The 144179-nt window shown below is 38.4% G+C and overlaps 2 protein-coding genes across 12 annotated transcripts; one reads left to right on the plus strand and one right to left on the minus strand.

Annotated features, from left to right (window-relative positions):
* The first annotated feature begins 10330 nt into the window (after positions 1-10330).
* FXR1 (FMR1 autosomal homolog 1) lies at positions 10331-79248 on the plus strand. 10 transcript variants are annotated; one of them, XM_084875578.1, is made up of 18 exons: positions 10333-10636; positions 38341-38393; positions 39822-39915; positions 49955-50026; positions 50403-50551; positions 50774-50867; positions 51816-51932; positions 54591-54761; positions 56125-56203; positions 59829-59938; positions 65794-65880; positions 67113-67170; positions 67258-67320; positions 70843-70968; positions 72853-73053; positions 73755-73835; positions 77365-77456; positions 78201-79248. In XM_084875578.1, exons 1-18 carry the CDS (start codon positions 10586-10588, stop codon positions 78369-78371), a joined length of 1869 nt encoding a protein of 622 aa, XP_084731704.1. In that variant the 5' UTR covers positions 10333-10585; the 3' UTR covers positions 78372-79248. The 10 variants fall into 10 exon arrangements, with proteins under 10 accessions (XP_084731700.1, XP_084731704.1, XP_084731698.1 ...); XM_084875576.1 differs by having other exon boundaries at positions 10334-10636; positions 70765-70968; XM_084875574.1 differs by having other exon boundaries at positions 10331-10636; positions 67113-67320.
* A 7782-nt stretch (positions 79249-87030) lies between these two features.
* Positions 87031-92046, minus strand: DNAJC19 (DnaJ heat shock protein family (Hsp40) member C19). 2 transcript variants are annotated; one of them, XM_084875589.1, is made up of 6 exons: positions 91834-92046; positions 90794-90845; positions 90641-90714; positions 89543-89622; positions 88932-89002; positions 87031-87691 (listed from the first exon to the last, which is right to left on the minus strand). In XM_084875589.1, exons 1-6 carry the CDS (start codon positions 91834-91836, stop codon positions 87621-87623), a joined length of 351 nt encoding a protein of 116 aa, XP_084731715.1. In that variant the 5' UTR covers positions 91837-92046; the 3' UTR covers positions 87031-87620. The 2 variants fall into 2 exon arrangements, with proteins under 2 accessions (XP_084731715.1, XP_084731716.1); XM_084875590.1 differs by lacking the exon at positions 90794-90845.
* Positions 92047-144179: the final 52133 nt, after the last annotated feature.

Below are 144179 nucleotides of genomic sequence, written 5' to 3' on the forward strand. Positions count from 1 at the left end.
TAGACCAGGTTGATGACTTGTTATGACATGTGCTGATCACCGGGGGGCAGCACAAAATGAAGGAAGGCACCAGCCAGCAGCCAGAAGGTCCCGATCGGCCCTGATCACCAAGTAGGCCTAGGGATCCTATCCATTCACAAATTTCATGCACCGGGTCTCTAGTATTTTAGTAAAAAAAATCAAAATTAGATTTCTGGAAATTTCAGGATATGACAATTTGCCAAAAGATCTTAAAATATCAATGCAATTACTGAAGACAGGAATGAATTATAGTTGATGCCATACAGCAGAAGTGCAGAAGCTCATTATATTTCACATGTGTCCTACGAGGGGAAAAAGGACTAAGTATATAAACAGAATAAGAATATAAATAGCCTATTAATATATAAAGTATGTACCCTCACTAAGAACTAAAAAAAAAGTAGATAATATATAGAAATATGTGTATAAGGATACACACTCCCAACAGTAGTTACTTTAGGTAATCAGGATTATGGGAAGAAAGACTTTTACTTTCAAATGTAAATATTTTTGTTATAAACAAAAACTATGATAGTCAACAAATATTTTCTAAACTTCTATGGGCACTGTGTTTGGAATATATCAGTGAACAAAACAAAAGTTTCCTATTGCTATGGAGCTTACATTCAACTGCTGTTATAATGAATTAAAAAAAAAAAAAGCAAAAACAAAAAAACCCCAGCTGAAGCACCTTTAAGTTTAATTCAAAAACCACAACAGAAAAATTTAACAGAGAGAATTGCTGTCTCAAACAACATAGGTTACATTGAGGTGTATTTGTCTTTGTTTGTTTGTTTGTTTGTTTTTAATGGATAGGAGAGAAAAAACCTATATGGAAAAAAGGGACAAATTCCTATCTAATAAAAGAGTAATATGCAAATGGACTGTACCTCAGCTATACCCACAAGCCATGCCCACCAGCCAATCAGGAACAAGTATATAAATTAACCTAACGAAGATGGCTGTGGCCATGGAGCAAACAGGAGGCTTGGCTTTCCCTGGCAAAGGAGGAAGCCAAGCTTCTCACACACCTGGTCAGCCCTGGCCTCCACTCAAGGCTACAAAGTTTCAATTGTAGAAGATAAATAAATTCCAGATACTAGGGCCTCTGCTTGGGTCACCAGGGGCATGGCCAGCCTGCAAACAACTACAGAGCCCTCACCCAGGCTACCCATGCCCCAAGGGAAACCCCACTCTGATCCGAACACCCTTCAGGGAAAACCAGATGACCCCACCCGTGCACCAGGCCTCTATCCTATTTAATAAAAGAGTAATATGCAAATTGACCATCACTCTAACATACAAGATGGGTGCCCCCATGTGGACACAAGATGGCCACCACAAGATAGCCAGCAGGGGAGGGCAGTTGGAAGGGACCAGGCCTGCAAGGGAGGGCAATTGGGGGAGATCAAGCCTGAAGGGGAGGGCAGTTAGGGGTGACCAGAATGGCAAAGGAGGGAAGTTGGGGGCAAACAGGCTGGCAGGGGAGCAGTTAGACATTAATCAGACTGGAAGGGGGGTGGTTAGGGGGTGATCAGGCTGGCAGGCAGAAGCGATTAGGGGCAATTAGGAAGAGAGGCAGGTGAGCAGTTGGGAGCCAGTAGTCCTGGATTGTGAGAGGGATGTCTGACTGGCTGTTTAGGCCTGATCCTACTGGAATTGGGCCTAAACGGGCAGTGGGTCATCCCTCGAGGTGTTCCAGATTGGAGAGTGTGCAGGCTGGGCTGAGAGACCCCCCCATATGCACGAATTTTGTGCACCAGGCCTCTAGTAAACAAATAAAAACAGAATTTAGTAATAGGTAATATTGCAATATCTACACTATTTTTATCTTTAATATTAGTCATGTTTTATTTTTTTTAACATATTTTTATTAATTTCAGAGAGGAGGGTAAGAGAGAGAGAGAGAGAGAGAGAGAGAGAGAGAGAGAGAGAGAGAGATCACTGATGATATCTCTCTGAGAGATAACACTGAGAGAATCATTGATTGGCTGCCTCCTGCATGCCCCCTACTGGGGATCAAGCTTACAACTCGGGCATGTGCCCTTGACTGGAATCAAACATGGACCCTTCAGTTCTCAGGCTCTATCCACTGAGCAAAACCAGCTAAGGCTGTTTTATGTTTTTAAAAAGTTATCTAAAGCATGAATCACAAAACTTAAAGTTATCCAAGAAAAGGGGTTATAGTTTATATTTGCAATAGAATTTGATTTCTGTATTTCCCATTTGAGAAATCTTTTAGCTTTTTATAACTTGGATGTCAGATGACAGGAGGAAGAAATCTGTGAAGGAAATGAGAGTACATCAAAATACAATCTGAATTGGGGCTTTGAGTCTTAGCCTACTGGTTCAGCTAATTTGCTGAACAAGATATTGTTAATATTCTGAGCAGGGGCATTTACTGATTTGGAGTGGGATAAATCAAGGGGCAAAGTGACTGCTTCAAAATCTCCCTTTAATTAAAAATTGATTCCCTTCTTACAAGGGTGACTCATATTTTATGTAATATTTTCCATTATCAAAAAGGTGGCTTATGTTGTTCCACACATAGAAGGCACTAATTTTTATTTATGAGCACATACATATTTTTCAAATGTCTTTCAGATATGTACATGAAACACTGTACCATTCATGGTATGGTTTCAATCAGCTTTAATTTTCAAATATTCTTAAATGTATACTTGAAGATTTTTTCTTCTACTGGATACATTTCACCTGCATTTGATTTTGGGTAATACTATGAAGTTTTCAGAATGCTGTATATACCTTGTAGTTTTTCAATTATACTGAAGAAAACACTAATTTCTAAGTACACACCCATGACAACCATAGCTATATTCCTATTGAATACAATAGATTATGCTATAGAGAACTATTGCATATATCAAGGTAAATTCTGACATACATTCATTCAACTTTCATTCTGCTAATCTTGGATTCTGAAATATATATTTGCATATATTATATAATATATGTTAAAATATATTACATATACCTATATAACACATATTTCCTTTGTACATTACATGTATGGGTTTTTTTCTTAATTTATTTAACTACAAAAAAGTCAAAATAACACTAGTGAAGAATGACTTCTTCATTATTAGAATAAAGCAATCAATATTCTTGGTATTTAATATTATTATTTTAAAATGTTAATACTTGCCAGTTAAGCACTCCACATTTTAAAATCCCATTTTCCTGGAAGTAAGGAAATATTTTAAAGTGAATCAAAATGCTCTTGATGCTTTTACATATGATTCTTCTAAAAGTTTCTTGGTAAAATCAAATAGTTGACATAATTTTTGGAATTCTCTATATTTTTTATTAAGTTGACTTTTGTTTTTATCTTCTCAAACCAGAAGTTCTATCTTATGAATTATGAACTAAACTGATATTGAAAATCTTGAATTCATGCCTAAAATTCTGAATTTAGGCAACACGGGTGCATTAGGGCAAGTTAGAATGATTAATTTTGCTGTGGAGTTAGGAATCAGAAAGAGAAGGTTTTTTTCAGTGGCCAAGACATGGAGGCAATCAAAGTGTCCTTCCATAGAGGATTGGATAAAGATGTGATACATATGTACTAGGAAATACTACTCAGCCCACAAGAAAAGATGAAATACTGCCATTTGCAACAACATGATGGACCTTGAGAATATTATGCTAAGTGAAATGAGTCAGGAAGAAAAAGCTAAGAACCACATGATTTCATTCATATGTGGGATATAAAACTGAAACTTATGGACATAAACAGCCATGAGGGGCTTTACCCATCCTCCGTGCCCCCTACCCGGCCCCTCTCATCACAGCCCAGTCCCCCTCTCTGCTGGCAGTGTTCCCACCACCGATGCTCCCATGCGCTGCCTCTCAGGAGCAGGAGGTGGAGCAGGCCTCTGGGGCAATCGGAGCCAGCAGCCACCAGCTTGCACCTGTGGATGGCGCCAAGCAATTGGGTCAAGCGGTGGCTTTGGTGCCGACAGCTGGTGCAAGTGCTGGGCAGACCTATGGCACACAGGAGCAAAGAATTTTCAGTAACCACCAGAGGCTTGCCGGTTAACAGTGACTGGCATCCTCCTTGATCTAACGCCCCCGCTCACCTGCTCCACCATACCACTGAGGCTGATGCCCACCATGATCCACGCACACCCCCTGATGGTCAGCATATGTCATAGCATCCAGTTTTTTGGTTATTCTGCCATTCAGTCTATTTGCATATTAGGGTTTTATATATAGAGATACTCTGTTCTGGGCTCTAAAAGAACTAAGCCCTTTTCCCCATCTGGAACCTTTTCCCCATTTATTGTAATTGCTGGTTTAGTCACCTTCATTGTCTGATAAAATGAAAGCTCTTAGGGAACAAGGATTTTTTTCCCCTCACCATTATATCCCACATGTGCCTAGGAAAATAGTAAAAGTCTAATAAACCTTTGTAGAATGAAGGAAATGTCAAAGCTTGAGCTTTTTCTCCATTTTACTAAAGTTCATTTTCATTACTAAGTATTACTACTTAAAAAATGAACTTTATCCTCATTTGCCATATAAGCAGCCCAGACATATTCTCTCTCTCTCTCTCTCTCTCTCTCTCTCTCTCTCTCTCTCTCTCTCTCTCTCTCTCTTTCACTCAACTGGCCCACCCCTTGTTTGGAATATATTTTCAATAAACCCCATTTTGCTTTATTTAAAAAAAAAATGAACATTTTTCATAGAAAATGCAATAATAATAAAACAATATCATTAAAATGCCTTCACAATATATTTGCCTAGAAAACCAGTGTCTTTGAATAAAGATCAAGAAGATAAACTTTAGTTATAACACATGTTGAGTTGTTGTTAGTTACATATTATTCCCCAAAGATGTCATCTTACCAAAGACAGCCTTTCCCTAAGAAGATGATTCCTTACTTAAAGAAGCAAAACATATCTATTTTCTGGCCTTGGTAAAAAAGAATTTACAAGGCAGGATCAGAAAAGGAAGTAAAACAAATCTATAAGAAAAATTTAAATAAAATATCAATAAAATATCAAGACTGCTTGGATGCATTAATAATTTTTTTAAAAATCCTCAAGGTTTCCTAAGTGAAGTTACATATAATTTGGTCTTTCTCATGATGAATGGCAAGCTAATTTTCATTTAATCAAACAATATGATTTGTGAATAGGTTTTACGGTTACTATCTTGACACTAAAGCTTATACACAATTAAATTAGTAAATTGGGGAATTCAAAGGAAATTGAGGATCCAAGCATTATCTCCCTTTTCTCCTCTTTTCTCCCACACTTCACTTCCTGGAAGAAGATGGGGAATTCATATAATTTTAAAATTTTTACTCAACATATACCAATGTACAGGCTATGAGGGTTAAAAATATTGACCATGACTTTTTGTACTCTTTATGTACTGAGCATTTAGGAAATACTTAACATGTTGTGTATATTCCAAAAATGTTTAATTGATGAATTAATTGATGAATGAGCAAAAAAAAACATTTTTATAACTATCAGTTATATTTGAAATCACACTAAACTTTTCAAAAATCTTACTCTCCTTACAAATATGTATTTGGTTACCACTATATCTAATAATACTTCACAGAGGAAGATAAACCTTATTTAAGGATAAGAATCTAGCTTTTCTTCAGTGGATTGAATTCAATGCACCCTCCTTGTCATCTCCTGCTTTTTTTTTTTTTTTTTTTTAATATATTTTATTGATTTTTTTTTACAGAGAGGAAAAGAGAGGGATAGAGAGCCAGAAACATTGATGAGAAAGAAACATCAATCAGCTGCCTCCCGCACATCTCCCAACTGGGGATGTGCCAGCAACCAAGGCACATGCCCTTGACTGGAATCGAACCTGGGACCCTGCAGTCCGTAGGTCGACGCTCTATCCAGTTAGGGTTCATCTCTTGCTCTTATGGTTTCTTTTTTCTTTTAATTTTTTAAAAATACATTTTTATTAATTTTTGAGGGAGAGAAGAAGGAAGAGGGAGAGAAGTGAAAGAGAGAGAGAGAGAGAGAGAGAGAGAGAGAGAGAGAGAGAGAGAGAGAGAGAGAGAGAGAGAGAGGGAAATATTGATGTGTGAGAGAAACGTAAACCAGTTGGGGACAAAACCCACAATCTGTGACCTGACTAGGAATCAAATTGGTGACCTTTAGTAGATGGGAAAACACTCAACCAACTGAGCCACACTGGCCAAGGAACTTATGGTTTCTTTGCAGCAGTGTGTCATTAGCATTATTACTGAAACTCCTTTTTTTAAAAAAAATCATTAGCTTCTTTATGAGGAACAAAATGAAAAACAAAACAAAACAAAACAAAAAATCTAAGAGCAAAGAGTTCTATCTACCCTCAATTAGAGCAGATGTCTTCCTTCCCCTATTTGCTCAATTGCATCTACCTGATTTAATGCTTTTTATACAGAATTATCTTCCTCTCAATATCACCAAGTATAGATTCAAAGCAAAACAATTTTAACCAAATTCACAGGCAGATTATAGTCGCCTCACCACTTCCTCTTATCACAATTGACCAGAACTGTGGTACTGCCGTGCTTTATAGAGCTTTAGAATAATTTTCTTTGATGCACAGTTCATATCATTTTGAAATGATATGGCCTGTTTAAAAATATGTTTCATAAAATCAATTCTTTCTCCTGTCTTAATAACTCGAGAATATTGGACAGTATAATTTTTTAAAGTTATTTATTTCCATCTTTTTGCCTTTGAAATTTCTTTTATATTGAAATTTGAAAAAAACACTATTACTTTTCATCTGTGTTTCAAAGTAACTTTACTTATCCCAAATATATTTTAAAAATACTACAAAGCATATATCATCTGCAGTTATCTTTCAAAATGTCTCCTAGATATAGTCAAAATTAGCAAAAGCAGTTAATCCAAAATACAAAGAATTTTATAGTAAAATTGAAAATGTTGATTTTTTTTAAAGTTTACAAATGATCTTTAAAAATTTTAAGGTATAACATGTACTCAGAAAAGTATATAAAAATTTGGCAGTCTAGACAAGGATAATAATAATAATAATAATAATAGAATGAACACCCATTAGCTTAATATATAAAATATTAATCAGTATCTTAGAAACTATTTTAATATCCCTGCTAGCTGGATAACTTTTTTTTCCCCATCCCAAGAGACAACTGCTATTTCCTTGCTTTTCTTAATAATTTGTACTATTTATCCCTTAGCAGTTTCACATTTATTGTTCAGTTTTGAAAACCTAAATGATAAATCCAAACTTTGGTATGTGGTATGCCAGTGGTCGGCAAACTCATTAGTCAACAGAGCCAAATATCAACAGTACAACGATCGAAATTTCTCTTGAGAGCCAAATTTTTTAAACTTAAACTTCTTCTAACGCCATTTCTTCAAAATAGACTCACCCAGGCCGTGGTATTTTGTGGAAGAGCCACAGTCGGGGGGGCCAAAGAGCCGCATGTGGCTCTCGAGGCGCAGATTGCTAACCACGGTGGTAGGTAATTAGGCAGACATAAGCAGAGCAAGGATGTTGGGCCAGGTATAGAAGAAGGTCAGCAGGGTGGAAAGCCCTAGGTGCCTAGCAGAGGACAATTGTAGGAGGGGACCTCCCCGCAAGGATGACCTTGGTCATGAAGTTTGGACCTCCTGCCTTTCCTCCCTAGAGATAATAACAGCTAGGCTTCAGTTGCATTTCAGCTCTAGCCCCCGAAAAACAGCAAAATCAGGCAAGAGACCCCATGGCTGACCTCAGGACCAGCTGCATTGACTAATGCCCTGGTGCTGACGAATCAATCAGTGGAGACCTAGATCCTGAAAGGATGCACGTGGAAAGCTGCTGAATGTTCTAATAAGATTTTCCCCAAGGCCAGTGCTTCCCAAACTTCTCTCATGATGAGAATCACCTGGTGGAATTGTTAAAATGCAGATTCCTGAATCCCAACTAAGAAGTGCTAAACTAGAATTTTGGGGAACATAAAAATTTTGGGAACATATAAATAAATATGTTTGCAAAAATTTTGGGAACATATAGGTAAATATGTTTGCAAAAATGTTGGGAACATATAGGTAAATATGTTCCCAAAAATTCTAGTTTAGCACTTCTTAGTTGGGATTCAGGAATCTGCATTTTAACAACTCCACCAGGTGATTCTCATCATGAGAGAAGTTTGGGAAACACTGCTAGGCCTTAGCCCAGTGGTCGGCAAACTGCGGCTCCTGAGCTGTGGTTTGCCTCTCTGTTGACTAATGAGTTTGCCAACCACTGGGATTGGGGCTTAATCACAAGGAACAACCACCACCTATAATTATTGGAATTCAGAGTCTAGCCGGTTTAGTTCAGTGGACAGAGCATCAGTCTGAGGACTGAAGGCTCCAGGGTTTGATTCCTGCCAAGGGCAAGGGCCCACGTTGTGGGCTCAATCCCCAGCAGCGGGTGTTCAGGAGGCAGCTGATCAAAGATTCTCATCACTGATGTTGATGTTTCTCTCTCTCTCTCTCTCTCTCTCTCTCTCTCTCTCTCTCTCTCTCTCTCTCTCTCTCTCTCCCTTCTTCTCTGAAATCAAAAAAGATAATAAAAATAAAACTTCCCCTGAGACCTCCCCTAAAATCTCCATCCTTAAAACCCTTAGGACAGAGAACCCAGTGTGCTCTCCCTCCTGGGAGCAGGTCCATGCCTGTGGCTTTCCCATTCTTTTAAGATTCCCTTTCCCTCCCTCTCTACCCGTGTTTCCCCCCCCCCCCCTAATTACCATTACATTCCTCACTCCCAAGCTCCAAGGGCTCTTTATTTTTTTTTACTGGTTTCCTAAGCCCATTTCTTCTAGGAATTATTTCTACTTCTGTGATTTACCAAAGAAATGTTCTCTTATAGTTTGGGTCTTGGCTCTGAATTCTTTCCTGGCCAGAACCCAAGCACCGAGGTTGCTGAACCCAGATCCAGATCAACCCCACCCGTCTCACACCTAGTGCCTTTCCAGCCGCCTAGGACAGATAACGCACAGAAAGGACTATGTTGCCAATGTTACATATACCTCCAAGGAGAACAGAAACTGAACAGAATGTGCACGAATTGCTTCATTTTCTTGAGACTTTTATTAATCCTCACCCAAGGATATGCTCTTGCTCCAATTTAGTCTTACTGGAATTTACAGTTTAAATAGATCACTTGTGTGGTATGTGAATTATATCTCAATAAGGCTGTTGGGGGGGGGGGGAAGCAAACTAGAACATTATAATTCTGAAGGATCCTAATAGGATGGTATTTAATTTGGTTGCTTTCTTCACCATAATCAACATTTTTTAAAAACATTCTGTACATAGTAATAGAATATTGAGCACTTTTGCAGCCACCATTTTTTTTTTTATCAAAACTTTTGGAGATTAGAAGTGCTGATCAAATACTATATATATATATATATATATATATATATATATATAATTATATATATAAATCAATATATATAAATTAATATATATATATATATATATATATATATATAATTACATATATATTTTTTTTTAGGAACACCCTTCTTATCCCCCCAGAAAGACTGGGCCAGTGGGCATTTCCTTGAGAGTCTAGGGGTCCAGGAAAGCACCCTTTTAAAAGAAATTTCCTGTCAAAAATGACAATACAATATACACATAAAAAGAGTCCTAGTATTAGTTGTAAAAGATCTCGTTTTGGAAGTTTTTATAGTGTTAACGTAATTCAATGTATCTCCATCATCATGGACCAGCCTAACCAGTTGCTTCTGCTGTGACCCTAGCTGTGGACGCTCCCAGAGCATCGCAGCGGGGGCGCACGTAGTCCCCGCTCCCCGCAGTCCCCCTGCCCGGCCCCGCCCCCCGCCTCCCGCCGCGGCCGCGGGCCACGTGCGGCCGCAGGTGGGGGCACCTCCGAGCTGCACTGCGAGCGGGCTTCCCCCGCGGGGCGAGGGCTGGGCCGAGCCGCGCCAGGTGTGGGACTGCGGAATCGGGCTCATGAGCAGCCACCGATTTTTTATTTTTAAAGAGATAGGCGAGAGAATCTGGAGCACGTAGTAGGCTCCTTTTTGAGGCTCCCCTCTCCCCTGGAAAGTTTGTGTCAGCGCGGGAGTGGAGCCCCCCATGCCGCTCTTAGTCTCCCCTCCCGGGGAGGCAACTCCTCCGGGCTCCCGCACTTGCAACGAGTAGCGGGACCAGACTCCTGAGCGCAGTGGGTCCGAGAGGAGAGGGGCCGGCGGGGGCCGGCGCGGGGCAGGGCGCTCCTTCCCCGGGGCCGCCGGGCGGGGGGCGGGGACGCAGGGGCGGGTCAACAAAGGTCGGCGATTGTTCCCGGAGGAAGCGGCCGGCGCGGGCGGCGGCGCGCAGGCCCCGGGCGGGTGATGTAAGGAGCCGAGGGGCTCGCACGGGGAGAGCCGGGCCGCGCGGAGAGACCCCCCAGGGGTGCGGGGCGGGGTGTTCCGGTCCCCGCCCTCGTTCCCCGCCCCTCCCCCCGCCTGCGGCGCGCCCCGCCCCCGCCGCCCCGCTGCTGGCTGGAAAGTTTCTAGAATCCCTTCCCGGCGGCCTTTGCGGTTCCAACATGGCGGAGCTGACGGTGGAGGTTCGCGGCTCCAACGGGGCTTTCTACAAGGTACCCTCCCGCCGCTTTGTCGGGCGTCCCGGCGGCCGGGGCGGGTGTGTGTGGGGGGGCCCGGTGGTGCCGGCGGGTGAGGTTTGGGGGTCGGCGAGGGTGGCCGGGCGAGCAGCGCCCCGAGGGAGGCCTCTCGGGGTTCCCTTGCGTCTCCCCCCCTCCGCCCGCGGTTTAACGGTCTCGGGGTCCGGGGCTCCGTTATGTTTTGAAACAAACGTCGGACGCGGCTTGCGCTCTCCTCCTCGCGGACCTTTTCCCGCGGGCGCCGCCGCCGGGGCGGGCCTGGGCCGGCCGGGGAGGGGAGCCGGGTCCCCGCGGGCGGCGGGAGCGCCGGGAGGGAGCAGGCCCAGCGCGGCGGGGCGGGCGGGGGTCCGGGGGGCGGCGGCGGGGATTGTGCGGTCACAGCCGCGGGCCGGCCGCGCCGACCCTCCCGCCCCGCCTCTCGGGGGCCGGGGCCGGGGCCGGGGCCGGGGCCGGGGCCGGGGCCGGGGCCGGGGCCGGGGCCGGGGCCGGGGCCGGGGCCGGGGCCGGGGCGGGGGGCGCGCCGCGGAATCCGCGGAATCCACCTTTGTCCTGGGGTTGATGGGGGGCTAATAAACTTGAGCGTCTCCAGGAGAAGCGGGGACTCCATTGAGGGTTAGAGTCGAAGGGAGAAAACGAGAATGAATCCCTTGAAATGTGGCGGGCTAAAGTCTTTTTCTTTCTTTTTTCCCCCCCTCTTTTTGCGGCCTGGGAAATTGGGCGGCGCCGGAGCCCCTCTTAGTAAAGGGAGAAAAGGGGAGACTTCCCGGCCTTAAAGTATGATTTTAAAATGGGAAAGGGGTCAGGGAAACAGGTAGGGAGGTGACCGTGTTCTTGATGGCCAGTGCCCAGTGGTTTTGGAAGGTGTTGTTTTGTGGGTTTTTTTTTTTTTTCTTTCTTCTTCCCCCCGCCCCCCACGAGGGTTTTGTGTTTTTTGTTTGTTTTGTTTTTTGATTTTGGTTTGTTTCCACGGGGAGGAAGGAGATTCATTGCTGCGGGGATTAGAGCAGGAGAGAACTTAGTAGGGCCTCCGAGCGTAGTAGGGGGTCACGCCTCTCAAAATGAAATCCTTTACGGTGGAGTTGTGCCATTGTAACGGGTCTCCTCCCCCGCGAGTCCCCTCTTCTCCCAAAGTATGCCAGGATGTTACAAGATCAATACTACAGAGTCTCCCCAGCTGTTGTCTGTCAGTCAACCTCCCTAAGCCGGCGTCTCAAATGCTTGAGAGCTCTGGCTATTTTTGTGAAGGGGCCCTCTCCTGACACAGGGCTTACTCACACCGCGTTTTATTCCGGCGAACCTTTTACCCCACGGACTTTTACTTTATTTGGTTGTCAACGTTTCCTATTTTCAGCGAGTTTCTTTTCCCCCCACCCCCCCCCCCACCCCCTTTCCCGGTTTACTGATGAGCTATGTAGATTTGTTTTTTACTGTCACCTGTAATGGCATAGTGGGAAGGAAATCACAGTTGGCGTCTAAAAAGGATCTCCCTATGCTTTTGACAACTTTAAACCGCCTTAGGTGATGAACAAAGTAAAAGGGGTGCGATGGGAAGAAGTTTTAATGCATGGCTAGTGAGTTCTATCAGCAGTCTAGGGGTAACACTTGGTGTCAGGCAGGCCCTGGCTGGGTGGTTAAGTCGGGTTGAGGGTCCTCCCAACTTGCCAGGGTTGCTGGTTCCTTCCATCCTGGGTCAGGGCACATACAAGAACCAAGCAATGAATGCATAAATAAATGGAACAACGAATTGATGTTCTCTCTCTCTTTCTTAAACCGGTCAGTAAAGAAACAAACTTTAGTGTCAGACAAAGGGACCTAAGTAAAATTGGAGTAGCTACTTCATTGACTTCTGTTCTTGTCGAAACCTAGAGCTTGCCTCTGTGAATGAGTGCAGGCAGAAGGCACAAAGAATGAATGGGCTACCATACTTTTTCTGTCAAGGGTAAATAAGGTTGGTAAGCTTTGCATCAGTACTCCCTCACCCATGGAAAAGTTTTAATTTCTCACTATTTGATCCCACAGTTCTTGTGTAATGGAGGCATGCTCTCCCCCCCCCCCCCCCCCCCAATACTGAAAAGAACTATTTTGTCTTAAATTATTTTGCAGCATGTAGATGGTAGAACACCATTGCTTTTTGGCTACCGTATTTTCCGGCGTATAAGACGACCCCCTAATTTTACAGTTAAAACATAGGTTTAGGCCTATATTCACTGTATAAGACTACCCCCTACTTCAAAGAAAAGACTTACTTTGCCGTCAAGATCTACAGGTAATTTTTGTGCAATTTTGGTCTTTTGCCCCCGGTTTTCGGTTCACTTTTTTTCGTTTCAAAAGTCCTCTTATACGCCAGAAAATACGGGTAAGTATACTCTGTTTGCTACACAAGATAGCCTTCATTTCTTTTTCCTACAACTCATTTATGATCATCATTGAAAGTTTTGGTAAAAACTGTTTACAGTCTTACTTTGGCTTCTCAGTATCAAAGTCACAATAAGTCAAATGTCCCTACTTTGGAACTCTAATGGTACCTATTATTGAGCCTTAGCCACCTATCTGCTAGATTCTACTTAGACTTTGATTAAGTTACTTGGTGTTACCTAACAAAGAAGTGGTTCTTTGGCAAAGGTTGGGAAGGACCCCCTAGCCGTGTTTTTATGTACTAAAATAATTGCATTTGGACATTTTAATTTTACTTTTGCCATAATCCACTGGTACATGCATTTTGTGGAACTTGTGGTCTGAAAATTTCTAGAAGAGAGAATGGTGAAGTAGAAGGAAGTCCTGGATTTGAAATTAAATAAATGGGAATTCTTAGGTCTGTACTTCAGCTTACCATTATTTAGGAATGGACCCTGAACAGACCTTTCTGGGTCTGTTTTCTTTTGTGTAAAATGAGGGGATTGAAAGAGCTCAGGGTCCCCAGTATTTTTTTTTTTTCCTCCTACTTGGAAAAATTGGCTTAGCACACAAGCACTTTTTTTATTTTTGACTATGTAAATTTAGATTAATTGGAATATAGTAAAATTCACCTTTTTTAACCACAACTTTATGAGCTTTGATAAATGCTCACAATTGTGTAACCATCGCCAGGATGAAGAGATAGAATAGTTTTACCATCCCCAAAATTTTCTTTATTCCCCTTTGTAGGCAACTTCTCTCTTAGGTTGTTTTCTATTCCCATAGTTTTGCATTTTTCAGAATATGTCCTATTTGTAGAGTCATGCACCTTAAAGCATTTTGAGTGTGGCTGCTTTCATTTAGTGTAGCAGCAATTTAAAGTTTTTTTTTTTCTAATTTAAATAATGCATGGTTAGTTAGGGAATTTAGGAAACTGATCAGAAATTGCCTTGAGAATAACAGCTAACATTTTGGTGTATTTTTTCTTTCAGTTGTGTTTTTCACTGTATAGGTGATTGATTTTCCTTTTTTTCTCCCCTTCCGTCCATATGTGGACACACACTTGAATCTAAATATGAATTGCCAGTGGCCTGGCTGGTTTTCTCAGTGGTTAGACTAGAGCATGGGCCTGTGGTCCAAAGGGTCAAGGTTTCAATTCCTGGTCTAAGGCATGTACCTCAGTTTTGGTTTTGATTCCCTGACTGGCCTGGGCTCTTGCAGGAGGCAACCAATTGATGTTTCTCTCTCTCTTTTCCTCCCTCCCCCCTTCTCCCTCCCCTTCCACTCTATGAAAAAAAAAATAACCCTTGGTTGAGGATTAGATGTGAATTGCCAGTGAGGAACTTCAGTCATGGGATTAGTGTAGTAATATCATTCTGCCTGAAGCAGTACTCTGTAGACATAGATTAAAGATTTCCTCCAGGAATCGAAACTTCATTTCACAAATATTGGAACCAGTGAGTAGCTGAAGATTTTACCATAAATTAGGATATCCTTCCTTCTCCACCCCCCCCCCCCCCAAAAAAAAAAAAAAAATGATAGCATGTTCTGTATCTTTTTTTACTTTTTTGAGTGAGGGAGAGAGAGAATCATCGATTTGTTTTCCCACTTATTTACTCATTCATTGGTTGCTTCTTTTATGTACCCTGAGTAGAAGTGGAACCTGAAACCTTGAGGTACGTGGAGGATGCACTAAAGCAGCTGAGCTACCCTGTCAGGACTGTGTCTTATTATAAATTAACAGTGGATCTATTGTTAGAGATAAAGACTTGATATTTTGTTTGCAGCCTTATAAATCTATGGGGATTGGAACAAATAGAAGGTATGTTAATTAAGCGCTTGATAGGAGATCTCATTTTTATATGGAAATTTGCTTTTATAGCCTTTTCTACCTGGAGCATGGCATTTTAGGGTTTATACTACTAGCCATTTAAGATGCCTTTTTTTTTTTTTTTTTTTTTTTTTAAAGCTGAGAGTTAGAATTTGCAATCTATGATAGAGTATTTACAGCGTTGTGTAACCATTACCACAACCTTATTTTAGAACATTTCCCTTACCCCCCAGTCCCCAAAAACCTTGTGCCTATTTAGGGTCATTGAAATGCTTTTTTTAAAATGGTGTACCTGATAATAAGCTTTGTAATAACATTGAAAGTTGCCTAACTATGGGCAGGATATAATTTTAAATGTAAGTTGAAAGTCACTCAATTTCTGGCTCGTATAGAGGAAAGTTTCCATGGTGTTCCAAGGCAATGTGTAATCTCTAAGATGGTTGAATGAAATATTAGGCCTTCTCTATAGAAAATAGAACTAAGTACTTTTAGAGTTTTGTGAGTTGTTCTTTGTATAATTGACTACAAAACAAATTTTAAAGTATATTTCAAAATCTTATTAGCTTAGCTTAATTTAATATTAAATTGAAATTTGATAAAGTTATACAAGCTTTGCATCACTAATGATGATGACCTATGGGGCAATAGTGAAGAAGTTGTATTCTGAGAGTGTAATGACTTCAAAGTTAGTATACGTTAGTGTTGATTTCTTTATGGAGATTAGTTGATGAAAAAGTGGTGGTTGTCAGTAATACTAGGGACACTTAAAAATATACAGTTCCAGGTATTTAAAAGATAATTTTGAGTTTCACGTGTTTAAAATGTGATTTTTATAAAAGTGCAAAAGAACTAAGACTTAACTAAGTGAAAGGGCCAACTAACAATTTTTAAAAATTAAATTTAAATTACTGTAGTTTTGTTTTTATAAGAACAGCACGATTATGGAAACTCTGAATAAAACTATATCTAGAGATATATTGCCAAGGCCTTCGCTTTATTTACTTTCAGAAAGCATGCCTTTTTTCCATATTTTTATTTTTTTTGCAACAACATACTTCCAACACCATATTTATGTGCCTTTTATGAGTTAGGTAATAGTTTTCTGTGAGTTCCTGTTACTGACTATATATTCTGTGTCACTTATACATGTATTTCCTGATTTTCTCTCAAGGATTCCATGAGGTATGTGGTATCCCCATTTTATTTACATTTTAGGAAACTAACATGATTAACTTGTCCAAGCTAACACTATAGTTGAAGTGAGATTTAACTCTAGGGCTTCTCACTTCCAATTGCCTTGTTGAGCATAAAATTAGTTCTTCAAAGGAAATTTTGGAGTAGTGAGCTTACATTTCAGTTACAAATACAGGGCAGACATGTGACCAGATAACTCGAGATAACTACCACAATGTTAAAGATGTAGCAAACTAGTTTTTGTTGTGTTTTTGTTTGTTTAGTGGGAAGAGCAATATGCCTTCCATCTTCCATGTCTGACCCCTAATTTTTGTACTGGCTGGTTGTGAGACCTTGATTTTTTTTCATTTGCAGTATGAGATCATTGGAATGGTGGAATCTGCTAGGTTCTGTTCATATCTAGCTCTAACAACAATAACACCTATTATTTATTGAGCATGCAAACTATCAGATAGTGCAGGTACTTTACATGAATTTATCTCAGTCCTTTTATTCACAGTGGAGATCATGTTATCAATAAAGGAAACTGAGGCAATAAGTGAATGTAAATCCATAAAAGTAATAGGAGGCTGATTCAAGAGTCAGACTGATCTTTCAGACTCTAGAGAGCCTGATGTCTGTCATCACTAAGTATGTTTTTTTTTTGTAAGTACAAATATATTATGGTTTATCCAATTATTTTTAACAAGAGGCACAGTGCATATATTTGTGCACAGGTGGGGTCTGGCTGGCCCACCCCAACGGGGACCCATAGGGCCAGGCTGGTGGGAGTGAGGGGCCATGGGCAGTTGGCCGACTGACCCCACCCCAATTGGGGTGTTGGGGGCCGGGCCAGCCAGTAGGAGAGGGGGCCGATTGGGACTCTGAATCAGACTGGTTGGCTACCACAGTGCACGTCATAGCCATTGGTGTTTCCGGTTGTTCTTATCATTCAGCCATTCTGGTCTCTGGGCTTTTATATATATAGATTATAAATTACTAATTAATACAGTGGAAATCAGGAGGACTGAATTGTGAGGATTCTTGAAAAAATGATTTTAGCTATGTCTTCACTTTATAAAAATCTACTTTTTAGCCACATCACTGTGGTTCAGCATTGACATATGAACAGGAGGCCACAGTTCAATTCCTGGTCAGAGCACATGGCCCAGGTTTTGGGCTCAGTCCCCAGGAGAGGGCATGCAGGAAGCAGCTGATTGATGATTCTCTCTCATTGATGTTTCTATCTCTCCCTATTCTTTCCTCTCTGTAATCAATAAAAATTAAAAAAAAAAAAATCTCTTTACAAACAAGCATGTTGAACTCAAAGGCTAACACGGGCCAAATAAAAAAGGTTTAAGTTTATGTGGGTTGCAAAAAAACAAAAGCTTCAATTTTCAAAGAAACGGTTTATTTCGATAGAGACATGCTGAGTACAAAGGGCTGAAATAAATGAGTAATCATTAATATAAAATAATAGAACATTTTATAAAAATTATTTTTTCTTTAACATTAACTTACCAGACACTGAATAATTGCGCAAATTAATAAGTGCAACACAAATAAACCTATTTTTGTTGTTCTCCAAAAGCAAAATATTTCCTGTTGTGCATACCAAACAAGTCAGCGCAAGAGTAATGACATCTGGGGATGGGAGTGATGGGGACGGAGTTGTGGTGAGAATGCGGTGTGTCTGCTGAGCTCACTCACTTCTGCTTCCCTCCCCTGGGACACCAGGGCTCTCCCCATGCTCAGGTGCCAGGTGCCTGCAAGGAGCCCACCTTGCCACATGTGTGGCCTCTTCTGGGTGAGCCAGACCCCAGCCCCCAGAACCACAGGGGCCAGTCTGCGAGGCCCACTGGGAAAGAGCCTGCTGTTGTCGTGTCCGTCCGTCGTTTCCCCCCCCCCCCCCCCCCCCCCCTGGCTTCTGTGGTGCCACTGAGCAGCTCAGAGGCTCATGCTGCACTCCGGGCCACAGCATCTGGCCACACTCACTGCATCTCTTCATGGGGACTCAGGCAACGTGACTCAGGTGGAAGGGGGTGCAATGGGAGTTGGGGGGGGGTGGTCAGCTGGGACCTGCCTTTTCCATGCCGGACGCTTGCGCTTTAATTGCTGGCCAGGCCTAGGGACTGCACCTGAGCACAAATTTCATGCACTGGGCCTCTAGTTTTATATATGCATACGTAGTATGAAATTTTTTTCTTCCCAACATATTTTATTGATTTTTTTGTAGAGAGGAAGAGAGAGGGATAGAGAGTTAGAAACATCAATGAGAGAGAATCATCGATCAGCTGCTTGCACACCCTCTACTGGGGATGTGCCCACAACCAAGGTACATGCCCTTGACCGGAATCGAACCTGGGACCTTTCAGTTTGCAGGCTGACGCTCTATCCACTGAGCCAAACCGGTTTCAACATGAAACTTTTTTTAATGTGACATTTCTTGGTGGTAATTATGCCACATAACCTTTTTTTTTTTTTTTCCTTAGGGTGCCAGAACTTTTTAACAAAAGTTTTATTTCCAATTACAGTAGATGTATCATACTATATTAGTTTCAGATGTGCTACAGTGTTTAGATATTTATATACCTTCTGAAGTGATAATGCCAATAAGTCTAGTGCTCATCTGATACCATACATAGATATTGCAATGTTATTGACTATGTTTAGAAGATTTTTTGGCAGATCTTTAGCAAATAGTAAAACTGTTTTGATGGTTATTAAATTTTCTAGGACCAAATCTTCAAAAATATAAAATTAAAACAGCTCAAGCAAAACAAAAGATATACTAAGCATTTGTTACTCTGAGCATGTATACTTAGGTGTATAACAATCCCTTTATTATCAAAAGAATGGCCAAAATTGAACCAAATATAAATCTGAGTTAAATACCAATTGTTTTGTCTCATACTGTAGCTTCAACACCTTTTGCTAAGTGTTTTTGGAGGATGAGTCTCTTCCAGTAATAACTAATGGAGTTTATAGATATTGTTGACAAAGGAACATGCATTCCTCTGGCAAGATTTCTTCAGGATAATTAGTCATATTAAAACGTTTCTTCCTTTCCCGTGTTATAACTTTTGTTTTATAGTTTTTCAGGTTATTTTCAAGTCTCAGGTTTTTCAATAACTTGATGTGTGTAATTAGTAATAGTAAGCCTTCAATACATATTGAATGAACAAATCAGTTATTCTTTTTTTTAAATAAATTTTTATTGTTCATATTATTACAAATGTTCCTTTTTTCCCCTCCTTCCATTGCTCTCCTCCACCAGGTTCCCACCCCACCCTCTGCCCTTTCCCCACCCCTCATTGTCCTCATCCATAGGTGCACAGTTTATGTTCAGTCTCTTCCCACATCCTCCTCTCCCCTTTTCCCCAAGAATCGTCAGTTCACTCCCCTTCCATACCTCTGATTCTATTATATTCAACAGTAATATTGTTCATCAAATTTTTTTTTAATTTCCTTGGTTTTTAGATTCACTTGTTGATAGTTACGTATTTGTTGTTCATAATTTTTATTTTTATTTACTTTCTCTTCCGAAAGAACCCCCTTCAGCAATTCATATAATTCTGGTTTGGTGGTGATGAACTCCTTTAGCTTTTTTTTTATTGGTGAAGCTCTTTATCTGGCCTTCGATTCTGAGTGATAGCTTTGCTGGGTAGATTATCTTTGGCTGTAGGTTCTTACTATTCATCATCTTGAATATTTCTTGCCATTCCAGTTTGGCCTGCATGGTTTCTGTTGAGGAATCAGCTGACAATCGTATAGGTGCTCCTTTATAGGTAACTACCTTCTTTGCTCTTTGCTTTTAATATTCTCTCTTTGTCTTTTGCTCTTGGAATTTTAATTATGATGTGTCTTGGTGTGGTCTTCTTTGGATTCCTTTTGTTTGGAGTTCTATGCGCTTCCTGGACTTGTAAGTCTAACTCTTTCACCAGGTGGGGGAAGTTTTCTGTCACTATTTCTTTCAGTATGTTTTCAATATCTTGTGCTCTCTCATCTTCTGGGACCCCCATAATTCTGAAGTTGTCCCAGAGGTTTCTTACATTATCTTCAACTTTCTGGATTCTCTTGTCTTCTTGCTTCTGCGGAGGAGTGTCTTCTGGCTCTTTATGTTCCAAATCTTTGACTTGATTCTTGCGATCTTCCATTCTGTTTTTAGGACTCTGTATAATATTTTTTATTTCAGACAATGTATTCTTTATTTCTTGTTGATCCCTTATCATTTCTTGTTGATTCCTTAATTCTAGTTGATCCCTTTTCATATCCTCATAGGTCTTATCGACCTTTTCTAGGAAATTCTTGAAAAACCTTATAAGCGTAGATTTGAACTCTATATCCAGTCGCTTTTTGTCCTTCATTTCTTTCGTTTGTGACCTATTTCGTTGACATTTTCACAGCTTCCCTGATGGGGCTGGGTTTCAGGGTGGAGCCTATAGCCTTGGCTTCTGTCAGCCCCGCCCTATTCGGTTCCTGAGTCTCAGTAAATTCCAGGGTCTTTCAGTACTCGCTGCAAGCACCTCTGAGAGAAAGGTGCCCTCGATTTTCGCCTGCTACCAAACAGTCTAGGCTCTCCCCCAATGAGCCCGGAACGGGGGTTCAGTTCAGTTGGAAGTGGGGTTGGAGGTGGCGTTCAGAGCAGTCTGGAGCTTTTGTCTCCTTCCCACCAGGGCAATCCCGCGGCACAGCCAACCGTCCCTTCTCTGCGCAATGTGCGTGCCTCCCGGACCTCCTTCTGCCTTACAACCCAGCTCCCTGTGGATGAGCCTGGGTCCCCGGGGTCTGGCCCAGAACTGGGGTTCAGAGCATTCGGAACTGGGGCCCACCACAGTCAGAGCTTTTATCTCCTTCCCGCTAGGGAACGCCAGCCAAGCACTCGGCTGCCCCCTCCTCTTCGGCTCCGTCCTCTCCGCGCGCGCTGCGTGTCTCTGTACCTTAGGTTTTTACAGCTCCTCCACTCTTCCTTCTGGTTTTCTCCTTGCTTCTCGTTGTAGAATTTCCAGTCAGTTGACTTTCCTGTAGTTCTGGGTAATGTCCATTTTATATTTTAGTTGTATTTTATTGAAATTGTTGTGTGCAGATGTGGCTGTTTACCTGTGCAGCCATCTTGGATTCTCCAATCCAAATCAGTTATTCTTGACTTTTGGACACTTGTCTGATATATTGTTGGACTTATACATTATAGCATTGCATGTATATAAAACTAACTTCATTTAAAATTTTTGATTTAGACAACTTAAATTGACCTTTTTTTAGGAGTTACCGGTATCTATTCTGGTCAAGTTCATGTACACAGAAAGAACTAGTGGGAACTTCAACTCTTCGCAATAGGAAAGTCATAATAGCTTTGGATGGCCATTTGGAACCACTAAATCATTCAGTTTTAAGGTGAACTGTTGGATGTTACAAACTTGTGAAATTAACAGGCAAAGAACATTGTTGGTATGCAAGCATTAGTAGGTACTTAGGCATTCTTATGAAATTTTCATACCTTCATTGTCATTTTATTTAGAACACTTAAATGTTCAATACTAAAGAATGCTGAAGGCTTATCTTGAATAACTTTTTTTTCTTAATATAACTTATTCCGTAATGATTTAATAATTTACATATAACATGATTAGTAAATTTGCAGATTTTTAAAAATATATATATTTTATTGATGTTTTACAGAGAGGAAGAGAGAGGGATGGAGAGTTAGAAACATCAATGAGAGAGAATCATCGATCAGCTGCCTCTTGCACACCCAACCAAGGTACTGCCCTTGACTGGAATTGAACCTGGGACCTTTCAGTCCACAGGCCGACGCTCTATCCACTGAGACAAACCAGTTTTGGCTGCTGATTTTTTTTGTGGAATGTGTAAATTGATTTAAAATAATTTCTGTTTATAGATTAGTTTGTCTTTTAAAAAGTCTATTGTTTGAAGCTACTTTTTACTTTTTAAAGAGATTTGCAAAATTTATTTGAAAAACCATAATTATAACAGGATATTTTAACATGTTTTCTCAGGGAACAAAAACAATATTTGGTAGAATATAACAGCGGAGAGCAGTTAATAAAATACTTTTATGAAATACCTACAGAAATGTTCATTTGACTGCCCCCCAGAATACATGTACTTTTAATCATATCCAGTCACACAATTGAGAAGATATTGAGGGAATGCCCACAGTCTTCCTGACTGGAGGAAGGTGCTTATTCTCACACATAAGGACCAGGTCAGTGCAGCAGTGCACATGCAGCTGAGAAACAAACGCCAATGTCCTTTTTACTGCACCATTGTAGGTGTAATGGCAAATCATAAAAGCATACTCACTGGCACTGTTAACTGCAGAAGGTGTTTCCTATACAAATTAGACCATATCTACATATATAAAAACCTAAGCAACCGAAGGACTAGTCAACTGGTCACTATGACGCGCACTGACCAACAGGAGGCAGATGCTGCCCTCTGGTGGTCACTGCACTCCTACAGTGAGAGTGCCATTCAGCTGAACATGCATCCCAGCAGTCCACCAGCCCTGCGGCAGCCACTCATTACTCAGTAGTCCTGCAGGTCCAATCTCCAGAGAATGGGCCAGGCACTGACAGACTGGCACCTCCGGCCTCCTGGAAATCGACCTTGGGCACCATGGCTGCTTCCCCTCCCTAGATGCTCTGCAAGGTGGTTCCCAACAACCAGGGCAAATGTCAGTGGAATGGATCTGGATCCCAGGCCTGCAAGGATGTCCCACCACCCGCCCAGTGGGCTGATTGAGTCCTGGCCACACCCCCACCATCCTTGGGATGGGCGCCAGGTCAGGGCCCACAGATGGCCAGTGCTGCTTTGGTGACTCGGCCTTTTGATTAGGACTGACAGCGTGAGCTGGTGGCGAGGCGCAGAGGCTGGGGTGAGCAGGAGTGGCAGGCAGGAGCAGCAGTCCACGTCGGACTGCCTGTTTCGGCCCAGTCCCGCAGGCCATGCTGAGGGACTCCCACCCGTGCAGATTTGTACACTGGGCCTCTAGTACAGATATGATCTAGAGAAGAGGGGAATTAGACATAAACACAGGAGTAAGACTAATTGCAGTGGCAGTATTGAATGTTTGTGCTTGTTACTGGAATCAAATTACAGCTTAGATCTCTTAAGTGTTGTAAACATAAAACAAGTTTGTTAATTTAAAAGTAGATTTGAGCCCTAACTGGTTTGGCTCAGTGGATAGAGCATCGGCCTGTGGACTAAAGGGTTGCAGGTTCGATTCCCATCAAGGGCATGTACCTTGGTTGCGGGCACATCCCCAGTAGGGGGTGTACAAGAGGCAACTGATAGATCTTTCTAACTATCACTCTCCCTTCCTCTCTGTAAAAAATCAATAAAATACATATTTAAAAAATAATAAAAGTAGATTTGAGGTCCCTAGAGATAGAAAAATTAAAGATGTACGGAGTAGTAATGTATATATTATATGCTGTAAGGAAAAAACGCTGACAAGATCTAAACTCTAAAAGTATTTATACATACATAACGCATAATTTTACACATATATAAGTATATTGCTTTATTGTAATTTTTAAAAACACGTGTGTTTTTTTTAATTTCCGAGAGAGAAAGGGAGAGGGAGACAGGGATAGAAACAACAGTGATGAGAATCATTGATCCTCCTGCACATCCCCTACTAGGGATAGAGCCCAAAACCCTGGCATGTGCCCTGATCAGGAATCAAACCTTGACTTCTTGGCTTCCTTTCACCACTTGATATCCTTTCTTCCCCATTTTATTTTAGGTAATCCCTATATAGCTAAGTATACATCATATCTGATTTGTCTACATACTCAGTAGAATAGTATATAAATACACATTCAGATACTCGTTTGTTTTTTCCATACTGTATAAAACGATAATCTATTGGGTCGGCAGCTAAGTAATTGCGGATTTTTTAAAGAAAATCAAAGACAATTTTTTCATGGAACTAAATAACTTTATTCTGTAATGTATTGCCCATTTTGATCAATGACCTTTTGCCATCTTTCAGGCAGCATCATAATCCCACGTTCAAAAAACTTCTGGTTTTTATTAGCAAAAAACTGAATCAGGTACGATTTGACATCATCATCATTATTGAAATTTTTACCATTCAAGGAGTTTTGTAAAGATCGAAACAAAAAGTAATCAGATGGTGCAAGGTCAGGACTATATGGTGGATGTGGCAAAACATCCCAACCAAGCTCCATTAATTTTTGCCGAGTGACCAAAGTTGTGTGTGGCCTTGCATTGTCATGATGGAATACAACACCTTTTCGATTTGTCAATTCGGGCCGCTTTTCTTCAACTGCATTGTTTAATTTCGTTAGTTGTTCAATGTAGACATCAGAACTGATCGTGCGGTTGGGTGGTAAGAGTTCAAAGTAGACAATTCCTTTGTAATCCCACCAAACTGATAACAAAACCTTCTTTTGATGAATATCAGCTTTTGATGTTGTTTGAGTTGGTTCACCTGGCCTGCTCCACGATCTTTTCCGCTTGATATTGTTGTAAACAACCCATTTTTCATCGCCAGTTATCAGTCCTTTTAAAAATGGATCATTTTCATTACCTTTCTTTAGCAAATCGCAGCTGCTAATGAGTTGCGTTAACTGTGATTCTTTCAGTTCGTGAGGAACCCATGTATCGAGTTTTTGAACATAGCCAAGTTGTTTTAAGTGATTTTCAATGCATGTATGTGATACATGAAGCTTCTCTGCAATCTCACGTGTTGTACTGTGACAGTCCGAATTGATTATTGCTTTGATTAGGGCGTCATCAACTTCAACTGGACGACCAGAGCGTTTTTCATCTTTGAGTGAAAAATCACCAGAACGAAATTTGGCAAACCAATTTTGACACTGCCGTTCTTTTAAGGCTTCGTCACCATAAACAGCACATAACTTTTTATAAGCTTGCGATGCGTTTTTCCTTTGCGGAAATAAAAAAGCAAAATATGACGAAAATGTTCCTTTTGATTTTCCATTTTTTAACGAACGCCAAACGAAAACTACAAAACAGATCAAAAAACTTTTTTTACTGATTAACAGCTGAATAGCCAACTATCAAATAACAAAATGTGTTTTACATTTGTACTACGTCTGCAAACCTAAAAATTCAACTGAAGCCATATATGTGTGAAACCCGCAATTACTTAGCTGCCGACCCAATATATCTTGGCACTTTTCACTTGAAATGTAATTATGTTTTAATGGTTATTTAATGGTTTCACAGTAAGAATTACCATGAAATTCAGTCATTCCCCATTTAGTAGACACTTGGTTCTCATTTTTTTTTTGCTACTCCACATACCTGTTTCCATTGGATAGATTTCAAAGAGTAGGATAGCTTGTAGAAGGGAACTATTTTCTTAGCTCTAATAAATGTTAACAGATTAAATTTCCAAAAAGGCTTAGCACTTCCTCTTTCTTCCATCAGTGATTGTCAGCTCTTTTATAATCTTTGATCTTTGCCTGTCGGATATAAAGGATTATCTCATTGGAACTTTGACTTGAAGATCCCCACTTGTGAATTTTAATATATGTTGGCCACTGGATTTACTTTTCCATAAATTGTCATGTCCATTTGCTTATTGGGATATCATCTGTCTCTTTTTGAGATTGCTTAAGAGTCATTTATTGTAAAGAGTTCCCCTCCACATCTATTATCTGTTGACATTCTGGTATCCCTGGACATAGAGAACTTTTTATTTTTATATACTGGTATTGAACTATTATTTTCCTGTTAAAGTTTCAAGGTTTCCAGTCCTGGTTAAGACATCCTATGTTTAGGTTTTCTTCTAGTGTTTCATTCATTCATTTTATATTTACTACATCAAGACTTATTTTTGAATATTTATAGGCAGTTGTATTAGCACCATGTATTAATGGGAAGTGGGGAGATGTGGGGGAATTGGTATTTGCTCTCGCTAGACAAATCTTCAATTATAGGATTGGGATGGGAGGAGGATGTCCAAATCCAAGAAAGCTGGGTCTCATTCAGAGTTTATAGAATCTGCTGAGAACTGCCCCAAAAAGTCTCTTAGGTGCTTTGGGAAGACCATAGAGTCCTGAAGTGGGACATTGTGACTTGCTTTTGGGCAAATAAGTGAGTTAGGAGTCTTATTTTCCTTATCTTACTGTCCTGGGCACTGTCTTTTGTTTTACCTACCACATAATAAAAAGTGGATTTGAGCTCCGTCTGAAACCCCACTATATTATAGTGTCTTTTAATTGATTTTTCCCCTTTTCCTATTGATGAGTTATTTATTTATGTGTTAACTGTATACTACATATTTCAGAAACATATTACTTTATTATAAGTTATTTAAATTGTGTCATATAAAAGCTCCGGGAAGATTTGCCATGGTATTTATTGGGGGTTCGGGAGGGGGTAGCTTTAAGTACCTCTAGCATACCTTTAAGTGCCTGGGGAATACCTTCGTTTAAGATGCTTCAACTGTTTGCAAATTGAGACTCATACAAAATTAGGATTCCTGCACCAGTGGGGTTCCTCGGCCTGGCCTGCCCCCTCTCGCAATTCAGGGGATGTGGGAGAGCCGGTTTTGGCCCGATCCCCGCAGGCCAAGCCCAGGGACCCCACCTGGAGCACTGGGTCTCTAGTATACTATATACTAGTAAAATCTTTGATTAATCTCCTCCTCTTCTCTTCTCTCTGAGATTCATTCGTCTGTTCCACGTTTCCATGCCTGTGGTTTCCCTGCTTCCATTGAGCATCTACCCCTGGTGGTCAGTGTGCATCGTAGCTACCGCCTGGTCGCTTAAGCTTTTATATATATAGATTGCTTAGGTTATGATGACCACTTATATCTGGGAAGCCCCCATTCATTTTCTCAACCTAGTAGTAGTTTCTCACCTGAATTAAAAAACACACTCTTCTCAAATTACAAAGATGGTCCTTAGCTAGTGCCATTCTATATGCATGGGAGAGTTTAATTTATTATGGACAATGAATGCCTTAATGATTGGGCTCTTAGAGACCTGTTGTGCTATATTCAGTTTTCTCTTTTTAATCCTGTAAATCGTATCATATGTGTGTTGAGTGTAAAGTAGGACAACAGATGTAGATTGGAGGTGTAAAAGTAAGCCAAAGGTAGAGATGCCTCTAGTTGGAAATTGGGTTTAGAGTCCAAATACTAGGTTGATTTTTCCATTTGGGAAGTTAGTGGAAGATCCATACAACTTCATTGTATCGAAAATGACATCAGGTGTAAGAGGCATTAAGTGGAAATGTTGCCAATTAACCTGAGAGGTAGTCTTTTTTGGAATTTTATTGTAAGCATTACATTTAAACCAGTTAAATTTAATTTGGTTAAAACACCTTCACAGGTGATTGTGTTTCTTTTTACAATATCTTCTTCAGTGTCATGGAGAGCATTGATGTTGCAAGCAAACTTTAAAAAAGCTTTCCTCAATTATCTCCAGGATTTTCTTCCAAGAGTTTTTTTTACCCACTTTGCAACTTTTAAAACTTCAGTCTTTTCTAGGATGGTCCTTCATTGTTTTACTCAATGAAATGTCAAGATGTTGTCAAGCGTCAAAGGAAATTAAAGGCAAACCAAGTTTGAGCATACTTTTTTCCTGAAGAAAAAAAATGATTTTAGAGAAGAAGGGGGAGAGAGAGAAACATTGATTTGCTTTTCCACTTATTTATGCATTCATTGGTTGATTCTTGAATGTGCCCTGATCAAGAATAGAACCTGAAATCTTGATATATCAGTATGATTTTCTAACCCAGTGGTTGGCAAACTCAACAGAGCTGCCGAAACCGGTTTGGCTCAGTGGATAGCTTCGGCTTGGGGACTGAAAAGGTCCCAGGTTCGATTCCGGTCAAGGGCAGGTACCTTGGTTGCGGGCATATCTCCAGTAGGGGGTGTGCAAGAGGCAGCTGATTGATGATTCTCATTGATGTTTCTAACTCTATCCCTCTCTCTTCCTCCCTGTAAAAAATCAATAAAAAATATATATATTTAAAAAAAAATCAAGAGCCAAATATCAAAATACGATTGAAATTTCTTTTGAGAGCCAAATTTTTAAAACTAATACTTCTTCTAACACCACTTCAAAATAGACTCGCCCAGGCCATGGTATTTTGTGGAAGAGCCACACTCAAGAGGCCAAAGAGCCTCATGTGGCCCGTGAGCCGCAGTTTGCTGACCACGGCTCTAACCTGTTGAACTCCTGGCCAAGGCTTTGAGCAGACTTAAACAGTAACACTTATATTTATATCCTGACTGCCATATGGCTATCAGCTTTTCTAAGATGCCATCTATCATTGCATTCCGATTTCAGAGATGTTAAATCATTAGTATTGGTGGGCTGAGAAGGTAGACTATGGTCAGAGGATGAATCATTAAACTGATAATTGATCAAAGGGTAACAAGTGATAAATCCATTGTGGCCATTCTTGAAAAACAAAAACATGAGGCAAATTTTGTATAAATTATGCTATTAAACTTTTCATATTTCACGAGTTATGCTTTATAGTCACATTTATCCACAACATTAAACTTTACCTAATGTAGTTGGGAAAAATGGAGACTTAACCCAGTCAGATAGGCCCTATATAGCGCCTGATATATAGAGAATTTATTCTAATCAGTTTGTAGATTACAGTATTAAATCACCTTTGCTTCTGTAATTAAGCCACCAACTAATATTTGGAGAAGGCATGAAACATATGGGTACTTCACTGTTGTGCCAAATAAGTGGAAAAATAAAGTCTCTAAATTTCACAACAATGATCCTGAGAAAGAGTTAAGAAGAGTTTTGGATCTGGGCTTCCACTCAACCTTTAAGAATTCATGCTGTCCAGTTTCTGTTAGTAGTTTGCTGAGTAGTAAGGTTTTAAAGTTTGTTTCCTTATAAGGAATCTAAGTTTAGGGTTGTAATGGATTACGATTATAAGAAGTCTGTGGATTTTTAAAAAATCTAAAGTAATGGTCGGACTTGAAATGATAATTACTTTCTAGTCAAAGGAATTTTTCTAGTCTAGGATGATGTGTTCTTAATGAAGTTAGTAGGGATGTTCTCAGAGGGATTCATGCATTTCTGCAGATTTCTAAGCCACAACAAGCAATCTCTGATACGTTGATCAACACTTTAAACATTAAAATTTTACTTTAACTTACATTTTATGTTTTGGACAACAGAGCTACCTACCTCTCCAATTGTGAACTAGATTTTGATGTTTTGTTCTGGAACTTTGGCTTAAATAGGCTTTTTGGGAAAGGTGCCTTATTCACAGTATTGCTACCAGTCTTTGGAGTTTAAAAATATGAATTAGCAAAAGCATTTTATCATCTGATTGATAACGAATTAATGAAAAGAGCTTCAGGCAGAAAAAGAGGGTTTTTGTTTTGTTTTAAGTATATTTTATTGATTTCAGAGAAGAAGAGAGGAGAGTTAGATAGAAACATCAATGATGAAAGAGAATCATTGGTCTGCTGCCTCCTGCAGGCCCCTCATTGAGTACCGAGCTGACAACCCGGGCATGTGCCCGAGGTAAGAATTGAACCGTGACTTCCTGGTTTATGCGATGCTCAACCACTGAGCCATGCTGGCTTGGCAGAAGAGGTTTTAAATTTAGTAATTATAATGGAAAGTTTGGAGGTTTATATATATGTGTATGGTTTCAACTTTACTCTGTGAGGGAACTGAAAGGTGTATAAGAGAAATTTTGTCCATCTTCAGAGTCATTAGCTAGGGTCCGTAACTCACCCCTTCTTATTTTTGACTATATATCTCAATCTTTGAATTCCTATAGGAATTCTATCTTGCTTTCTGTGTAACCAATAAGATTTCTTTCCCCATGAGTACTTATCAAATTGAAAAACCTGTTTTCCACTTGTGGTGTTCTGTAACTTCAAAAATGTATTCTTATGTTAAGCAGATACCCTGTGCTCCTTTTACCACAGGCCATTTAAGCTCCCACCCCAAAATTGCCATATACCTTACGCAAATGTTTAAAAAATGAAATCGATTTTTATGTTCTGATGAGAAGGGATATTCAAGATACAAAGTGGGAAGAGGAAAAGCAAAGTTAAAAACAAATTGTAGTAAATGTCTAATACTTTAAAGAGGATTTATATATTACTAAAATTACAATTTTTTTGTGTGACTTGCCCATTTACATAATTAATACCCATTCTCTTATCAGCTTATTTCAGCTTGTTCTTACTAAATTGGCAAAGAGTATTATAAATTGGGATTTTAACTGTTGTTTCACTTTCCCTTTCTTTGTATGTGATATTGTTTGCTTATCATATTTTGGCTTTTAGGTACTATAAGTGTTTCAAACTTCTTGTTTGTGGCTGTTTTTTGTTTGTTTTGTTTTGGGTACCTGTCTTGGACTTTCTCCTAAAATCTTTATTGATTTAAAAAAATTTTGAAATATTAATCCATTGTGTGTGTGTGTGTGTGTGTGTGTGTGTGTGTGTGTGTGTGAAGAAATCCATTTTCTTCTGTTTTAAGTTTTTTAGATGACTTAAACCTAGTTTTGGAATATCAGTAGAGGTAGTGTATTCTAGTTAATTTCTACTTCCATTTAAAAGTTTCCTTTTTGAATACTTCCTTGTTTTGGTGCAATTTTATTAGGAATAACCCATTTTCCTCCAACAGAATCATACCATATACTTCCTTAGTATTTTAATGGGATCCCAGTTAGGGATATATTGAAATTTTTATAATATCAAGACCTTCTATAAGAATGTGGTTTACATTTTTCTGAACATTCTATTTATTAGTAAAGTTTATACGATTTTTGCATGTTATGCACATTTTTTTGTTTTTGAGGGCATTTCTACGGTTTTATTTTTTTAATGCTATTAGAATATATTTTCCAGCTGCTTGTTATTTTTATCTAGAAAGCTGAATATTGGTTAACTTGCTACCTTACTGAATATTTAAAAATAAGTTTATTTTCTGCTAGATTGCATTTGAAAAACAATTTCTTAAAATAGTGCTTCCATTGCTTACAGAATTCTGCTCTTCCCTTTGAAACCAAAAATATGGGTGTTTTGAGCCATAGTTCTGTCTCATAAATAAAAAAAAAAATGAAATCAAAGACAAAAAAACCCATTAATGGAACAAAGTTTATTGGCAGAAGCCAGTGCTGGAAAAGGTGCAGCTAGGGTTCTAGTAGCAGGTCAGTGTTCAGAACTTCCTTCCATGTTACAGTCGGAAGTAGTTTAGTATCCAAGCTAATTAAAGACCCTAATAGACCATGTGTGGAGGGCCACATGGCCATAAGCCATGTGGGCTTGGGATGTGCTCCCCTGCAGCAGGAATGTTAGGTATCCATCCCTGCAGCTGCCGGGGAGAAGGGGAGGGAGTGCTTGCTCTTTTGTATGTATAGTATATGCTTGCCTCACACAGCCTTGTGATTGGTTATCTGCACTCTGCCTTTGTGATAGCCATACATTTTAAAGTTAATGCCTCTGGCAAGCTTGCTTGTAAGCATCCTTCCTTCTCACCCCAATTGGGGTGTCCTAATAACTTTGCCTAGCTGGGTTCCTGGCTTCACTTCTTCCTCCTCTAGTCCTGCCCTTGCCTAGCTAACTTTTTTGTCTCACCATCTCCTCCCTTACCCACAATTTACACACAACTTATGACATTCTTGGGTTTTTACTGATGGTCTGTTTATTTCTTCTGGGAGAACATTCTATTTTTTAAAAAATATATTTTATTGATTTTTTACAGAGAGGAAGGGAGAGAGAGAGTCAGAAATGTCAATGAGAGAGAAACATCGACCAGCTGCCTCCTGTACACCCCCTACTGGGGATGTGCCCGCAACCAGTGTACATGCCCTTGACCGGAATCGAACCTGTCCGCAGACCGACGAAACCGGCTTTGGCATGGGAGAACATTCTAAAATATTTTGATGATACGTAAGATGTGTTACAGTGTGTTGTTTTGCTTATGGATGATTAAATTATAGTTACATTTTAGATTGTTTGAACGAATAGATTAAGGGATTATAAAGCTGCCTTGAAATCTTCCATGTTTGCATATGTATACAAAGATGAAAAAGAAATGTGAAAAGTTCTGTTCTGAGAAATAATGGTTCCTGGACCAGATGAGAGTGAATAGGAAGAGAGAGCTAAAAACCCCCAAATGTTGGAGTACCAGGAAGAAGACAAAGTTATAGAGACTTAAAAGTCATAAAGCCTCTCACCCCCACCCCCACCATATGCACTATGCCAACAAATGTGGCTATGGTTATTCGGTGACCCTTGATTCAAAGATTTTGGCAAAGATCCAACTCTGCTGTTTTGGGTCTCCTTAGTATAAAGGGTCCCACCATTATTCTGGTGACTTGGAGAGTACAAAAATGTTTTGAAAAGTATTGACTTTGTCCTGTACCAAATAGACACAATTTAATAGAGTTCTAGCCACTAAAGTATCTTATCCTTAGCATCTAGGTTTTGGGGGATGGGACATATTTCCTAACTTTACTACAGTCCAAATGCACTTTAAGGACTGGCTGTCAGGTCCTTAATCCATTTAAACTTAGGCCTGAAAGATTTAATAAGAGGAGGTGACCAGAGCTTAATTTTTTCTTAAAGTTTGTGAAAAATGTGCATCCAAACAAAGCTGATACTGATGTGCTGAAAGTAAAGTGGGAGTGGGATGGGGATAGGTATAAGCACTGATTTTTAGATAGAAAAGGATTTTATTATAATGAGTAGAATTTCCCAGTGACTTGGAGCTCTGATTTGATCTAATCCACATTATACAGAAACTAGAGTCCCGGAGCTTGAAAATTCATGCACTGGAGGGACGTCTCTCAGCCCGGCCTGTTCCCTCTCACAGTCCGGGAGCCCTTGGGTGGGAGGTGATCTGGCAGTCAGGGGAAGGCGACGCCCCTATCACACCTATGCTGCTGCCACTGCTAGCAGTGTAAGCCTAGGCCAGCCCTGGTTACCTGAGCCTCTGGTGGCCCTGGGCAGCTGGGCAGCTGCCACCTGAGGCTTGCCTGCACCTCGGGTCAGCCCTGGGCGGCTGGGGGGCTGAGGGTACTAAGGGACTCCGGAGGTAGGCATGCGGAATGGCTGGACCCACCTGGGGGCAGGCCCGGCCGTGCCACGCACCTGCTGCCCCAGTGGGGCTGAGGGGACTGGGCACCACCATTTTGTGGCTGAGGGCACTGCCAATTTTGAGGGCATGGCAGTCAATTAGCATATTCTCTGTTTATTAGATAGGATGATAAGAATTGACATAATGGAACATTCCAAATTTTAAAAGTTGTTTGTGAAGGACTAGAAAATAGAAAACATTAGTGAAAGTTGAAAGTATGACTGACCTCTGATGGTAAGATATGTTTTACTCTAATATTCATGAATTTGAAAATTCTAAGTTTCTGAAACATTACTTAGAAATTGCAGGAGTGTAATAGAAATAGATGTGCTGGCAACATAACTATGAAAGTGCTTACCAGAAAGTGATTGCTGAAAGTACATGTGTGGATGAAGTACTAGGAATAGAGTAACAGATATCATTAATATAGTATGGTCAGATAATCAGAGCTTATACTAGAATGAAAATCCTTAATTTTTAACTTTGGGAGGAGAGGAATAGAAAAAATGAGTCCAGAATTGCAAGATAGGAATCATTATAGCACTCTTGAAAGGAAAGTACACTAAGTTCTCACTGAACATTCGAGCACAGGGCCTCTAGTTGATAAACATTCCTAAAGCATATTTCTGATCACAAAAATGTCACCAGGCTTCTAAATAAACTAGAGGCCTGGTGCACGAAATTTGTGCGGGGGGGGGGGGGGGGGCGTTGGTGTTAGTCCAGCCTGCACCTTCTACAATCCGGGACCCCTTGGGGAATGTTCAGCTGCCAGTTTTTTTCCACACTTTTAAAATATGACAACTCCATTGTTGTTTCTTTCTTTTCATGCTTAAACCTATTGGAATAAGTAGGTATTCAAAATGTTAATACATTTTTGGGGGACACCCTGTATATCTCTAGTCAGCGGTGAAAGGAACCAATGGTGGATTTGGAACCCCCAGACAGGGAACCTTGCTCACTCCCCATGTGTCTCCCCACTCCACCTTCCGCCTTCGCAGGTAGCGGGAGAATCAATGTTTTCTCTCATTAACTTGGAAAAGCACATCCTGTCACCTACTGCCCGGCAGGAGTGTGCTAGGCTCCAAGCAAGTGAGGCTCAGTCAGGGCAGCCTTCACTCATGGCTGCTGGCTCCCAAAGTGCACATTTCTCCTCTGCACTCGCCCCGACTATCCCACCATTTCACTGATAGGACGGAACTCCTCACCTCCTCTGGGTTAATGATCTTGAACGCTGAACGAAGGCACCTCTGTGAGGGCTGCCTGTGCCCACCAAGTGTGTCTGTCTGCACCTGCTCTCTGCTCAGCCCCTGCCTGCATTAGCCCCACGGAGGTGATTTTGTCACCACACTAGCCTCCTTGAGAACAGGTCATCATCACTCCGCCCTCGCACTGTCATCTCACAGGCACCCACCCTCAGCGCCCAGGACACCCAGACAATCTCCAGAGGCTGTGAGCGAGCCGGAAGGGACGTGCACATGTCCTGTGGGGGATGTAGGCATGCTGGGGTTGATGGAAGTGCGATGCAAGGTAACTTGCGTGCTCCATGGTCTGGAACTGTTGCAGGCGCACGTGGGTGACAGTTTGCTGGGGGACTGAATGCGTGCACTGGAGGACTGTGGCTGTGCAGATCTGCAAACCCCCATGTGCAGTGAGGAGGACGTCAATCTGGCCCACCACGGTGGCTATCCCTGAGGTTGCACATCTTCTGGGCCAGGAGGTGGGACTTGAGTAGCCACTCTTCCTCGGCACTGCTGCCCCGGAGGCTCCCCTTGGCATGTTCACAACTGCCACCGGCCGCTCTGTGCTTGTGCGTGCTGCCCACCGGCTGTTATGTACCTGCACGGGCCACCCACTAGCCTGGAATGTTTTTCTCTGCCCTCTGGCCACTCTGCACCTGCACGCTGCCCACAGGCCCTCCGCGGTGGGGCGGAATACCTGCTTCGTTCCATGGCAAAGACACAAACGTCCAGCCTTGGCCACCACCATATTTGACTTGTTGTGACCCTCAATTTGCGTATTCCCTCTTTATTAGGATATTCAAAACACATTTAACATTAAACATTGAAATTTGAGTTATACAGAATTAAAGATTAATAAAAACAAATTTTCAACCTGATTCTTCCAATTCAGGATTGGGGTGGGGAGAGAGCATTGGAGCCTATCCTGGCAACTTGTGCGCCAGATATGAACCAGCCCTTTAGAGGAATTCCTTCCATCTCAGGGCACACTCCTCCCACATTCACTCAGACTAGGACATTCACCTCAGGTGCATATCTTCAGGATGTGGGAGGAAACGAGTACTGAGAGAAAACGAACACGGATATGAGATGATGGGCCAACTCCACACAGGACGGGAATAGATTTTTTTCTTCTTCACATTAAAATGAAACAGCATTATTTGAGAACCTCCTGTATCCTGAGTTTTAGGCCTCAACAAATGTTTGCATTGAAGTAACCCATAACACAAATAAGTCAGGTTATATAGGTTTTTAAAGCTGGACAGCGATCAGGGTCAAATTACAAATCATATAATTGAGTAGCAGATGTGGTAGAAGGGTACTGAGAGATGAATTATAATCTAAATTCTGTAATGGTGATTTTTTGTTTTTAATCCTCACCCAAAGATATTTTCCCCCATTGATTTCTAGAGAGAGTGGAAGGGAGGGGAGAAACAGTAGGGGAAAATATCCACATGAGAGAGAGACATCAGTTGGTTGCCTACCTGCCTGCCCCTTACAACCCCTACTGGAGCTAGGGAATCTGCAACCCATTTACTCACTCTTGGCAGGGAAATCCTGTGACCAGGTCTGAGGGCAGAAGGCTATGGCCAGTGCTCTAACCAAACCATCCTGGAGCCAAACCAGCCATTGTGGTGCTTGCTATATTATTGAAGAAAATGAAATAATTTTTTTCAGCCCCTATCTGTTACCTTCTAAGTTTCAAATATTTTTCTGGAGTGGTATCGCTAATCTTGCTGTTTGCTTTTTCCACTGCCAGTTTGTTTCATAGTTTTTGGTTTGCTGATTTATTCAGAATAATGTCTCAAGCATAGTATTCAAGTAGTTGTTGCTTTTTTAGAAATTGGTTAGACTTCTCCATCTATTTTGTGAGTTTACTACGTTTTGTTGTATTTTTTTTTTTTTTTTTTTTTTTTTTTTTGTGTGTGTGTGTGTGTGTGTGTGTGGAGGGAGGTGGAGGTTATGCCTAAAAAATCTTTTTGGTGTTGTTTAATGGACTTCTGAGAAGGAGACAAGGTAAACAGATGTGCTTATTTCTGCCAAGTTTTAACCAGGAACTGAAAATGTGTGTTTATTTAGCTAGTTTTAGTGCATCTTAAGAAGTTTAGTCTGATTTTTATTTATTTTTTAAATATTTAAGTAGTGTTTCAAAGTGTGTGTATGCAATTGATTAAGATTGAGAACTTTGCATTTCTGATTGACAGAAATATAAAGTGTCATTTAATGTCAGTTGTAATTATACAGAGTGCTAAGAACTGCATGCCTAATGTTAAAGATTTAAAAAACTGTTCTGTATCCAAGGCCCTGGTTCTTTCTTGAGTATGCTAGGTCTAATGATTTCTTTCAGCTATATTTATCAAATGAAGATTATTTTAAGGCTAGAAAAATTGTAGGAATTTTTATCGAGAATCTTATATAATAAAATGCTATTATGCAAATTGACTGAATGGCAGAACAACCGGTTGCTATGATGCACACTGACCACCTGGGGGCAGACATTTAATGCAGGAGCTGCCCTCTGGTGGTCAGTATGCTCCCATAGGGAGAGTGCTGCTCAGCCAGAAGCTGGGCTCATGGCTGGTGAGCGCAATGGTGGTGGCAGGAGCCTTTCCTGTCTCTGTGGCAGCACTAAGGCAGTCACACATCTCCCGAGGGCTTCTGGACTGCAAGAGGGCACAGGCCAGGCTGAGGGACCCCCCTCAATTGTACAAATTTTGTGCACTGGGCCTCTAGTCTTGTCTGTCTACTGGTGATCAGTGCACGTCATAGTGGCCGATCAACTGGTCTTCCAGGCTATGACGTGCACTGATCACCAGGAGACAGACATTCTGTGCTCCCACAGTGGGAGTGCTGCTCAGCTGACCAATGGGCGCCAGACACTGGGCTCACAGATGGTAAGCACAGCTGCGGCAGCGGGAGGCTCTCCAGAGAACACTCCCCTTGCGGGCCCCTCCCCCATTTAGACCAGATTGGGACCAGCATTGGGACTGACTAGGCATGAACCCGCTGCTGCTTCTCAGTCATGGGCATGCTGGTATTGCCCTAGGACAGGTGCGCAGAGACCACAGCAGAGTGGCAGCAACAGGTGCAGCAGGACTGCGATGAGTGGGAGCAGATGAGTGAGCAGATGAGTGGGAGCAGCAAGGCGCCCAGACTCAGGCTCCACCCCGGCTGCCTGCTGCTTTGCACACTACTACATACCTCAGGGAATGTTGGGCTGCTGATTTTGGCCCGATCCCCACAGGCTATGCCAAGGGATCTCACTGGTGCACAAATGTGTGCACTGAGCCACAAGTCTATATTCATTCCAAAATGGTTTGGAGGCAATGCACTCACCATAGCCCCCCCTTTTTATAAGCAAAGAAGGAAGAGAAGTTGTAGGAATAATATTAGGTTAATGGTAAGATTAGTTTTCAGAATGTGGTCTTGTCTGTTATTAAAGGTGGGCTATAATTTAATACTTATAACTAATATTTATAATAAATTTGACTTTTTTCCTCTATGCCAAGTACTGTGTTAAACATCAGTTATTTTACTTGATTCTCAGTCACATGAGGTATGATACCTCACTCAGGAATGTATAAGTGATAGAGAGCCTGGCATGTGAATTGGAAGCCTAACCCTATAGCCTGAACTTGTAGTCACAGTAATAAATACTGCCTCACTAAATTTGAATATTGACTTATACTTATGATTTTTCAGGCTTTTTACTAATTTCAAGGTAGGTATTTGAAACTCAGGTTCAGAGACTTTGAGTAAATTCCAAGGTTATACATTTCACAAATGAGATGGAAATCAAACCCAGATTTGCCTAATTCTAGCTCCGTGTTCTTTTCAGTACTCCATATTTTCTTTATATTTCTAGTATTATTGCCTTTTAGAGTTAACATAATGTTTAATTGGATATTGATATACTTTTAATGTTTTTGGCTTTTGCAGGGATTTATTAAAGATGTTCATGAAGACTCCCTCACAGTTGTTTTTGAGAACAAGTAAGTTTTTTTTTATTGATAGAGATCTTATTTTTAAAGATGTGTAGTGCTAAACGGTTTGCTTTTGGTTCTTCCTATTGCCAGTGAAAAATAACTTTGCTTTTGGATAGGCTTTTTGATGGCTTGATCATCTTACGAATTTAAATAATTCTAGTTTTGATAACCCTTTGCCTGTTTTTCTGCCCACCATTCACTCATTACATTTTTTCATGACCCCTTTCTTTGCCAAAACACATGTGAACATGAATCAGTAAATAAATGGCACAAATGGGATTTTAATTCTTAAAAAAAGCCCAGATGTTAAAATAATGTTGTAGGAAGCCTTCCGAGTTGCTACTGGTAGTCATTTTCAAATTGTTTCAATATTAAGGAATTTCAGTTTATAGATATTTTAACAGCCAGGTAATGTTTAAAATATGAAAGACAGTATGCTGGCCTTGTCTAATTCCTTTTCTCTTTCTGTTGGCAATGGCTGTGTATAACTGAAGGTCAGAAAAGAACTGTTCAACTTTCACTTTTAAGCTGCTCTGGAACTGCCAGAAAAGATATCTGCCCAACAGCTGTTTCATGTAGAAACAAGTGTTGTGATGATTTCTGTCTTTGAGCAGCTGCCATTTAGATAGTAATGGTGAAAAGAAAGCACTCAAAAATCTTTTTAACTTGCCTTCTGCTATGTGTGTATCCCATGCAGATATATGCTAAAAGAACATTTCATGTGCTGGTATACCTCTCAGCATATGAATGACCTATTAGAACTTAAAGTTATTCATCAACTCAGCTTATAAAATACAACATAAAAAATTTCAGTTAAACAATAGCTAAATTAGTAACTTCGGTGTATGTTTGCTACAAACATTAAAACTAAGCTTTTACTGGTTTTAATTATGTTTGTGTTCATTGTTGAAAAGATAATTTTTATGTGGGGAAATTGAACGTTATGTAAATTCAGCTATCAAAATAATTGAGTAATTTTCTGTGTTTCTGTAAACATGTATACTAAAACGGAATTATGCCATTTATATTTTATAATCTCTGGAATTATGTCTCATTCAGTTAAAAATGTGTTTGAAGTTGATTCCACTGCTGTTATTAGGCAGGGGTGTTGATGGGATGTTATTTTGAATCTACTAGTAAGTTATGAATGTAGCCCATATCATTTGCAGAATAATTGATTGTTCCCTTAAGATGAGTAATTTGGCAGGTAATATATAATTATTTCCAATGATGTTAATTTAAACTTTATCAAGAATCATGCAAAATCTGTTCTACCTCAACAAACTAATTACTTGGAAAATATAAAATAGGACAGAACTTTTTCTTAGGGAAAACTAAATGACTACTATGAAAAGTATATAACACTAAGCATGGATTATATAGCTTCTATATTAGGGGGTATTTTGAAATTGTTTGTCTTTTCTAATCCTTCAGTTGGCAACCAGAACGTCAAGTTCCGTTTAATGAAGTTAGATTACCACCACCACCTGATATAAAAAAAGAAATTAGTGAAGGAGATGAAGTAGAGGTATGTATTTGTAAGTTTATTTTCTTATATGCCTATTATTTTGTTTTAAATAAATATTCTTGTAGGAAAATCTGTTTAACTGATGGAGAATAAATCTAATTCCCTTTCTCTTTCTATTGGCAATGGCTGTGTAAGTAGCATTACTTTAGTTTGGAGTCAGAACTGGGATTCATGTCTCAGCTCTACAATTTTTAGCTTTGTAGTTTGGTTAAATTTATTTATCACTAAAATGAAATAATTTGAGAGTTAAGGACGATAGTGCATTTGAATTGCTTTGTGGAATATGGCACAGGGAACTAATCATGTTGGTTGCTGGTTTCCTTCTTTTACCCAATAATCTTAAAACTAGAGGCCCAGCGCACGAATTAGTGCATCAGTGGGGTCTCTCGGCCTTGCTTGCAGGATTGGGTCAAAACCAGCTCTTTGACATCCCCCGAGGGTCCCACTGGTGCACGATCAGGCCTGGGGAGGGACATGATGAGAGGTTGGCCAGCCGGGGAGGTACCACAGGAGGGCTCTAGGGCATGTCCAACCCGTATTGCTCAGTCCTGATTGGCCAGACCTCCGCAGCTAGCTAACCTACCAGTCAGTGTGTCTTCCCCCAGGTGGTCAGTGGACATCATAGCTAGTGGTTGAGTAGCCTTACCATATCATTAGCATATTATACCTTAATTGATTGAATGGCCTACTGGACGACAAAGCACAGCATTTAGGCTTTTATTACATGGGATAGGATAGGATTTGTCTTGTGCTTTCTTCCTCAGTATTTTTGTAAAATACTAATTATCCTTTATTATAGTGATCATTAATATAGTTTATATGTAATGTGAAATACTGTAATTAGTATACTGCCTTATTGAATATTCTAGAAATGTCTGGAACTTTTTTGAAGTATAGGGAAAATTCATGTTCATTTAAAAATTCTGCCTAGATTTTAACTACTTCCTCTTAAGTTTCTTGTATACTCTTGCTTTTGCTAAATAAAAAAGCATGCTATGACTTAACTGTGTCAGGGCACCATACCATTAGCCTACTCCCTAATAACGTTACAGTCTTTCACTTTACTCACCTTTTTCTTTTTTTAGTTGACTTCACCAAAAGTGGGTACTAAGAACTTCTTTTGTATGGAAACCTGTAAATGTAGTCTCAGTGTGGTGTGTATTTGTGTCTGAGTAGGTGGTTCCTATGAATTATAGCAGTAATGCTGCTGATTGATTACTACTGTACTATGTTCATTTGGACATTAGACTCCAGTAAAAAAGTTGTGTGTTTTTTTTTCTTCTTTTTTCTAAACGGAAGCAAACTTTGATTTAGAAAGTTCCCAGAGGTAGAAGAAGTGAGCCAGCTGGGCTGCATGGGTTCAGGAAACAAATTGCAAAAGCAAAAGAAGAAAAGCCTTTGGAGCTTAAGAAAAAGAAAGGCAAAGAAAAATTCACCCAGGAGAAGGAGAGGAGAGAAAGGCAGGGTCCTGCTTCAGAGAGCAAGAGAGCTCTGGAGAAAGGGGTGTGGAAAAGCAGGTGTGCTCTAGAGAGAGAAAGAACAAAGAGTGAACTTGTATTCTTTTCTAATTAACATCTTTGATTGATAAAAGAGCTTATTTGCTTTCATTTAGAAATATATGTTTTAGAAGTTTTTTGTTTTGTGTTTTCCTCCCCTGAATTCTTAGTTTTGTTCTAGAATTAGAAAGATGCGGTGGCCAATTCTGAGCATAGTGCAGAATTATTGTTTAGACACTTATTGGTAGTTTAAAGACTCAGATGAAAGGAGAAACTTCGTGGGATGCTGAAGCTGTTAACAGTGTGCTTTCCCCAATCTCAGACAAGGGAGACCTGATCCATTTCTTGGACCACCTTTGTTGTTCATTTGGAAATTGATTGCCAAGTGTTTTAATTCAATTTTTTGTTTTCGTTTTATTGAATTTTGCCCCTTACAGTGTGAGAGTCTGTACCTAAAATTAAGATGTTATCATTTTTTCACTTGAGAGTTTTGAAAATTTACATAAGGAAGAAGCTTAAACTTAATCTTGACACCTTCTCCCCTCCCCTAAATCCCCTTTGGTCACTAGTACTTAGGAATCTCTCCATATGACCTGGACTGTTCAGGAATTATGGTTGTTAGGCTTTATATTTAAACCAAAAACTTTTTGAAAGCCCCCCCCCCTCATACTCTTTAAATTTAAAATAATAAAAGATTGATGTAATAAAATAGTAGAGAATTAACAAATAATGGGATTTTCCCCTCTTAGTGTGGGTGTGTAAGTGTGCTTATTGCCCACACCAGTTTTAATCTCACCAGAGTTGAGTGCCTCTTCAGATTTTTTTTTTTACATTTATAAAGAATATGTGTGTTCGTTACAAAAATTGAGAATACATTATATATCTGTGACTTTTGTTTTCAGTTAATTAGGGTACTGTAAACATTTTAATGTCTTAACATACAAATTATGTTACTTTTTCTAAGCATTCCATAATATTCCTTAGTTCTAGGAGACATTGAAGTTAACAAAATTTTTTGCTATAACAAAACAGCTAGAATTAGTTAATCGTCTTATATATAAACATCTCTGGTAATACAATTCTAAGTGGTTCAGTTGCTGAATCAAAAGGCATGTTATTTAAAATTTTGATAGTATCAAATGTATCATTTTATCTTCTAAAAATGCTTTTTTTCAATTACCACTTCATAACACCTGAAGGTGTTTGTTTTCCTCATTGATTGGCTGGATTATTATTAATCTGTAAAGTTTTGAAAACCCATTAGAAGAAAGTTTATGTCTGCTTATTCTTCCTTTCCTTGACTATGGAGTGTTTTTTAAATTAGCTTATTGGCTCTTGATCCTTTGTTCTGTGACTTGTTCTTATTTTTTTGTTGTAATCAGGCAGGCAGGTGATCAGTTAGGGGTGATCAGGCCTGCAGGCGAGTGGTTAGGGGCAATCAGGCAGGTAGGTAAGCAGTTAGGGGCATCATGCAGGTATGCAGAGTGGTTAGGGGTGATCAGGCAGCAGGTAAGTGATTAGGGGAGATCAAGCAGGTAGGCAGGTGAGCAGTTAGGGGCATCAGGCAGTTATGCAGAGTGGTTAGGGGTAATCATACAGGCATGTGAGTGGTTAGGGGTGATCAGGCAGGCAGGCAGGTGAGCAGTTAGGTGCGATCAGGCAAACAGGCAGGCAGGAAAGTGAGTGATTAGGAGCCAGCGATCTCAGATAGTGAGAGGGACATCCCTAGAGGGCTCCCCAGTTGCGAGAGGGTGCAGGCCAGGCGGATGGACATCCTCGCCCCCCCTGCTGCTCCCATGCACAAATTTCTTGCGTCCGGTCTCTAGTATGATTTATAGTAGAAAGTTGGTTTTGAAAGGTTTCAAATTGAAAGATTTATTTTGTAACTTAATTAGTGGCTTTTATTTAACTTTAAAAAGTGATGGCATAGACTGGCTGGCATAGCTCCGTGATTGAGCATCGACCTATGAACCAGAAGGTCAGGGTTTGATTTCTGGTTACGGCACGTGCCAGGGTTTCAGGCTCAATCCCCAGTGGGGGATGTGCAGGAGGCAGCCAATCAATAATTCTCTATCATCATTGATGTTTCTATCTCTCCCCCCTCCCCTTCCTCTCTAAAATCAATAAAAATATATGTATATATTAAAAAATGGTGGCATATATTTTAAAATATAATTAAAATTTTTGATAGGTATTTGCTTAATGGTTTTTGTTACTAAAGTTACTAAGAAAATACTCAGCTTTACAAAGTTGAATGTAAAGGGAAAATGAAGAGTATCTTAGATTCTCTTAAGCTGGTAATGTATATCATAAAAAGCCTGTGGTCGTGACTCTGTGACAGCATCACAACCAACTATCAGACTCACCAGGAGGTGCATTGAGGGGTCCTGCAGTGGGCAGGACTTCTGGGTCCTGCAGCAGCTGCGGAATGCGGGATCGACTTCTAGAGTGTCCTGGGGCACTGGCAGTGTCTGAGGAACATCGCAGGCCTCCGGCAACTTCCGCACAGTGTGCGAGTCTTCTTCCTGGGGTGGCAAGTTAGGCCTAGGGTACCCTACACGTGCACGATTTAATTGTACGCTGGACCTCTAGTATAATATCATAATATTCTGGGACATTGATTGCACATGAAGTGAAGTCAATAGATACTTGGCATTGTTTGTACACACACTACATAGAAAGCCTTACATCTCAAGCTAATGTATAATTTAACATGGGATTTAAAAATTTTCTTATTGGATTTTATAATTTGATAATAAAAGTTTATTTTTGACGTTTTCTGGTTGAAATAAGAATTGGCAAGTTTTGTTTCTTACCTTAAATTTTTTTAATCTAATATTTGATTTATCCAAAAGTTAAATGTATGTGTATTGTTAACATATTACCTTTAAAAATATTTTCTATTTGATTTTTATGACCAATCTGAAAATTTTAGCTGTCTGTAGTAAGTCTCATAATACCAAGTTCATTGTTAGTGTTAGTGCTTGGGAAATGCTCAAACATTAAAAAAAGAGGTGAACATATTTTTATTATATCTTTGTCTTGGAAAATGGCGTTTAAGACGTATGAAACCCACTTATTAGAGTAGCAGTCACAAATAATGAATGAGATAATATTCTACAGGTTAATTAGTGCTTGCTTTCTCTAATTTTTTTTTCTCCATAGATTGTAATGAGATGAAATGGTGACTACAGGAGAATGATAAATGTTTCTCATATAGTTGTAAAATGGGCCATTATGATTAAACTAGGGGCCTTGTGCAGAAATTTGTGCACCTTGACAGGAACTGGGGTGCGAGGCTGTGGTAGGCAAAGGGTGGGTTTGGCCCATCCTCCTGACCCCCCCCTGGCTCCTCCCACTGTGTCTCCAGTCCGTTGTCTGCTGGCAGCTGTTCTCCCCACTTCCATACCCATGTGCTGTAGGTGCCAGCCCAGCTCGTACCCGCTGACAGAATGGAGTAATGGGGGTTGGCGCCAGCAGTGGTTGCAAGTGGTGGCTACTGCCCCGATTGCTCCACAGGAGCAGGGGGAGGTAGAGAAGCCCTCAGGTGCACTTGTCTGGCACAGGCTGCAGGTGTGAGCAGGACTGGCACTGGCAGTGGGTGCAAGTGCTGGGCTGTAGCGTGGCACGCGGGAGCAAAGAAATTTCAGTAACCAGAAGCTCCACCCTATAACAGCAACCATCGCCTTGGTCTGGTATCTCCGCTCATCTGCTCCACCATCCTGCCTCAGCCAATGCCCGCCATGTTCCGCACACACCCCCTTGTGGTCAGCAAATGTCATAGCTACTGATTGTTTGGTTGTTCCACCATTTGGTCTATTTGCTTATTAGCCTTTTATTATATAGGATTATTATATAGGATAATCAGTTTAGTACTTAACATTATTTAGAAATTTTCTTTATAGTTTGGTGAAAACTGGTAAAAATTTTCTACCTCTAGTGTTTATTATCTCTGGTTGTGACTTTCAAAAGCATAGTTGAAAATTATTAACTTAAATGAAAAATTAGCAATATCAGCCTAGAATTTCATTTTAATCACAATTTGGTGTTAGAGTTTGGAAACCATTTTATAATAGGGTTTGACTTGGAGTCATTTGTTAGAAAGAATCCTTAAATGGGTTTTTGGAATTTGATCCTTCATTTTCCATCTTCCACTTGCACTTTAATCTAAGTACTATTATGTTTTTTGATTTGAAGAAATTTAGTTTAAAATCAAGGAGTAGTGGTGTCATTAGAGTGTGAATTGCTTCCTTGAAACGGTTTGGAGATTTAAGTGAAATTTAAGTGAAGGAGAATTTCTATGAGGTGCTCTTATTTCAATGACATAGTTGTAAATAAATTTAGTAATCAACATTTGGAACATAGTATAATAGGGTACAGTTTTAATTCTGGGTTATTAAAGTGATTTTTTAAAAAAATTGTATGTGATACAGTAGTACATCTTATCAAGGATGTTATTTGACCCATAGCACTAAAGTGGAGCCAGACTCATTGTTGGCTTTGTGACAGTGGCCTTGTCTTTCAGGGTTAAAGTTATTAATGAGATTTACAGAGATGGATGTTAGTGTAAAATGGGATACAGCATTTCATTGTTCAATGAGAAGTAAAGACCCAAAGCCCAGAATGGTTTATTCTCTGTTTTAGTAGGTAAGCTTACATAGCAAGCTTCAAGATTCAAGATTCCTAGAAGGTTATAACCACTTTGGTAAAAATAGAAAATTTTTGGTAGTTTTAAGACCCGTTTTTTACAGCACTTGAGCTTGAGGCATTCATTCACTATAGATCACTAAAAGATACTTCATCTAGCTGAACTGCCTTCTTGAGATAGTGCTTGGAATTGGTAAGAATTTTCTGTTTTTAGGATTTTCTTTTTGTTTTTAATACTCAGTATGCTAGGGGAAATAGTTTTCACTTATTACTTGGAGTCAATAATCCATATTTATTGGTTTAAAAAGTATTTTTAAGTCATTTTACATAATTTTTTTTAGAAGTAAAAGTGAAGGGATGGTAATAGTCAACATTTTAAGATAACTTGATATGCATTTAAACATAGCAAATCCAACTGTTTTTGGAACCGTTGGTGGCTTCTAATTTTATTGAATAAAGATAGTCATCTTTGTGCTATAATTACTCATTTAAAAAAATTGCACTATTTTCATATTTAACCAATTGGGCTGACTAATCCACTGAATTTTTTTGAATTTTTTTTGCATTTTTTCATCTGTTTCTTTTTAGTCATCTTTGAATATACATCTACCTGTGGCATTTGGCCACTTACTAACTGAATCGAGTATATTTTAGTGTGCAGACATAGAAGATGAAACAATACTGTTAGGTGTCCTTGTAGAAAAACAAGAATGGTCCAGCTGCTTGTTGCAAGATTTTGTATAATGGAGTCCCAGTTGAATGATTAACTGGGTAAGAATACTAAATTTCCTTTCTCCTTAGAAATGTATTGTTTGGGGATATTGTCATTTGAAGACTTCATAGTCTGAGATCCTATTTATGAGATACATTCATATTGATCATTAGAATCTGGAGTGCTTTTGGCTCTTTGCATCAGTCTGATTCCTCTAATAATTGTGAAAGTCTTCTTTAAAGTTTTTTCTCTTTGTAATTATAGGTTGAAAATAATAATTATGAATTTTTAAAAAATATATTTTATTGGTTTTTTACAGAGAGGAAGGGAGAGAGAGCGAGAGAGAGCCAGAAATGTCGATGAGAGAGAAACATCGGCCAGCTGCCTCCTGCACAACCCCCACCGGGGATGTGCCCACAACCAATGTACATGCCCTTGACCAGAATCGAACCCGGGACCTTTCAGTCTGCAGACTAACGCTCTACCACTGAGCCAAACCGGTTTCGGCAATAATTATGAATTCTTAACTACTCGGTAATATCCAAAAGCAGAATATTAGAATTGTGTTTCTAATCTTCATTTTCCTGAAAGATTATGCAATAAACTGGAGGGTAATACAGTAGTAATGATATATTTCATTGTTATACCCTTCCAAGTAATAACATAATTTTTCTGTGTTTTTTTTTAATATTTTTAAAAAATCATAGTTGGAAATAATTGAATGATGATAAAATAGCAAATTGTTTCAAGATAGAGGAAAAATATGATCACTAGATTCCACCTTAGATATATAAAAGGGGTCACAGGATTCGTATACTAATTTCAAGATAGAGTAATTTTTATTCTATTTTTAAAATGTTCTTTTTTTGGGGGGGGGGAAGACCAGTGAGAAAGGATAAAAGTCATAAAGTAGTTAGATTAGCTCATTAAAGAAATGCAAAAGCTAAAATTGAGTCCCCTGGAGCCTAATTGGTACAAAGCCTTTTCTTTTTTTTCTTAAAGTTTTTTTCTAATGTATACAATAAAGTTCATCATAGGTTTTGGCTTATTCATTTACGGGTTCAATTTACAGGTTCGATTTTTCGATTTTTCTATTGCTTCCAAAATCATTCAGATTATCTTAGAGAAGCTTCAAGCTTTTCAAAACTATATATCAGTAGTGTGCATTTATCTCACAGATGGCTGTTAAAACATATTGATAGATTTCTCTGGCCACCTCTGTAGTTTAGTCTTCTCTTCTCAGCCCCCCAGTTTTCCATGTATTGAAAAAGCTGCTTGCTGTATTGCCCTAGCTGGTTTGGTGAAGGGTCCCGGCTTTGATTCAGATCAAGGGCATGTATCTTCCTTGCAGGCTTGATCCTTGAGCCCTGGGTGTGTGTGGGAGGCAACCAATGGATGTATCTCTCTCACATGGATGTAATATTTCACTCCCTCGGCCCTCGCCCTCTCCCTTGCACTCTCCCTCTTCGTCTCCTTCTCTCTCTCCCTCACACTCTCTCTCTCTCTCAAAATCAATGGGACGGGGTAGGGGGGTCAATTGGGGGAAAAGGAGACATATGTAAAACTTTAGACAATTAAAAAAAACACAACAAACAACCACCAAAAAAAAAAAAAAAATCAATGGAAAAATGTCCTTGGGTGAGGATTAGCAAGATAAAAATAAAATAAAAAGCTGCTGTATCATCTATATCTATAAAAGCGTAAGCAACTGAATGACCAGTGGACCGGTTGCTGTGATGCACACTGACCACCAAGGGATGGGCACTCAACATGGGAGTTGCCCCTGGCTGTCTCCTACAGCCAACCTCCCGCCTCAGGCCATCCTGTGGCCCCTCCCCCTACCTGGCCAGGCTGAGGGACCCCACCCGTGCACAAATTCCTGCACCCGGCCAATCCTTAATGGAAACTTTAAAAAATATTTAATGTTAAAAAATACTTGATAATTACAGATACAGAACATACACTTTTTTTTTTAAGATAGGTGTAATATACTTATGTACTCTGCTAGATGTATTCATATGTGTAATTTTTTTATTCCGCTAACCATTTATTATACGTGATCTAGGTTCCTCAGCAAGGGATCTAACTGTCATATCCTTGGGAATTTTAAAATAGAGTTTAGAACCTTTTTTTTTTTTTTTTTAAGAGAAGAAGGGAAATGGATAGAGAAATAGAAATATCGATGTCTGCAACCTAGGCATATGCCTTGACTGGGAATCGAATTGATCACCTCTTGATTTCTGGGTTGATGCTCAACTGCTGAGCCACACAGGCCAGGCTATGGTGTTTCACATCAGAAAATAATTCTTAATTTGAGCATCTTATAAATACTGACATCACATTTATAGTACACCTCAATAAGTTCTAGCTTATCCTTCTGCTACTTGAACCATGAAAATGTAATGTTTGGAGATGAATAATGGTAACAGAAACTGTTGTTTTACACTGTGTAAACTACCTTGTAAGAAGCATTTAATATTTGGTAAACCCTCATGAATTTGAATTTGATTTTCAAGGAGCTAAATTGCCCAAAAAAGTTGTTTTATTTTTCAGCAGTAAAATTTAGATTTACTTAAGTCTTTTTTTTTTTTTTTTTTTTTTTAATATATTTTATTGATTTTTTTACAGAAAGGAGAGGAGAGAGAGAGCTAGGAACGTCGATGAGAGAGAAACATCGACCAGCTGCCTCTTGCACACCCCCTACCGGGGATGTGCCCACAACCAATGTACATGCCCTTGACCGGAATCGAACCTGGGACCCTTAAGTCCGCAGACCGACACTCTACTGCTGAGCCAAACGGGCTTCGGCTTTTTACTAGAACACAGTGTACATGTTCTGTACCCGAAGCTACACTGTGTTCTAGTAAAAAGCTTGCTCAGATTGGCCAGATTCAGAGAGGCGGTCTATTAAAAAAAAAAACTGGTGTTGCCTCGGAAGTGGGGGGGTAGTCTTATCCAGGGAATATAGGCCTAAACCCATGTTTTAACTGTAAAATTAGGGGGTCGTCTTATACGCCTGAAAATACGGGTAAGTCTTATTAAACTGTTTAGTACACCCGTTTCAATACAATAGTATTTTTGATTCTTAAGTTTAAAGGGACTTGGCATTTATAATAATTCATTATTTAAAATATTGGAAATCTTTTAGGATCAATGGTTGAGGGCATTTTTTTTTTCTTTTCAGGTATATTCAAGAGCAAATGACCAAGAACCTTGTGGATGGTGGTTGGCTAAAGTTCGAATGATGAAAGGAGAAGTAAGTGATGTTAACTCTTGGTTCCTGTAAATATTACTCCAACTCTGTTATGTTTTCAAAAGCCTATTTTAGAAATAATTGGTCACACATTTCAAATATTCACCACCATTAATTTCTGTTTGTGTTCTGAATTTGCAAACATCAAGGCTGCTCTCCAGAGATACACCCTAGGCATGTGAGGACTACCAAGGTTCTTGCTTATGAAAACCTATAGTCTACTTTAGGCAAATCAATTTGATGTAACAATGCTGTTCTTAGTATTTGTGCCACAAGGGGGAGGGTCTACTGTTTAAACTGAGCAGGGTAATTAGAACTTCATTTAAAGCTTATTATTTTTGTTCAGATGGGATTTTTAAAGTATTTTGATGTCTTTTAGTTTTATGTCATTGAATATGCTGCTTGTGATGCCACTTACAATGAAATAGTCACATTTGAGCGACTTCGGCCTGTCAATCAAAATAAAACTGTCAAAAAAAATACCTTCTTTAAATGCACAGTGGATGTTCCTGAAGATTTGAGAGAGGCGTGAGTAATTTTGTTTACTATTACTTTGTGAATTAGTAATATTTAAGTCCTACAAAATTTTTTCCCCCCTAAATACCCAATCAAAAACTTCTGATAGAACATCTTTTTAATGAATAAAAGTTTTAATGGGTGGTGTTAAAATGAGATACTGGGTTTGTGTTATACTTGCCTCTAAATTTAATCTGTTATTTAGGTCTTACACATGAATTAATTTCTCCATAGGTGTGCTAATGAAAACGCACATAAAGATTTTAAGAAAGCAGTAGGAGCTTGCAGGATTTTTTACCATCCAGAAACCACACAGCTAATGATACTGGTAAGATAACTCCAGAGTTTAGGTAGTTAATAGATATTGCAAGAATTTTGTAATTAAATGTTCAAAAAATAAATAAATGAAAGCTAACTAGATGTATAATGAATTTATTAACCCTTTGCACTCCGCTGTCCCCTCTCAGGGGACATCGGAATTCTAGCATATCACTCGGATGTCCCCTCTCAGGGGACATCGGAATTCTAGCATATCACTCGGATGTCCCCTCTCAGGGGACATTGCAGTTTATTAGTGATTACGGGGAATTGAGTTAATTCAAGACACGTTTCGCAAAGTAGCATCGAGTAGCTGGTAGCCAGTGTCCAGAATGGTTTGGAGTAGCTGGTAGCCAATGTCCAGAATGGTTCGGAGTGCAAAGGGTTAATACAACTTGGGAGAAAAAATTTTTGTAGTAATAGAATGTTAAATTTTTATCCTTACTGAAGTAAGGAGGAAAAGTTTTCATGTGACATTTTTTTTTTTTAATATATTTTATTTTTTTACAGAGAGGACGGGATAGGGATAGAGAGCTAGAAACATCGACAAGAGAGAAACATATACCAGCTGCCTCCTGCACACCCCTCACCAGGGATGTGCCCACAACCAATGTACATGCCCTTGACCAGAATTGAACCTGGGACCTTTCAGTCTGCAGGCTGATGCTCTATCCACTGAGTTATACCGGTTTCGGCTCATGTGACATTCTTAACATCAGACAATTAATTCTTAATGTATGGTGTGTTGGAACATCTCACCCCCATCATAATGTGAATGGCAGAATTAAGTAACATGGGAATTCAGGAAGGAAAGTAATGTTACTCTGGGAAGAGGGGTGAATGTTAGGTGAGGAGAGAAGTATAGTTGATGAGAATCATGGAAGGCTTTATTATGAGGGTCCTATTTGTATTATTTTGAAGAGTGATTGTTCTGAGTTATTAACTTGTTTGTTTATAGTCTGCCAGTGAAGCAACTGTGAAGAGAGTAAATATTTTAAGTGACATGCATTTGCGAAGTATTCGTACGAAGTTGATGCTTATGTCCAGAAATGAAGAGGCCACTAAGCATTTAGAAGTAAGTGAATTTACTCATAAAATGTATGTTGTGTGTCCCCGTTTCATTAGTATATACAAGCTCCCTGGCTCAAAATTACTTACTTGACTGTTAGGTAAGGTAACTTGGGACCTATTTTGTGGATAATACCTGGAGTCATTGTGTCCTTGAGGAATAGCTATATATTGCTAATTCTTATTTACTCTTTTTCTTATTTTATTTTTTTTTTACTTCCCTGTCAGTCACAGCACACGTCCATTAGTAACTAGATTATTATAACCACTAGAGGCCCTCAGCCCAGCCTTCGCCCTCTCGCAGTCCAGGAGCCCTGGGGGGGATGTCTGACTGAAGGCCATCAGTTGGACATCCTTAGCACTGCCATGGAGCGGGGAGGGGCACCAGCCAGTTGTGAGCCCGTCTGCTTGCTGAGCAGCATGCCCTCTATGGGCATGCACTGATGACCAGGGGCAGCTCCTGTGTTGAGCTTCTGCCCTCTTGTGGTCAGTGCGCATCATAGTAACCTGTTGTTCCCTCATTCAGTTAGTTTGCATATTAGCATTTTATTATATAGGACTAGTGGCCTGGTGCATGAAATTCGTGCACATTAAAAGGGGATTAATTAGAGGAAATATCTTAATATTGCTATTTGCCCTTTCTTTAAATAGAAGTGTGAGAGATGAAAGGAAATTAGTAAAATATATATGAAAATAATATATAAATTTATTAATAAACAGTAACAAATAGATATAACAACAACAGGGGCATGATATAAAAACAAAAACATGATATGAAAACAACAGTGATGCACACAATGGCAATAAAGTGATTGAACTTATTCTAATGTCTCCCTGTACACCACATTGAGTGAAAACACTTTCAGAGTGCTTGACTTATTTCCCTTGTGATATGAAGTATTTAGAACTTTAACGTCACATGCTCTTCGAACTTGAGAGAAAGCAACACAACTGACCATGTGCGAAAACGGGTGCAGGTAGGGATATTCCTACTCGGTCTAGAGTTTGTCCTTTGATTTATTAATAGTCATTGCAAATGCTGGCATCATGGGAAACTGTTGTCGAATCAATTTAAATGGGAGACCAGTGTCAGAGGGGACAAATCAATTCTTGGAATCAGAACAACCTCTCCCTCTGCAGATCCTGTTAATACTTCACCTTCAATTATGTTAGGTCGTAATCTTTTGATAATAAACCTGGTACCATTACAAAGACTCCATTTACTATTAGCATTGTGATTGCACCCACTTTCAATTTTTTAATTTATGACATAGCATTCCCAAAGGGGTAATACTATTAATAAATTTGATGGCAAAGCTTTCCTTTTCAGCATCATCTGTTGAGTCAATGTAATCATCACTCAAATATGTGTGAAAACCTCCATTGAGTATATCCAAAATTACTTCATTTAATTTTTGAACGTGCTCATTTTTGGACAATAATCGTATGTTAGATATATTTTTAACATTATCTATAGATATACTATTTCCAAAGGTAGCTTCACTAATAGATCCATCATTACAAATCATTTCACATGGGATTTCAATAATATTCATTCCTAAATGAAAACTGCTATCAGGTTTGCCATCTCCAAGTATTAGTAACCATTCACTATAAGCAGAATCCTCTGATCTCATATTTGTTGTAAGAGACAACTTTCTGAAACATCCCCAAACAGTACAGTACTTTAAACTTGTTTGTACTATGGCCGGTTGCATAGCATGCTATATAATACTGAGACATCGTTGAAAATCCCCTCCAAGAAGGAGAACTTTCCCATCAAATACAACATTCGTATTCATAATTTCTCTCAGTAATATGTTAATGGCGTTAATAGCATGACTGGATGCCATGGTACATTCATCAAAAATGAGAAGTTGGGCCTTTTTAGTAGTTTTAGCAACTACACTGTTTATATCGAATCTAGAAATTGAAGTTTCATTTAATGGAAATGGTAATTTTTATTGAGAATGAAAGGTTCTTCCACCGAGAAATAAATTTGCAGCAATTCCTGTAGATGCTGAATTGGAAAACTGCTTTTATCAATTATTCTGGAAAATTGTTTTAGAATTACTCTTTTCTGTGGCCATGACTAAATGGACTCATCAAACCATTTTTCCCCCTTCCATTATATTACCCAAATGAGTTTCCTTTATTCCTTTTTTTGTTAGTTCTTTTTATTTTTATTCAAATTGTAAAATTGGCATATCATAAAATTTACCATCTTAACTATTTTAAGTGCAGTTCAGAGGTGTTGGGTATATTCAGATTGTTGATCAATCCATCATACAAAACTGAAACTCTATATCCATTAAACAACTTCCCTTTCCCCTTCAGCCCCTTGCAATCTCCATTTTGCTTTCTGTTTCTATATGTTTAACATACACAAATGGAATCATACAGCATTAGTCTTTTTGTGACTTGTTGATTTCACTAAGCACAGTGCCTTTGATATTTATCCACATTGTAGCATGTCAGCATTCTCTTTTTAAGACTGAATAATTTGCATTGTATGAATGTCACATTTTATTCATCCATCTATTAATCTGCATATTTAGTTTGTTTCCAGTTCCAGTCTTGTGAATAATGCTGTGAACGTGGTTTTACAGAAAACCATTTGTATTTTTTATCTTTTATAAAAAATTCTAATTACTTTTTTTACTAGTGCACAAAACAACTTGCAGCAGCTTTTCATGAGGAATTCGTTGTGAGAGAGGATTTGATGGGCCTGGCAATAGGAACACATGGTAGTAACATACAGCAAGCTAGGAAGGTTCCTGGAGTTACAGCTATTGAACTAGATGAAGATACTGGAACATTTAGAATCTATGGAGAGGTAAGCTGTTTTCTGTCCCTTACCTAGGATAACTTTGCTAAAACATTGATCACATTTATTTGGAATTTTAGCTTCCCAGTGAAAACACTTCAAAATCAGTCAGTCTAATAATCATACATATATGTGTGTGTATTGAAGGTGACATTGCATTATATGGAGCAACGAAAGATTTTTGAGTAATATGTACTATTTTCAGAAGTTTCTTAACCATCTGCTTCTGGGTTTAACTGTTTTCTGTGCATTACAAATAATTTATTCAAATATTTCTTGCATGCTTACTATGTGTGGGGCACTGGCAGTTATAAATAACATCATAAAACAGCTTTGGTAGAACTTGAATTTAGGTAATATTTTGTAACTAAAAATGAAATTTGTGTGGATAGGAAAATCTGAGAAATAAATAAATTCAAGTTATTGAGACCATGTTTCACATTAAAATATATGGATAAGATGTTTTTTGGGGTGATAATTTCAAGTCTTAGTTTTTCATAGATCTGACTAGAGACCTGATTTTTATTCCTGAAGCCTTTAGACATTGGCATTATAACAGAGTAATTAAGATGAAAGGCTTTGGAGTCATAGTGGCTGAATTAGAATTCTATGTTTACCCCTTTGAGTGGGCTTGGAGAAGGTTACTTAATCTCCATGTATAATTTTCTTCATTGTAAATGAGAAGTATAATAGTGCTTATTTTATAATTTACGAGGATTAAATACATTTTTTAAATGGTTATTGTATGTGATATATTACATGAGTACACAATACAATTGATCTATGGTTATTAAAGAACAAACAGTAAAAGTGGAAGTTAACTGTTATTGAGAACTGTGAATTCCTTTAGGGAACCCCCCTCTCTTCAGTCTTTTAAAATTATACCCAAGAGAAATTAGGAATGTAATAATGTTACTGATAGGTACTTTTTTCTAATGCATCTCTGCAAAAGCAGCTTAGTAAATTATTTTGAGAAGGAAAGAAAAAAGCAGATATTATAGACAAAGTGAACAATTTATTTTTAATATTCCCCTGGAGATATTCAGCATGGGAAAATGGATATAATAAATACATTTTTGGGGTTTAAATTTTGCAAACATAAGTAAGTTAATTTCTTGCTAATTTTCTCAGAAGCTTAAAAGGGACCTTAGAGATGACTAACATGTTTTTGTTCTAATAGTATTTTCCCCCTACTCTCTTAATTACTGCATTTAAAAAAAAGGTACTTAATGAATTATTTGACTTGAAAGGTCACTCTAGTAGGCTGAGCTTGTTACTAGAATGTCATAATTCAGATTTTGCTAATTTCTCTTATTTTTGTTTGGACTCTGGCATTTATTTCATGTTTATCTCTCTCTCCCTACACTCCCAGAGTGCTGATGCTGTAAAAAAGGCTAGAGGTTTCTTGGAATTTGTGGAGGATTTTATTCAGGTTCCTAGAAATCTTGTTGGTAGGTATTTCTTCTACATGTTAAAGAAGTTAAATGTTATTTAATTATAGTGAACTAATTGAAAATTAGTCTTGTCTGATATTTTACTTATAGTTAAGTATTTTGATAACCATACTTACTTTCATTATTTCAGTGATAACATTGTATGTGACTTGTATTCGTTATGATAAAAAGTAAGGATATCTTCTTCCGTACAGGGTAACCCCCTAATAAGACCCATGGCTTTTATAACACTTTGCCATTACAATTTTTCTTAAGCCAATTAAACCTTGGGCTCTTTCTTACTATTTTTATTCACTTGATATCTTTTTATTATTCGTGTTTATCAAAATTGTAAGTACTTTTGAAAATGTATGATAAATTTTTTTGTTTATTTAGTGCAAAAGAGAAAGTAAGAGTGAATTGACAATGTAGTAGTAAATAGTAAAACTTATACATGGTAGACCCTGAATAGATAATGATTGATTTTTGTAAAGGTATATGAGCAAGAGAGAAGGATGGTGATAATGATATGATAGATTTCACTGTTAAGTGTTTGATGCCATTAATGAAAACTATTGTGCCCATGGTTATAAGTTGTGACAAATTTTGAAGCTGGAGTTAAGTGAGCATTATAACTTGCAGTGAGTTGTTGAATAGCTTTGTTATTAATATCCTGTAGATCCGTGCTGTCTGTCCTTTTAAATGCTAATTGAGACAAATTGGAAAGCTTTTGTCATGTTAAATACTCATGGATTATCCTAAAAGTTTAATATAAAAGTAAACATTACCATAAGGTAGTGAAATTTATTAATTTACTAGGAGAGATGAATTTTCATCACCTGATTTTTTACCTTGTTGAAATAGATAGAGCCCTTTAGGTTCCATTTTATAATTAGGCCTATTTAGCCTTTAAACATTTTTTTGTGTGTTTTTTGTTTGTCTTTTTTTGCTATCAGTGTTTTATTTGTCAAATTCTATAAAAAACTCTGGGAGAAAAATTATAAAAAAAACTCCCACTACATAAAAATGCTTTTCTGGCCTATGATAACTAGAATATTCTGGTATAAGAGTCTACATGCAACAAAAGAATTTGTATTTTGATACTCAGCTATTATATAAAAAGCTTTTCAATTTTGCCTAAACATTTGGGTAGTTATGACATGCTGCCAATTAAGCAAGCTTTATTTTATCTGTTCTTGGAAATTACTGTCCTCTGTAGAATAATTTTAATAAACATTGTGATACAAAGTGTTTATTGTCAAATGAAATCACTGTAGACAAGAAAGCTGCTTTTGAAAATGATTCCCATTTTGTTTAAATTCTCAGTTATTGACTTCTATCAGTACTAACATTGGTTTGCTGCTTTACAGAGTGTAATTTAACTTAGGTTTCTTCAGTTGTAAAAAATGATTTGAGGTATGTACTAGAGAGAGAATCGGGGTTCTTTTCCAATTCAACAATTCTATAATAGCCTTGATCTTAAAGAGTTCGTGGTAGTGTTAATTTTGAGTAAAAAGTCCAGATATTTTGGAAGTGAGGAAATTGGATATATTTGTAGCTTTCTGATTCTTTATTTTGTGCAACAATGTCTGTGCCTGTCATGTCTCTTTTTCCTCTACCTGTCTTGGTTGGCTTTGATTTGGGTTATTTGTGTACTCTTTAGGAAATATACCTTAGCAACAACTATTGTACGTTGGTGAAATTTTCAGAAGAAGTATAAAGATTTCAATTGGTTATTGTGTATAATAATACTACATTTTCCTCCAAAATGTTTTATGGGTGAAGCAGACTTTTGAAAAGTAATACATTCTTAGTCCAAGTGAAAGAGGAAAAGAGGACTGAGGAGTAAAAGGGAATGAGGACTACTTGGTGGGTAAGTTCCAGAGAGGATTCCTTTACACATTCAGGTTCCCAAGAGTTCTAGAACTTGACCATTCCCACCCCTTCCAAATCAAAAGAAAAAATACTATGTGAACATCGATTTGAAAACGTCAAAATCTTTATCCTCCTAGAAGCCTTTCTTAATCACTTCTCTACTCTGTCCCTTAAGCATTTTTGCTCAGTACTCAATTTATACTACAGGTCTGCTTCAGTTTATCAGTATGCTTTGGAATTTAAACTCTGGAAATGATCAGTTAAAATTTTGACGGTCTCTGATGGGACTAAATAAAACTTGCAGGTAGGTCCTTGCTATGGACCCCAGAAGGGTGATGGATGTTCACTCACCACTGATATAGTTCACAAGAAGAAAGGGGCACTAAGATTGGAGTGGGAGGGTTATGATATATCATCCTGACTTTTGTTATTTCGAAAAGATATTTGCTTATTTTTAGCAGGGTCAAGGATGGAGTTGCTGCTTGAGCTTCACTGTGCTAAAAATGAAGGTTGCTTTTATATGCTGCTGCTAGAGCTAAGAGAAGACATGTGACTTCCCTGACCTTATTTTTTTTTCCTATTTAATCACTGTTGCTTTTAAATTTAGGGCTATTAATGGGGAAGGAGGCTTGAGAATAGGGACAGAAAATCCTGTAATAGTGGCTTTGCTGTATTGACTGGCTTACTGTTACCATTGTTCCCTTATTCTTCAGTGAAAACTGTACTATCAAGCATACAGTAGGAAAATTTTTATTTTCACCCCTTTCAACCAAATTTAATTGTGGAAATAGATTGCTGAGTTATCAATTTAAAAATTTGGGATTTGGACTTAAATAACATGGACTGACTTAATAACAAATAAGATGTTGCTGTGAATTTTATAATATATACATCGTTTCATATAGAGAAGGTTACCTAAATACACTGTTCCAAGGTAACAGTATGCAGTATTGGTGAGTTAATTTATGTGAATGTATGTTGTAACTAATAAGTTTCTAAGGGGAGGAGAAATCTTCATGCTTCTTTTTTTAGGTTGTCCTTTAATTATTGGGTACTTTAATTATTGGGTACTGCTGTTTGACAGACTTAGAGGTCAAGAGTAGAGAAGGTAAATAATTTGGATATTATGTAATTTATAGTATTTCATTTTAGGAAAACAGCATACCATACATATGTTGTATGTATTTTTAAAGCTATGGAGTACTTTTTAAAAACTTAATGGTATAAAATGTTATACTTGTTAAATGTTAACATTTAATTTTTACAAAGGGAATATTTTAAAAGGTATGTCTTCAAGTCACAGGTATCTTTTTAAAAAATAGAAACTTGAAAATAAAATCAAGATTGAATTTAATTCTTTGAATAATTATATATGATATACCATAAACATAAATAGATCTGATTAATGATAAGATAAGGTTTTTTTTTTTGCCTCTGTATAAGAAATTGCCTCAAGAAATGGGTTGGCCTTGATATTTTAACAATATAAAAATGATGTATAGAACATCTTAAAAGTTTATTTAGACTTTGAGAATGTTTTCCATATGATCAGCGTTGTCAACCCAGTTAATGATAGCCTGCTGGAGAGAAGGAAATTTCAGACCAACAGTAAAACTTCTCAGTAGTCTTTAGGCGGTGAGTTAATGAGACTACAAAGATAGAGCATCGCTTGTTTTTTTTTTAATTTGATAGCAAGTTATAAATTATTTGGAAAGGATAGCAGTATTGGTTTTTAACTTACCATTATATTTGTTTTCTCTTATTAAAGGAAAAGTAATTGGGAAAAATGGCAAAGTTATTCAAGAAATAGTGGACAAATCTGGTGTGGTTCGGGTGAGAATTGAAGGAGACAATGAAAATAAACTACCTAGAGAAGATGTGAGTATTTAAAAATGTAATTTATTTGGCCTGCTTTGTGTGTGTGTGTGTGTGTGTGTGTGTGTGTGTGTGTTTTGTTTATTTTTTCATATTCTTAGCTGACTTAATATTTTGTATTTTGTAAATTGTTTTATGAAATTATATCTGGTGAGCTACTTACACTCTAGTGCAATGGACTTTTCTTTTTTAACCTGTTAACCGGGGAGTTTCCTTTTTAATTACGCAACCTGTAATGGGCACGTACTCTTTCACTAGGACGTGTCAGTACGTCACGCCCAGAGGACATAATTTCATATTATTATTATTTTTATTTATTCTTAATTAAAATAAATTATATATATATATATATATTTTCGTTTATTTATATATAAAGCATAAAGGAAAATGCAAAATTACAAAAAAAAAAAAAAAAGAATAACAACAAAAAAATGGAAACATCGAATTAAAAAATTATAAATTTTACAAACAATTATAAAGATTACAAAAAATATATACCGTCCCTCTCAGGGCGCAACATATATTTTCAGGACGTATTCATACGTCCTACCCGTTCCCAATATTGTTTACGTTTGACGTATTTATACGTCCCGCTCGGTTAACAGGTTAAGAAAGTTCTGTTCCCTATAATACTTCTTTTGCATACTTGGAAGTCTACTTTTATCATGGGCCCTGGGTTCCTTGGTTGGTTTCACAGTACTTGAGTAAAACTCCAATCCTATCTAATAAAAGGGTAATATTCAAATTAACTGTCACAAAGATGGTGGCACTCATAGCCACAAGATGACAGCGCCCAAACCCCTCATCCTTACCGGAGTTCCCTGGGGGGACTGTCTGAGAGGGGGCAGCATGAGTGGCCTTACGGATTGCTTGCTTGTTTCGTCCCTGCGGCGAAGAAGGGCCTCTGGGCAGCAGGCACAGAGCGGCCGGGGAGGGACATTTGCTTTGGCGAAGCCCCAGCCATGGAGGGCCTCTGGGGGACAGGGTCCCTGGCCCGCAGCCTCCGCAGGCAGGCCCGCCTCCTGCGGAAGCGGCTCGGCTCTTAGTGGCACACTGCAGTTTCCGCCGGTTCCCATGGAAGCGGCCTACTGCGTATGATACTGTGTGATGGGCTACTAGTTTTTTAATAAAACTCTTCAATTTGATCATTTTAACAGTCCCTTTTTGTACTTAGAATGTAAAGCTGTTCAATTCGATACTAAACAAACAATAGTCTTTTATGAAGGAATTCTTGACAGCACTCTCCCTAGCATTTTTATAGAATCTGAAAGCACTGACTCTTAATTGAAATCTTGAAGGTTTTCTGTTGCTATTTTGATATGAACTTTCTGGAATTTCTTTTCAGTCCTACTTCTCACATATTGATATTTTGTCTACCAATGCGGTTCTTTGTTTTCATATATATACTTTTAGGATCTCATTTTGTGGCTTCAGTCAATACTGTATAGTTGACTTAAACTTTGTATGTTTGAATATAAGGCAAGGACTTTCCTACTTATCTTCCAGCAATACACTCATACATAACTTCTTCAGTTTTGCACAATAGGTAACTGTTTGGAGAGTTTGTTAGCCTATTGGATAGAATTAGTCTCCTAAAACAAAAAGCTGTAGATATTTAGCTTAAGTAAATAGCTTCACATTAAGGATGTTGGATTTAACAATGCCTATCAGAGATGGTCACTTCCTTTATTCATTTTTTCTTTTTTCACTTTTTTAAAAATCTTTCTTTTTCAGATTATTACAGTTGTTCCTCTTTTTCCCCCCCATAGCTCCCCTCCACCTGGTTCCCACCCCACCCCATAACCTTTAAACTTCCCCCACCCCACTGTCCTCGTCCATAGGTATAATTTTTTTGTCCAATCTTTTCCTGCACCCCTTTTCTCCAGAGAATTGTCAGTCCACTCATTTTCTATGTTCCTGATCCTATTATATTCACCAGTTTATTTTGTTCATCAGATTTTTTATTCACTTAATTTTTAGATTCACTTGTTGATATGTATTTGTTGTCACTTTTTTCCATAATTTTTATCTTTTTCTTCCTCCTCCTTCTCCTCTTAAAGAATACCTTTAAGCATTTCAAATAATACTGTTTTGGTGGTGATGAACTCCTTTAGCTTTTTCTTATCTGTGAAACTCTTTATCTGACCTTTAATTCTAAATAGTAGCTTGGCTGGGTAAAGTAGTCTTGGTTGTAGGTTCTTGCTATTCATCACTTTGAATATTTCTTGCTCCTCCCTTCAGCCTGCATAGTTTCTGTTGGCTAATCAGCTGACATCGTATGGGTACTCACTTGTAGGTAACTTTTTCTCTTGCTGCTTTTAGTATTCTCTGTCTGTCTTTTTCCCTTGGCATTTTAATTATGATGTGTCTTGGTGTGGTTCTCTTTGGATTCCTCTTGTTTGGGTTCTCTGGTCTTCCTGGACTTGTAAATCTATTTCTTTCACCAGGTAGGGGAAGTTTTCTGTCATTATTTCTTCAAATAGGTTTTTAATACCTTGTTCTCTTCTTCTGGCACCCCCATAATTCGGATGTTGGTAAGCTTGAAGTTATCCCAGTGGCCCCTTGTACTGTCTTCATATTTTTTTACTCTCTTTTTTTCTTTTCCATTGGGTGTTTTTTTTTGCTTCATTGTCTTTCAAATCTTTGATTTGATTCGTGGGATCCTCTACTCTGCTGTTGGATCTCTATATTATTCTTTATTTCACTCAGTGTATGCTTAATTTCTGATTAGTTCTTTTTCATATCTTTGAGGGTCTCACTAAATTTCTCAGATGTTTCTACAAGATTCTTCAGTAACCTTATAACCCTGGTTTTGAACTCTATATCCAGTAGTTTGCTTTCCTCCATTTCTGACCTCTCCGGTTTAGAATAAGCCAAGGCTTATTCATTTTAATTAGTTAGAATGTGGAAGAAAATGAATGAGGAAAAACAAATGAATACATATAAAATAAAGTGCCCTCGGGAATTTGGGAGAACGGGAGTTCAATCACTCACTATGATGGGGTGGCATGGAACATGGTGGGCGACCAGAAGTGGTGGTAGGGCGGTAAGGGAGAGAGGAAAGGAGGGGAGGGGGAGCCATGCAGTGGCGGCACATGGGTGGTGAAGGAAGGAGGAGGTGGGGAGGCAGAGGGGAACTGCGGTGGTGGCATGCTGGTGGCATGGGAAGGAGGAGGCAGGGAGGGGAGTAACTGTGCAGTGGTACACAGGTAGTGAGCAAAGGAAGAGGTAGAGAACCTGATCGCCAGCCAGGCCTACAGACCCTATCCATGCACAAATTTTGTGCATTGAGCCTCTAGTTATACACATGAGTACTTGTAGCTCAGATTGATTTCAATTTGCACTGTTTTGAAAATTGCTATTAATCACAAATAACTTATTCTTAAGTAAACCCTCTTTCCCTTCCCACCATTTTTTCATGACTTTAAAATGCCGTTGAGATAAGGAATAAAATTAAGTGTCATACTATTGTGGGCATTTTCCTTCTTTATGCTTAATATATAAGATAATGGAGATCTATTGGTATTTGACCACTATTTAAAATTAGTCAGAAGATCAAAATGTTTACTGGCAAAGGCTATTAAACAACTCACGTATAAATTTCTTGGCTTGATACTAATATCTCACCTTCCCTTACTTGATTTATCCCAATTGCTTTTTAATATTTACCATCTTGTTATAAGTTCTCTTCAAATATAAAATTCTAGGTTCTCCTTCAATACTTTTCAGTTTGTAGTATTGGTCAATTGTTCCATTTCTGTGCTAGGTTAAATTTAAATGCTTACAGAAACCAAGAAAATCATGTAAATGATTAAGTGGGTTGATTTACAAGATATGGATGGGAGGGCACCAAATAACTTTCTGTAAAAGAAACTTGCTGCTCAGTTTTAATTTGATTGACGTGTGGGAATGCTGCATTGTGTTGCTAGAGCTTCTGATATTTTTTAAGAGAAGCTGAAAATCTATAATACTTTAAAGAATTTTTTTAATTTCCTAAACATTTCATGTTAAAGCGAATCTGAAGGTTGTTAATAGTTGATTTTGGGCCACCATTCCACAATGCAAGCCATCTAAATCCCTTGGAGAGTGTTTATAACTTGCTTTCTCCAAAGTTGATGACTCATCTCTGGTCTGAGATGACCTTTGTTTTCGTAGTAATTATTGTTGGTACATTAGGGTAAGTAATGATTTTCTTCTATATATTCTGGTTTATCTTATATCTTTAAGCCAGATAATAAACTCCTTGAAGTCAAGAAATCAAATCTGAATTCTCTCCCTCTTTTTTTTTTTTTCCTTCATTTTTCTCCTATCACAATGAATTTTATAGATTAGGCACTTGATATTTTAAACCAGTTCATTAAGATTTTTTTTTTTTTTTTTTTTTTTTTAAGATTAAGAGTTTCCGCCTAACCAGTTTTGCGAGATTTGCTCAGTGGATAGAGTGTTGGCCCATCAACTGAATGGTCCTGGGTTCGATTTTGGTCAGGGGCATGTTCCTTGGTTGCTGGCTTGAACCTCAGTGCGAGTTGTGCAGGAGGCCAGCTGATCAATCTTTCTCATCAATGTTTCTATCTCTCTCCCTTCCTCTTTGTAAAAATCAATGTTGTTATTAAAAGAAGATTGAGAGTTCCCCAGTCCTGGTAGGGGTTTGTGTGGGAGGCAGCCAATCCATGTGTCCTCTGAAATGGATGTTTCTCTTCCTCTTCCCTCCCTCCCATCTTTCTCCCTCTCCTCCATCCCTTCCACTCTTTCTAGAAATCAATGGAGAAAATGTCCTTGGGTGAGGGTTAAAAATAAATAAATAAATCACCACTTAAATTGTTAAGTCATTTTGAAAATAAACCATAGTGTAATCTTATACAGAATCAAAAGTTCTTAAGATACACTTAGTTCCATAAGGAACTATTCTATAAAATCAAGAAAAGGGGAGGAGACACTGAAGCCCATTGGATCACTTTATTTAGGCTATAGTCATTCTCCTTACTCAATAGTATACTAGAAGTGCATTTTTTTAAAAATATATTTTTATTGATTTCAGAGAGGAAAGGAGAGGGAGAAATAGAGACATAAGTGATGAGAGAGAATTATTGATCAGATGCTTCCTGCATGCCCCCTACTGGGGATTGAGACTGCAACCCAGGCATGTGCCTATGACTGGAATTGAACCTGGGACCCTTCATTCTGCAGGCTGATGCTCCATCCACTAAGCCAAACCAGCTAGGGCTAGAAATGTATTTCTTTAAAGAAAAAAAATGATCAGTTATCTTAATTCTCTTCTACTTTTTAAAAACCTTCCTCCTTTAAAATTCATCAAGGTAAACCAGGTCTATGTTAATCTTTTGACTTGCTTTTAAACCTGTGACAAAGTATAAGCCTTTACCAATAATTCCTTATTTTACTTTGTGTAAATATTTATCTTCTGTTGGTGATATTTATATTAACAGTTGGGAAGCATACCCTCTAACACAGACTTCGAAGATTTTGTTATCTGAAGATGCTCAGTATCACTAATTACCAGAGTAATGCAAAATTAAAACCACAATGAGATAGCATCTCTCACCTGTCAGAATGGCTATTATTAATAAATAAACAGGATGGGGATGGACCAAGAAACCTTGATATTTAAAAACTAATTTTTTAAATGCTAAGTTGTGGTGCAAGTATAACAAATTTTTGAAAATCTCAGTATTTCAAATAACATTGATATTTTTAGCGGTATATTTTTAAATCTTGATGTTTAATAGATATAAATTGCTATATGTTTTAGGAAAGTTTTCAGAATTTATATATTGGTATGTCAAATTTAGGTTAGAATTTTGTTAAAATATTAAATGCTTGAGGACGTTGTTTTCTTACAGGGGATGGTTCCATTTGTATTTGTTGGCACAAAAGAAAGCATCGGAAATGTGCAAGTTCTTTTAGAGTATCATATTGCTTATCTAAAGGTTTGTATACTATTCACATTTATATCATTGTTGCTCTCCACATTAAGTTTAATTAATTTGATGTTTGTTGTAAATTTTAGATGTTTATGTATTTTTAATTTAGGTTCAGTTATGTCCTGTTTTTATGAGAATTTATAAATGAAACATATTTTGCCATAATAAAATGATTTGCCTCATGCATATTGTTTCTCTTTCCCTCTGAACTTTTACATTTCTTTCCTTACTGTTATCACTTAATGTACCTACACATTCTGTACTGGAACTATATTGTTTTTACTTGATCTTTTACATGCAAACAAGACACAGAATCAGCAGTGAAGATAGGCTTCTTTGTAACTGGTATTATCTGAATCAGATGCCATTTGATAATTCTTAACCATTGTTTATAATGTAGTCTGTTTGAGTTTATAAATAGAGCAAGGACTTTAGAAAAGAAATGCCACATAAACTATTAAAAGTTGTATTTATTATTTTACTATTCCTCTTTTATTCCTGCTATGAGTATAGTATTTTAGAGTATAGTTATATCCTCAACTGCTCTGTCTAGTTAGTACGTTTTTCTTTTTGTCATATCATTGCTGCTGTTTTAGTATTTTGAAATGATAACCTCATTCCATTCTTTTAAAAGCTTATCTTTATATAAGTCTCAATTCAGTCTGGCATTCTAAACTCCTGTTTTACCTTTCATATTCTACTAACTTTTATAAAGCCAAGAGGTTTGTTTAGATACCATACCTTCACATCCTGTAATGACCTCAATTTCTGAATTACCAAGCCTACTAGTTCATTTAGGTTACAACTCAGGTGTCATTATTTTGATAGGAAAGTAGGTTAATGGTACCTCTCATTGATGCTACCTGAACCTCATTTAGCAGAGTTTTAACTCATTCAGAGCTAATTCTGGTAATATTGTATAATTATTAGCTGTTTAATAAAAATGGGTTATTTTAATGCTTGTTAAACATCGCCTTGAAAGAGGAAAGTCCTGGTCTTTTTTTAGATTGCATGCCTGTAGCACTTGGCATGACTTGCACACATATTGGGCATCAGTAAATGTTTGGTGAATTGAAACAGCAAATGGCCTTGCAGGTTGTGTTCACTAGGAACACAACTATACTTGACCAAAGGCCCATGATGCTTCTTTCATTGATAGGGAGTATAGCTCTAGCTTTATACTTGAAGAAGATAAAAAGTTACAAATAAAAGATTTACCCTTTATTGTTTTATTATAGGAAGTAGAACAACTAAGAATGGAACGCCTACAGATTGATGAACAGCTACGACAGATTGGTATGGGTTTCAGACCTTCTTCCACCAGAGGGCCTGAAAAAGAGAAAGGATATGCCACTGATGAAAGTACCGTCTCTTCTGTACAAGGTTCTAGGTCTTATAGTGGAAGAGGCAGAGGTCGTCGGGGCCCTAATTACACCTCCGGTTATGGTAAAAAATACTTTTTTTTTTATTTTTTAACTAGTTCTAGTTTAGGTGCTCAAATACATTTTGCTTAATATTATTTAGTTAGTTCTTTACCTTATTTTGCCTTTGAGGGCAGTAGATAGTTCTGAAGTATACATCTTAGTAATAGTGATGGTACACTTTATATTAATGACAATAAAAGGCATGCAATTACAGCTGTGTAATCAAATAAAACATGTTTTTGTTAAGTTGATAGATCATGATCATATTTATTATTAAGTAGATATGAAACTTGTTTTCCAAAAATTTCCCCTATGCAGTTATATGCATTTTCCAATAAAAGCCTAATAATGCTGGTTATACTACTAGGAATCATTTTTGCTTACTCTCTGGGGAAAGGAGAAATATGCTAAACACTGTGCCAAGATTGCATATAACAAATATATACTAGCTTTTAAAATATATTTTATTGGCTCATTCAGCAGTTTTGAATATTAATATCTCTGGAACTATTTTATGAAATACAGCATTTCACTAAAGTGAGGGCTTTAAAAATTAGAACCTAATTAACATTTTTGTAAAATATATTTATTTTACTGAGGATAGGGCCTAACCCATATAGCAAGGGGCCAATGGATTGTGGTGGTCAGTAATCTCTTATCCTAAATTCTCACTTATTCTTCATCAGCTTTGTGGAGTTTTCCAATTTTCTACATTTGGACTTGGATCTTAGCAGTGACCTGGTTATTTTTTTTCCTTCATTCTTTCCTTTCTCTTTTCTTCTTCTCTACTCCCCTATGCTAATTCTAACTGCTTTTATCCCTAAAGTAAAAGGCATTTAGGGAAAGTAAGAATATATAAAAGCTTACAGTGTGCAGATTACACATCCAAATTTCATGTCATGTCATGTTACCAGTTATGTTAAATTTGTACTATTTTTTATTTGTTGTAGAGTTGAAAGATTAATTTTCCCTTCCCTTTCATATCCTCATTTCTTTTAATTTTTAGTTAACCCTATATTGAAACATGAAAAACAAATTCCAATAAAGTAAAACTGTTTAGCACGTGAAGGGCTGAGAATTGTGAACAATTATATTCCTGAAAACATTTAATACAAAAGAAAAGCAGAAATTAAGTATATACTGAATGATTTCAGAAGTGTACAAATTACTACTATTAATAAATCACATGTGACTTTTTTGATGATGAGGATTATAAGCCTCTGTGGGAAGTCAAGTGAAATTATAGAAGAGAGATCATTTTGTTTTGCAAAAGGCTTTTGTTGAGAGTAGATAATAAATTTACCTGAGAAAGGTAGAGGAATATCATTGGGACTGAAGAAAGCTCTGCCAATTGTTCAGTAGATGGCACTCTTACCTCTGAGTAACATTGTCTTTTTTAAAATAACCATGGAACTTAAATGGGCTTGAGAGAAATAAAATCATTTGAATTTGGTTATAGATCTTGTTCACTTGATATCAGAAGGATTTTTTTTAAGGAGATAATACATACAAACTGTATAAGAAACATTTTCTCTATAACATCCCTGAAGTTGGTATGTGTTTTATAATGGATGATGACTTACAACTTTTATTGGCAATATTTGTTGAATGACACACAAAAGTATGTCTTAGGATGAATGAGTGGCATGTGGATTTGATAAAATATACTTTAACTATTAAGTTTAGCATACCAATCATTGAAAGGGATGTGAATCATCTTTAGGGGTGACTTTAGAAGATTTAGAAAGGGGAAAATCTGATTTAAAATTGTGTTTAAAACAGATCTTTTAATTTGTTAAGAGTCATTAAAAATTGAATCAGTTTTATGAATTTTAAAGCTTTTTTAAAAAATGTGTAAGTTCAGAAGTTCTAATACATTCTTCACTATTCATGAAATGATAAGTATTTGGGAGATTCAAGGAGAAAGGAAGTTGGTAGGCTCCTTCATTTGTTAAACTTCACATTTTATTTCCTATACTATAAAAGTTCCTTCTAACTTTTGTATCTGAAGAGCTCTTGTGTTTTGCTTTTATCATCAAATGACATTTGCTTTTATCATCAAATGGCATTTAAATGTAGGGAATTTTTAGTTTAGCATGGAAACACTCTTATTTGGGAGTTTTAGCAAAGGAATTTTAAAATCATGCAGCGAATTTACTCAACAACAAAATGATTATGTTCATTGGTAGGCATCTGGGAGCAGTTAAAGGTATGAGACAGAGCTCTACACCCTTTACATTTATCATAGCCCAAGTGAGAAGTAGATCCAAAAGGGGTTAAAAATAGAAAACAACATTCAGCAACACTGCATGACAGGTGTACATTCTTCTAAGAAAAAGAGAGTTCTGTTTTCATTCACAGTGGTCTCAACCTATAAATTGAACTGGGCTTTGAAAAAAATGTTTAGTTATATGATAAAAGGAAAAGGTGGAAAAGACATCCCAGAACTACCTAAGAATAGAAGTAGAAATGAGTGTGATAGTGATTGGGTTACATAAATATAATAGTGATATTGTAAGGCTTCTATAGAGTATTTGCAGTGTGCAGATTACACATCCAAATTTCATGTCATGTCGTGTTACCAGTTATGTTAAATTTGTACTATTTTTTATTTGTTGTAGAGTTGAAAGATTAATTTTCCCTTCCCTTTCATATCCTCATTTCTTTTAATTTTTAGTTAACCCTATATTGAAACATGAAAAACAAATTCCAATAAAGTAAAACTGTTTAGCACGTGAAGAAGACAAAAAGTTACAAATAAAAGATTTGTAAAATCTTTAAAAATATAAATTTTTAAAGCATCATTATTAAAATAGGTCATTTGAAAGAAATGGTCTAAACTTTTAAAGTCAGGTTGAATTTTTATCTCATGGATCATGTCTTTAATTCTGTTGTTGGTTTGAAGTCTTTTCTCAGAATAATCCTCTTAAAATTTGTTCAGTAATTTTAAATACTGTATTCTAATTTAAGACACTTGCTCATAAAACAGCTATTTTATATACAGCCACTAAAAATACATGCCCAGTTCAAAAAAAGACCGTTATCAGAAACATCCTAATTTCAGAGATATTAAAATGTAAAAAAAATGGTAAAATGCACTATATAACTACTTTTCTAAATATAATTGAAGTTGCTTTTAGATATTGGGTAGCAGTTATATTTACTAATTTGATATTAAACATAAAAATGGGCAAAATTTTAAAATTATTTTCCCATTTAGTGCATTTTTATATTTGTGTATGTAATGTTTTATCTGTTTTCTTTAATATTCTATTGGCTGCAAAACAATTCAGGTTTTAACTTCTGAAGAGTAGATATTATTAGTATTTTGAAATCAGTGTTTGATTTAGTGTTTTTGAACACTGAATAGCCAAATAGCAGTTATTTAAACAATGATTTGCAGGAATTTTTAAATTTTTCTTTCATTCCTATAAAAAAATTGGCTTATGTTTTCTTCTTTCCGAAGGTACAAACTCTGAGCTGTCTAACCCCTCTGAAACAGAATCTGAGCGTAAGGATGAGCTGAGTGATTGGTCATTGGCAGGAGAAGACGATCGAGAGAGCCGACATCAACGTGACAGTAGGAGACGCCCAGGAGGAAGAGGCCGGAGTGTCTCAGGGGGTCGAGGTCGTGGTGGACCACGTGGTGGCAAATCCTCCATCAGTTCTGGTAGTCTTTTATATACTATGTCAGCATCCTTTCTTTGTAAATATTGTGACTTTATACAAATTAGCTTGTTTTCTGGGGCCACTGATTTTTGGAAGTTTCTCTTGCTACTCACTGAGGAAGATAATACAACATAACAGTATAAGGAAAAGCCCTTAGAGTGTTTTATCATTGAAGGTTAACTAGAATATTTGGGTCAGAAAAATGGTCAGATGTTTATCCCTTCAATTTTGAGGGGCTTATGTAATTAAGAGGGTTTTTTTTTTTTTTTTTCCCCTCTAGAACTTTTGAGTGTTATGTATTTGTTGACCAGAAAGACCTAGAGAATTCTTACGGTCAGAAAGATCTAAATTTCTTTGTGTACTTAATATTGAAAAGTAACTGAAAAGCATTTTTTGCTACATTATGTACTACTTTGGGAACAGGAAAAAATTACGTTGTCAATTTAAAATATTTTTTTAATTATTTTACTGTTTGAGGAATTGAGTTGTAAAGAGAAATGTTCAGAAGACTGAGATTTGAGGTGTGCAAGCAACTTTTTACTCATGTTTTTTGAAGATTTTCAATGCTGTAACTTCAGTGGAGTTGTAGAGTTGCCAGAATGTTTTTGCTTAGCATAATAGGGCTGGTGGGAGAATTGTCAGGGATACTTGGACTAGATTATATCAGGGAAATAACCATAATGTATTGTAAACCACTTTAAGAAAACCACTCTTAATGTTATATAAAGCCCTATGAAAGTTTATATAGTATTTTTAATGTTATACATTATATATATATTTAATATATACCAGATGTGCTTATAAGTTAGAAAAAACTGGAACAAATCACAAAATTTAGGGACTTTTTGAAAGATACTCTCTAGTTTCAGTGAAGCTCTTTAATACCTAAAATTTACTTTATAGGCTTTCAAATAAATGATCTTTATATTTTAGTACATTGTTCACTATTACCAAGGTTTATATTATAATATGCTGAATTGCAAAATAAATGTACTTAGTGTTTATGATTAATGGATAAACTTAGTGTCTTTTGCAAAGATGCTAGCTTGCTAGCTGTTACCAAAGGAAACTTAGAAATGAAAAGTCGTGATTAGGTGAATTTCTTCTATAATTTGATTGGTGGAGGCAATAAATGCACATAGGTAAGATGGGTATTTTTTTCTTTCAAATTATGTCTTAAAACTTTACTTTTCCCACCCTCACCCCACCTTATCCCACCTTTACTTTGTGTTTGTAGAGATGGGAGTACTAGTCAACACTCATTTCCACATTTTGCTACAACCAGTTAGAATTTCAACTTTTTTCGTTTTTTTTTTCTTTGTGTTTGTGTAGACTTGTTTTGATTGCTTCAGTTTATAGTTAACAGATTTCTGGTAAGTTGTGGAGTGCAGGTGTTGAGTATTATTTGGAAATAGTCCATTAATATTAGCAAAAAGAAGCAACAGTCACCTCAAACTCATAAAGATGACAAAAACACTTTCTACAAATTAATTCATATTAGCTGAATATTTCTCATTTATTTTTATTTTTCTAACCTCTGGTCAGGTTTAGCTTGGAATGTGAATGTCAGAAATAGCATGTATTATGTGCTATATATATATCCTAACATTTTCAAAACAAGTCAAAATGAAACAGTAGGAAGCTGAGGTATCTGCTCATCTTTTGCTTTAATTTTTCATTGCCATTTCAAGTTTTTTTTTTTTTATCTTTAGTACTCACCAGGTAAAGTAGTGATAAAGAAAATATTTGAAGACAGAATATATTTTTATTGGGGGGAAATTTAAGTTTCTTAATTATTAATTAATATAGCTTAATATAGATCAAAACATTCCTATTAACTGCAGCTCTCCTAAACGAATATTTCTTGCCTCTGACATGCATATAGTGCTCAAAGATCCAGACAGCAATCCATACAGCTTACTTGATAATACAGAATCAGATCAGACTGCAGATACTGATGCCAGCGAATCTCATCACAGTACTAACCGTCGTAGGCGGTCTCGTAGACGAAGGACTGATGAAGATGCTGTTCTGATGGATGGAATGACTGAATCTGATACAGCTTCAGTTAATGAAAATGGGCTAGGTATGTAAGCACTTAGGGAAAAGATACATATTGTATAATACTGTTAATGTATTATTCTTTTTTCACATAAAAAAAACAAAATCCCAAAAATATGCAGTTTGAAAATTGGATTTTTTAGTGCTTGTTTCAAAATAGATAGCTTTGTATCTGTCTTAAATATCCAGTTTCCAGATTTATATAGTCAAATTATTTGAAACTGAGAGGGTTTATTAAAGTGCCCTTTGATGTCATTGCATAACACAAATATACAAACTGCAAGGCACTTAATACTCTTATTGTACCTAAACCACAATTGGGCTTTCAGCTTACCTCTTTAAACATTACTATAAATGACACTAATAAAAATGTGTATATTGAGTAGGCGTTAATTTGCAAAGGGCTAAACTGTCATTAACTTTGGTTAATAAATAAACTGTATTGGAGAGGAAAAGTTTGATTTCCCTGAATGATGGCATTTTAAAAATTAAGTCTGAAAGTTTAAGAGTTAAAACCCTATTAATTTCCAGATAATAATTCCATTTTGTAAATCTATTTGGAATGCTTAAAACTACAAGTTATTTTCCTATCAGTAATTTATGTGTTTTGTCTTCCCTATTTAACTGAAAGTTTCTCTTTCCCTTTCCTTGAATCTTTGAAGGAACAAAGTTTTTGTCTTGTTTTGTTTTTATCAGAATAGTTCATGGTAAATTTTGCAATTACAGATGATAGTGAAAAAAAACCCCAGCGACGCAATCGTAGCCGCAGGCGTCGTTTCAGGGGTCAGGCAGAAGATAGACAGCCAGGTAACTTGAGTGGACCTGTTGACAACAGCAGGTCATAAGCATGAAAAAAAATGTCATGTGTCTGCTTTCTAAATATATTATACTTACATATACACATGTGTGCATATATATTCAAGATGTGCATTGCATAAATTGTTTACTCAACTAATAAGACTACTACTCTTAAGAAAATGCATTCTTCCTTGACACTATAAATGTTTAGTAACATGTCTAATTGAACTAATATGACTCAATTTTTTTCATGGAAATACTGTTGAGAAGGCCATTATTCTGTCCACTTGGCAGATTCTTCACACTTGAGTTGTGGCCTGCCATCCCAGGGGACTATGTTGTTAGATTGTGATTGAGATTGATTGGCAAAACTGGAGAGCTTTTGCATGGTGCCTGCTTACTCTTATCTGCATTTGCACCTCATTTTTGTGGGAATTTTATAATACCCACATTTTTTAAAAAAGTGTAAATGAGAAAAATACTTGAAAATGTCTTTTTCCTAATAAGAGGAATGCATGTTATGTTTTTGTTTATTGTAGTGTGATGTTTTTCCCTATGCCTACTAACTATTCAAATTAATAGTACTTACTTATTAGCTTTAGAATGTTAATTTTTAAGTAGTCATGTTTTAGTAACTTCAAAGAAAACTTGTTGGTTGTGTCTATATTATTTTGAACATAATTCCATTTCCTGTGTAAGAGAATCACATGTATATTCACAAATAAACCCCTTTTAAACTAATAAATTTTGCATTCTTTCCAGAACAAATTCTTTCATGTGTTTTCCCCAAATAAGAAATATAAATACCATTATCTTATGTATTTTAAGTTAAGTGATTATAGAGATATTTGAAAAAACCCATATGGCTATTAGTTTCTATTCTTGAAAAAAAACTTATGCTTTAAAGATATTTGTAAATTTAAAAGGAATTAAATATTGCCAAAGATAGAAAGATTCCAGAAAATAATTGTTTTCCCATTTCATCTTTACTTCCTGCCTTTAGTGTTAGAGATATGTTTTAGATCAAGAGATCGTATTTCATATTTTTTAGGCTGGCACAGCAGTGAATATAGTATCTGGCCATACTTTATAAGAAAATTCAAGCTATCAGTATGGGAGCTTATAGTAGGATAAATTACAATGTAATTTATTAACTAAATGGATGGTGACTTATTACTAAGTCAATGGGCATAAAAAGAATGTAGTGGTTTTGTTAACGAAGAGGCAGAGATTTCTGCATGGTATTAATTGAAATTTGGAATTTTTAATAATTTGTGTTCCATATTGCATTTATTCTTATTTCACTCTGTTCTTTTGGAAAACTGCTTTTCATCTTTAGGATTTTTTGCTTTCCCTAGCCTATTCCTGCCCTACTCTCTCCTCATAACCCCCTGAAAAAACACACAAAAAAACAAATAAACCCAGAACTCAAAATAAGATAGAACAAGCACACATTTTCTCAATGCCCCTGCAGCAGTTCTAGGAAGGCAGCCTCTATCTAAAGAATATCAACGTTCTTTTAAATACACAATTATTTAATTTGTTCCCATTTGCTTAAATTTCTTGTCCTTAATGTTAATTAAACTGAATATTCTTTACTAAGAATGTAACAATACAGTGGTGTTCAGTTGATTAACTTGGACCTCTAAGAGGAAATTCTAGAGTCCAAATTAAGTTGCACAAATTGCCTGTTTTTGTTTTGTTTTTTCCTAGATATTTTAACTAAGTATTAATCTGTATTGAACTTCTAAGTGGCTTGTATTTTAAAGACTGGCTATAGATAGGGGTTTTGTTTGTTTTTTTAATTGGCAGAATTTGTTTTGGTTTTACCTTCCCTTATGGGAAAGAAAGGGCACTGGTAAGTTTTTAACTTTCCAACTAAGTGCCTCTTAATTTAATCGATAAACTATATTAAAGTATATTATTCTATGTCTATACATAATTGTCAGGGTTTCCAAGTTGATGAGTTCTTCAAGTGTCACTGAGGACTGAATTATAGAAACATAATAGATATTAATTATTAATGTGCTTCCCAAATTAGAATAATTCCTAAAATGGTTTTATCACCAGGTACGTAGACATAACAATGAAATGTATTTGATAGTATCACTCTCCCCAATTTTGGAAACCATTGTTAAATGTATTTATAATTCATTAACAGTGAATTTAAATTATTTTTAAAGCTCCAAAATGAGTACACTGAGTTTCTTCTAATTTGGAAGAAGCACTTTTAGACAAGAAACATCTTTATGATATTTCTAATAAATGATATGTATTCTGAATTACGTTGTTTCTTTGAGCTTTTAAAAAATTTATCTAATACTTTTAGACAGTTCTTGGATCTTATAAAAGTATTAGCATGTCAATTTATGATTAAGAAAAAATGAATTGTAAATAAAATGCAGTTTTATATTACATCAAAATGATTTATTTTCATAAAATTTGAACCCGATGAACCAATTCTCCTCCTAACTAGTGACTAATTAGACATTTACTTTTCATTCTTTATGTAATTAATTTGCTCCCATAATTTAAAATATACTATATTTCACATAATCAGGGATTTTTCTTCACCAGTTTATGATAGAAAATAATTCTTCCAAAGAAAGATAATGATTATTTTGTTATTTCTTCAAGTATGTGAATTCTAAGTTGCAAGCCTTCAGAGAGAGAGGATTGAGACATAAAGTTGGACTAGCCCGAGTACCTGTAGACAAGAGGTCAATTGTGGCTTTGGGTTGGCAGTAAGTAGGACGTGAGGTCAGATTAATCTTTTCCCTAGATCACTGCTGCCGTCCAACTACTTGCAAACACACATACAGAACTCAGTCCCTCAAAAGATTGAAAGATTGGCAAAGTGAGGAGGGAGTGGTTAGTAAATTTATGGTGGCCTTTCTCTCACTATGATCAGTGTTTACATTTTTAGGATGGCTTTCTGTCATCTTTAGTTTGCTTTGTAGTTTTTTATTGTCGATCACTCAGAATGGTTTCTAGTGTGGAATGTTTAAAAGGAACCATAAAATACCACATTTGGATTTCTTGTGTTTTTTTTAAAAAATGAGAGCGCTAATATTTGAGTAACTTTTTACATCTTTGATGAAATTTTCAAAATATACCACCCCATGATTTATACCAAACTTGCCCCATTTCCTCCCCCCTCCACCCCCCCCCCCCCCAAAAAAAAAAAAAAAATACTGTCTGGGCTCAGAATACTGCTTTTCTATTCTTGGTTGTGGATTTCTGTATCAAACTTATGCCACAGCCGTAGACTCAACTGGAAGCAAATGGCTGGATTCCTGTGAAAGAGGACATTAGTCTAGGCTTCCTCGATCTCCAGCTTAAAACTTTTTATTGTTATTGCTAAGTTGCAGGCACATTTTTCAAGCTGTTTTTGGTTGGAGGTGTTACCCAGCTTAAGAAAAACTTGAAATTGGGTAACCCACCATTAGTTTATTTTAAAAGTAAAATTACTCTTTATCCATAAATAAACTTTAAACATATTTTTCAACACCTGTAATTTTTTTCTCATCTTCAACAGTCACAGTTGCAGATTATATTTCTAGAGCTGAGTCCCAGAGCAGACAAAGAAACCTCCCAAGGGAAACTTTGGCTAAAAACAAGAAAGAAATGGTAAGGAGAATTTAAACTGTAGGTTTTGTTGCTTTCCCCGCCCCCTCTCCCCCCCTCGTATGGTTTAGCACTATTTTTACTTAACTTTCTGTATAATCGCTTGTTCCCCCAAACTAAACAAATACTATTTTAGTTAAAAGACTACTGTTGAGTTTGTTGTTGGCCCCAGGTAACTGAGGATAGAATGCATGCTTGAGCTTGAAATACTTTTCCATTAGAACTCTAAATAGCATTTGTAAAGCTCAGTCTGCCCAAAGATATTGGTCATAAAGACTATTGCTTAATTTGGGGAGCAATAGGTTACATATCTCTTCTCAGTGATGGATCTAGATGTTTAAGTTTCAATTCTTTTAATGCTTTAAAGGATTTATATGTAACTGAGTTTTTAAAAAGGTGAGTAAAGTAGGCGATTATTTGCTTTACCTAGGGTATTAACTATATCTTTTACATTGTGAGCTTTCAACTGGTTAAAATAAAATTAGGTACAGCTTTTCAGTAATATCAAGTACATATTACATATTCAGTAATCTAGGTACCTCTAGGTACTAAAAACAAAGAGTTGAAATACCCAGAGAGGTAGAGTATATTGGTATTTGTTTTGAACTTAAAGAATATTTGAATTATTTGATCCATTGTATCAAACTAAAATTATGTATTAGCTAATTATTGTTTATGTAGCTATTTTCCTCCTCAGCTATAGATTTTATTTATAAAGAAGTTGAAAAAGTTGTCTCCCTTTGGCAGGCAAAAGATGTGATTGAAGAGCATGGTCCTTCAGAAAAGGCAATAAATGGCCCAACTAGTGCTTCTGGCGATGAAATTTCTAAGCTACAGCGTACTCCAGGAGAAGAAAAGATTAATACCTTAAAAGAAGAAAACACTCAAGAAGCAGCAGTCCTGAATGGTGTTTCATAAACTGAAGAAGTTCCTAGTTTACAGTTCTTTTACATTACATTTTACAATAGTGCTTGTACAGCTTGCCAAAGATAGAATATGGATCGCCAGTCTTTACATCGCACTTTCAGTTCCTCCATTTGGAATTCAGAAAGGGGAGGGATCCTGAAGAAATCATATGTTAAACATACTTTGACACCTACTGTGTTATAAAATATATCATCAGATGTGCCTTGAGAATAGTATATGTAACATTAAAAAAAGTTGCTGGCTATAGGAAATGTTATTTTGTTTTCAAAATATGGCAGAAATGGGGGGAGGTGGGTGGGTGGGATCCCTGACATAATATTCTTTATGAAAGCATTAGCTGCTTTTGTTACATTTTTAATATGCAACCACTTCACCCTGAGGAAAACTAGAGTTGAAATGCAGTCTAAGATATTTTGCACTGAATTGTAATTTCTTCATTAGTTTAGTCTGGAAACTGGTCTGTTTTGATGTGTTTTTAAAATGCTGTATGTAGAGGAAAATCTGCAGACCACTGGAATACATTTGTTAAACTCTCATCTGCAGGGACACTGGGTGATATTGGCAGTGACTGTTCTATATTGAGGCTTTGTTTGGTTTATTTATTAAAGTGTACAGTATTTAAAAATCAAACATAGCTTTAGTTAAAACACTAAGGTGAATTAGTCATGTCCATTCAGACATAACCTGAACTACTGAAAAGATCATTTTCCAGAAGGTTTATTCTGTATAAACTACATGTTAGTCTTCAGTAGAATATCTTTTCTTATTTTTTCCCCTCCCGTTTTTCTTTTTTTTATTTTTATTTTGGTTGTTTGATGTGCAATATGTTTTTGTATGCAGGTAGTAAATAAACTTTGATCTTCCATTTGCTGATTTTTAACTTTCTACTTTTTATACCCACTGTTGCAAAGTAGTTGGAGCTACTTAGAGGCCTAGAATACTATCCTGATTGCTTTTTAAAAAGCACTTATACTTGCTCATGAATTATATCAAAGTACTAGTTGGTCAGTTAAATCTTTTTTGTGATGAATCCTCTGAAGTCTTAGTAATTAAAATTTAATCTGTTAGAATGGCTTAGGGAATTGATCATACATTTGATTTAGGAAAACCTTTGGAACATAAAATTGTGATCTAAGAAATTTGGAGGGCAGTGGAGTAAATCTAGAATTTTTTGTCTTTATTTAAAATTATTTTTATAAAGAAGTATGAACAATTTTAAAATACGGAATAAGCCACTGGTTTGATTTTTTTTTTTTTTCTCATGGAAATAGTTTTGAAGATTCTCATAAGAATGATTGTATTTTTTGTATATATTTTAGCCAGATGGCTTAATTTAGGAAGATGAAGACTTTCACACTAAGTATGTTGCAAAAAGTAACAATTTATGAAGCTAATTGTGAGGTCATATACAACAATTGTGGATTTATGGGAAAGTTTAGCTCTATCATAATATGTAGATCACTGAGCAAGAAAGCCCTTTTTGTCATTTGGTATCTTGTTTTTATGTGCATAACTTGTGTTAATTTTTTATGTGCATAAAAATGTATTTAGTTTATAATTATTGAAGGAGAATTCAGGGTATAATTAAAATTGTAGTAATTGCCAGGTCAGTGTACATAATCCTAGCGCTTAAACCTATTGTTGAGGATAAAATGTGATGTTATTAAATGCTTTTTTTTTTTATAAAATCCTAACATTTTAAAGTAAGGTATGTTGTGAATAGTCAGTCCTTGCACATTAAATAGCAATATGAAGTAATTTCATATCCTAGTTTTTAAAAATTTATCCACAAATGTATTTTTATCCATCAGTGTTAGAAACAAGTAAAATTATTGGCCTTTTTATTGTTCTCTTCAGTAGTAGGTTTACAGAAATATGTTCATTAATCCCCAAATTGGTGAATGTGGTATAAGAACAAAAGATTTTTCATTTTCTTTCACATAGAACAGATTCACTAAACTTCTTCCATAAAGATTGTTTCCATGGGAAAGGAAGAAAGATTAGACCACTGTAAAAAGTGGTATAACTAGCCCAAGCAGTGCTTTAGAGTAGAACTGATAACCATATTCAAGGAAATAGGTAATAAGATTTCATTATTTATAAGTGACTAAACTCAATGTTTTGTCCTTTAAAAATAATGTGTTGAAGAATCCTGATAGGCTTTTTGGGGGGTAAATACTACATGCTCAAGTTCAGAAATGAAAAGCCCACTCCCCAAAGAGAACCACTGTTGGTTCAGGTAGCATTCCAAACTTATTTTGAGAGGGGTGCATCTTTTTAGGCTATTAAATTAGATGTTGGTTGCTATGGGAGAACTTAACTATTCACATTAAATGGATACTCAAGCAAGAAACTATTCTAAAGGTCTTGTACAGCTCAGATACTGTGCCAGCACACGTGAAATCGGAACTAAATCATGAAGTGGGAGCTGAGATGTGGAGGCAAAAATGGTCTGCTTTTCCCAAAACCTTGGAAAGCCTAGGATTCATAGGTTTGGCATTACCTTTTTTTTTTTTTTAATGTGAAGTTAAGGGAAATAGCACATCAAACTGCTGGTGACTTTATGGAAACTTACTGAGGATAAGCATAAGGGAGGTTGCTTAAATGTATTTTTTTTTTTTTTCAAAGTACAGATATATATAGGTAAGCAAACTAAAGAACAGGGAAAACTTATATAGGCAAGCACAAAGAAGAGGGGAACGCTAAACTAGAGAGGAAGACAGTAAAAGTAATTGTTGGTTTACTCCTGTATTATGGATCTCTGTTTCAGCCATTCTTTTGGCTGTGATCCATCACCTTTATGTCTGGTATTTTTATAGCGAAGAGTCTAGTGTTTAACTGAAGAAGTCTTTTTGCAAAGTGGCATGTTAACTGAATGTTGCAGTTAGATTGGGAAATAGTACCATTTGTGTCCTCTGTAAATAGATTTACAGGGTTTTGTTGTTGGTTTTTGAGGTTAAAAGATACCATTCTCATAGGCTGTATCTACAATGTGCTCAGTCTAAGAACAGATGCATAGCAAACTGGCCATAATGCATTAAGTCTTATATCAGATGATTGGGTGTGTAAAAGTAAGTTACTTTTACAGTAAATTTTTCTGGAAGACCTCAAGGAACATGAACTGGTTATCTGTAGGTTTGCCAAATTATTAAAGGCCAAAAAAAGGATGTTGTTAAGTTCCATTCAGCCTTCCTATCTTTACTATTATGGTTTGTACCCTTTTATAAGGTTATTTGGTATTTGTTGACCCTTATTTTTAAAATTTTCTTTAGTAGTAACTTACAATCCATGATAAATCTAAACTTTTGACAAATGGTTAAGCATAATCATTTACTCTAGAAATCCAATCAAGAGTAGTCTAATCAAAACCCCAAATTCCTGGATAACAGTGGTACATACTAGTATAACCTTATAAGGAAATATGTTTTTAAAAAGGGTTAGTGGGACACTTTATAGTCCGATTCATCTACATTACTACTTCAAGTAACAAAATATGGTGCATAATGATGCTCCTGGATAAACTATAATGCAGCTTTTTATAAGAAATTCTACGATCAGTTTGCTTACCTATTTCTTTGAGTTTGAAAAGATGTATATGTAAGTACAGAATGGGATTTACTATCTTATAACTTTTTCTGTATTTCATTTTAGAGAGAGATGGACTACCCAATCTCCTAAGGTTCTTTCCAATAAGAATGTAACTTGAGTTTTATTCATATGTGTGACAACCATTTTCCCAAGTACTCCCAACAATTAGTATAGCAAATTAAAATAGTGATTTTTATGTGTATATCCCAGATATTTCCAACTATGCTATTATGCAATCTAAAGGATACCAAAAACAAGGTCAAAATTATTTTTCACTGACATTCCCAGTCTTGCAGTTCCAGTATTTGTATTTTAGGGATTAAAAGGATTTTTTAGGGGGTGAAATCACAAGTTTATTTTCTGAATGTTTTATACCCTTGTTATTGTCAAATGTAGCAATTTTCTACTTTAGAGACTTTATTACAAAAACTTTTTAATTGTTACCTGGAGCTTATGCCTCAACTTCTTTGAGCTTCATTTTCAACTTGTTTTCAGGTTAAGAAAAATGTCACATAAGTATTATTTGAAATTCCATTAATTTACACCACTAAGATAACAGGAAGTGTTAACATGTTCCAGATTATACCTTATCACCAGACTGTGTCTTCATTGGGTGAGGAATAACAACACAGAATAGCTCTTCCTTCCTATATGCTATTGCTAAGGCAACAGTTGGCTCCAAGCAGATACACAGCACTCTGAACAGTGTCAACAACACAGAGCAGCTTATAATCATTTAAGTTTCCTGGTACCCAAGGTTACCTTCAATTCAGGGATTTTTATATAACTAAAAAAACTAGCATTCTAAATAATACATGGAAATAAGTGGAATACAAGTATTTTCATGTAAGTTCTCAACTGTTCGTTGAATGGTTTGAGTCTTCTGGAATAACTAAACTATTTTTCTTATTTAATGCTTTTGTAGGTACCCATTATTTGGAAAATACTTGAAGGCAAAAAATTTGCTTGAAATTCTAAGAGTGGGAAAGATTTATATTTGAGGACCACTTCATTATAGCCCACTTTCATCAGCAGTTTTTGAAAAGTGTAATGTAGGGGCCATCTAATGTCAATGCAGAGGCCCAGTGAAGGCTAAAATATCTATTGAGAACCAAATTACTAATTAACAAAATAATAAGATACCCAGGGCTTAATTACAGCTTTGCTAGATGTGTTACCTCAAATATCTGGCTCTGGCTTTTTCCCTATCCATAAAATGTGGAGGGATCCTCATACTTTTTTTATTTTTTAATATATTTTATTGATTTTGTACAGAGAGTTAGAAACATCGATGAGAGAGAGTCATCGATCAGCTGCCTCTTGCACACCCCCCTACTGGGGATAAGCCCGCAACCAAGGTACATGCCCCTGACCGGAATCGAACCTGGGACCTTTCAGTCCCCAAGCCGACGCTCTATCCATTGAGCCAAACCGGTCCCAGCGGGATCCTCATACTTTTAAAGTTGGCCATTATTCTTTTTCCTCAACAGATGAGGAAGCAGAGCCCTAAGCACACAGATGACTTGCTCAAAGTTACCTGCCTATTATTGCAGAAGTTTGACTCAAACCCTACACCTTAGTGTTGTACTCAACTATTCCTCCCTTTAATACCATCTTACAAAAAGGCCCCCTAGATGTGTAATGACAAGTACCGGACTCTCCACTAACAAGAAAAACATTTGGGTTATCAGATTTGTGAAAGGTACCACTCTGCTGAGATTTAACAGCATGGGACCTTGAGAAAAATCAGCGTTTTTACTCAGCATGTTGCTTGGGGCAAGTTAACGTCACTAAACTTCACTTTCCTTCTAAAATGTACTAAGTACAGTAGGTTCTTAATGTTTTGTTTAATGTTACAGTGCTAAGATGCAACAGGAACTCAACTCTTGTTTATATCAATAGCCTGTGGTAAAATTAGTTTTGTTATATATTATTTCACTTAAAAGTTGGGGAACTTCTTGAGGACTTTAGGTGAGGATCTTTACTGGGAAAATGCTGGCTCATTGTAAGTAGCTAATGTTAACATTTCACATCAAATTTTTGTAAAAAACAAAAACAAAAAACATTAAAATCATACAGATCATACTTCAATCACTTTACCCATTATGATCTAGAGCAGTAGCCTCCAACCTCCTGGACTTCGGTCTGTGGACCACTGGTTGGTGATGCTGCTCCAAGGGTTTCCTTAAACCAGCGGCTGCCAGCCTTTGGACCTCATGGACCACTACTGGTCCATGGACCACTGGTTGGTGACCGCTGATCTAGGGCCCTACATAGATGACACTTTTCCCCCAAGAAAAAAGGTAGAGGTTTGCCTAATAGCCTTCAGTGAAATATGGGTTCTTCTAGTTGATAAAGGTAAGTAGAGGAAACAAAGCTGATATGAAAGAAAAATATGCTGTTGTGCTTAGTATTAAAGTGGTTCCTACTGTCTTAATACTTGTCTTAAATCAAGTATGCTATTTACTCAAAAGGCCTACCTACTATATGAAGTTTACCTTTTTACAGTTCATGCTTGATTGCCTGTTGGCATATTATTACACTTGTCTTTTTAAAAATTGCGTTTTAATTTTAATTGATACTCTTTTCTTTAAAGCTCTTGGTGCTCACTAAAATTTGTTACCCCCAAATCAACTTTTCATGTGCTTTCCTGGTCATTTGTGAACACACAGAGTGGTGAAAATTTTGAAACACCTGATGTACAAAAAAATGCCGTTTTCCTTACTGTAAACAAGTATCCTTTTAGTGATTTAGTGCCTAATTTTTTTCAATCTTTGTGCTTTTTATTGGTGATTTCCCTATTTAAGATGACACCCAAGCTTAGGGAAGTGCTGCCTAATGTTCCCAACACAAGAAAACTGATATACCTTCATTAGTGGTACTGGCTGTGAGTTAAGGAATCAACAATAAATCACATAAGGTGTCTTTAAACAAACACACATAAAACAAGGTTTTATATTAACTGGTTGACTAGAATGTGACCAGAGGCTTACTAGGAACAATGTTCCATTATTTTTAGTGACTTTCTAGAACATAACTATGAATAACAAATCAACTGTACCTCATACCAGTTCCCTCTGGGAGTAACAAAAGATCCTACACAAAAGCCATGGCTGCCTTATTATACTCTTAAGAAATAAATCCTTGATTAGATTTTAAACAAGATGGAAAATAAACCAAAAGCAGATATACCCCAACTTTGAAATTCCTCTAAACACAACACATATGCCTCCATTATTTTGACCTTGAAAGTTTATATTCTCCATTAAGAACTTTAAGATGTCTTAATAAAATTCAGATGGTAGGTAGCATACGTTATCATCTTAAAGCTAAACATAAGTACTGCCAGAGACCACAGACTAGCTATTTCCCTTGGGTGTTTTATGTAAGTCCTTTGGTTAACATTATTACATATGTTAGACCAATAGCCATTTGCCCCCTCAAATGTCATTTATACTAATAAAAGGGTAATATACTAATTAGACTAGAAAGGATGTCCTTTCAGATAAAGTTGGGGCCGGCCCCTGCCTGGTGCGGGAGCCTGCCCAGAGTCCTAGTCCTGAGGCAGGGAGGCCGCTGGGTTCTGAGTGCCTGCGGCCAGCCAGAGGGCGAGAAGCCTGGCTCCCAGTTGTAGGGCCCGAGGCAGTTAGGAGCATCAGGCATGCAGGCAGGCAAGCTGTCAGGAGCCAGCAGTTCTGGATTGCAAGAGGGATGTCCGACTGCCAATTGAGGCAGTTGGTCATCCCCCCAGGGGTCTCAGAGTGCAGGCCGGGCTGAGGAGACCCCCCTACTCCTCCCCCTCAAGGTCCATCACATCCACAACCAGGAGGTTAGACCAACTGTAAGCTCACGACTGCTATGGCTGTAGCTGCAGTGACCCAGCACTGACTGCTGAGGGGGCTGCAAATCAGAGAAAGGCCTTAAGAGAGAAGCAGGTTCTGACCCGTAGCCTCTGTGGCAGCTGTTGATCAGTACTTGTCTCCCTCCCTCTAGCTCCGGGCCTGGTCAGCAGCTGTGCCTCCATTCCTCTCCAGGCCCCCACCAGGGCTGCCAATCAGCTCCACTTTTCTGATCAGGCCCTATTGATAGGCCCAGAGATGCTGACTGGCATAGAAACCAACCAATCAGAACCAAGTCTAGGTCAACTATGAGGAGCCAATGGCTGCCTAGAAGGCAAAACTTTTGACACTGGCATAGAAACCAACCAATTAGAACCAAATTGCCCGGCAAGATCAGGGTGGCAGGGGAGGGCAGTTGAGGACTAACAGGCCAGCAGGGGAGGGCAGTTGGGGGGCGATCAGACCAGCAGCGGAGCAGTTAGGTGTCAATCAGTCCTGCAGGGGAGCGGTTGGGCAATCAGGCTTACAAGCAGAAGCAGATAATGGGCAATCAGGCAGGTAGGCAGGTGAACAGTTATGAACCAGCAGTCCCAGATTGTGAGAGGGATACTGCCGATTTAGTCCTGATCCCTATGGAATTGGGCCCTAACTGGTAGTAAGACATCCCCCAAGGGGTCCCAGATTGTAGAAGGTGCAGGCTGGGCCGAGGGGCAACCCCCTTCCCAATGCATGAATTTCCTGCATCAGGCCTCTAGTCTATATAATAAAAGCCTAAATGACCATTATGGGAGGAACAACCAGAAAGATTGGTTGCTATGATGTGCACTGACCACCATGTGGCAGATGCTCAATTCAAGAGCTGCCCCCAGTGATCAGTGTGTTCCCACAGGGGTGGTGCCACTCAGCCACAAGCCAGGCTCATGGCTCACCAAGCTCAACAGAGGTGGCAGGAGCCTCTCACGCCTCCTCTGCAGGTGGGAGGTAAGGAGCGAGGAGTCCCAGACTGTGAGAGGGCACAGGCCGGGCTGAGAGACACCACCAGTGCAAAAATTTCATGCACCAGGCCTTCAGTTTAAATATATCACTGTATAAATTCTCAGAGTTCAAGTATTTTGATATCAGGACATCTGTTCAGCTAATCGTGTTTAAACTTGTTCACAACAAATGCAAAACTTGATTATATAAAAATTATTTTTACAAATGGTCAGCTTAAAGACGCTAGCTGAATACACTGTAAATATTTTCTTTATTAGAAACGACATACTCCTCTTTTATCAAGATTTTAATGTATGAAATCTGAATTCTGCCTGTGATATACATGACATCAATTTTTTAAAGTCAGAGTTGTGGCTAGACTTACTTTTAAATTCACAGTCTTAAGCAACTGAACCAGCTCTCTGTACCTTGAAAGTCTTTCCTCCTAACTACTATAACAGCCTGTATTAATTCCATCATAATATGGGCCATATTGCATTTTAATTATTAGTGTATAGGTCTCATCAGATTGGGGTTCCTTGAGAGCAGACTTTCATGTTCACTTTGCCTTGAAGTAAATAGCAAATTATTTACTAAATGATTAATGACAGAACACTACTTCTATTCAAATGGTATGTGTCCATATTATTGAGCATTAATTTCCAAATATTCTATAATTTGATTTAGAACCTTCAAATTTAAATAAGAAACTTATACCAAGGCTTTGACTTAGTTTGTGCTAAATCATTTTTTAAAATGTGTAGCTTTGGGACATTTTATTACAAAAAGCTGTTTTTATATAAGTGACTAACAACTTAAAATTCACCATACATTTACTTCATTTTTTAGCTTGACCGTCTAGTAAATCTTTAGCTTCATTGATTTTGGCTGCTATGTAAGGAGATCCTCCTATAGGGGAAAAAAAAAATGGGGTCTCAGTTTCTGTTTGATGAAAAGCTATTCTTGTTTCAAGGATCCCTATGCTTTATCTGAGAGATGCAATTAGCAGAAATAGTATTCCAAAAAATAATTATGATATTGCGACTGGATAACCACATATATGGGACTATATTTGACCAATGGGTAGTGAGATTTCACAAAAACAGCACCTTTTAAAGACATTTAAACTGATGAACAGAATTTCACAAAACCTATATAGACTTACATAACTTTGAAATAATGTAAGTTACCTACCAATACTGATGATTACAAGTCATAAATGAACAGAAATTTATTATACTGTTATTTTAAAACCTTGGTATTCTCAGAGGCTTCTGAGCTTTGTTGGAAAGGGCTTACTTTGCTTTAGATCCCTTTTTTTTTTTTGCCCTTCATATTTTTTCTTTTCCTGTTACTGTCCCTTTACAATGTTATATACAATCTTTTTCCTACTCATCTGCTGGAGCAGTGATTCTCAAAGTGTGGTCCTTAGACCAACAAGCATCAGCATCAATAAGGAGACTGGTAGAAATGTGAACTTATGGGCTTCACCCTAGACTACAGTCAGAAGCCCTCCAGTTAATACAAACTAAATTTCATAAAAGAGGCTTTGCAGTCAGTCAGATACCAAAAAATTGCAACTGTGTTTTAACTCAAAGCCTCTTAACGAAAGTCTTCTCCTTATGAAAGGAGTTGAGCACTATAATGTAGATTTTATGGTCTATATTTTGGCATTCCAAGGAATTACTTCAACATAGCTAAACCTTCTTAGAAGTGTATCAGAGACTGGTAAATATATCCTATAGGTTTCTAACTATGTAATCTCAAGTTCAAAGATCTAAAGAAATTTTTTAAAAAATTATACCTTTGGTTTCATTAATTGAAATTTCCTTTAAGAATGTAGTCCAAACCCCAGGAGAATTTGACTATTAGGAATCAAATTTTATCACAATTGCAGATCCTCAAAACATTGTTAATGCTTATCACTACTTCCAAATTCTAGTAATTATTAGATATCTACTCATCATGTATAAGTAAATTTTTCACTCAGAATTTATTATTTTAAGACAAAAGGATCCAGCCTGGGACAGTGCTCACACACAGATTTAGGCACTTCATTATAAGATAAGAATTAAGATATAAATTATCCCATTAATAATAATTACAAAGTCACTACAACATGCATATGAAGAGTTTAATGACTACTTACCCTTGTCTGGGTGATTTAACAGCATAATTCGTCGGTGAGCATCTCTTATTTTTCCTTTATTGGCAGTAGGGCTAATTTAGAAAGGAAAAGGTATTATTTCAGACTACTTCTGGGTCACAAAAAATTGTACATACTATAAAGGGCAAATACTGGTAAAGATACAAAACGGGAATAAGTCAACACAACAGTGTGAAACTCTGTTTAGGAACCTCTTCCCTATCTCACAAGATGAATATTTTGAATCGGAAGTAAAGAGTTCCTTAGGAAAATTAGAATTCTTAATAATTTAACAGAGCTTGATAATATTTTTTTTAACAGTCCTTTCATTGGAAAGAATGTTTAAGTATGTGGGAATGAAGGCAGAATTCCCCCATAAAAACTTATAGAGGACAACACTGAGTATTGTTATTATCTGTTGCACATTTATCTTTCAATGAATTAAAAAATGCTTATGTGCCAGTGTGCCTTCTCACTGGAATTTAGTAGGGAGTGTTTAGATGTTAAAATAGACATGATACAAATAATTCCTTCCTAATGAAGGAAGGTATTTCTTACATTACTAATAGCTCTAGAGTTGTAGAAAATATATAAATTATTATAAGTTATTTTACCTTACACCTAATATTAATGCTGCTTCTCGTTTTGTCATTTTGGGTTCAAACCCACCTCTGTAATAGCCACCACTGAAGGCCTGAAAGAGGAAATGCATTAATAAGAAAAGATTATTAGAATAAACTGAGAGTTGCTAAAAAAATGTCTGTAAATGTCCATAGAATTAGCAGGAAAACTAAGACATTTCCACATTTCTGTTAACTTGTATTTTAGCTTTATAAGTAGCAACAAATATTTTAATGATCATTAAATATCCTTTTTTTTCTTCTTTTTTTTTTCTTTCTACACAACCTAACCTGTCTTGAAAATAGAAGACAAAAAAAGTCAAAGTTTTTTTCTGGGAGTGAAGGGAAGATTCCAAAAGTTAGCCATGTTCTACATAAAAATTTCATCTCATAGTATGACTATGTTGTGGAACAAGTCCCTCAAGGGGATTTAGAGATCTTTAAGACAAATGGTTCAGATTAATATATATATATATATATATATATATATATATGGAGAAAAATCAGGCTATTAGGACTTCTGACCTTGTTATATAAGAAATATTTGTAAAGCCTACCATCATCCTCTTTACAATCATGATGCTCAGCAAGCTGTCACAGCCACATTCATTCTATCTGTGCCCACGGAAGGTACGATTGTTATATCCCATCTAGTCATCTTCTAGACTAAATCTAGTAAACTGCAGCGCTTCCCAAGTATGTTAGGGAGTGCCAGGACCGCACAGTAAAAATGGGTCAACCTTCAGAGCCCTGGATTCCTGAGTGTGTGATGCAAGGGGGCAGAGGGGATGTGGACAGACAATGCTGAAGTTAATAGTGTGCCAACCATAAAGTGACACTAACTTCCATGATGCCAGAATTGTTAACACCTCGGTCCCAATTCTGCTACACACAAAATTTGACTTTTTAGGGGGGGGGTAGCACCTACAAAGTTCAGAACTTCTAAACTCTCCTCGTAGAAAACAAAAGAGGGGACCCCAAAGTAATCACTTAGAACGTCATAGATATTTGGAAATGTACCCTCTTTAAATGCAATTCTAGTTTTTATCTACAAGCAGCAAAGAATTAGCAAAAATGTTTGGGAAGTCTTACAGATTTTGGTAGACTTTGAAAAACTTGTTTTACTTGAGGCTCCATATGCTTCATGGCTTGCAAAACGTAACGGCCTAAAAACAAAAGCAACAGAATAATTAGAAAGTCCTCAACCTCCCCTACGTCACGTCCATCCCCAGACCACAAACCAACCTGCAAATCCTGCAGCAGCAATGGTCAATCCAACTGCGACCACTGTACTGGCCTGGTGAGGGGAAGCAGAGCAAATATTTTACTTCTCTCATTCCCACCCTTCCCTATTCACACCTTCCCTATATCACCCTTCCCTATATCCCTATACTTCTCTCATTCCCACCCTTCCCTGTATCACACCCACACTCCCATCCCAACTCTTGACAAGCTTTGCTTCAACGGGAGAAACACACCTTTTAGGGTGAAAATACTCAGCCCAATAACCCTTTAAAACCACTACAACTCTTACATCCAAGGCATTGCGAAATGTCACCACGTTAGGGGGGAAAAAAAAAAAAAAAAAAGGAGCCAAAACCGGTTTGGCTCAGTGGATAGAGCATTGGCCTGCTGGCTGAAAGGTCCCAGGTTCGATTCCGGTCAAGGGCATGTACCTTGGTTGCGGGCACAGCCCTGGTAGGGGATGTGCAGGAGGCAGATGGTCGATGTTTCTCTCTCATAGATGTTTCTAACTCTCTATTCCTCTCTCTTCCTCTCTGTAAAAGGATGATTACCCTCGCTTTGAAAACCTCTCTCCCCTCAGAGCCCATGAAGTTACATTCAAGCTCAAAGCAAAAGGAAAACAAAGCTGCCGGCTGAGAAATTGTCTATGGGTGGTTCCTGTCTATTTCTCAAAAGGCGCTTCCACCAGGAGCCTGGCTTCCCCCCGCCCGCATCCCCGGCTGCGGACCAGAGCAGGCGCAGGGGGCCGCCAGGCCCAGGGGACAGAGCAGAGCGGAGCGAGTCCCGGGAGGACGTGTTGGGGAGAGAGAAGGATCCAATGCGTCCCCGCCGGAGCGGGGTGGGAAGGCGGCGGGCCGCGGAGGGGCCCAGGCTCCGGCGGGGCGAGCCCAGCTCTGCACCCCGGACAGGGACCCTCCGGGGCCGACCCCGGCCCGCGGCCGCACGAGGGACAGACGCCCCGCGCGCGGCTCCTCTCCCGGCCGCGGGCTGAGGCGAAGGTCAGGCCCGGGGCCGCCCGGGACCCGCCGGGCCGCACTCACCATGGCTCCGGCTCGGCTCCCCTGCCTCCGCCGAGAGCGCGGCTCATCCCAGCCCCGAAGGCCGCGGCCACGCGCTCGCCGCCGCCCCGGGACAGCAAGGGCACCGCCGGCGGGGACCAAAGGGCCACACGCGGGCAGCCGGAGCTCTCGGCAGCGGTACCGCGACCCGGGCCGGAAACTGTCGTAAAAGTGACCGCGGGCGGCAGGCAAGGTGGCTCAGCAGGGGGCAGGCGGGGAACGCGGCTTCCGATTGGTGGGTGGCAGGGAGGCTCCGCCTCCCTGGGCTCAGGGGCGGGGCCTCTTGGAGTTGGGGGTTTGCTCTCTGGCCCGGGGCGTTTGGGGATTCCCTCGGGAAGATAACGGCCTGGAGGAGCCTGAGGAAATGCTCTGCAGCTGTACTCTGAACTTTTGTTTTGGTTTGTTTCCTTATTGCATTACTTTTATTTTTTATTATTTATCAGACATTTTTTTCTTAAATATTTTATTGATTTTTTTTTTTTTATATATAGAGAGAGGAAGAGAGAGAGATAGAGAGTTAGAAACATCGATGAGAAACATCCATCAGCTGCCTCCTGCACAGCCCCTACTGGGGATGTGCCTGCAACCAATGTACATGCCCTTGATGGGAATCGAACCCGGGACCCTTCAGTCCGCAGGCCGACGCTCTACCAGAGCCAAACCGGTTTCGGCCAGAATTTTTTTTATATATATATTTACTGTTGAAAGTATTACAGATGTCCCCTTCGTGTTTGTATTTTTTTTCCATTAACCGCCCCCCCCCCCTCGCCTCTCCCAGGCCTTCTCCATTCTATGGTCTGTGTCCAAGGGTTATGCAAATATGCATATAAATTCTCTGGTTAATCACTCCCCTCCCTCCCCCTCACCTCGCCTTCCCTCTGAAATTCCTCAGTTAGTCCCATGCTTCTATGTCTCCAGTTCTATTTTATTTATCATATTTTTTTTCATTAGATTCTACATTCAGCTATTTTTTAAAGTTATTTTTATTGTTAAGAGTATTACAGATGTCCCCATTTCCTCCCCTTGCCCCCTTCCATCCTGCTTCCCTCCAAACTCCTTCACCGCACTATCGTCTGTGTCCATGAGCCATGCTCATATACATACCGTAGAAGTTCTTTGGGTAATCTCTTCCCTTCCCTTGTACCTCCTCCCCTCTGAGATCGTTCTGTCTCTTCCATATGTCCATGTCTCTGGACCTATTTTGTTCATTAGATTCCACATATAAATGAGATTATGCCATTTATTTTGTTTATAATTGTCAAGAACAATGTTATCTCTAAACATGTCATCATGATGCCAAATGAATAGGTAGTAACCCCGAATAGCAAACTGTAAGCTGTTCCAGAAAGCCAAAGGGTGTTTCAGAGGTTGCTGGATTTTATTTTATTTTGTTATTTCATTTTTTCATCACTAAAAATGATTTATTCAGAGGGAAAAAATGGATTGCAATTCAGAACTTGCAGACTTGGTGAGCCATGTGCAAATTCTCGTTCTTTTATTAAAATTTTTTATTAAGTGTGCGACTTGACAAAACCTTGTGTCAATGTTTGGGGTTTTATTTTGTGCAATGGGATTATCCCTTCAAAGACAGCTAATATTCTGACCATGGGATATCAAAATCCCACAACTAAAAAGTGCTACTTACAATTTCTATTCACAGCTCTCTCCCTCTCCTAAAATAAAAAACATGGTGTTAGTTTCATATATCCCTACATAAATGCTTGAGAAGAGAAAAACAATGGGAGTTTTACAAGGCAATCTTTGGATGAGCAAAACAACTTTGGAGTTGCTTCCCAAAGTATTAGAAATCTGTTTACACTGCAATGAAATTCTGCTTTGATGAGTGGGTTGGTTATTTGACAAATATGCAAATATATTGGCTTGTTTTACTCATCTGTAAAAAGATTTTGCATTTGTATCTCTAAGAGCTTTTTCAACCCTTAGATTTTTGTAAATGTAATTTACTGTCAACAAATGATTCAGCATTAAGACATTAGAGTTCAGTGTACATCTTCCTTTCTTGCCTCTCATTTATCTAGCTTTTACCCAACAACCACAAAAGAAATAATCAAGTGATGCATAAGACCTTGGACCAAATTGGCTTTCTAAAAAAAAAAAAAAAAAAAAAAAAAAATTATTATGTATTACACTTTTTTTTTTTTTTTTTTTTTTTTTTTTTTTTTTGTACTACAAACTATGGCATGCAGCTTGCTTGAGGAACAGATTACCATACAGAAGCCCAGCCTCAAGAAGCCTGGGGTGGGCCATGCAGGGGGCACATTAAATGGAGATAGCTCTCTTTTTTTGGAGGCAAATCAAACTAGATGTTCAACCTGGCTGTGTCACTTACTGGTTGTGTGAGCCAGACAAGTTATTTTTAACGCTGACTTTTCTCATTTGTAAAACAAGGGCAATGATGACTACCTCGCTGAATGTTTGTGAGGATAGAGATTAAATAAAAGTGTGTCCTGAACATAATTATACCTCAGTGTGTGGCTGTTGTTATGAGGAGGGAAGTCAGAATTCAGATGATTGTGCAGAGGTCTTTCCAATTCTCATGACACCTTGACTCGTGGATGTAAATCTGGTCTTCCCTTCCTTACCCACAAAACAAGGGACTAGTAGGCACAAGAGAAAGGAACCAACCACATCCGCTCAATTTTCCTCTCACATTTGTCAATCAGGTAAGTAAGTCACTTCTTGGGGAGGAATAAATGAGAAGCAAGAAGGCATAGCCAGAGTGTTCTTTCATTGTGGCTTTCAAGTGGTTTTTTTTTTTTTGTTTTTTTTTTTGATAATTGAACTGGCCTAATATTTTTATTGTAACTATGTTTCATATAGGCAGATATTACATCTTAGAATTAAAAATTCTAAAATTAAATATGTATAAACAGTTCCCTCAAATCCTAAGCCATGGTCAAGTAGTTTTTGATCATGATTATTTATAAGAAATGTATGTTACATAATGACTCAGAGAATGAATATATACTTGAACATACTCATAAACACACACACACACACACACACACACACACACACACACACAAATCCATATAAGTTACACATTAAGTTTAACATGTATTTAAGTGGAATTTAATTGAAAGTAATGTTTTTGAGACAACATTTTTCTTACTTCATGAAATGCATGCTGGTCTTTTCTATTTCTTAAAAAAAAAAAAAAATGCTGAGGAATCCATTAAATTCACAGCCCCTAATTGATCATGATCTGAAGTTTGGAAGTCATCTCTCCATAAAAATCTACACTTGGAAATGCGCTGCTAGGCAAGTTAGAGTTGGTATTGTTCCCTAAAAACTGTGTCGGCCATTGTGCTAAATGCTTTACGAATTGATGATTTCAGTTCACTCGGTGACAGTGATATCTATTTCTGTTTTGCAGACGATGACATTTTGTCAGGTATCCTGTTTTCTCTTCCAGTTCCCTTCTCTATGGATTTCCATTCTGTTCTGTGTCCCAGATGAGCCTGTGGAGCTAGGAGACTGGCCTTAGTGATCTCTCTGGTTTGTGCCTTGGGGTTCGTTTTGTCTGCGACCTGAAGATCAAAAGGCAGGAGGAGTGTGAGTTCATGGTCTTCGTTTCTCCATTTTTCTTTCTGGTGGTTGTCACTGAAGAATGCAATTCCTGGTGTGTGTGTGTGTGTGTGTGTGTGTGTGTGTGTGTGTGTGTGTGTTGTTGTGTGTGTGTGTGTGTGTGTGTGTGTGTTGTTGTTGGTGTGTGTGTGTGTGTGTGTGTGTGTGTGTTGTTGTTGTTGTTGTTGTTGCTGCTGCTGCTGCTGCTGTTGTTGTTCAGGTAATTACTACTACTCCTTGTTCCCTTAGGTCTAAGGATAGTAATGACTCCATTGGCACTCTCTGCCTTCTAGACACAGGACACTTGACCATCATTTGTTAGTTTCCCTCAGTCTTGTTCACCTTTATTAAATTCTCAGCTATTCCACTTGGATATGCCATCTGTTTCCAACATGGATTTTTGACTGTTGTAAGAGGCAACTGAAATAATTCAAGTAGGAGATGATGGTAGCAGTAGATGTGGAAAGAAATGGCAGGGCCCCTGATTATATTTTGAAGGAATAGCTGATAGAATTTGCTGATGGGTGAGATGTAGTGTGTGAGAGAAAGAAGGGACTCAAAAGTGACTCCCAAGCTATAACTTGAGTAGCTGGAAGGAGAGGATTGCTATTTAATGGGACTGGAAAGACTTAAAGAGAAAGTTAGAGGTGGGGACTTTTTCATGTTAAGTTTGAAATACCATCTTGATAGCTAAGCAATGTTTTCAAGTAGGCATTTGAATCTTCATGCATGGCATCAAGAGAGAAGTCTCAAGTCATAAGCTCATGGATCGTCTTATGAAATCACCCATTGCATGAGAGAGAAACAAGTGGGACAAGGCCTGTGTTTGGAGAATCTTCCGTATTTGGAGTTTGGGGATATGAGGAAAACCAAAAAATTAGACTGAAAAGGAGTGACAGGAACCAGGTGAGTGTGGTGAAAGAATAACCAACCGTTGATTGCTAGAGATCCTTGGTGATATTTACAAGTAAAGTTTCTGTGATGTGATGGAGTGGTCAAAAGAGGATGGGAGGAGCGAGGTGAAGATATGATCATAAGACATCTCTTCCAAGGAATTTTGCTGAAAAGGCAATTAGAGAAATAGGGCAGTGCCCAGAGGGAGAAGCAGTAGAAGAGGTGTGGTTTTTTTTTTTTTGTTTTTTTTTTAAGATGGAAGAAATAAAGCATGTTTATCTGCTAGAGCTGTGGTGGTCAAACTGCGGCTCGAGAGCCACATGCGGCTCTTTGGCCCCTTGAGTGTGGCTCTTCCACAAAATATCATGGCCTGGGGGAGTCTATTTTGAAGAAGTGGCATTAGAAGAAGTTTAAGTTTAAAAAATGTGGCTCTCAAAAGAAATTTCAGTCGTTGTACTGTTGATATTTGGCTCTGTTGACTAATGAGTTTGCCGACCACTGGGTTTAGAGGAATGACTTTATAGATAGTTTAACAAAAGTCAATGAATTATATAATTTAAGAATGAGAAGAAAATGTAGAGACCATTTCCCCGCTCAACACACACACCAACGGCTTCATTTTTTGAATGAGGGATTAGTTGATTTCTTAGAGTAGTTGGTTAACTTTTCTAAAGTCTTGACAGAGACCAGTTACAATAAGTTACCTTATTGTCTCCTTTCCAGATGTTTATGATGTCAGGGTCATAAAATGAGAGGGTTATAGAATTGCCTTTCCCTATATTTCCTCACCCCTCTTTTCAGGAATTAGCTCAGATCTATATTAATGTAGTCTAAATTCCTGACCAGCAGGCATTTAGCCCCGCCCACATAATGCTGTATTTAAAGCTAAATGGCACTCAATAAATATTTTCTTCCTTTCTCCTTCATTCCCCTCCTTTTATCCTCTTTCTTCCCTCCTTTCCTCTAATTATCCTGCCATGATCTGATCATCTGCCATTAGGATATCATCTTAGGGTTGGGGTATGAATATTCTTGGTAAGGAAGATACTAAGGTTGGATCAACAGACGCCTCTACGAAGTGTTTTAAGAAATCCTTTTGGAGTTACAATATAACTAGTAAAAGGAATACTTTAATTGGGGTGTAGAAAGGAGAGAAAAAAGAAGAGATTCAGAGCAAGAAGGACTGAGGACTCGCCTGGGTAGGAATACTATGAGGACCTGGGGCAGATGGGATGCTGGGAAACCAGAGGGGAAGGCCAGAAGTCCAGTTACTCTTTGCTCCAGTCAGCCTCCTGAACATCCATGTCAGGTGACCCCACCCCTGCCCTATGGCTATTATAAGATAATTTATAACTATTGCTCCTGTGAGTTTTCGCTTTCTTTTTCTCAACTTGTTTCATCTTTTTTCCCCCCTCACTGCATGTGTTTTATTCTGACTTCCTACTTTCCTTTCCAAGTATGATTTATTTAATCTGGAACATGTGAGTAGAAGGACAGAGAACTGCAATGAGTTTGACCAGAGTGACAGCACCCAGGAGGCATATACTTCTGGATAAACGCTCTCTTCTCTTCTAGGCTCTGAGGAAGGAAATTTGGGGCACTTGGGATTTCAGGGGAGACTTGGAAATTTGGGTAATGTAGGTGACATTTTCTCAATGGAGATTTCCCAACCACTCCTCATTTCATTCCATCTTTGTTTCTTTTCCCCTTGCCTTTCTCGGTTCGTTTCCCCCCTTCCCTAGCTAGGATTCCACTTGTAGGCAGCAGCTTTATGCATTCAATAAATCAAGCCCTTCCTGCTGAGCTGTCAGCAAATGGGACTGACCAACAGAACAGTTTGTGTAAGTGCATCTTATGCCTGGGCCAGGCAGACAAGCACAATTATTTGATTGCTGGAGATTGCCACTAAATGAGGGTGGAATAGTGGGCCTGAGACTTGTTGGTGAATATTATTAATAATATAGTGTCATGCATTAATAACATAGTGTCATGTGAAACAAAGCTACACTGGAGGGTCTGTCTGAAGTCCCATTTTAAATCACATTTTTCAGGGAGCTAAGAAGTAATAAAGCAAGGTGTCCTTAAGCACTTTGGGAGTTTCACTTCGACTTAGGCTAAAGTGAAGAGAATGCATATTGCTGTCCTGAGTTATTTGGAGGGCAGAATGAAGCATGGTAAGGAGGATACTAAGGCTGGATCAACAGACATCTCTACGAAGTGTTTCAAGAGATCCTTTTGGTGTTATAACTAGTTTAATTGGGCTGTAGAAAGGAGAGAAAAAAGAAGAGATTCAGAGCAAAAGGGACTGAGGACTAGCCTGGGTAGAGATACTATGAGGACCTGGGGTAGAGGGGAAGTAGATGGGATGCTGGGAAACCAGAGCGGAAGGCCGGAAGTCCAGTTACATTCAGAAACATCACATTACTATAGTGCTCTTTTGTGAAAAAAATCATCTTCATTCTCATCATTATCATCCTTGGGGAGAGGCTGTTGCAAAAACTCCATGAAATTCTTTCTGGGAACTGTGATGTCCTTAGTTAAGGCATGGTCAACTTTCTTTTTTTTTTAATTTATTTATTTTTTATTATTATTTTTTTATTATTATTTTTTTTATATTTATTTATTTATTTATTTATTTATTTTAATATATTTTATTGATTTTTTTTTTTGCCCCCCACCCTCCCTCCCACACATCCCCTCCCTCCCCAGAGTTTTGTGTCCATTGGTTATACTTATATGCATGTATAAAAGTCCTTCGGTTGATCTATTATCTCCCCCAGATCTTCCTCCCCTCCCCGCTGTAATTTGACAGTCTACTTGTTGATTTACTGTCTCTATATCTATCTTTTGGTTCATCAGTTTATAATGCTCTTTGTTATCCACAAATGAGTGAGGTCATGTGGTGTTTCTCTTTCATTGATTGGCTTATTTCACTCAGCATGATGTTCTCCAGTTCCATCCAGTTTGCTGCAAATGATGAGAATTCCTTATTTTTTATGGCCGCATAGTATTCCATTGTGTAGATGTACCAAAGTTTTTGGATCCAATCATCTGCTGACGGACACTTAGGCTGTTTCCAAATTCTGGCTATTGTAGATTGTGCTGCTATGAACATAGGGGTGCATATATCCTTTCTGATTGGTGTTTCTAGTTTCTTGGGATATATTCCTAGAAGTGGGATTACTGGGTCAAATGGGAGTTCCATTTTCAGTTTTTTGAGGAAACTCCACACTGTTCTCCACAGTGGTTGCACCAGTCTACATTCCCACCAGCAGTGCACGAGGGTTCCTTTTTCTCCGCAACCTCGCCAACACTTGTCGTTTGTTGATTTGTTGATGTTGGCCATTCTGACAGGTGTGAGATGGTACCGCATTGTTGTTTTGATTTGCATCTCTCGGACAATTAGTGACTTTGAGCATGTTTTCATGTGCCTTTTGGCCTTCCTTCTGTCTTCTTTTGAAAATGTTCTATTTAGGTCCATTGCCCATTTTTTAATTGGATTATTTATCTTCCTTTTATTTAGTTGTATAAGCTGTTTGTAGATGTTGGAGATTAAACCTTTATCAGTGGTATCATTTGCAAATATGTTCTCCCACACTGTGGGCTTTCTTGTTGTTTTGTTGATGGTTTCTTTTGCTGTAAAAAAGCTTTTTATTTTGATGTAGTCCCAGTTGTTTATTTTCTCTTTAGCTTCCATTGCCCTAGGGGTAGTATCAGTGAAGAAGTTCTTTTGGCATACGTCTGAGATTTTGCTGCCTGTGGATGCTTCTAGTATTTTTATGGTTTCCCGTCTGATGTTTAAGTCCTGTATCCATTTTGAGTTTATTTTTGTGAATGGTGAAAGTTGGTGATCTAGTTTCATTCTTTTGCATGTGTCTGTCCAATTTTCCCAACACCATTTATTGAAGAAACTGTCTTGACTCCATTGTATATTCGTGCCTCCTTTGTCAAATATTAGTTGAGCATAGTGATTTGGGTTGATATCTGGGTTCTTGATTCGATTCCATTGATCTATATGTCTGTTCTTGTGCCAGTACCAGGCTGTTTTGAGAACAGTGGCTTTGTAATATAGTTTGAAGTCTGGTATTGAGATCCCTCCTACTTTACTCTTCTTTCTCAGGATTGCTGTGGCTATTCGGGGTCTTTTATTGTTCCAAATGAACTTTTGGAGAGTTCTTTCTAGGTCGGTGAAATATGTCGTTGGTATTTTAATGGGGAGTGCATTGAACCTATAGATTGCTTTAGGAAGTATGGACATTTTGATGATGTTGATCCTACCAATCCATGAACATGGTATGTTCTTCCATCTCCTTACATCTTCCTCTATCTCTTTTTTCAGTGTCGTGTAGTTTTACCCATATAGGTCCTTTACTTCCTTAGTTAAAGTTATTCCTAGGTATCTTAATTTTTTTGGTGCGATGGTAAATGGAATTGCATTTTTAGTCTCTGTTTCTGCAGTTTCTCTGTTGGTGTATAGAAAAGCCATGGATTTCTTGGCATTAATTTTGTATCCTGCTACATTACCAAATTCATTTATTAAGTCAATTAGTTTTTTAATGGAGTCTTTTGGGTTTTTTATGTACAATATCATGTCATCGGCAAATAAGGATAACTTTACTTCTTCTTTTCCAATTTGGATGCCTTTTATTTCCTCCTCTTGTCTAATTGCAATGGCTAGTACTTCCAGTACTATGTCAAACAGGAGTGGCGAGAGTGGGCATCCCTGTCTTGTTCCTGTTCTTAGAGGGAATGGTTTTAGTTTTTGCCCATTGAGTATAATGTTGGCTGTGGGTTTATCATATATAGCTTTTATTATGTTGAGGTATGATCCTTGTACTCCCACCTTGTTAAGAGTTTTTATCAGAAAAGGGTGTTGGATTTTATCGAATGCTTTTTCTGCATCAATTGATATGACTATATGATTTTTATCTTTCAATTTGTTTATGTGATGTATCACGTTTATTGACTTGCGGATATTGTACCATCCTTGCATTCCTGGAATAAATCCTACTTGGTCGTGGTGTATGATCTTTGTGATGCTCTTCTGGAGTCGATTTGCTAGAATTTTGTTGAGGATTTTAGCATCTATGTTCATGAGGGATATTGGTCTGTAATTCTCTTTCATTGAGTTGTCTTTATCTGGTTTTGGTATTAGGGTGATGCTGGCTTCATAGAAGGAATTTGGAAGTGTTCCTTCCTCTTGGATTTTTTGGAATAGTCTGAGGAGGATAGTTTTTAGTTCTTCCTTGAATGTTTGGTAAAACTCTCCTGTGAAGCCATCTGGCCCTGGGCTTTTGTTTGCTGGAAGCTTTTTGATGACTGTTTCAATTTCTTCCCAAGTCACTGGTTTATTGAGATTTTTAGATTCTTCCTGATTGAGTTTTGGAAGATTATATTTTTCTAGGAATATGTCCATTTCCTCCAGGTTGTTCAGTTTGTTGGAGTAGAGTTGTTCATAGTATTTTGTAACAATCCGTTGTATTTCGGTGGGGTCTGTTGTTATTTCACCACTTTCATTTCTGATTTTGTTTATTTGGGTCCTCTCTCTTTGTTTCTTGGTTAGTCTGGCTAGAGGTCCATCTATCTTGTTTATCCTTTCAAAGAACCAGCTCTTGGTTTTGTTGATCTTATGTATTGTTTCTTTGGTCTCTATGTCGTTTATCTGTGCTCTGATTTTTGTTATTTCCTTCCTTCTACTTACACTGGGCTTTTCTTGTTGCTCTTTTTCTAACTCTTTGAGTTGTAGAGTTAGATCATTTGTTACACTTTTTTCTAGTTTTTTGCAATAGGCTTGTAAGGATATGAACTTCCCTCTCAAAACTGCTTTTGCTGTGTCCCATAGATTTTGGATTGTTGTGTTTTCATTGTCATTTGTTTCCAGGATGTTTTTAATTTCTTTCTTGATTTCTCTGGTAACCCAGTCCTTGTTTAATAGCATGCTGTTTAGTCTCCATGTGTTTGATTTCTTTGGATTATTTTTATTGTAGTTAATTTCCAGTTTTATGCCATTATGGTCTGAGAAGATGCTTGATATGATTTCTATCTTCTTGAATTTGAAGAGACTTTGCCTATGTCCCAAAATGTGGTCTATCTTTGAGAATGTCCCATGTGCATTTGAGAAGAATGTATATTCTGTGGCTTTGGGGTGGAATGTTCTGAAGATGTCAATTAATTCCATCTGGTCTAGTGAGTCATTTAGGATTGATATTTCTTTGCTGATTTTTTGTTTGGATGATTTGTCGAAGGGTGACAGTGGGGTATTAAAATCTCCTACTATGATTGTATTGCTGTTAATCTCTCCCTTAATGTCCTCCAGCAGTTTTTTTATGTATTTGGGTGCTCCCGTATTGGGTGCATATATATTTACCAGGGTTATTTCTTCTTGTTTGATTGCTCCCTTTAGTATTATGAAGTGGCCTTCATTGTCTCTTGTTATGTCCTTCACTCTGAGATCTAATTTGTCAGATATAAGTATTGCTACCCCAGCTTTCTTTTCATTTCCATTTGCCTGGAAAACCTTTTTCCATCCCTTCACCCTCAGTCTGTGTGCATCTCTTTTTCTGAGGTGGGTTTCTTGTAGACAGCAGATGTATGGGTCTTGTTTTCTTATCCAATCTGTTACCCTATGTCTTTTGATTGGAGCATTTAAACCATTTACATTTAATGTTATTAATGATAGGTACTCATTTGATGCCATTTTTATTCTATACCCCTGTGTTCCTTCTTCGCTTCCTATTTATTTATTTTTACAGTAGACCTTTGAGCATTTCTTGCATTGCTGGTTTGGTGGAGATAAATTCCTTTAGTCTTTTTTTGTCTGTGAAGCTCCTGATTTCCCCTTCAATTTTGATTGATAGTCTTGCTGGGTACAGTATTCTTGGATTCAGACCCTTTCTTTGCATGACTTTGTATATTTCATCCCATTCCCTTCTGGCCTGATAAGTTTCTGTTGAGAAATCAGTTGTTAGTCTGATGGGGGTTCCTTTATATGTAACTTTCTGTCTCTCTCTGGCTGCTTTTAAGATTCTAACTTTGTCATGGGTGTTTGCCAATTTAATTATAATATGTCTTGGCGTCGGTCTTCTGGGATCCATTTTGCTTGGGACTCTGCGAGCATCTTGGATTTGTGTGGGTTTTTTCTTCTCTATCTCAGGAAAATTTTCTGTCATTATTTCTTGAAATACATTTTCCATGTCTACCTCGGTTTTCTTTCCTTCCGGAACCCCTATTATTCGAATATTGTTTTGTTTTGCATTGTCCCAAAGCTCCCGTAGGCTCTCCTCCTGCTTTTTAATTTTTTTTTCTAGAAGCTGCTCTAATTGGGTATTTTTTTCCATCTTGTCTTCTAGCTCACTGATGCGATCCTCTGCTTCTTCTAGTCTGCTCTTGATGCTATCTATTGAGTTCTTCATAGTAGCGATGTCATTTTTCATTTCATCTTGAGTCATCTTCATTTCCTCTTGGGTTTTTTTCATTTCCTCTTGGGTCTTACTCAAATTGTCAAATTTGTCTTCCATTCTTTTTAGCCATCTTAAGATCGTTACTCTGAATTCTTGCTCTGGTAGGTTGCTTGCCTCTATATCGTTTACTTCCTTTTCTGGTGAAGCCTGCTTTTCTTTCATATGCGGGCTGTTTTTTGGTCTCCCCATGATCTATGATGTCTGGTTGTGTAGTTCTCTCTCTCCTTTTCGCTGAGCAGTGGGGCAATCCTGTGAGGGCAAGTGTTCGCGCCGCTTGGGATCCGCGTTCTCGGGGTCACAGATGCTTGGTGGTCGCTGCGGGTGTGGATATTCAGGCCTCTGACACGATCCTATCTTCCTCTCAAGATGGCGAGGTTTCCCCGTCCAAGCCGGTAGGTAGCTCCGGGCAGGGACACAGCCCGCGTGGGTGCTTCCCTGTGAGGGGCACCTCTGTCAGCAGCCCCCCAGCAGTTTCTTTTGGTGTTCGCTGTCTCCCAGCTTGCCAATAAACACTCACAGCACCAGACCCTCAGTTGCTTTCTCTTTCTGCTTCGGGAGAGGGCTCAGAATCCGCCCATCTATTCTTCCACCATCTTACCTCCTCCTCCATGGTCAACTTTCTTAGCCCACCTACCACCACTGACAACCCTTCCAGTCTCTACTTCTCCCTTCAAACACCGCAATCCTGCCAAATGTGATTTGTCACCATTGTTCACCTGTGCCCTTGGGCTTTTATTGAAATCATTACCTTCACTCTAAGGGCCCTTCCCTCTTCCCATCTCTGTCCCTCAGTTAAAGGCCTAGATCAAATGTACATTCCTCGAAGCCTTTTTTCTTCATCCGTTTGGAACAGGCATGCACAAACATTTTATGTAAAGGGCCCGATTGTAACAGTTTAGTCTTTGCAGGCCACAGATAGCTTCTGTATTCGTTGGTTTATCAAAATGTAAAAACTATCCTTAGCTTGTGGACTATTCAGAAACAGACCACAGGTGAATTTGGCTCATGGCTCATAGTTAGCTAATTTACGGTCTAATTTGTGATCTCTTCTTTATCTGAACTCCTGGGCAATTCTGTTACACATGCCACTTATTACATCCAGCCTTGTATGGAAATTATTGGTGTACAGGTATTTTCCATATTGGACTGAAGATTCCTGAGAGTAGAAATCATGTCTCGTGTCCTTTAGTTTACTCCCTACAACATCTATTATAGTATCTGAACATAGAAAGTGCTGAAAGGATATTTGTAAAGTGAATGAATAAATTAATTCTAATGTCTTCTAACTAGAACATAATTTTTTTTTTTTTAACCAACTTTCCCAAGCATTCATTTTGTTGATAGGTGGGTTTCCAATCCTTAATACGGCCAGGTGCACTCTAAGTACAACTAGTAATTAGATATGTAATATTGTTTTCATTTATTAAATCTTGTATCCATTGAACACTTATTATGTGCAAAGCTCTGAGAAAGCATCAATGGACAGCATAGACAGAAGCCTCAGCCCCTGTGGTGCTTTGCAGTCTAGGCTGGGGAGCATGATTTTAATGTGAGCTCTCCTGGTATGTCTTAACCTCACGTTCCTATTTTTCAGATCATTGACTTAATGATAATATTTGCCACTTGGTTTGCCAGGATACAAGAAAGAATAGAAACTATAATAGTAGAAGCCGACGTTTATTGTATGCCTTAGACAGTTATAGATATCCTTCTTAATATGTACAACCACATGCAGAATTTAATGAAGCAATTAACTGCATTTAGTTATTTTGTTGTCAATCTGGATAAGCTGGTGATCACAGCTGTCACTTAACTGTATTATAGGAGATAAACCAGTTGACTAGAGGCAATATCTTGATCGCAAGCTAAATTAAGCAACATCATTTAGAATAGGCATCTAGTGCTTAATTGGTGGTGATTTAAAAAAAAAAAGTAACTTAGCTGGTAAGTGAAACAGTAGGAAAAAAAAATAGAGATTTGATTAAAAGTCTGTTTTAAATCGTAAGCCTGATCTTTCCAATGTAATCAAAATAATGTTAGATCATGTTGAGTTTTATTCCTAGCACCTATTTGCACTGAAATGAACAATAGTGAAGCAAAAATATTAAAAAACAAACAAACAAGTACACATACAACTAGTTAAAAAAAATTAGGATATTTTATGGCAGTCTCCAAAGAAAATACCAAAAGAGTGTCTTTCTTATTTTCTGCCCCCACGTTAACACACAAAATTCTTAACTCTCCCAATTCTCCCCAGTGCCATTTGCTCAGCAGTTTTTCCTCTTGCCACCACACTTCAATCTATTTTTTTCTGTTCAAGTTACTCTCTGCCCATTTAAAATTTCCTGATTCTTTTTTATATCCTCTCTCTCCTGCAATGCACCCTGTGGGAAGGCACATTCTAAGATGGCCTCCCAAGATTCCCAGCCAGTGGTGCATGCTCCCGGTATGATTCTATCCCCTGTAGTGTAGGCTGGACCAGAGAGTATGGGTGGTGGGGAGTCCCCCTCTCCGCCCCCCCGCATCCACACACCCCCCCCCCCCCCGACTGGATAACATAATCTGGCAAAGGTGAGGATAAAGTCACTCTTGTGGTGATGTTACTTTATGTAAGATACCATCAGAGCAGACTGGAGTGAGATTCTCCTGCTTGCTTTAAGAAGTAAGTTGCCATGTTTTATTTTATTTTTATTTGTATTTATTTTTATTTTTAAAATTTCTCTATTGATTAAGGTATTACATATTTGTCCTCAACCCCCCATTCCAATCCCCCACCACTAGTTAGGCTCATATGTATGCACAAAAGTCCTTTGGTTGATCTCTCCCTTTTATCCCACCCTCCCAACAGTCTGACCCATGGCTCCTTATCTCTGGGTCTGTTCTTGTTCATCAGTCTATATGTTGTTCACCATTTCCCCTAGATGAGTGAGATCATGTTCTACTGGAAATATAAGAATAAAAAATGAGACAAGCAATAATGGTTATGCTGAGAGGCATATGAATCAGTCTGTAGTGAGCTTCTTTCTGGGCCACCAATTCTTTTGAGACCCAATTTCAATGTCAAACAGTTCCTTATGTGTACATGTCAGCAATGATATTTCAGTTCTGGATGGTGGACAAATTGTGGTGATGCAGGTTCACCCCTCTCTGGTTTGGTCCTGGGCATCCTGCAGTGATACACAGCTGCTGACTGCTATTATGGCAAGGCGTTGTCAGCATCTTCCATCTCTGGACTGTTTCTCTTCTGTCTTCCTGGTTGGAATAGTCCAGTTAATTCCTCTCTGTTGCCAGAATCCACATGTTCTCAGAGTTGTTTTCTGAAAATATACAAACATATTCTTGACCAAAAGTTATTCTTGACCAAAAGGATCCCAAATTTGACTTGGGATCCTTTTTCATGTTTTGTCCAATAAGTTGCCATGTTTTAAAAGACTGTGACCTGGACATGAGCGTGGCCTCACGGAGCTGAGAACAACCTCTAGGAGCTGACAGCCAGTAAGAATGTGGGACATTAGTTCTACAACTGCGAGCACCGAATTCCGCCAGCAACTTTAGTGAGCTTGGAAGAGGCCCCCAGCCTCCGATGCGAATGCAGCTCTGGCTGCCACCTTGATTTCAGACTTCTGAGACCCTGAGCAGAGTGCTCAGTTACAGTGTGCCTAGACTTCTGAGCTAGTGAGGTAATGTGCTTTTTTAAAATTTTTTTTAAGCCAATACATTTGTGTTAATCTATTACACAGCAATAGAAAACAAATGCATGGATCTTAATTTGGGTTGTGTGATAAGGTCAGGAAATACCTGGGGGAAAGGGAAGGGTGTGTTTATATTTCTGTTCCATGCATTTTATGTTTGTACTTGTTATATCAGCATTCTAATCTTTTTTTCCTCCTCCACTACAATACACAAACTGTACACCTGAAGAATGTGGCATCCTTCTATCACAAGTGTCTCCTCATATCTATGGATCTCCAGGGGTCAGGCTAAGGCTTTTGTAGTTTGGCTAGAATATGCTTTAGGTTGAAAACTACTGCATTATAATATTTTAGGAACTGCTAAAACAGTCTGGAATAGATCATACATTGACTTTTATTTCAATGTGCTAGAAATTTGAAGTCACCTAAAGTCCGAGACCAGTAGTCTCTTTTTCTTCCTGATAAAATTTAGTGCTAAACATTACCTAGTCATGACCTTCCCTGCTCCTGTCGCCTACCTAAAGGGGTTCTTCAATCATCAAATCTATTCTGGGCTTCTAGGAAAGTTGTTATGGCTTTGTTGGTAATTATAGGTAGATGGTGGGGAGGAGGGATACCTCTAAGCATCCACCGACACAATGGTCTACTATTTGAGCGAGTTGCTGAGGTGGTGAAAGCATTATGGCTCCTTTTATTGAATTTTCTTAGAGAAGGAAAAAAAAAAGTGCAGACTGCCCTAACTGGTTTGGCTCAGTGGATAGAGTGTCGCTTGTGGACTGAAAGGTCCCAGGTTCGATTCTGGTCAAGGCATGTACCTTGATTGTGGGCACATCCCCAATAGGAGGCAGCTGATCGATGTGTTTCTCTCTCATTGATGTTTCTAACTATCCCTCTCCCTTCCTTTCTGTAAAAAAATCAATAAAATATATATTTTTAAAAATGCAGAATAAGATATCCTATATAATAAAAGCTCAGTGACTGAACAGCAAAACAACCAGGTCGACCAGTCGCCATGACACTCACTGACCAGGGAGCAGATGCTCAATGTAGGAGCTGCCCCTGGTGGTCAGTGTGCTCCCACAGTGGAAATGCTGCCATGCTGACCCTAATGAGCGGCTACTCCCACAGAGGGCTGATCGCTGCAGGCCATCCCCCATCAGTGCACGAATCCCGTGCACTGGACCCTCCTCCTCTATCTCATTGAAGGCATAAAGAGGTGTGTTTCTCGTCCTCCCTTTTCTGTCAGTGTTCACGTAGATAATTTACGTTGATTTCTTAATGTTAACACAGTTTTGCATTCTTCAACTGGATGATAACATTTATTTTTATGTATTGCTGGATTGGATTTGATATTTTATTTAGGATTTATAACTATGTTCCCTCATGACATCAACCTGGAATGTGCATTTCTCTTCATGTCATTTTCAGGTATTGATGTCAAAGTTATATTGTCCTCATAAAATGAATTGGGGAAGATAGTAGGCTAGGAAATTGCTTTCCAAGTGACATTCATACCCTAATCTCTGGATTCTATTAATGTTACCTTATTTGGAGAAAGTCTTTGTAGATATGGTTAAGTTAAGGGCCTTGTGGGGAAATTATCAGATGTGTTTTTATAAGAGGGAAACAGAAAGATATTCCACAGAGAAGAAGAGAAGGCAATGTAAGATGGGGACAGAGATTGTAGTGATGCAGTACAAGCCAAGGAATGCCAGCTGTCCCCAGAAGCTGGAATAGTCACAAACAGATTCTCTCCAAAAGCTTCAGAGGGAGTGTAGCCCATGTATACAATTTTAGATGGTTACATAAAAGTAAAGAAACAATATTTTGCTTCATCAGTTAACAATATAATGATCATGTATTAGCCTTACATCTGCCATATATCCTGAAAAGATTTTTCTAATTTGTAGATATGCCATAAAAGTCTTAAATATTTTCAAAGGCTGCATAATGTTGTTCATTTATTTTTTCTACTAGAGGCCCGGTGCGTGACATTCATGCACTGGGGGGAGTCTCTCAGCTGGCCTGTGCCCTATCCCAGTCCGGGACCTCTCAGGGGATGTCCGCCTGCAAAGGAGGTGGGAGAGGCTCCTGCCACTGCCACTGCGCTCGCCAGCTGTGAGCCCAGCTTCTGGTTGAGCGACACTCCCGCTGTGGGAGCGCACTGAACATCAGGGGACAGCTCCTGACTTGAGCGTCTGCCCCCTGATGGTCAGTACGCATCATAGCGACTGGTCATTCTGCAGTTCGGTTGATCTGCATATTTTAGGGTTTTATTATATAGGATTGTTGTCAGTATTATAGATGTCTCCCAATTATCCCCTTTTTTCTCTCTTCCACCAAACTCCCACCCCACCCAGGCCTTCCCCACACTGTTGTTTTTATTCATGGATTATGCATATGTACATGTATGATCTTTAGTTAATCTATTCTCCTCTCCTCCACATTTCTCCCCACTGAGATCTGTTATTCTCTAGCATGCTTCTATGTCTTCAGCCCTATTTTGTTTGTCAGTTTATTTTTTATGGCTGCATAGTATTCCACTGTGTAAATGTTCCATTGCTTTTTTTATCCCTAATCTAGTGATGGCCACTTGGGCTGTTTACTAGTATAGATCTAAGCTATTGTAAATAACACTGCTATGAACCTAGGGCTTCATATATTCTTTCTGATTGGTGTTTCGGGATTCTTGGAATACATTCCCAGAAGTGGGATTGCTGGGTCAAATGGCAGTTCCATTTTTCATTGTTTGAAAAATCTCTATACTATTTTCCACACTGGCTGTACCAGTCTGCATTCCCACCAGCAATACACTAGGGTTCCCTTTCCTCTGCATCCTTGTCAACACTTATTGTTTGTTGATTTATGGATAGTAGCCATTCTGACAGGTATGAGGCAATACCTTATTATAGTTTTAATTTGTATCTCTCTGATGATTAGTGATGTTGACTATTTTTTATGTCTGTTGGCCATCTGTATGTCCTCTTTGGAGGAGTGTCTATTCAGGTCCTTTGCCCATTTTTAAATCGGATTTGTTTGTCTTCCTGGTGTTGTGTTGTATAAGTTCTTTGTATATTTTGGAAATTCAGCCCTTATCAGATGTATCATTCATTAACAAATATGTTCTCCCATTGAGTAGGTTCCCTTTTCATTTTGTTGATGGTTTCTTTTGTTGTGTAGAAGCTTTTTAGTTTGATATAGTCCCATTTATTTATTTTTTCATTTATTTCCCTGCCCTAGGAGATGTATCAGAGAAAATACTGCTACGTGGGATGTCTGAGATATTATTGGCTATGTTTTCTCCTAGGATTTTTTATGGTTTCACAACTTTACATTAAGTCTTTTATCCATTTTGAGTTTATTTTTGTGTATGGTGTAAGTTTCATTTCTTTTGCGTGTACTTGTCCAATTTCCCCAACACTACTGAAGAGACTATCTTTACTTCATTATATACTCTTACCTCCTTTGTCAAATATTAATTGAGTTTATTGGCATGGGTTGATTTCTGGGGTCTCTGTATTGTTCCATTGGTCTATATGCCTGTTTTTGTTCCAGTACCAGGCTGTTTTGATTATAATGGCTTTGTAGTATAGTTTGATATCTGGTATTATGATCCTTCCAACTTTGTTCTTTCTCAAGATTGCTGTGGCTATTTGGGGTCTTTTTTGGTCCCATAAAATTTTTTGAATATTTGTTCTAGATATGTGAAATATGCCTTTGCTCTTTTAATAGAGATTGTGTTGAATCTGTAGATTGCTTTGGGTAGTATGGACATTTTTTAAAATTATTTTTTAAAATAAATATTTATTGTTCATATTATTACAATTGTTCCTCATTCCCCCCGCCTCCATTGCTCCCCTCCACCAGGTTCCCACCCCACCCTCTGCCCTTTCCCCATCCACCATTGTCCTCATCCATAGGCGCACAGTTTATGTTCAGTCTCTTCCTGCACCCCCCACTCCTCTTTTCCCCTAGAATCGTCAGTTCACTCCCCTTCCATACCTCTGATTCTATTATATTCAACAGTTAATATTGTTCATCAGATTTTTTAATTCCCTTGGTTTTTAGATTCACTTGTTGATAGTTATGTATTTGTTGTTAATAATTTTTATCTTTATTTTCTTCCTCTTCCTAGAGAACCCCCTTCAGTAATTCATATAATTCTGGTTTGGTGGTGATAAACTCCTTTAACATTTTTTTTATTAGTGAATATCTTTATCTGGCCTTTGATTCTGAGTAATAGCTTTGCTGGGTAGATTATCTTTGGCTGTAGGTTCTTACTATTCATCACCTTGAATATTTCTTGCCATTCCAGTCTGGCCTGCATGGTTTCTGTTGAGAAATAAGCTGACAATCATATGGGTGCTCCTTTATAGGTAACTACCTGCTTTTCTCTTGCTGCTTTTAATATTCTCTCTTTGTCTTTTGCTCTTGGAATTTTAATTATGATGTGGTCTTTTTGGATTCCTTTTGTTTGGGGTTCTGTGCACTTCCTGGACTTGTAAGTCTAATTCTTTCACCAGGTGGAAGTTTTCTGTCACTATTTCTTTCATTATGTTTTCAATATCTTTCTCTCTCTCTTCTTCCGGGACCCCATAATTCTGATGTTGGTTCGCTTGAAGTACTCCCAGAGGTTTCTTAAATTATCTTCAACTTTCTGGATTCTCTTGTATTCTTGCTTCTGTGGAGGAGTGTCTTCTGGCTCTATGTTCCAAATCTTTGACTTGATTCTTGCGATCTTCCATTTTGTTTTTAGGACTCTGTATAATATTTTTTTATTTCAGACAATTTATTTCTAGTTGATCTCTTATTATTTCTAGTTGATCCCTTTTCATATCCTCATAGGTCTCATTTATTTTATCGGCCTTTTCTAGGAAATTCTTGAAAAACCTTATAACCGTGGTTTTGAACTCTATATCCAGTCGCTTTTTGTCCTCCATTTCTTTCGTTTGTGATCTGTCTCCTTGTCTTGGCATTTTCACAGCTTCCCTGAGTTGGTAACCTTAAAAGTCTCTGTGTTCAGCTTGGATGGGGCGGAGTTTCAGGGTGGAGCCTACAGGCTTGGCTTCTGCCAGCCCCGCCCTATGAGGCTCCTAAGTCTCAGTGTTCCTCAGGGTCCTTTGGTACTCACTGCAAGCACCTCTGAGAGAAAGGTACCCTCAAGTTTCGCCCGCTACAAAACAGTCTAGGCTCTCCCCCAATGAGCCCGGAACTGGGGTTCAGTTCAGTTGGAACTGGAGTTCAGAGCAGTCTGGAGCTTTTGTCTCCTTCCCGCTAGGGCAATCAGTGGCACAGTCAACCATCCGTTCTCTGCTCGCAATGGGCGCGCCTCTGAGACTTCCTTTCTCTGCTCCCCTGAGTTTCTGCCTTACAGCCCAGGATTCCTCTGTATGAGCCTGGGTCCCCAGGGTCTGGCCTAGAACTGGGGTTCAGTGCAGTTGGAACTGGGGCTCAGCACAGTCGGAACTGAGGCTTAGCACAGTCTGGAGCTTTTGTCTTCTTCCCACTAGGGCAATTTAGCAGCAGAGTCAACGGTCTGTCCTCTGCGTGCAATGTGTGCGCCTCTGGGACTGCCTTTTACCGCTCCCCTGAGTTTCTGCCTCACAGCCCAGACTCCCTCCTTATGTGTCTGGGTCCCCAGGGTCTTGCCTAGAACTGGGGTTCAGTGCTGTCAGAACTGGGTTTCAGCACAGTCTGGAGCTTTTTTCTCCTTCCTACTAGGGAACGCTAGCCAGGCACTCAGCCTCCCCCTCCTCTCCGGCTCCATCCTCTCCGCGTGCACAACCTTAGGCTTTTACAGCTCCTCTGATTTTCCTTCTGGTTTTCTCTTTCCTTCTCGTTGTAGAATTTCCAGTCAGTAGACTTTCCTGTAGTTCTGGGTAATGTCCATTTTGTATTTTAGTTGTATTTTATTGAAATTGTTGTGTGAGGCTGCAGTTAGGTGTTTACCTATGCCGCCATCTTGGTTTCTGATCTAGTATGGATATTTAAAATATTTTTTAATATTTTAAAATTGATATTAGAGAGGAAGGAAGGGAGAGGAAAAGATAGGTAGAAACACCAATGATGAGAGAAAATGATTGATTGGCTGTCTCCTGCATATCCCCTACTGAGGATCAAGCCTACAACCCAGGCATATGTCCTGCCTGGGAATTGAACTCAACCACTGAGCAGTGCCCATTGTCCAGTAGGGATATTTTATTTATTTATTTCTTAAATATATTTTATTGATTTTTTACAGAGAGGAGGATAGAGGGATAGAGAGCTAGAAACGTCGATGAGAGAGAAACATCAACTAGCTGCCTCTTGCACACCCCCTACCGGGGATGTGCCTGTAACCAATGTACATGCCCTTGACTGGAATCGAACCTGGGACCTTTCAGTCTGTAGACCAATGCTCTACCACTGAGCCAAATCGGTTTCGGCCAGTAGGGACATTTTAATGATGTTAATTCTTCTATTTCCATGAACATGATATTTTCTTTCACTTGTTTGTATCAATGTCCTATAGTTTTCTGAGTACAAGTCTTCTACCTCCTTGGTTAAGTTTATTCCCAAGTGTCTTATTTTTTGTTGTTGCAGTGGTAAATGGGATTGTTTTTTTGTTTTTTTTTTTGTTTTCTTTTTCTGAGAGTTCATTATCGATGTATAAAAATGCCATTAATTCCTGGATGTTAATTTTGCATCCTGTTTCTTTAACAAATTTATTTATTTATTTATTCATTTATTTATTTTAAAATATATTTTATTGATTTTTCACAGAGAGGAAGAGAGAGCGATAGAGAGCCAGAAACATTGATGAGAGAGAATCATCGATCAGCTGCCTCTTGCACACCCCCTACTGGGGATGTGCCCGCAACCAAGGCACATGCCCTTGACCGGAATCGAACCCGGAACCTCTCAGTCCACAGGCTGATGCTCTATCCATTGAGCCAAACTGGTTTTGGCTAACAAAGTTATTTATTAAATCTAGCAGTTTTGGGTGGAATATTTAGGGTTTCTTATGTACAATATCATGTCATCTGCGAATAATGCCAGTTTTACTTCCTCTTTTTGGATGCTTTTTTATTTCTTCTTCTTGTCTGATCTTTGTGCCTAGTATTTCCAGTACTACGTTGAATAAGAGTGGTGAAAGTGGACTTCCCGGTGTTGTTCCTGATCTTAAGGTAAGTGCTTTTAGTTTTTGCCATCCCTTTTGTTTTGAATTCTCTGAAAGTATGTGAAATGTTTATCTATTTCTTCCTAAAATGTTTGATAGAATTCACTAGTATCTCTGAATTGGAGTTTTCTTTTTAGGAAAGTTTTAATTATATATTTAATTACTTTAATAGTTACAGGAATGCCAATTTTGTTGTTGTTGTTTCTCCTTGGTAATGTGTATTTTTCCCTTTAATTTAAATTTCCAAAAGTAATTTCATAAAGTTATTTATTTTTAATCCTTACCTGAGGACATGATTATTGATTTTAGAGAGAGAGAGAGAGAGAGTGTCAGGGAGAGGGAGAGACAGAGAAACAAGGGTCCCTCCCATACGTACCCCAACTGGGCATCAAACCTGCAACTTATGTATGTGCCCTTACTGGGAATTGAGCCTGCAAACTTTGTATGGACAGCAATCCAAGCAACTGAGCCACCCAATCAGGCTGTCATAAAGTTATTTAAATATTCTCTTAATATCTTTAAAATATATTTTTAAAATTATTTCAGAGAGGGAGAGGGAGATAGAAACATCAATGAAAGAGAATCATTGATTGGCTTCCTCTTGCATGCCTCCTATTTGGGATCAAGCCCACAACCCAGGCATGTGCCCTTGACTGGGATTAAACCAGGGACCTTTTAGCCCACAGGTTGATACTCTATCCACTGAGCCAAAACAGGCCACAATCTCTTGATACCTAATCTTTCTAAACAGAGTCTCAGTGATATTCAGCTCCTGGGCTATTTAGTCTCTCTTATCTTGTCCCTCCACCCCCCACATCTAATTGGCCATGGCATTTTGCCAGTTGTAGGTTTTCATTTTCTTCCTTTTTCTTAATTCTTGCTGGTATTGCCTTGTGTAGACTCTCATTAACTTTTGATTGGGTCATTAGAGTAACTTCCAACTTGGTCACTGCCAGGGGTCTTTCCCAGCATCTTGAAGGGTTCAGGAATCTGGATAAGGGGGCTACTGTAAATGATTAAAGAGTCTAGAGATGAAACTTAATTTTGGGAGGCATTTTGGGGAGCGAGAGAAGACTTAGCTAAAGGGACCTAGTTCTCCTGTCTCTCTGGACCCCTTGCTTTTTATTAACACAAATTGTCCTAAGGCAAGGTAGATATACATATCAAAGGCTAGGGTATAGTGTATGGAATTCATTGTCAGATTGGAAGAATTTGCCTTTAGCTGTTCAGGTGTTTGACCAGGAGGAGGCAATAACATGTAGATTGAAATGCCCTCAGCTCTCTGTCAGCAAACAATCATTTATGCATCCTTTTCAGGTTTGGGGAAATACCCTCAGCCATTCCAGATTATTCAGCCCTGCTGACATACTGGAATTAGCTTCTGGCAGGTAACCTAGGCCCATGGTTGGCAAACTGCGGCTCACGAGCCACATGCCAAAGGAGTGTGGAAGAGACTGTGATGAGAGGACAGGGTAGAGCACGAGATATTGAGGAAATTATTCTGGGCTATGCCTGTTGCAACTCACTAGGAAACTTCCAGAAATTATACTGGGTTGGCAGAAGCAAGAGCAACACTTTTAACTTCCAGGTAGTAGGTCACTGGGGCTCATATTGTAATAATTTATAGAATAATCTCTGATAATAAGAGCAGGCTGATGACTTACGGGTTATTTTTAAGTATATAATTTTGAATTACTCTGGATCTCTTAAAAATGGCTATAGCCCTAGCTCTGTGGTTGGCAAACTGCGGTTCGAGAGCCACATGCAGCTCTTTGGCCCCTTGAGTGTGGCTCTTCCACAAAATACCACGGCCTGGGCGAGTCTATTTTGAACAAGTGGCGGTAGAAGAAGTTTAAGTTTAAAAAATTTGGCTCTCAAAAGAAATTTTAATCGTACTGTTGATACTTGGCTCTGTTGACTAATGAGTTTGCCGACCACTGCCCTAGCTGGTTGGCTCAGCAGATAGAGTGATGGCCTGCGGACTGAAGAGTCCTCGGTTTGATTCCAGTTAGAGGCACATGCCTGGGTTGTGGGCTTCATCTCCAGTAGGGGACATGCAAGAGGCAGCTGATCAATGATTCTCTCTCATCATTGATGTTTCTATCTCTCCCTCTCCCCTCCTTTCTGAAATAACTTAAAAAATATTTTTTAAAAATGGCTATAGATTCATTATGGCTTATAATCAGAAATTGTTTGTTTACAAATAAACTATTGTTAGCTGATATTTTAGTAAGGAAAAAAGCCAATTCAAATCCCTCTCCCCTTTTGGTAGGATATAAAAATAAATTATAACAAAAAAATAATTACAACAAGGTATAGAGAACATATAATCTCTGCCAATTATAACATCTGGTTTATCCTGAGGTCACCCTTCATTAAATGTATTTTCTCTTGAATATAAATCATGTTTTGCTTTGTTTTCTCCTTTTTCTTTATATGTTAAGTAATTTTGAATTGTTTCCTGGGCATTGAGAAAAATACATTGTCAATACTCTGGATTTAGTTTTTGTCTTACAATTTTTAAATTTTATTTTACCTTTGGATTCTCTTTAACCATTTTGTCCACCTTTAATCCCCTACCTCTATGGCAACCAACAATCTGTACTCTAAATCTATGCATTTAAAAAAATTATTTTACTTTATTTTAATTTCACAAATAAGAGAAATCATATGATATTTGTCTTTCTCTGTCTGACTAATTTTACTAGCATAATGACCTTGAGGTCCATCCATGTTGTCACAAATGGCAGAATTTCATTTTTTTATGGTTTAATAATACTCCATTTGTATGAATACCACAATTTTTTGCCTTCATTAATTGGTGGACCCTTGGGTGGTTACCACATCTTGGCTATTGTAAAGAGTGCTACAAGGAACATTGTAGTCATGTATCTATCTTTTTGAGTTATTTTTTGTTGTTGTTTTCTTCAGATAAATACCCAGAAGTGAAATTGCTTGAAAGATTTGGGAACAGGGGAACTTGTTGGTTCCCTTGTGTGTCAAGTCATGGAGATCATATTTCCCTATCCAAAACATTGGGACTCCTGATTCTCATAATGGGAGAGAAAATTGAGATTGAGACCATTCTACCAAATCTAGGGTATATGATACACCGTATGTTATCTACAAGAATAGGCCTAAGATACCTAGCGAAGAAAGCCAGGGCAGAAAATGTTTTCTACTGGCTGACCTGATTCTGGAGAGGAACCCTTATGGGAAAGGATTGATGCTGGGTAAGTATTTAGAACAACTTCAGCAATAAACTAGAGGATTTGGGTTCAGTTTGGGTCTTGATTGAATTGAATTGATTAGAATATCTACAGGAAGTCCACAGCTTCCAGTGTACCTTTTTGAAACTCGTGACTAGTATAAACTTTGTTTTCAACCTGTTTGCTAAAACCTTCAAAGCAAACAAAATGAATCTTTTGATTATGTTTCTAACTGAATTACCATCTGCTATTTGGAAATCATAGTTTTGAAATTTACATTTAAATATAAATTGTGCACTATCACACTGATTGGTCTGAGTCTAGGACAAGGAGATGAGAATGATTCTTATAGTTTGGTCTTATTATTCATTCCAATGCTTCATCTATTACATGGGATCCCAAGTGTATCTTAAAAACCCTGGTTGATGTACAGAGGCTTCAGCTGCTTACTATTCTTTCCTCAGCTCCTCATATTTGCAGCACCTCTCATTTATTTAAGACACAGTTTTAATTTTCAAGGCCGCAGCGGCTTCTCTGTGCTCTCTTAAAGGAAAACTGCCAAGCTTGATAGGTTCAAATTTGACTTTTCTTCCTAAGTGCATTTATGCATTGCCAAGATCTTCCTGCTTCCTTACATGCTTTTGATTTTAATGGTTGATGCACTGCCATTGACTCAAGGACTACGTAATTATAATAATGTCAGCCCTCAAATCTGATTGTATAAATCCAGAACAGTATGCTGCTTTTCTTTGTACTTAAAGAATGTAACAAGACCAGTGCCCAAGACTCAATTTAAGAACAATAGGCTGTTGAGTTAAAGCATCATTATCATTAAGAGGTATTTTTATAATGCGTGGCATTTTTCAGGGGATGCAATAACTAGATCTAGATTCTCAGCCTACTCTTACCATGACTTATTAGGTGACCTTGGCCAAGTCACCATAATGCCTCTGAGTTTCCTCATTTATGAAATGAGGGGTTGGACTGGCTGTTTTTCCAGGTTATTTAAGATTCTTACCTTTATGATTAATAGAATTATTATGCTGAATACTTTTCAAGGTAATTCCACATTTATGCATGAAAACGGAATCACAGTGGTTCCATAAAACTCAGGATTATACAGTATTTTACCAAATGGATTTGAATTCCTAATATTTGATCCACATTTACATTACTTTATTCATTTTATTTTGTTTTTATTGATTTTATTTTTTTTTAATTGAAGTTATTGCAGTGACGTTGGTTAATAATATTATATAGGTTTCAGGTATACAGTTGTACATCTGTATATTGCATTGTGTGTTTGCCACCCCAAGTAATGTCTCCTCCCATTACCATTTATACCCTCTTTACCCGCCCCTGTTCCCTCCCACACTCCCCTTCCCTCTGGGAATCACAATACTGTGATATGTGTCTATGAGTCTTTCTTTTTTTCCTTTGTATAATCCCTTCACCCTTCTTTTTCAGCTCCCAATCCCCTCCCTTCTGACAGCTGTCAGTCTGTTCTTGGTATCCGTGAGTCTAAATTTTGTTACTTTATTTTGTTTATTTGATTTCACACATAAGTGAAATCATATGGTACTTTGTTGGTTTTAAAACATCAATAATATAAAGACCATGTAGGGAGGAGAAAGTATTTTAGACTCTTATTGTTGGCTTAAATTATTTATTGTAAATTACCTATATATTTAAGAACATAAAATTAAGCATACATTTCTAGTGCTTGTAAATTCTATAGAATGGAGGGAAATCAATAAATTAAATATAAACAAAAACTAACATTTAATTTTAAAAAACTGGATAATGTTGTTTTGCTGAAACCAAATAAGCTATTGGATGTCTCATTTGATTCTGTCTGTTATGGGGTGGGTGTGTTTCTTTGGATTTGGAATACCTAGTTAATAGTGCCATGTCATGACTTAACACTTTAACCAATTTCCTTTATTCATTTATACAGCAAACTGGAATGTCATTTGGACTCCACTAAGTATAAATATATAATTTACTCTATCTTTTCCTTTTTCTCTTTAGCTTTTAACAATTAAATCAGTAAAACTCAGTGCCGTGTGAATTTAAGACAACCATGGGCATTAAAGTCATGTTGCAGAAATTAGTTATTTATTTGTTTTTCTACAAGGTGCTTTTATGTGGCAAGGCAGATACTCCTATGTGCCAGGCTCTGTTCTAGATAGCGGGAGTACAGCAGTAAATGCAGAAGAAAAAGGCTCTGCCCTCACAGAAATTACATTGGACTAGGAATCATCCAGATGATTTTGAATATTAATCTTAGATGTAAAATAAAATGAAAATGGAAATAAAAGCATTCCTATAAGGAACTTGTTGGTCCTTGGGACTATGGCACATTATAACAGGTTCATGGATCCATCTTTGAGAAAGGTTGCTCTCTTTTGTTTACTTCTTTTGCATTATGAGCTTCCTAACTTTTGTAATTCATTGAACATAGAATAGTTTATCCAGCTCTCAATTTTTAGATTTTTAATCTGCAAGGAGTTGGAATCGGGGCCATACTGCTGAGCCAGTTAAGGTAAGGCAGCACTGCAAAATGCAAGGAGCATTTGTTCGGGGTCACAAGGCTGGGATTGTTGCTTTTTTCTGTCATTAGAAGCCTTTTATGACCTTGAGGAGGGCACTCAACCTCTCTGAACCTGTTTCCTCATCTTCAAAATTGAAGGGGGCCTTGGTGAATTATTCTTATCCTTTATTGAGGGAACTATAACCCCTTGAGAGTCAGATGAATGCTATGAAATCTAAGTGGCTTGCAAACAAAATTTGCATATAAGTTCTGAGGATTTATTAACCCCTGCTGATCGAAAAGAACCATAGTAAGTAATATTTTTTGTAAGTATTCATTTTTTTTACCCTATCTCTCTCTTTTTTTAAAAAATATATATATATATTATTGATTTTTACAGAGAGGAAGAGAGACAGGGAGTTAGAAACATCGATGAGAGAGAATCATCAATCAGCTGCCTCTTGCACACCCCCCACTGGAGATGTGCCCGCAACCAAGGTACATGCCCCCCACTGGAGATGTGCCCGCAAACAAGGTTCATGACCGGAATCGAACCTGGGACCTTTCAGTCCGCAGTCCGACACTCTATCCACTGAGTCAAACCGGTTTAGGCAACCCCTATCTTTTTTTATTCTCACCTAGGAATATGTTGAGAGAGAGAGGGAGGGAGAGAGAGAGAGAAAGAGAGAGAGAGAGAGAGAGAGAGAGAGAGAGAGAGAGAGAGAGAGAGAGAGAGAGAAAATCATTGATGGGCTGCCTTCTGCATGTCTGCAACTGGGGATCGAGCCCCACAACCTGTTCATGTGCCCTGACCAGAAACTGAACCAGTCACACCAGCCAGGCCTTCAATATAATTGTAATGGGTGAATCATAATCTATTTAAGCAATGGTTTATCACTGGACATCATAATAGATACCTGTGTCTTTTGCCTGGTATATATTCTCCATCCTAGTAGTAATAGTATCTCACATTTTTTGGTAAATCCCCACTACCCAATTTTTAGCTATGTATTTTGGATGAAATAGATGCACGAGGCATTTGTCAGAACTTCTAGGAAAATAATATTTTCATGCTCTGGATTTTGTGGTATTCAAATGAGAACCATAAAGTGGGCCACTTAGAAGAAGAAGTTGACCCTCATAATTAGCAGACTCAAAAGATGAACAAAATAGGTCCTGAGGCATGAATACATGGAACATACTAACAGATTCAGATGGGAGGGAAGTGGGGGGGAATGGGAAGAGAATAACTAAAGAACATACATGCATATGCATAGCCCATGGATACAGACAATAATGTGGTGGCCATCTTGTGTCCACATAGGGGCAGCCATCTTTGATCACATGGGGGCAGCCATCTTGTGTGTTGGAGTGATGGTCAAGTTGCATATTACTCTTTTATTAGATAGGATAGAAGCCTGGTACATTGGAGGGGGCCAGATGTTTTGCCCTGAAGGGTGCCCCAAATCATGGTGGGGGTTTCCTTGGGGTATGGGGTGGCCTTTTTCAGGCTGGCCATGCCCCCCAGCGACCTAAGCAGAGGCCATGGTATCTGGGATTTATTTATCTTCTATAATTGAAACTTTGTACCTTGAATGGAGCCAAGCCTCCTGCTTGTTCCGTGGCCAAGCCATTTTTGTTGGGATTTATTTATCTTCTATAATTGAAACTTTGTAGCCTTGAGTGGAGGCCAAGGCAGGCCAGGGTGTACAGAATGCTTGGCTTCCTCCATCGCCAGGGGAAACTCAAGCCTCCTGCTTGGTCCATGGCCATAGCCAGCTTGGTTGGGTTAATTTGCATGTTTTCTCCTGATTGGCTGGTGGGTATGGCTTGTGGGTATAGAGGATGTACAGTTAATTTGCATATTACTCTTTTATTAGATAGGATATATATTAATATGTTTATATATATATTAATATATTTTTATTGATTTCAGAGAGGAAAGGAGACGGAGAGAAATATCAATGTTGAGAAAGAATCATTGTTTAGCTGCCTCCTCCATGCCCCCTACTGGAGATTAAGCCAACAACCTGGGCATGTGCCCTTGACTGGAATCGAACCTGGGACCCTTTAGTCTGCAGGCCAACATTCTATCCACTGAGTCAAAACAGCTAGGGCAGGTAGTATGGGTGTTTTAATATTATTTTTTCCCACCCACGAGCACATGTCCTTCTCAATTTTTTTTTAATTAATGTCTTATAGTTTTCAGAGTACAAGTTTTTAACCTTTTTTTGGTTAAATTTATTCTAGGTTTATTTTTTTAATGCATTTGTGAATGGTATTGTTTTCTTAATTTCTTTGCTAGTTTGCTACTAGTATTTAGAAACACAACATATTTTTGTATATAAGTTTTGTTTCCTGCAACTTTACTAAATTCATTTATTAGTTCTAATAGTTTTTGTGTGAGTGTGTGTGTGTGTGTGAGAGTGTGTGTGTGTGTGTGTGTGTGTGTGTGTATAGCAGGAAATTAGCTATAGACAATATGTAACACAAAAGCATGGGCTGTGTGCCAATAAAACTTTAAGTGCAAAAAGAAGGCAGTTATTTAGTTTGGCCAGTGAGCCATAGTTGTAACAAGTTATAACAAATTTGGATTGTAAAGTTACTTGGAATTTTTTTTTTCTTTTTCATTACATTTTGACATTAGACTGAGTATCTATTACTCTTTGACTCAGTTTCAGTCTTTCAGGAGTTTATTCTTGTCTCTAGGGAAGGGTCTTCATAAGTAGGGACATAATCTTGTCACCCAGCCAAGATTTTGGTTCAGAGTGACATCTGGTTTGATTTGGGCCAAAGGTACTGGAAAAGAAATTTTCTGGAAACTTCTAAGAAAGACTCTTTCTTTATTTTTCTCATATTTTGGGCTATTGCGTTAAGATACGAAGAATAGAAATATTGCAGCCATAATGCTAGTATGAGTGAAGTTGGCCTTGGGATAAAGCTGAATTCATGAAAGATAAAGCAAAGAATGAGAGTAGGTCTTAAATGTTCTCACCATACCAAATCCTATATAAAAAAGCCTAATATGCAAAAACAAACACACCATACTGGATCCAAGCTTCTGGATGCTTACAATACACATAGATTTGACTCTGAAAACATCTTCAAGAAAAGTACCTTAATGTCATCATTTTTGCTTTTGAAAACCAGTTTTTGGTTTGTTTGTTTTTTTTTAAATATATTTTTTATTGATTTTGTACAGAGAGGAAGGGAGAGAGATAGAGAGTTAGAAACATCGATGACAGTCATCGATCAGCTGCCTCTTGCACACCCCCTACTGGGGATATGCCCGCAACCAAGGTACATGCCCTTGACCGGAATCGAACCCGGGACCTTTCAGTCCCCAAGCTGATGCTCTATCCATTGAACCAAACCGGTTTTGGCTGGAAACCAGTTTTATTCTCCCAACGAATGCAGACTATATCATATCAAGTATGACTTGTTATTAAAATACTAAAGGCCTGGTGCACGAAATTTGTGCATGGTGGGGGGGTGTCCCTCAGCCCAGCCTGCAACGATGCAAGCATTCCATGTTCAGCCTGGCCAGAGGCCTCCAAGTCACCCTGGCTCTTCCTCCAGCTGCATCATGCCTACTGCCCATAGGCCCTCCGTGGCCGGGTGGAACGTTTGCCTCATTGGCACGGTGATGAAGCAAGCATTTCGCCATGCCGCTCACACTGCCTGTTCTCAGTGGCCAACCCCCGGGACTGGGGGGCTCTGGCGGAACTGAGAAGACTGGGCGTAGCCATCTTGTGGCCGTGGGTGCTGCCATCTTTGTGGCAGAGTGACGGTCAATTTGCATATTCCCTCTTTATTGATAGGATGTTAAGTATTCCAATGCCTCCCAAAAGAATGAATTGCTGCAGGAATTACCTTCCCATTATAAATACAGAAAATAAAGCAAAACATACAAAACAACTATTTTCAGATATTGGACAACAGATGGTGCCAGATTGTAAACCCTAACAGATGGTAAACAAGTGAGGCAAGGTTTGTGACTACACCAATTTTCTTTCTGGGCCAGTTTCCAGATTCCACTACAAGGAGGGGAAATCCAAACTGAGCCTGGTGATCTTATTGTATTGAAGTGATAGATCAGCCCAGCTGGTGTGGATCAATGGTTGAGCATGGACCCATGAACCAGGAGGTCATGGTTTAATTCCTGGTCAGGGCACATGCCCTGGTTGCAGGCTTGATCCCCAGTTGGGGGCATACAGGAAGCAGCCCATCAATGATTCTCATTACTGATGTTTCTCTATCTCTCTCTAAAATCAATATATATATATATATTCATTCTATCTAATAAAATAGTAATATGCAAATTGACCATACCTCCACTACACACACACAAGCCACATTACACCAGGCAATCAGGAAGAAGTATGCAAATTAGCCCAATCAAGATGACTGTGGCCATGGAGAGAGCAGGAGGCTTAAGTTTCCCTGGCAACGGAGAAAGCCAAGTTTTCTGCCTGCCCTGGCTGGCCCAGGCTTTCACTCAAGGCTACAAAGTTTCAATTATAGAAAATAAATAAATCCCAACAAAAATGGTGGCAGCCACAGATCTGGAGAGAGCAGGAGGCTTGAGTTTCCCCTGGCGATGGAGGAAGCCAAGTATTCTGTACACCCTGGCCTGCCTTGGCCTCCACTCAAGGCTACAAAGTTTCAATTATAGAAGATAAATAAATCTCAACAAAAATGGCTGCGGCCATGGAACAAGCAGGAGGCTTGGCTCCATTCAAGGTTACAAAGTTTCAATTATAGAAGATAAATAAATCCCAGATACCACCGCCTCTGCTTGGGTTGCTGGGGGGTGTGGCAAGCCTGAAAACCATCACAGGCTCCTTGCCTAGGTCACCCTATGCCCCAAGGGAACCCCCACCCTGATTCGGGACACCCTTCAAGACAAACCATCTGGCCCCCTCCAATGCACCAGGCTTCTATCCTATCTAATAAAAGAGTAATATGCAACTTGACCATCACTCCAACACACAAGATGGCTGCCCCCATGTGATCAAGGATAGCTGTCCCCATGTGGACACAAGATGGCTGCCACAAGATGGCCAGCAGGGGAGGGCAGATGGGAGGGGCCAGGCCTGCAAAGGAAAGCAGTTGTGGGTGAACAGGCCAGCAGGGAAGGCAGTTAGGGATGACCAGGCTGGCAAAGGAGTGAAGGGTTGGGGGGGGGTGACCAGGCCTGCAGAAAGGGAAGTTGGGAGGGGGGGCGGTCCTAGGCCTGTTAAGGAGAGCAGTTGGGGGAAACCAGGCCTGCAGGGGAGGGTAGTTAGGGTTGACCAGGACTTCAGGGGAGGGCAGTTAGGGGCAAACAGGCTGGCAGGAGAGCAGTTAGATATCAATCAGGCTGGCAGGGGAATGGTTAGGGGTGATCAGACTGGCAGGCAGAAGTGGTTAAGGACAATCAGTAAGGCAGGCAGGTGAGCAGTTGGGAACCAGCAGTCCTGGATTATGAGAAGGATGTTTGACTTCCCATTTAATGTGCAGTGGGACATCCCTTGAGGGGTCCCAGATTGGAGAGGGTGGAGATTGGGCTGAGGGACACACCCCTCCATGCATGAATTTCATGCACCGGGCCATATATACACATACACACACATACACACACACTAGAGGCCCATTGCACAATATTAGTGCAAGAATAGACCCCTGGCTTCACTCCCAGCCGCCTGGGAGCCAGAACGTCCCCACTGGCTCCCACCCCAACAGCCCGCGAGTTGGCACGTTCTGGCTCCTAGGCCGCCCAGAGCTGGCAAGTCCCCGCTCTCACTGGGAACCAGCAAGTCTCAGCTCCCAGGCCACCTGAGAGCCGGCACATCCCCACTCCTGGGCCACCCAGAGCCGGCATATCCCTGCTCCTGGGCTGCCTGGAGCTGGCAAGTCCTTGCTTCTGTCTGGAGCATCATTCCAGTAGCTCCCTCTGCCACCCCACTTCCCCTCATAGCAGGCTTCACACAGCTCCAACCTGCATATGCAAATTAACCTCCATCTTGTTGGGTAAATTTGCATACTCTGATTGGCTGTGGGCATAGTGAAGGTATGGTCAATTAGCATTTTTCTCTTTCATTAGTGTGTGTATATATATATATATATATATATGTGTGTGTGTGTGTGTGTGTGTGTGTGTGTATACACACACACACACACACACACACACACACTTTAGAGGCCAGGTGCACAAAATTCATGCAAGGGTAGGCCTTCCTTCCCCTGGCTGCCAGCACCAGCTTAACCTCTGACACCCAGGACCTGGGCTTCCCTCCAGCTATCAGCAGGCACTCAGGATCCGGGTTTCTTTCACAGCCCTGGCTTCATCTGGAAGGATGTCTGGTCTAAGTAGCATATTGTGCTTTTATTATTATAGATATTTTAAAGAAGTAATAGATTAAGAAAATCTAGATAGCTAGAATTTGTGGGCAGAGATAAGGGTGATGCACTGAAAGACAGCTCCAGAGAACTACAGAGACATGCTCTCAGGTCTGGCTCAGCATTAGTCTATAGATTGGCAAAAGAAAACCCACCAGAATTCATAGAAGGCTAAGAAAAGTTCATGTTCTTACCAGTTCGAGTGATGAGGACGCTTAATATAGGGCATTGGGTGGAGTTCTTGGAAGTTTCATACCTTAGTATTGAGGTGATACAAGTCCTAGATAAAGGTTCCTCTAAATCATGAACCTAACCCTTCCCTTCCTTTCCTTTCCCTTCCCTTCCCTCCTTTCTTCCTTCCTATTTATTGCATTTCTTTATTGAATTCAGAGAGGAAGGAAAAAGGAGAGAGAGAGAGAGAAACACCAATGATAAGAAAGAATCATGGGCTGCCTCCTGCACCCTCCCTACTGGGGATGAAGCCTGCAACCCAGGCATGTGCCCTTGGCTGGAATCGAACCTGGGACCCTTCAGTCTGCAGGCCGATGCTCTATCCACTGAACCAAACTGGCTAGGGCCCCATCCCTTTCTTCTTGATATCTAAATATTAGTACTCTAATCAATCTTTGTATGTCTCAACACTTTTCACTTGGCTGTCCTAATTCTTTTTTTCTTTTTTTCTTTTTTTAATATAATTTTATTGATTTCAGAGAGGAAGGGACAGAGAGAGAGATAGAGACACCAATGATGAAAGACAATCATTGATTGGCTGCTTCCTGTACTCCTCACACTGGGGATTGAGCCAGCAACCCAGGTATGTGCCCTGACTGGAAACAGTGACCTTCTGGTTCATAGGTTGATGCTCAACCACAGAGCCACACTGGCCAGGCTTGGCTGCCCTAATTCTGATCCTGTTTATGGTCCTTTGAAGTTGGTCTCCTGGGTGTCTCACTTTAGTTCTACCTATTATAGGATTCTCTTCTGGTCCTATGCTGCCTTAACCCTGACCCTTAGAGTCTATTTTAGCTTCCAGGATCTTAGTCAATGTCTGTGTAGAATCAGGCTACACACTGTGACAGCACAGAGATTTAGACAGAGAAATTCTATTTTTGTTCTTTCTCAGTGTTCTCATAAGATCTCAATCCTGGATAGAGATTAGAAAAAGCTTTTGCTGAAAGAAAACATTTGGAATCACTGTTTCTTAAAAAAACACACAAAGAAGTCTCACAAAACAGTTGCTAAACCTCAGCTAACTTAACATGGAACTTAAATCCTCATGTGTTGCTATAGGCACTGGGGAAATGCTACCTTAAAAATATAACTCTGAAATAGGGATTTCCCAACCCCATGGACACAGTGACATATATTTTTGTTATTAAAACCCTTTTAGGATAAGTGCTCCCAGCTGGACTGGGGACTCTTCTACCATTTGGTAGTGAGCCTGGCCATTGTGACTCACTGCCAATGTGAGATGGACTAGAGAAATGTCTTCTTTTAAAAAAACAATGATAGTTACCATTTATTGAGCACGTACTATGGCCAGATACTGTTTTAACCATTCATTACATCCACAGGGGACTGACACAGCAGACAGGTTATTGGATCCAATAACCTCCAACGGTCCTTCTGGCCCCATGACTCTATGAGTTAGGAAGCAGCACTCCACAATTGGTGGGTGATATATTTTGTTGGCTTCCATTTCCTTTATTTTTTTTTTAATTTTTTTAATTTTTATTACTGTTATGGAGAATATCCTCTACAGCTACTACCGTATGAAGAGTTTGAGGTTGAGTGGCAATCAAGGGTTCAACCAATGCTCCCTGCTGGGCCCCAGCCTTCCTCAAAAGTTGTAACATTATGGATAAAAGGGGATGCGCGTGCATCATTAGGGGCCTGAATTGCTAGCTGCCTTTATGTAGAACTCTGGAAGAACGTGCCCCTTTATAAGTACAATTGTCTAGAGGGCACGAATAGAACAAAAGGACCAAGATGAAAGCATCTGAGAAAGGGCCAGCCACCTCCCTTGAATGGCCTATTCTGGGTTTTCCATACAATTATGATTCCTTAAGATGAGAAAGGAGAGGTGTCACCATTGTTTTTTATCATCCTTCAGATTATTCTTTTAGAAGTTTTCAAGTCTTTAGCTAAAAATTCATTCCTTATTGCTTTGTAAGCCTAGGCTGAGGATATACAATTTTAACAAAATATTATTTTCTTATTATATATAAATTAATATTTGGTTGGCTTTTTTTTTAAACTACTGTTTTGCATATTTATATTAAAGTGCTTAATGCTTATTCACTCCCTGAATTTTTAAAAATTAAATATCTGGGGAAATGTGTAAAACTATTAGTTTTAAGCTAAACAAAATGAAAAAGGTAATATTTAGATTAATACATTTTAATGAACATTTTTTTTGGGGGGGGGGGAGGGTAGCAAGCTGGGGAACAAAAATGAAATTGCTATATGGCTGCTGCACCTCAGAAAAGGAGTCAAGTTTAATGATAAATCTGGCCTCAGAAAACCAGCCAGAATGGATAGGGTCTGAATAGGATTTAAAAACCCAACTGTGTGCAGAAATTAGAGTTTTGCCCCTGAATCATATGGAATTACAGTGCTGGGTGCGTGTGCCATGCCTACACAATAAAGCCCAGAGGAAGCAGCTATTTCTGTTGGTTTTATTAAACCAACCAAGCAATTTATTCTTTTGTTCAGGAGAGTTCTACTTCATTGATTAACAAAAGCAGGGATATAATTTTTTCAGCCTTTTTGAAAAGCCTGAAATGTCAAGCCTTTTAAAGCAGATTATTCTGCCTCTGTGCAGTGAATACAGCCAGAGTAACCTTTTGTCTACAATTAAATATTCTAGCATAAATATAAAAGAAAATCAGAGATGGGAAAGATTGACTCACGAGAGATTGGAGAGGTAGATTCACACAGTGATAGTGCAAGCAGCTTGCTTCTAATTAAATATGCGACTGAGTCTCAATGCATTTGCTTTCAGCCGCAGAGAGAAGAAGCTGCCCAAGAATGGGAAGGAAGAAATATATCACATCATCTGTCTGTCCACAGGCTTTCCTTGGGGCTTATGCAGGTATTTTAGAATTTTTATATTGGCATTTTTCCGGGGAGATAAAGGTGAACCCTCAAGGGCAGTCAGGAATCCGTCTTGAAAGTTTGTGCATCCTTGTTGGTACACTAACCTGACTTTAATAGCTTTCTTATTAGTCAACAGCCAAGGTTAATACCAACGACTTTGTTTTTTAGAGCTGGAGCTGTTGTGTGATCTTGCCAGATGTATTGCTGTGCTCTGGGGGAGCATGTGCTATTTTGAATTGGGGCTATTTATTGACTTTGCTCTTTTTTTTTTTTTAAGTTTGGTTTATGATAAATTCTTTCATGCATATTTTGGTATTTGTAGCTTATAAGTATGAACCCAGAAAGCAAAATTCGAGTATCCTTAGCTATTTCTAACAAAATGCGTTTTAGGAAATGATAAGGTTTGCAGTGGGAGTCTTAGCTTTATTTATATTCATAAGCCTTTCATCTTTATACATACTCATGGCATTTTCCGTGAAGTACTTAAATATGGCACTTATAAAATGCTGATGACATAAAATATGGTTGATCCTCTTAGGGTTTGCTGCTTACACAGAAAAATTGGAAAATAATAAGAACTGAAATTTCTCTACTCCATAACTTTACCTTTCCATTTCAGATTTTTGACATTATCGAAATTATTGGGATTACTTTGAGGAACTTTGCCTGTTGAGTGTCTTATATGCGCTTAGGAACTTTTCCCATTTTAGGTGAAATCTGTATTTGTTTATGAAAATAATTGATTTCAGATTGGATTTTAACAACATTGGATTTCAGTTGGCTTTTAGTTTGTATATTTACTGTACATAATGTGCCATGGGTTGTGATTTTGAATAGAATCATAGACATCCTGTGCATTTTGGAAGTCTGCCACTGGGAAAGGCATAATATTTGTAAATTAATAGTTTGCACTACTCAAAAACTGGTTGGGGCAATAATTGAATGTTAGGAATAAGGCTTAAAATTTTCCACCTTTTAAGGTTTTCCCACTTTTTAATAAGCAACTTTCCCCATTGAAGGGAGGAAAACTTTCACTAGGGTCTTAATATGCTATTTCCCTTTCCCTTTATTAATATAAACACTATGTTCAATTCTGTGTTTAATAGGAAATGTAGTTAAACAAGTGTTTAATCTTAGCTTTCTTATAGGAAATAGGGAAATATCTTGGTTGCTCATTAAATCTATTAAAGCTTATATTCCTACACATAAAATCCAAGGCAGAGGAATTGTTTTAATGAAAGAAAAAATATTTTGATAAGTAAAAAAGTTAAAAAAATCACAGGTTGATTTGTAGGGAAATATTTCATCAAGGATATTAGCCTTCATGTCATCTTTTTTTCCTATCAGTTCTAAAATTGTCATTGAGTTTTTAAATGCTTAAACTGGATTTTCATGTTTAAGGTTAAGTGTAAATAATAGAGACAAGTGTAAAATATATATACATTTTACATGTCTATTTGAAATATGATAGGTATATCATAATCCTAATACTCCATGAATTTAAATTTATTAATTATATTGCAAATGAACATGAAAACATGCTGATACTTTTCTGGGAAGCAGGTTGTTTCACTGAACAGGTATTTTCCCTGTGAGAACACCATGGTGATCATATATGATTGCTCTGGCAAGAAAAAAATAACAACCAACAACCAACCAACCAAAGAAACAAATACAAAACACACACAACAATTAAAATAACAATAGTGCAACAATAATGTGCTTCCAATTTCACTGCTTAATACTGGAATTTTCCATACTTTAATTGATTTTGGTTTGCAGTATCAGATGTACAGTTGCATTGGATATATATTTTAAAGTCGTTAGCAGGCATCTGACCAAGTCTTTGTTCATTCGAGGGAGAGCTTATTTAAGGCTTTTAACTATAGAGTAAATGAACTCTGTTCAGTTATTTCTGAAGTTGTATGCAACCAATGAATGATTTAGTTAAATGTATTTAAAACTGTTTTGTTCTTGATATACATTTTTTCATGTTGCTGTTTCACAGTCTTACATTTAGTTGCACTAAAACACAAGATGATCACCTTACCTATGAATAGATTTGTCTTAGTAAATCTGAAACCAGATGTTTGTTTAAATTACTACTCACTAATAGGCTTGGGTATGCCTTTGCCTTTTTTTTTTTTTTCTTAGAAGAAGCCACTGATCTGTAGAATCTGTTTGAAAATGACAGTTTGCTATTATTTCTAAAAGCCCAGAAACTTTTGCATATGAGACAGTTAGGGTTATAACAGTGAATTCAAGGTACTGATTTGAGGTAATATTTTGATACTGTTTCTCATAACAGAGTGAAATATACCCAGGTCATCACAGAAACAAACATGCATGTGTTGTTGTTTTTTTCTTCTTCTCATTTCATTGTTAATGTGTGGTGTTATCTAATGCTTTTGCTTCTATCATCATTCTTGTTCTAAAAATGCTCTTATTATAATGCCACTTGGTTTATTATAAAAGGAATGTTCTAATTCATGAGATTTGATTTTTAAATCTACCTATTAAATATATCAAGTATTAAAATGAACGGCTGTATGGAAGTCAAATTAATTACAAATTATAGTCCATATTAACATTCATTTACATTTATATGTATGATCAATTTTAAAATTATACTTTAAATGATATATACCCTTAACAGCAAGGTTTAGTTGTATATAAACAACAATTCAGAATTAAAATTATGCATAGGGAGGATAAAAGAATTAACTTGCATCAAAATATAAATCATATTTTATCATTTGTTTATTGACACTCTAACTAAAAATTATTTTATTGGGAGAAAATAAAAACCTTTAAAGTGCAAATTTTTCTGTTGAATAGTAGAGATACTGAGGAGCTATAAGTGTAATATTTTTTGCTGATTCAGATAAGATTCGATATTTAAAAATGTAGATCCAATTTTGGCTAACCACCAGCTGAGTATACCAACAGCAAACTTTTCACTTAAAATCTTCATTGCACATTTTTTTTTTACTACAAAAAATGTTCTATTACATATTTTTTCTGATTACCACTACCTTCCCTTTTCATTAAAACTTTAGGCTAGCATGAAAATCTTCAAATCTATAGCTTCCCAAATAACAATTAACATTTCCACATCTATTAAATTCATTGAACAAATAAATGAATTTAAGCCTATTTTATATTATGAAAGCGCATGTTTTCCACGTTGGCTTTCATTGAAATATTTCCTTTTGTTTTTCCTGTGTGAATTTTGAAAGTAGGGAACTGGAAGGGATAGAACACTTTTGCGTTAGTGCTTGAACACTGTTCCAACCAGTCACCATTTTGAAGATGGGCCAGATGTGTGGCAGCATTATGGTGGGCAAGGAAGTCTCAAAATAACATGTTACAATCTGCCAATGACTCATCAGCATATGTGTACGTGTGTGTGTGTGTGTGTCCCCAAGCAATGTTTTCGGCCAAATGGTGTTTAAAAATACTGACAATATTTTACCTCAGCTTGAATCTTGTGATTATCAACTGTGAATTTTCACGAAAGATGCGAAAAAGGCAAACGACTAAAAGCATCCATAACTAATTGGGGACTGCGGTCCTCAAGGAGTAGGAGTCGTTAACTAGGAGCACAGATTGGGACTCTTGCTGCATTAACGTAAATAGAATCCTGGGAAGTAACCATTGAGAAAATATATATTTGTTGAGCCAGTTGGTGTAGTTAGATAATGGAAAGACAAGCGTTTGCCTTTTTGTTCTTTCTGCCGTTGTTAGGATCCTCCCTACACTGATGAGCTGCTATCCCTTTCTGGGATTACTCAGACACAGGAAAAGTCATTATCCTCATTTCCCAATCTAGAGTGCTAAAAAGACATCGGGGACACAGACGCATATAGACAGTCAAGTGTTTCAAAGATAGAAAAGATGGATTCACGTTTATGTTTTTCCAAGCTCTTACTTGAATGCTGTGATTTTTACCATATTAGGACAGATCTTTATTTCCCATGTGTTTGATTGATATTTTCACTTTTTGGGGAAAGTTACTGCTAGAGGCACGGGCTGGGTGCTGGCTTTCACAAAATAATCCTGAGGTGACCCCTGTGAGGAGGTAAAGAGGAGGAGTCTTGAGGAAGCAGGCTAAGTTTGGGGCTCAAAGCACTTGTGTGGGAGAAGAGGGAAAACGAGGGAGCAGGTGTGGAGTAAAAGATGTGGAGCATCTTTTCTGAATGATGCTTGGGGTGCTACCATAGGAGATGTACCCTCCCCTAAAGGTGGTGGTGTGGACCTGCAATGTGAAGATGTGCCAAATGCATTTGCTCAGAAAATCCAATACATTTTATATACTTTTAAAATTTGGATAGTTAAATAGATCATAGAACCATATACTTCAAAATAAGCCAGGCACAAAAGGACGGATATTGTATAATTTCACTTAAGTGAGCTACCTAGAATAGGCAAATTCATAGAGACCGAAAGTAGAAAATAGTGGTTGCCAGAGGGTGGGGGGCGGGGAAAGTGGGGAGCTGGTGTGTAATGGGCACAGGGTTTCTGTTTGAGAAGGTGAAAACCTTCGGAAAGGAGATGGTGGTGGTTATGCAACCATGTGAATGAATGCGCTTAAGCCACTGAATCATATCCTTAAAAATGGTTTATGTGGTAAAGTGTTTGCATATTTTACCACAATAAAAGATAGCCGAAAATGTGTAACAGCAAACAACCTTATACACTAAATTTCGCAAGCATGGAGTATAATAACCCTTGATAAATTCATAGGGTGTGCATTTTGATAGTTATTTACCTTTTCACTGATTGTTCTTCAGGCTGCCTTGTTTCCCCACATCCTAACATTGCATTTAATTAAACTTCTCTCTTTCTGGCAACCTAAAAGGTGAAAAATCCATTGCTTTTTTTTTTTTTTTGAGTAAAAGGAAACGGTGTCTGTAAACTTCCATAAGGAGCTAGAATTGGGATTCCATTGGTCTTATGTATATAAATGGGGAATGTGAGGCACCTGAGTGCTTTTAACCCACATTCTAATGAAGCTGAGGTTGAGCTGATTGATAATGTATTACTGATTGAGTGATACACTACTCATTAATTTTTAAGTGGCTTAAGTTAGAGAAGGGTTAAAAAGTTTGCCCAAATGATATATATGGTCTTGTTTCAATCTGTATACTTTTTAATTTGGGAGAAATTCAACTTTCCCCCCAGTTATTAATTATCACGCATTTAACAATAAATAAGACATAATGTCCAACTTGTGGAGCTTACAGTGTGATAGGGGATGCTATTCAGTAATAAGGCAGTTGAAATTGCCATGTGAGGTGAAGGTGGATTGATACAGAAAGATGACTGGATGGTCCTTCCCACAGATATAGGTGGTGCAAGGCAAGGAAGGGGAGCCATAAAGGCTTGCACGTGAAGTGAGTTCTTTTTACAAATAGGATTAAGGCAGGTGGAGTGGGGAGGGGAGGGAAGGATGGATGATTTGAAGAATCTGGAAAAGGAACAGGCACATTCACTGCAAGGTCCTGAAGTGAGGGAAAGTGTGGAACCTTGAGAGCCTCCCAGATGGTTCAGGTGGCAGCAGCTTAGAAAGTGAGTTCTTCTGATTAGCATTTTTTTTTTTTGTATTCTTTCTAAAAAGTATAGGCCTTGGTCAAACTTCAGGCTCAGGAGTTTCTCCTGATCCTAGAGCTTGACAAGGCATTTTCACTTTCACCCTTGGTCAACAACAAGGTCAGTGATAATTTTTCTCATATTTTGAAATTATTTTTACACTAGGTTGTGGTATGTGCAGCAAGCCTATGCTGTTAATTCCCATTTTCCTACTCCTTTTATCTCTCCTTGACTTTCATTCTCTTCTTTTTCAAACCTTTCTGCCTGTGCTACCAAGACTTTCTCCAAAGTCTTTCCTATGTTGCCCACTTCTTGCCTATAAAACATTTGTTTCTTCATCGATCATTTATTGAGCATTGTTGTGCTGGACACTGGGTAATGTGTTGAGGGTACAAGGATGAATGAGACCAGTTCTTGTCCTCAGGTTAATAGTCTCTTGAGCACTTTATTACCTTTATTATAGTGCTTATTACAGCCTGCCTTGTAATACAGGGCAACCTAATTACTCAGAGAGCATTTTGATTTGTGCAGGTGGCTTTCAGTCATAGTATAGTGCCTAGGACACACAAGTATGTATTGTCTAATCATTTCAATGTGGGATGGGGTGGGAGGAAGAGGATGATGATGATGAGGAGGAGGAGGAGGATGAGGATGAGGAGGAGGGGGAGGAGGAGGAGGAGAAGGGGGAGGAGGAGGAGGAGGAGAAGGGGGAGGAAGAGGGGGAGGAAGAGGAGGAGGAGGAGGGGGAGGAGGAGGAGAGAGAAAAGGTTATTGAGTATTTACTCTGTGCCAGGCACTTGGTTAAATGCTTTATTGATACTATCCCATTTAATTTTTCTCAAAAGCCATGGAGCAGGGATGAATATTCCTCCATTTCATGAGGTGGGAAACTGAGAAACTAAGAAACAGAGTGCTTGAATAACTTGCCCTGGGTCACCTTGCTAACAAGTGGCAGAGCCAGGATTCATCCCCCTGGAGTCTGGTTGCAGGGATCTTCCTTTTGGCCACTGGGCGAGACTGGTTTTCTTCTTGATCCTCATTCCTCAACAGGCCACACAATCAGCAGCACACCTGCAGCCTACTGGTAATTTTGCTTTATTCATTTCGATGTCCCTGAGACTCAGTGGCGCCTGTCTGTATGGTTCTAACTGTGAGTTCCCGTCTAGGTGGAAGCGCCCAGCCAGTGAGCTCCAGACATCAGGTAGCATCTATATTTATCTAGTTTTACATGATGCTTGTAGACAGATGTCTGCATTTGTATGAGCCTTTAAATGCCATGTGATGATGATAATGAGGCTGATTTATGCTGCTTACCAGATGGGTCCCCAAGGCTGCTTGGAAGCTGGCATACAGTCAAAGGCAACTTGCAGATAGCTGTGATGTGACAGTGGTTCTTCAGAGCTCTGCTTGAGCAAGCTTTCTGTGTGGTTTAGACCAGGGCTTCACACACTTGTCCCCTAAAGTCTTCCCTGCAGCCGTGGACAGTGAAGCATGTACATCCCTGAGCTGGTGATGAAGCATTGGAATTATCAAGGCATTTCGTGCCTGCAGTGTCCAGGTTTTATCTTAAAATTCAATGCTTTTTTTTAAAAAAAATAATAAGTAATAATCCAATAATAAATGAGTAATTTGCTCATGCTTGCTTATTTGCCATCAAATAAAATGGTTACTGCAGGAGGTGTGGCATTATTTCCTGCAGCCCCAAGATCTCTCTGGCACACCATTTCATCAGACCTCACTGGGAGGAGGACTGGTTAAATGAAACTGATGTGGGTTAGGCTGTTTGAGGTGTGGTCACTTCAAAAAGTTATTGTCATATCACGTCAGGGATGAGAAGGTGCACAGGCAGTCTTGCCCATCCATAGTCTAGGGCTAAATACTCTTTCTTCCTTTTTTTTTTTTTTTTTAAAGTAATCTTTTTTTTAAAATATATTTTATTGATTTTTTACAGAGAGGAAGAGAGAGAGGGATAGAGAGCTAGAAACATCGATGAGAGAGAAACATCGACCAGCTGCCTCTTGCACACCCCCCACTGGGGATGTGCCCGCAACCAATGTACATGCTCTTGACCAGAATCGAACCTGGGACCTTTCAGTCCGCAGACCAACGCTCTATCCACTGAGCCAAACCGGTTTCAGCTGAATACCCTTTCTAATGGCTGTTTTCAATGACCGTCATCTGATATCCTTGTGTGGAGACAAGCAGTGTAGACACTGTAAGGTTTCTGAGGAGACCAGTGGTGTTCCCCTGCTCCTGGGATTCTACCCTAATGAACTTGAACCCCACTCTGCAGCAGTCCCCATCATTTCTTGACATTCCTAAGGGTTTATTTTCTTGAGGCTTCCTCTAGTTTAGTGTTTTGCACCTACAGGTGTTTTCTGTTTTGCTTTTAGTCCACATGGATGCAAAATTCAGTGCCTCTACTAGTTTACCACCCCAAATCCACTCACACTAAGCATTTCCTGAGTTTGTTAACTTGATGAGTATCTGAGGACTTCAGTCCCACAACAGTTTCACTAGCTCTCTGCTCTTCTCTCCCTACCCTGACTTTCTTTTCTTCTACTTCTTCCCTCTTAAGAACAAACAAATTGCTCTTTCAGCTTCATGTCTTGTAGTGTCACCCTCTTCTCTGAATCCTTGGCCTCAGGTGACATTTCCTGCCCTGGCTGACTCACCTACCCCAAATGGGGCTACTAAAGCATCTTCCCAACAAAGGCAATTCTAATTCTCTAAGAGGAATTCTCATAGCAGCTGTCAAGAGAATTAAATGTTCTTCACCCAACCCCCTCCTAATAATAAAGTAACAAAGGTGGAGGGTGATCTATTTTCTTTTAAAAAATAAATTGGAACAGACTCAAGGTTATCTCAGTAATAATAGCTCTCTCTCCCTCCCTTGCATTCCAATATGCTGTCTTGAATGGGGAGAAAGGCATGAAGCTACAGCTTGCTCAAAGGGAATTGAGCCTGTCAGGGTGCTATCTGTGCATTGCAGGGGACAAAAGAGCTTCTCTACTTTGCGTGACTCCTGAAGAGTTATCTAGCATCTGCTTCAAACATCCCCAATGTTGGGTTCACAGCCCCTTACAGCATGCATAGTCTCTGATAGTGCTGACAATTTAGAAAATCTTCTTTGTATTGAACTATTTCAGCCTTCTGAAGCTCTCATCCTTGCTTTCTAACCCAATTTACATAAATTCAGAGCTGATTAGTTTGACTTGAGTTATATTAGTCCAGTATTATATACGCTCCATCCCAAAAATATATATTGGAGTAAAAACCACTTCTTGCTCAAAAGAGTCTGGATGGCTCCCCCATTACCCAGAGAATAAAGTCTTATCTCTTTAGCAGAATGAACAATGTCCTTGATAAGTGCGATCAAACATCCCTTTCCATCTCAACCCTCTGCTTACTTGATCCTTTGTCTCCTAATCCCCAAGTAGATGTGCCATTTGTTTTTATTTCTCTTTCCCACCATTTTAAAAAGCTTCCCAATCTGCCTCATCTTCACTCATAAGCATTATTTTCCAATGGTACTTTCACCATGAAGCCTTCCTTGCTTTCTCTGGCCAATGAGTTGCTGCTATCTCTGTATTCCTTATTGTTAGGTAGATTTGTGTTATCTAGCACAGCACCACTAGCCACATGTGAATCTTGAGCCCTTGAAATTGGCAAGGTCAAGATGAGATGTATTGTAAATGTAAATTACATGGTAGGTTCAAAGACTTAGTACAGAAAATGGGATATAAATATCTCATAGGTAGCCTTTTTTTTTTAAACATTGATTCTATATTTAAATAAGATTTTGGACCCTAGTTGGTTTGGCTCAGTGGGTAGAGTGTTGGCCTGTGGACTGAAGGGTCCCAGGTTCAATTCCAGTCAAGGGCACATCCCTGGGCTCGATCCTGGGGGGAGGGGGTTGTGCAGGAGGCAGCCAATCAATGATTCTCTCTCATCATTGATGTTTTTATCTCTCTCCCTCTCCTTCTCTGAAATTAATAAAAATAAATTAAAAAAAGATTTTGGTTATATTACTTTACATAAAACATTATTAAGTTAATTTCACACTTTCAAAAAAAAATTTTTCAATTTGGCTACCAGAAAATTCAGAATTACATAAGTAGATCACATTATAGTTCTTTAGATCATTATAGGGGATCAGGTCTATGTACCTTGCATTATCACTCTGTGTGCATTTCAGCCCCTGCTGTTAGAATTCAAGTTCCCTGTGATGAGGGACTTGTACCCTGATATTGCTCATGACTCACTCACCCAAAGATTTTTATTTTTCATTCAGTTGTTGTGCAATATATGCAAATGAATAAAAATAGGAAATGTTTCATCAGAAGAGGTCAGAAATTCAAGTGCTGACAGGTAGAAACCTGGCAGGTAACGTTATTATATGAATGAACTGGGTTTAAAGGGATCTTGGTGTTAGGGACACAGTAGGATTTGGGAGTCGGTTAGCAGGGACTATGGTCAACTGGATATTCATGGCTTTGTAAGGGAGGCAACTACTTCTTCCCATCAGCTGAATTATTCCAACATGGGAATATGGGCCCAAGGTTGCCAAAGTTTTAGTCTTTCAAAAGAGACTGGATATCTGGACTTCTATGTGAATTTAACTGTTTTGTTTTTTAAAAAAAATATATTTTATTGACTTTTTACAGAGAGAAAGAGAGAGGGATAGAGAGTTAGAAACATTGATGAGAGAGAATCATTGGTCAGCTGCCTCTTGCACACCCCCTACTGGGGATGTGCCCACAACCAAGGTACATGCCCTTGACCGGAATTGAACCTGGGACCCTTGAGTCCGCAGGCCGACGTTCTATCCACTGAGCCAAACCGGTTTCAGCTTAACTGGTTTTTATATGTTGGCTTTATTCTTAAAATTTTGTGGGAGCAACCAGAACAGGTTGGTGGCTTGGACACATCCTGAAAGTTACTAGTTAGTGCTTCTCATCAAAAGAGTAAAGTGAAATTGCCTGAAGTTCCATGTTAAAGAGTAAAACAGGAGTTATTATTGTGGATTTGATCAAGAAGGGACTGGAGCTCTAGCTGGTTTTGCTCAGTGGATAGTGTTGGCCTATGGACTGAAGGGTCCCAGGTTTGATTCCAGTCAAGGGAACAAGTCTGGGTTGCGGGCTTGATTCCCATTGGGGGCTGTGCTGGAGGCATAATGATTCTCTCTCATCATTGATGTTTCTATCTTTCTCTCTTTCCCTCGTCCTTTTGTCTCTGAAATCAATAAAAAAAATTTAAAAAAGAAGGGACTGGAATTTGAATTCTTAAATTTGCAGATCATTCAGAAAACTATCGATAGGGGGTATTTCCAAACATTCCCAAATACTGTAGAATTTTTCGACTTAGGCTCTTAAGGGGAACAAGGAGGATGTGGGGTATACAAAATAAGTTTGTATAAAACTGTCCACTCAGTGCAAAGGAAACAATGTCTCTCATTCTTAAGTCTAGAGTTTGGGAAATGTCAAGAAGCCATCATTTTCTGACTTTTCAGAGCTCGGTGACTTGTGTTGATGGAGGGATTCTTGTGGTTGACTTTACCATATGTGAAGTGATAGGTGAGAATGGCGGAATGCTAAGAATAATGTTTCTAAATGACAGTGTGCTGCTTCTAAAGTAGATTAACAGTACCCCTGCTTTGGTTTACATTTATTAGAAAAACAAAATCAGTAGACCATGTAATGCAAAATAATTCTGGCTTAGAATTGTATTGCATGTTGAACAGGTCCTTACTGGTAATTAGTAACTTTTGTTGTCATTTTGTAAAGCTCAGTAACCTGTAGTCATAACAATATCAGAATTAGATTACCAAAGGGGTCATTATTCTATTAAGTAGGAAAATAAGTGTCGATATAGATAACTTCACTTCTATTTTATTTTACATGTAAATTGAGCACCTGAAAGCAAAGATTCTATTTACAGTGATGTCTTTGAAAAACATCCATCATGTATAAATGAGTATCTGAGAATTTTTAAAAATCTCCTAAGCAAATAGAAAGGACATGTTATAAGATATTAAATCAATGAATCAAGATAATAAAGTGTCCTTAGCTTTTAATACACAGTATATGGTAATTTGACTGAGTAAAGGGAATGCTATATTTTATTGATTCACTGATTATTAATCAAGTAAGTGCCAGTGAGTGGTAAATTAATTCTGACTTGTGGTTAGCCTTTGAGTAAGTCCCAAAACCTTTCTGTTTCTCAGTTTTCTCATTTGCAAAGTAGTTGCAATAATCACATTTATCTCTCAAGCATAATCATATGCTGGTTTGGAAGATGGTGCTACTAGCAAAGTGTTCTGAGATCTAGGCAGATAAATGTGGTTATTATTTCCATAGTATGCTGATATAACAAACATTTATAATAATAAAAGTGTAATATGCTAATTAGATCAGACAGCTGAAGGACCTTTGGACGTCCTTCCTGACAAAGCAGCTGTGGTGGGGGCCAAGGCAAAGGAGAGGTGATCAGGCAGGCAGGCAGAGTTGCTAGGGATGATGAGGCAGGCAGGCAGAGTGCTTAGGGGCAATCAGGCAGGCAGGCAGTGAGCAGTTAAGAGCCAGTGGTCCCAGATTGTGAGAGGGATGTTCGACTACAGGGTTAGGCCTGATCCTGATTGGGCCTAAACTGGCAGTCAGTTATCCCCTGAGGGGTCCCAGATTGTGAGAGGGTATAGGCTGGGCTGAGGGATCCCCCTCCCTTGCATGAATTTTGTGCACGGAGCCTCTAGTGTTTTATAAGAGCAGCCTGGATTACTTGATAGTATCTTATTGTTTAGCTCCACAAATTTGTTATGAAGAGTAAATAGCCATACACATTAACTATTACAAATGATACAATAATAACATGAATGGAAACCTCTTAATGGGAAAAACACCCAGAATTCCAAATAATAACAACAACAACAACAAAAAACCTTGCCACTTTTTATATTCTCTTTCATTCCTAGTCCAAATGCATTTCACCTTTTTACATAATTATAATCACAATAGAGATAAAATTTAGTTATTGTCTTTTTGTGACAATATACTCTATATCCCCATATTTCTGCATAGTTTCACAATTATTCATTTTATATGGCTGTGTAATCCTCCATTAAATATAGGTATCATAATTTACTTAACTGACTTTTTTTTTATTGCTGATAATCTGGCTTTATCAAGTCTTTAAAGTAGGCATTCCAGCAAGAAAGAGTAAAAGTTGCCAAAACCGGTTTGGCTCAGTGGATAGAGCATCGGTCTGCGGACTGAAAGGTCCTAGGTTCCATTCCGGTCAAGGGCATGTATCTTGGTTGCAGGCACATCCCCAGTAGGGGTGTGCAGGAGGCAACTGGTCCATGTTTCTCTCTCATCAATGTTTCTAACTCTATCCTTCTCCCTTCCTCTCTGTAAAAAATCAATAAAAAAAATAGAGTAAAAGTTAAAAATGTTTCTCCTTAATTGGTGAGAAATAGGTTGATGATGAGGAAGCAGGCTGTTGGAGAGGAAAGGTATCTGTCACCTCCCTCTGTCTAGGATTATCTGCGCAGCCTAGTGGTCTGTTAAATCAGAGTGCAGCGAGGACAATGTGAAGATGCAGACTTGGCCCTAGTTGGTTTGGCTCAGTGGATAGTGTGTGGGCCTGTGGACTGAAGGGTCCCAGTTTCGATTCGAGTCAAGGGTACATGCCCAGGTTGTGGGCTCGATCCTGATTATGGGGCATGCAGGAGGCAGCTTATCAATGATTCTCTCTCATTATTGATGTTTCTATCTCTCTCTCCCTCTCCCTTCCTCTTTGAAATCAGTATATATAATTAGAGGCCCAGTGCACAAAATTCATGCACAGGGGAGTCCCTTCAGTCCAGCCTGCACCTTCTCTAATCTGGGACATCTCTCTCACAATTTGGGACCACTGGCTCATAACTGCTCACCTGCCTGCTTGCCTGGTCATCCCTCACTGCCCCCCTCTGCCAGCCTGGTTGCCCCTCACTGCTCTCCCCTGTGGGTCTGGCACTCCCAACTGTCCCCCCCCCCCCCCGTGGGCCTGGTCACTCCACGCAGCCTGCTGCTCAGTCATTGGGTCGCCCCTCACTAACTCCCCTGCTGGCCTGGTTGCCCCAGGCAGCCTATTGGGTCATCCGTTCAGATGTGATAGTCATTTAGGCTTTCATATATATATTTAAAGATGCAGATTTGGGAGGCTTAGGCATTTAAGACATGGAACTCTGATGAGATATACCAGGTTTAGTGTGCATAGTTTGAAGAGTAACCGAGGATAGGACTCTAAATGATAGTCATATTTAAAGGACAAACAGAGGGAACAAAATCTGAAGGGGACTAAGAAGGAATGGTCAGAAAGAAGCAGAAGTGTCCTAGAAACCAAGAGAAGCTGAGGGTGGCAGTAGTGTTATGACTAGCACAAGGGCAGAACTGACTCTGGAATCTAGGGCTTTTGATGTGTATGTCCTACGGGCACAGCTCCACCATCGCATGGGTAGGATAAACTGTAACCTTTAATACTGTGGGTTCTGCCTGTTTCCAGTCAAGGATAGGATTCTTCCATTTACCTAGATCTAGTTGATTCTTTTAAATTGAGTTCATTTCTCAATCTGAAAACACTAAAGTTTAAAAATAGAATAACTTGGTTTATAAAAATGTTTTATTTATTTCAACTGTTATAACAGTAGTTCCCAGACACTGGTTGAAGAACACTAGAGCTTCT

Source organism: Pipistrellus hanaki (assembly GCF_964339955.1).
Source record: "Pipistrellus hanaki genome assembly, chromosome: 2".
NCBI classification, from domain to species: domain Eukaryota; kingdom Metazoa; phylum Chordata; class Mammalia; order Chiroptera; family Vespertilionidae; genus Pipistrellus; species Pipistrellus hanaki.

Excerpts from the sequence above, each read along its gene's own strand:
- FXR1 (XM_084875572.1), top strand. The coding sequence starts at position 10,586 with ATGGCGGAGCTGACGGTGGAGGTTCGCGGCTCCAACGGGGCTTTCTAC. Across the intron at positions 39,916-49,954 it reads GTGAAGGAGATGAAGTAGAG|GTATATTCAAGAGCAAATGA; the intron begins GTATGTATTTGT and ends TTTTCTTTTCAG. Across the intron at positions 54,762-56,124 it reads CATTTAGAATCTATGGAGAG|AGTGCTGATGCTGTAAAAAA; the intron begins GTAAGCTGTTTT and ends CTACACTCCCAG.
- DNAJC19 (XM_084875589.1), bottom strand. Across the intron at positions 89,003-89,542 it reads GCATTAATATTAGGTGTAAG|CCCTACTGCCAATAAAGGAA; the intron begins GTAAAATAACTT and ends TTTCTAAATTAG. Across the intron at positions 87,692-88,931 it reads GTTAAATCACCCAGACAAGG|GAGGATCTCCTTACATAGCA; the intron begins GTAAGTAGTCAT and ends TTTCCCCTATAG.